The sequence below is a fragment of the Sus scrofa genome, chromosome X (genome assembly GCF_000003025.6).
Source record: "Sus scrofa isolate TJ Tabasco breed Duroc chromosome X, Sscrofa11.1, whole genome shotgun sequence".
NCBI lineage: Eukaryota > Metazoa > Chordata > Mammalia > Artiodactyla > Suidae > Sus > Sus scrofa.
Window position 1 is genome coordinate 98,368,675 of NC_010461.5, and position 141,320 is coordinate 98,509,994.

The 141,320-nt window shown below is 44.6% G+C and overlaps 2 protein-coding genes and 1 long non-coding RNA gene across 7 annotated transcripts; 1 reads left to right on the forward strand and 2 right to left on the reverse strand.

Moving 5' to 3' along the window:
- On the forward strand, positions 1,463-45,012 carry ZBTB33 (zinc finger and BTB domain containing 33). 3 transcript variants are annotated; one of them, XR_002340705.1, is made up of 7 exons: positions 1,463-1,617; positions 1,728-1,830; positions 14,147-14,573; positions 16,707-16,752; positions 28,106-28,750; positions 36,403-36,768; positions 40,087-45,011. XR_002340705.1 is itself a non-coding variant. In XM_021080215.1 (2 exons), the coding sequence occupies exons 1-2, from the start codon at positions 16,672-16,674 to the stop codon at positions 28,622-28,624; spliced, it is 600 nt and encodes a 199-aa protein (XP_020935874.1). In that variant the 5' UTR covers positions 16,411-16,671; the 3' UTR covers positions 28,625-29,407. The 3 variants fall into 3 exon arrangements, 2 of the variants coding, with proteins under 2 accessions (XP_020935874.1, XP_003135382.2); XM_021080215.1 differs by lacking the exons at positions 1,463-1,617; positions 1,728-1,830; positions 14,147-14,573; positions 36,403-36,768; positions 40,087-45,011 and having other exon boundaries at positions 16,411-16,752; positions 28,106-29,407; XM_003135334.5 differs by lacking the exons at positions 1,463-1,617; positions 1,728-1,830; positions 14,147-14,573; positions 16,707-16,752; positions 28,106-28,750 and having other exon boundaries at positions 36,582-36,768; positions 40,087-45,012.
- Positions 21,457-28,112, reverse strand: LOC106507023. Its single transcript, XR_002340706.1, has 2 exons — positions 25,148-28,112; positions 21,457-22,110 (listed from the first exon to the last, which is right to left on the reverse strand). It is a non-coding gene; the product is annotated as an uncharacterized LOC106507023 (long non-coding RNA).
- Positions 43,612-96,009, reverse strand: TMEM255A (transmembrane protein 255A). 3 transcript variants are annotated; one of them, XM_003360426.4, is made up of 10 exons: positions 95,749-96,009; positions 88,958-89,100; positions 79,815-79,877; positions 77,355-77,444; positions 72,443-72,511; positions 70,671-70,742; positions 70,160-70,248; positions 61,399-61,561; positions 55,460-55,603; positions 43,612-47,624 (listed from the first exon to the last, which is right to left on the reverse strand). In XM_003360426.4, the coding sequence occupies exons 1-10, from the start codon at positions 95,804-95,806 to the stop codon at positions 47,466-47,468; spliced, it is 1,050 nt and encodes a 349-aa protein (XP_003360474.1). In that variant the 5' UTR covers positions 95,807-96,009; the 3' UTR covers positions 43,612-47,465. The 3 variants fall into 3 exon arrangements, with proteins under 3 accessions (XP_003360474.1, XP_001925293.3, XP_020935875.1); XM_021080216.1 differs by lacking the exon at positions 43,612-47,624 and adding an exon at positions 54,105-54,871 and having other exon boundaries at positions 95,749-95,964; XM_001925258.6 differs by lacking the exon at positions 70,671-70,742 and having other exon boundaries at positions 95,749-95,954.

Below are 141,320 nucleotides of genomic sequence, written 5' to 3' on the forward strand. Positions count from 1 at the left end.
TATTGAGAAAGGAAATCAAATGATGAGAAGGGAGAGGAATTTTTAAAAGTAAGTATAGTAGCTGTTTGATTTCAGTAAAGACTTGTCCATGTTCTGGCTGTGATAATGTCACTGCAGTTTTGTGTACAAAAGTGTCTATCTTTTAAACACACACACTGAAATACTTAGTGATGAAATTATGTGAGGTCTAGATTTGCTTCAAAATAATCACAGGTTGAGGGCAAGGGTGTTGGAGAATTGGTAAGGCTGCTGATGAAACAAGATTGAATGTAATTGTTGAAACTGGGTGATGGCTATATGAGGGTTCATTTCATGATTTTTCTCTGCTTTGTATATGTTGGATGTTTTCCATAATAATTATTTTTCAAAACCATCATGGGTTGAAAACCTAAATTCTAACATAAATGAGGAAAACAAGTGAAGTGGAGACTGACAAACTGGGAGAGGCTCTGTCTCCAAGTCCTTAACCACTAGGCCATCAGGGAACTCCCAAACATGTTTTATTCAAAAGTATGCTGGTCAGGAGTTCGCTAACGGGATGGAAAAGGGGAGTAGGGGGAGGAGTGGGGGTGTGGAACAAGGCAGTTGAGAAGATTCCACACTCTCAGGGAAAGGGTCCCAGGGGGAGGTGAAGGGAGAAGCTGCAATATATATTTAGTATTTTGCAATTGTGGAAAAATATCTTTTGTTTTCATAATGCAGACTGCCCAAAGACTGCCCTGGCTGAGAAGGATAATAGGAAAGACAGCAGTTTTCCTCTAAGGGCAATTCCCTGGTTTATGGGAAGGAGAAGGTTTAAAAAGTAACAGAGGAAACCGCCCTCGGCTTTCTACCATTTCCCTAAGCAGAGCACAGGGCTGCGGTCGCGGGAGACGTCGGGGCACGGCGGTGCCAAGACCATCTCGCACTGGGGAAAGTAGGTCTCGGTTGAAAAGACATCCCGCAGGCTGCACATCCCTCCCTGTCCCACAGACTCCCCTCGACACATCCACCCCTCTGCACTTTACGCATCAGACTCCACACGCCTCCCGCAAGCTCCACTTCATCCCACGTCACCTCGCAGTCTCACATCACCCCAGGTTGTAGAGAAGCTTGCAGGGAAGGCGCAGGTTAGTCGAATTTGCGTGCAGCCTCAGGACCCGCGGTAGAGGGGGCGTGGAGCCAACTTCCCAACAGAGGGCGCTGGAGAGCCTGGTCTCCCGCCCCCGCCCCCGCCCCCAACCCTCGTGCGCAAGAGCGCGCTGGGGACGCCTACGCGCAGGAGTAGCTCGTTGGAGCTAGTAAGGCGCTGCCTCCCACGCCACAGCCTTTCTAAAAATAGACTTTCTTCCCTCCTACTTCGTCTTTTTTTTTTTTTTTTTTTTTTGGGCCGCACCCCCAGCAAGTGGAGGTTCCCAGGCTAGGGGTCCAATCGGAGCTGCAGCTGCTGGCCTACGCCACAGCCACGTGAGATCCAAGCCGTGTCTGCGACCTACCCCACAGCTCACCGCAAGGCCGGATCCTTAACCCACTGATCAAGGCCAGGGATGGAGCCCGCAACCTCATGGTTCCTAGTCGGATTCGTTAACCCCTGAGCCATGACAACAACTCCCTCTTCCCGCCTATCTATGCTCCGGAGTGAGTTCACTAGTTTGTTTTGTTTTTTGGGGTTTTTTGGGGGGTGGGGGCTTGTTTTTTCTGTTTCCACTCGAATGAACTTTATTTCTGAGACCATTTCGTCCCTGCAGGCTGAATGTTCTCACTACATAATTACCTAGAACAGCCAGCACTTCAGCAGACTGGGGGGAATTTGCCAGTTTAAATGGCCCTATGGATGGCTACAAAATAAAGGTTAGTTATTATTATCAGTTGATCAGATGTATAGGTAACAGGTGGTCTTGAAAAAGAAGCCAAGCGGCTACGGAATAAGAATGCAAGTGGGGATTGTGTTCGGATAGTTTTTTTTTTTTTTTGGCTTGGTTTGGGGGTGTGCTGTTTCGATATGTAATGTTTTTGTGTGTGTTTGTTATGTATAAAAACTGTCTTTCTGGGGAAAAGACTCTTATTTTTCTAGAGTGATCTGACACATTTCTGGTGAAATGCGTTAACATTCCCTTTGCAAAAGATGGGAAGGGAATAATGGGAAGAACTTCTCTTGTGAGGCAAATAAGCTGTGAGGAGACTGTTTATCAACAAATCCCACACACTCTTTTTGCGTTGTTGGTTTTTTTTTTCATAAAGAACTTTGCTAGGAATGAAATTGACTAAGTCAAAGAATGTTAGAGCTGGAAGGAATTTTCTAAATTAAACCACCTTCTCATTATTATGTATGTGCAACAGGTGGTCCCGAGGTCGTGATGTTCAAGTCACGAAGCACCTGAGTGAAGTCAGGGCTGGTTTCCAGTCTGGAGCTCAAGAGGGAAGCAGTATCTCTCAGGGAAAGGGCCGTAGTGATGTTTGAAGATTTTATTTATTTATTTTTAAACCTTTTTGGCTGCTCCGTGGCATATAGAATTAATGGGCCAAGGATCAGATCCATGTCGACGCCAGACCCTTAACCCACTGTGCCCCACCTGGGATCAAACCTGCATCAGGGTGCTCCAGAGACGCCTCAGATCCCATTGCACCACAGCAGAAACGCCTGTTCTTTATTACATGATTATTGTGGGAAAAGTTGGGAGAAGTTAATATTTTAATTTACCTACAGACCTACCACTTCAAAATGATCATTATTAGTATTTTCACTGTGTAATTATCCAGATTTTTTCATATATATGCATACTGGCAAAGATGCTATCTATATATACAGGGTTTTTTTGGCTACACCCCTGGCATATGAAAGTTCCCAGGCCAGGGATCAAACCCCAGCCACAGCTGAAGCAATGCAGGATCCTTAACTCCCTTTGCCACAGCGGGAACTCCAAACATGCTATATTTACTAAAATTGGATCATAGTATACATACTTCTTTGCAACATAATCTCTAACAGATACGTAACTGTTCTGTTGAATGGAGGTGACTTCATTAATTTAAGCAGTCCCTTATGATAAACGTATAAGCTTTTTCAAATGCTAAACCCTTGTAGAAGATGCACTAAACTTTCCTGTTTATACGTCTTTTGCTGAAGTAATGTCTAAATATGGATCAGTGTAAATATTTGTGGGAATGTAGTGCAGTGGTGTAGGCTGGGTTCAGACTCTGGCTCTGGAACTTACACAAATCACAACCCTTCTAGGCTCCAATTTCCTTATCTTTAAGTGGAAGCAATTATACTACTGATTGCCTAGAGGTACTGGGAGGATAATAAATGGATAATACATGTCAAATAATTGGTTAATGCCTAGCACATAGCGAGTGCTCAATCAATATTAGATATTGTTGGAGTTCCCGTTGTGGCGCAGTGGAAACAAATCCGACTAGGAACCATGAGGTTGAGGGTTCAATCACTGGCCTCACTTAGTGGGTTAAGGATCCGACGTTGCCATGAGCTGTGGTGTAGGTTGCAGACTCGGCTTGGATCCCGCGTTGCTGTGGCTGTGGTGTAGGCCGGCAGCTACAGCTCCGATTCGACCTCTAGCCTGGGAACCTTCATATGCTGCAAGTGCGGCCCTAAAAAACAAAAACCAACAAAAAAATTAGATATTATTATTACCAAACCTATAAAGAAGACTGGTTCTTCAAAATAACTCCCATAATTTCTATTACTTTTAAAAAAATTTTTAACTGAGGTGTAGTTGATTTACAGTGTTGTGTTAGGCTCAGGCGTACAGCAGTGTGACTCAGTTATACATGTATATTCTTTTTGATATTCTTATCCATTGTGTGTTATTACAAGATATTGAAGTATAGTTCTATTACTTTTTAAAAGAGTAATCAGGAGTTCCTGTCGTGGCTCAGTAGAAACGAACCTGACTAGCATCCGTGAGGACCCAGGTTTGATCCCTAGCCTCACTCATTGCCCTGAGCTGTGGTGTAGGTTGCAGACATGGCTGGGATCCTGAGTTGCTGTGGTATAGGCCAGCAGCTACAGCTCCGATTCGACCCCTAGCCTGGGAACCTCCATATGCATGGTGCGGCCGTAAAATAAAATTAAAAAAAAAAAAAGACAAGAGAGTAATCAGAGTTTCATGATGACATTTTATAATGTAAAACTTTAGTAGATAAATTAATATTTCTTATTCCTAACTTAAGTTATCCAGAGGATAAGTAATTTAAATGGAGTGTGAGCTGTAGATCTATTTAACATGTTCTGGTTATATAGCTTAATACTATTCAAAACAGAAAAGCATAGTGTTTATTTATTTATTTATTTGTTTAGGCCGTACCCACAGCACGCAGAAGTTCCCGGGCCAGGGATCGAACCTGCGCCACTGCAGTGACAACACTGGATCCTTAACCCACTGAGCCACAGGGGAACTCCCAGAAAGGCATAATGTTTTACTGAATTTTTTTTTGAAGTACAGTTTGGCTTAAAGTATTGTATTAGTTTTAGGTGTACAGCATAGTCAGTATTTTTGCAGATTGTATTCCATTGTACATTATTATAGTAAAAATCAATTGTCTTGTGATAAATAAAGCCACCTCTGATTCTTTCTCCTTTGGAAAGTGCTCAAAGCACAGCTTTTATCCCATAAAACCACCAAAATATCTGCACTTTCACCTATGCACATCCCAGTGCCTTCAGGCTCTTCTTTGATTTTCTCTTATATTCATGTCCCCCTCACTATTTCTTCTTCCTAATAGGTGTGGGAAAGCACACAGACGCAGATGTTGCCTCTAAAACCTTGCTTTTAATCTGGGAAGATATCCACCAGTCACACTGGGACAGATTTCAGGTTCATATTCCCATCTGAAGCTTTGGAAAGTAATTACTACTCCTACCAAAGCCTGTGCAGTTAATCCAACCTATATGTTACCCCTGTTTCTCCAAGTGTTGTCAAAAAATAAGGAAACACTCGGTTTTATTTATTTATTTTTATATGTTTTTAATTGAAGTATACTTGATGTACAATATTAGATAAGTTTCAGGTGTACAGAATAGTGATTCACAATTTTTAAAGGTTATACTTCATTTATAGTGATTATAAAATATTGGCTATGTTCTCTGTGCTGTATGGTATATCCTTGCAGCTTATTTATTTTATGCATAGTCATTTGTACCTCTTAATCCCCTATCCCTATCTTGTCCCTCCTCACTTCATCTCCCCACTGTCCTTTATATCTTTTTGTTATATTTACTAGTTTGTTTTATTTTTTATTTTTTTAATTTTATTTTTATTTTTATTTTTTTGGTCTTTTTGCTATTTCTTGGGCCGCTCCCGCGGCAAATGGAGGTTCCCAGGCTAGGGGTCTAATCGGAGCTGTAGCTACTGACCTACGCCAGAGCCACAGCAACGTGGGATCCGAGCCGCGTCTGCAACCTACACCACAGCTCATGGCAACGCCGGATCATTAACCCACTGAGCAAGGGCAGGGACCGAACCCACAACCTCATGGTTCCTAGTCGGATTCGTTAACCACTGCGCCATGACGGGAACTCCTGTTTTATTTTTTAGATTCCACATATAAGGGATATCATACAGTATTTGTCTTTCTCTGATTTAGTTCACTGAGCATAATACCCTCCAAGTCCCTGCGTATTGTTGCTAATGGCGATTTTTCGTTCTTTTTTATGGCTGAGTAGTATTCCACAGTATAGATACACCTCATCTTTTTTATCCATTCATCTGCCCATGGATGTATAGGTTATTTTCATGTCTTGGCTCTTTTGAATAGTGCTGCTATGAACATTGGGGTGCATATATCTTTTCAAATTAGTGTTTTTGTGATTTTTCTGGGTTATACACCCAGGAACACTCACCCTCTTTGAGAAGCGGAGTGGAATGTTAAAGGTTTGATGGCCTATCTCAGAAGTTGGGGGTCAGTTGCCAGAAATCATGGTGACCAGATTTCCAAAAGGCTCCATGTTTACTTACTCTCCCTTCCTCTTCTGTTCCACTGAACTTTGTGGACAGAAACACTCAGCAGGATTGGTGGGGTGAATGTGGTGCTTAAATGAGTCCTTCCTAGACATAGCTTTTGTTAAGCCTGAGCACCAGATGCTGAGAAGTCTTTGTCTGTGACTGTGGCCCAGATGACCTTCAGGTGTCGCTGGCCCTGGTGTGCCATCCTCCTTTCCAGTAGTGACCAGTTACATTCTACTATAATGTCTCATGCTTATTGCAGTGGCCTTGCGAGTTTAGCTAGGCTAGAGCTATGTTTCCTGGGATTGCCTTCCCTGCTATGAGTTAAGATTGGCCAGAAGCAAAATTGGGCAGGATTTGGGAGGTGGAAGTGAAGCAACAGCCGTTAGGTTCTGAAGTTTGGTCTAAAACCAGGTGCTGTTGCCACTGGTGCACGTGGACACTGTCCCTCTGGCACACCTTGTTGGTGTGGGACAGCAGTGGGATGCACAGCAACTCCAACCCATAGGATCTCCCCGTCTAATGGCTCCAGATCTGGGCCGAATGCACATGCAGCTCTGTGACAAAGGACGCCAGTTCCTTCTCTAGATTGGAGACGGTAAGAGGCAGATGTAGGGGGCCACGAGCTTTTGTGTCTTCATTGGTTTTAATTTGTCCTCCTGCATTCAAGGGAATCCTTGCAGATTCCGGTTTGTCCTTGCTCTCCCCCACTTCATATGCACCTGTCTGCCCAGCTGTTGGCCCTGAATATCTGCACCGACATCAGGCTGCCGTCAAATGCAGAGGCAGAAGCCGTTCATAGACATCTTCCTAGGCTTCCACAGCTGCGCAGGTCTAATCCTTATAATAAAGCCCTTACTGCTTCTCACTCTGCTTCTCTGATCAAACCCTGCAACTCTGTTTAGGTGAGTCTTATTTTACATCCAAATTTGAAACCCAGATGCAGGATTACAGATGTGACAAAAGAATTTTTTTAACTCAAGTATTGTCGATTTACAGTATTGCATTAATTTCAAGTGTATAGCATGGTGAATCGGGGCTTTTTTTCTCAGATTATATTCTATTGTAGGTTATTACAAGATATTGGATATAATTTCCTGTGCTATACAGTAAATCCTTGTTGCTCATCTATTTTATATATAGTAGTTTATATCTGTTAATCCCACACTCCTAATTTCTCCCTCTCCCTCTCCCCTTTGGTAACCCTAAATTTTTTTCTATGTCTGTGAAGCTGTTTCTGTTTTGTATGTAGATTCATTTGTATTATTTTTTAGATTCCACATGTAAGTGATATTATACAGTATTTGTCTTTGACTTCACTAAGTGTAATATTCTCTAGGTCCATCCATGTTGCTGCTGCAAATGGCAATGTTTCATTCATTTTTACTGCTGAGTGATATTACGTGTGTGTGTGTGTGTGTGTGTGCGTGTGTGTATAAAACATCTTCTTAAACCAACCATCTGTTAATGGGCTTTTGGATTGTTGCATGTTTTGGCTTTTGAAAATAGTTCTGCTACGAACATTGAAGAGCATGTATCTTTTTTAATTATAGTTTTTATTTTATTTTTCCAGATCCAGAAATGGAATTGCTAGATCATATGGTAGCTCTATTTTTAGGGGATTTTTTGGTTTTTTTTTTTTTTTTTTTTTTTTTTTTTTGGCTTTTCAGGACTGTACTCATGGCATATGGAGGTTCCCAGGCTAGGGGTCCATTTGGAGCCATAGCCACGCCAGATCGGAGCCAAGTCTGTGACCTACACCACAGCTCACGGCAATGCCAGATCCTTAACCCACTGAGCAAGGCCAGGGATCGAACCCACAACCTCATGGTTCCTAGTCGGATTCGTTTCCACTGCAGCACGAGGGGAACTCCTGTTTTTAGTTTTTAAGGGAACCTCCATACTATTTTTCATAGTGGCTCTACCAATTTACATTCCCGCCAAGCATGTAGGAGGGTTCCGTTTTCTTGACACCCTTTCCACATTTATTTGTAGATTTTTTGATGATGGCCATTCTCACCAGTGTGAGGTGTTATCTCATTGTGGTTTTGATATGTATTTCTCTGATGATTAGTGATATTGATCATCTTTTCATGTTCCTATTGGCCAACTGTACATCTTTTTTGTTGTTGTTGTTTTTGTCTTTTTGCCTTTTCTAGGGCCACTCCCGTGGCATATGGAGGTTCCCAGGCTAGGGGTCTAATCCGAGCTGTAGCTGATGGCCTACACCAGAGCCACAGCAACTCGAGATCCGAGCTGGTCTGCAACCTACACCACAGCTCATGGCAACGCCAGATCCTTAACCCACTGAGCAAGGCCAGGGATTGAACCCGCAACCTCATGGTTCCTAGTCGGATTCGTTAACCACTGTGCCACGATGAGAACTCGTGTACATCTTCTTTAGAGAAGTGTCTACTTAGGTCCTCTGGCCATTTTTTTTTTGATTGGGTTGTTTGTTTTTTCAATATTCAATTGTATGAACTGTGTGTATATTTTGGATATTAACCCCTTGTCAGTCACATCATTTGCAAATATTTTCTCCCATTCTGTAGGTTGTTTTTTTCATTTTGTTGATGGTTTCCTTTGTTGTGCATAAGCTTGTGAGTTTAAGTCACATTTGCTTATTTTTGCTTTTATTAGTTTTGCCTTCGGAGACTGACCTAAGAAAGTTTTGCTCGGATTTATGTCAGAGAATGTTTCGCCTGTGTACTCTCCTAGGAGTTTTCTGGTGTCAGGTCTTACATTTAGGTCTTTAATCCATTTTGAGTTTATTTTTGTGTATGGTGTTAGAGAATGTTCTAATTTTGTTCTTTTACATGTATCTGTCCAGTTTTCTCAGCACCATTTATTGAAGATTCTGTCTTTTCTCCATTGTATGTTCTTGCCCCCTTTGTTGTTGTTGACCGTAGGCGCAGGGGTTTATTTCTGGGTGCTCTATTCTGTTCCGTTCCCCTATGTGTCTGTTTTTATGCCATTACCACAGTCTTTTGGTTACTATATCCGACAAAAGAATTTTTGAACTTAAAAAAAATATTTGTAGGAGTTCCTGTCATGGCTCAGCGGAAGCAAATCCAACTAGGAACCATGAGGTTGTGGGTTCAATCCCTGGCCTCGCTCAGTGGGTTAAGGATCCGGCGTTGTCGTGAGCTGTGGTGTGGGTCAGAGATGCGGCTGGGATCCCCTGTTGCTGTGGCTGTGGTGTAGGCTGGTGGCTACAGCTCGGATTAGACCCCTAGCCTGGGAACCTCCATATGTCGCGGGTACGGCCCTAAAAAGCAAAAAAAAAAAAAAAAAAATTGTACATGACAATTAAATATTACCCTTGTTTTCTTTTTAATGTCAAACTCCTGTAAATTGTACTGTACACTTATTGACAACTTATTTTTCTTCCTCCCATTTTCTCTTCAATCCCATGAATATGACTCCTGTCTTACAGAACACTTTTTTTGGCTGTGCCCGAGGCATATGGAAGTTCCCAGCCTAGGGATTGAATCTGTGCTGCAGCAGCTACCCAAGCCACAGCAGTGACAACACCGGATCCTTAGCCCACTGCACCACAAGGGAACTCCACAAGACACTTTTCAGATTCATTGGGGGCCTTAGCAAACACCACATCCACCTCTCAGACTTCTGTTTCTGTGTTTCTTCATGCTTTTCAGCACAGTTGGCTGCTTTCTGTTTTTCTTTCTTTCTTTCTTTCTTTCTTTTTTTTTTTTTTTTGGTCTTTTTGTGTTTTTAGGGCCACGTCCACAGCATATGGAGGTTCCCAGGCTAGGGGTCGAATCAGAGCTACAGCTGCGGGCCTACACCACAGCCACAGCAGCGCGGGATCCGAGCTGCGTCTACAACCTACACCACAGCTCACGGTAATGCCGGATCCTTAACCCACTGAGTGAGGCCAGGGATGAAACCCACAACCTCATGGTTCCTAGTCGGATTCGTTTCCGCTGCGCCATGACGGGAACTCCTTTCTGTTTCTTGAATTTCTCTCCTCTCTTGGTTTCCATGACCTGCACTCTTTGGAATGTTCTCCTATGTCTCCAGCTGCTCCTTTTCTGTCTTGTTTGCTGACTTTTCTGCTACCCACTGCTCAAGGTGTAGGTGTTGCCCAGAGCCCAGTTCTTAGTGCGAAAATGAGTGAATTCTCACTTTGCCCTTTATCTCTTTACACTCTCCTCTGCTCTCATGGATTCAGCCAGCAGGCCTGCACACCCATGATTTACACATCTATGCCTTTATCTCTGCTCTCTCCTGAATGTCAGGATCATGTCTCTAACAGTTCACTGAATCACGCATGAGTCTCAGATGCAACGCATGTACCCCTCACTGTTTGTTTACCACCACAAGTCTGTGTTCCCTAAAGTGGATAATGGCATTCACCTTTCCGTCATCCTGCTCAAAACTTCAGAGCCGTTCAGCACTTCCCTCTGATCACCTCCAAGCCCATGAATTCTCTGATCCCCGCTTTTGTCCATTTCCCACTGCCAGGCCCCCATTTGGACCTACTTTGACAACTTACTATTACAGCAAACTGCTACCTGAGTCCTAACTTTAGTTTCTACCTCTTTCCTTTCCTGCTCCCTGCAGCCTGTGTTACTTTCCCAAAACAGGAATGGGCTTATGTAACTTCTTTGCTTGGAATATCTCCCAGTTCCCTCTTACACATAGAATAAATACCTGCCGGTTTTGCACGGCACGGCTGCATCTTGATTTCTTTCCTTTCAACCTTATGTCCTAGGGTACGCCATTCTTGCACCCAGTGTGCCAGTCTGTGGATCCCTGGACAGTCCTCCGTCTCTTGGACATAGCTGCCTACCCAACCGAGGGCCTTAATACAGTACAGAGCTCAAGCAGAAAAGACGTGAGCTCTGTACTGTATTAAGTTCCTAATCATCATCTCTATTCAGGCTCAGTTCTCAGTTGTAGCTAGTGACTTGGGTGAGAGTCTGTGAATTCGGGGTAGTTTCCATCAGTAACCCGAAGGTAACAACAAATATAAGCGCAGTAGCTCATGTGGATCAGGTACTTACCTACTGTGCCAGGCACTGTTCTGTGTGTTTTATGTGGATATGTTCTTGCGTGCTTTGCAATAACTCCTCACCTGACATCCTTGATGTTGGTGTGGTCGTGGAGAGACTGGCCATTTTCTTCATCCCTTCATCTCAGCACCAGCTGGTGTTGACTGCGTGATCACCGTGGGCCTTTATTACTTTAACTTCACACCCCTAGGGCAGGTACCACGATGACATCCCTTCTGTAGAGGCAGCAGCTGGGGCACAGAGAGAGGTCAGCCAGCTTGCCCAGGGTCACAGAGTGAGTAAATGGTGGGGCTGTACAATCTGCCTCCATAATTTGTGGCTTCTTTCTCTGGTGTGGGCCAGACTCGAGAGCCCACAGCACAGTGGCCGGGTCAGGCATCGTGACATCCCCGACCCTGCCGGGCGCAGGACCCTGTAGACCAGCAGCCAATAGAGGCCTACTGACCGAAGCTCACAGGTACAGAAAAGTGCAGGAGGGATGTTATTTTCACAAGGAAACATCCTGTCCTCGTTGAGGATAATCCCCTCCCTTCTGACAGACCCTCGAGAATAAATAAATAAAAAGAGAGTGACTGCAGTGGTGAATGTAAAGCAGTTTGGTATAGTCATCTGTAAAGTTTTCTTGGAAATATTCAGTCCCAAAGTATGACTGCCCGTGATGCAAGCAACTGCTACTCCCAAAGACAAGCTTCCTCAAAGCACATTAAGGATGGCATGCACAGATCTCACGCCACCTCCTCTCCTCCACACCTGCGTTAAACTCTCATTAAGAATGAGAAATTTAGTGGTTCTCCTTGTGGCTCAGCGTGTTAAGACTCCGACTATTGGAGTTCCCATTGTGGTGCAGTGGAAATAAATCAGATTAGGAACCATGAGGTTGTAGGTTCAATCCCTGGCCTCGCTCAGTGGGTTAAGGATCCGGCGTTGTCGTGAGCTGTGGTGTAGGTCACAGATGTGGCTTGGATCTGGCATTGCTGTGCTTGTGGCATAGGCCGGAGGCTACAGCTTGGATTTGACCCCTAGTCTAGGAACCTCCATATGCCGCGAGTGCGGCCTTAAAAAGACAGAATGACCAAAAAAAGAATCCGACTATTATCCATGAGGATTTGGGTTTTATCCCTGGCCTTGTTCAGTGGGTTAAGGATCCAGTGTTGCTACAAGGTGCGGCATAGGTCACAGATGGGGCTCGGATCTGGTGTTGCTGTGGCTGTGGTGTAAGCTGGCAGCCACAGGTCCAATTTGACCCCTAGCCTGGGAATTTCCATAAGCTGCAGGTGCAGCCCTAAAAAGAAAAGAAAAAAGAAAAAAAAATAAGGCATTCCTGTCATGGCGTGGCAGAAATGAATCCAACTAGGAACCATGAGGTTTTGGGTTCGATCCCTGGACTCACTCAGTGGGTTAAGGATCTGGTGTTGCTGTGAGCTGTGGTGTAGGTCGCAGATGCAGCTTGAATCCCACGTTGCTATGGCTGTGGTGTGGGCCAGCAGCTGCAGCTTGGATTCAACCCCTAGCCTGGGAACCTCCATATGCTGCACATGTGGCCCTAAAAAAAAAAAAAAAAAAAAGAAATTTAAAGGATTTATAAACGGAATTAATTAAGGACAAAGTGATTAATGTCCTTCAGAATAAAGGTATCAAAGAGGCTGTTTAATCAAATCCCATGTCCCCTCAAAGGCACGTTTGCTGGCACATCAGGCTGCACTCTGTCTACCTGTCCCCACTTCTCTATTCCAACTCACTGGTGAAGGAGGGGCCACGTCTATAAGTACCACTTCATCATCAGGGCAGGGTGTGGCGTGTCTATGAGTGAGGCTGAGCCATTCCATCCTGGTTTAATTTCTTTTTAAAAGGGGATGGTGATGATGATGTTTGTGCGGGTAAAAATGGTACATCGGGTACATGATGTACAATGTCAAGCACAGGACCCATGTTTAGAAGCTATTCTGAATATTTAGCATAGTAACACATCCCAGGGCACCTGTAAACACCCCCTAAAAAACCGTAAAACCCTCAATCTGGCCTGGCACTTGTTTGGCACTTCTCAGTGGGGAACCAGAATTCAGGAAGTTAAGAGGGGAGACAGAGGGAGAGGGGGTAGGGTGGGGAGGAGAGGGGAGGGAGATGGGTGTAAGGGAAGAGGGCAGCAGTGGGGAAGATGGAAACTCTCCCTGGTCTACAGCAAGGGCCCAAATAAAGGTAAACAAACACCTCTGTAGGACGCCTGCAGCCAGACGTGCTGCGGGGAGTCAGGCAGACATGTGGACATGCTCCTCAGTTATGTCTAAAGTCGAAGGAAGGGCCCCTTGCACTGTACGCGTTCTTGGGGGCACTTGGCACTGGCAGAGTTGCACACTTGCACTCGGAAGCGGGTTAGTAACAAATCTAGAGTACTTGTTGCATTTGCAAGGGACAGGCTGGGTTTCCTGCAGCGGGCTGAGCACAGTGAGTGCTCTGCAGATACAGCCCTAGCTCCCACTACAGTGAGCCCCAGGGGGCCCAGAGGACTCCGCATGAAAAACCCAGAGCAGGCAGCCCCCTAGCTAATCACTTCGTCTGAATCCCTAGCCCAACTCGAGGACTTTGGGGGCAAATAGAACAGAACCAGAGTCTCAACCATTAGTTACTGATTTTCTGGAGGGGAGAGTCATGCTCAGAGCCCCCACCCCAAGTTGGCACCCCTCTACTTTAGGGCCACAACCTGGCCATGTGCACTGAGCAGGTCTCAACCCCCAAGCCCCCACCCCCACCTGGGGGTGGGGCAGGAATACCAGTAGCGGGCACCTAACCTCAAATGAGTATGCCTTGTACCTGCCACAGACACACTATAACCAGCGCCAGGCTCCTGGAAGGGGACCCGACCTGGCCACTGGCCCCAGCTCTATACCAGACAAGGGCAGCCCCTCTGATCCCAGCGCAGAGTTTGCTTCATCCACAGCGCTCAAGACATAGAGCCTCCCCTGAGGGGCAGGGGCAGCCTCCGTGATACCGGCTGTACTCCCTGGAATGGACGGGACCGGGAAGAACTGCATGGTCAGTGTCCAGACCAGAACAGGTGCTTTGGCAAAGCCCAGGCACACCCTCGGAGAGGTGAGTGGATGGGACTGCTCACAGTCACGGCCCTTTACCTCCCTATAGCCTCTCTCTCTCTTCCTTTCCCCCTTTTAGATATAAAGCCTCCTGTGATCCTGGTGACAGTAGCGGGAGGAGGAAATAGGGTCCAGACTGGCAGCGGAGGATGAGGAGGCTGCGGCCAGGAGTCCAGGAAGCAGCAGCAACTGGAGCTGAAGGAGGGGCCGAAGCCTGGGGACAGGCAGTGCACCTCTGCCGCATCACATTCACCGCTTTGCGGCTGTGGGTGGAGAGCCTTTTACACTGCACTGGATACTCCCATGTGTTCCCCTGGTACACGGCTTGCCCTATATATATATGTAGGTGCCTAGTTCTCCAGGGGGCTAGCTTGTCTCCGCCTTTGACTCTCTTCTGGAGCCCCTTCTCCCCTTTTCAGAGCCAAAAGCCACCTAGAGGGCCCAAGGCCACCAGGGGCTCCTCCCCCAGGACTCTGGGATGTGGGCACCACCTACTGGGCGTCAAGGTAAATATTTTCATGCGGTATTTAAATGCATCAAGTATGGAAACTCTGACCAGAGACCTGTTTTGTAAATAACGATTTGGGGGGAAATGTGCGTGAGGCATGGTGGAGCAGGTGCAGCGGCAGATTCTACCTGTGTTTAAATTTTGGTAATATTTTCATCATGAGTTATTTTTGCACTAATTTTGATATTTGTTAAATACTGCATTGACATTATTTAATCAGAGTTCCCTGGTGGAGCATTGGGTTGGGGATCTGGTGTTGTCACTGCTGTAGCTTAGGTTACTGTTGTGGCATGGATTCAAAGGTCCCTGGACTGGGAACTTGTGCATGCCAAGGGTGCAGCCAAAAAAAGAAGAAAAAAAAAAAAAACCCAAAACTTTATCTTTTTTTTCATGATTGTACATATGCCTTTATTTTAAAAATGTTTGAATTAAAGTATAGTAGATTTACAATGTTGTGCCAATTTCTACTGTACAGCAAAGCGATCCAATCATACATACACATTCCCTTTCTTTTTTAAAATGATTTTTATTTTTTCCATTATAGTTGGTTTACAGTGTTCTGTCAGTTTCCTACTGTACAGCAAAGTGACCCAGTCACGCATACATACATACATTCTTTTTCTCACATTATCCTTCATCATGCTCCATCATAAGTGACTAGATGCAGTGCCTAGTGTTGTACAGCAGGATCTCATTGCTTATCCATTCCAGAGGCAACAGTTTGCATCTACTAACCTCAGATTCCCAGTCCACCCCACTCCCTCCTCCTCTGCCTTGCTTATATGATCTTCCATCATGGTCTCCCCCAAGATATTGGATATAGTTCCCTGTGCTGTACAGTAGGACCTCATTGCTTATCCATTCTAAATGGAATAGTTTGCATCTACTAACCCCAAACTCCCCGTCCATCCCACTTCCTTCCCCTTGGCAACCACAAGTCTACTCTCTGTGTCCATGAATTTATTTCTGTTCTGTAGATAGGTTCATTTGTGCCATATTTGAGATTCTAGGGGTTCCTGTTGGGGCCCAGCAAAAACAAATCCAACTAGGAACCATGAGGTTGCAGGTTCAGTCCCTAGACTTGCTCAATGGTTAAGGATCCAGCGGTGCCCTGAGCTGTGGTGAAGGTCGCAGACGTGGCTTGGATCTGGTGTTGCTGTGGCTGTGGTGCAGGCTAGCAGCTGCAGCTCCAATTTGATCCTTAGCCTGGGAATCTCTATATGTGGCAGGTGTGACCCTAAAAGCCAAAAAAAAAAAAAAAAGATTCTACATATAAGTGATATCATATGGTTTGTCTTTCTGACTTAACTTCACTTAGTCTGAGACTCTCCCGTTGCATCCATGTTGCTGCAAATGGCATTATTTGATTCTTTTTTATGGCTGATTAGTAATTCCATTGCATATATGTACCACATCCATTCATCTGTCATGGACATTTAGGTTGTTGCCATGTCTTGGCTGTTGTGAATAGTGCTGCAGTGAACATAGGGGTGCGTGTATGTTTTTCATTGAAAATTTTGTCCTGATACATGCCCAGGAGTGGGACTGCTGGATCATATATACGACAGTTCTTTTTTTTTTTTTTTTGCTTTTTTGGGGCTGCACCCATGGCATATGGAGGTTCCCAGGCTAGGGGTCTAATTGAAGCTACAGCTGCCAGCCTACACCACAGCTCACAGCAATGCCGGATCGTTAACCCCCGAGCGAGGCCAGGGATCAAACCCTCAACCTCATGGTTCCTAGTCGGATTCATTTCCACTGCGCCACGACGGGAACTCCTGATAGTTCTATATTTAGTTTTCTGAGGAACCTCCATATTGTTTTCATAGTGGTTGTACCAACTGACATTCCCACCAACAGTGTAGGAGGGTTCCCTTTTCTCCACACCCTTACCAGCATTTGTTATTTGTAGCCTCACAAAACACTATTTTGATTACAGATTTTTTTTTTGTGGCACATTAAATTTTGTGCAGGAGGGAAAACCTCTGTAAGCTGAGTATTACAGAAAAGTGTACTGGGGTGGGGGGCATGCAGGGGATAAACATTTTAAAACAAGCATGAAATAACAGCCACGTGTTTTAACTTCATCCACATCTATGATTACTGAACGTTTGTCATTTTTTTCTTTCAGAAAGGAGTTTGCAAGATGCATGGGAGTGACTGAAGCCAGAGTGCAGGTCAGTAAACCTGAAAAACAAAAACAAAAACAAAAACAAAAAAAACTTGGCAGGGCAGCCACTCTAAACCCTTCAGGACTTGGAAACTTTGTCCTGGACATTCTCATATTGGTTGGTTTTTTATTGTCTTTTCCATGACTGGAAAATACATTTTGATCTTTGGGGGCTTTAAGGGGTAGTAAATGGGATCATTAAATTCCAAGTTATGGAAATAGCCCATTACCGGTGGGAACTATGAGTTCCCAAAGGGGAGAAATAGAACAGAACCACTTTTCCTACACCCATCATCCAACCTACATACCATCCAAGTATCCTCATTTATCTTCTATCCATCCTCTAGCTATCTTATATGTAAGATATATTTTCTTCCAATAAAGTTCAAGTCCTCCTAACAGAAGTATCCTTGGGATGTTAGTCCTCCTTAAAGCAATCCTTCTGTCTTTGGTGTAGTCAAGCTGGGACTCAGTCTGACCTGGAAGTATTCAAGTTAATGCATTGAGAAGCTGGGTTATAAGAGGGTTCAATTGTACTAAATTATTTAAAATATTCAAAACCAAGCATAATCTCTGAGATAAAATGAGTGATTCTGTAAAATATTTTGGCCCTGGTACAAGGGAGTAATTGGTCCAGAGAACACACTATAGGAGGAACTGGCATAAGTTTCGCTGTACTCAGATGGGGTTGAGAGCTTAAAGTCCAGGTCCTCTGCTGTTGTTTTTTAGCACTTGGTAAAGCAAGGTAGGGAGTGGCAGCCCTAAATTTGTCTTAAAAAACAAAACAAAAACCAATTATGGATAAAATTCCACTGACCCAAAAAGGGTGAAAAGGAGAATTCTAATATATAGTCAAAATATGCCTTGCAGATGTCATACAAATTCAGTGTTATAAAACTACCAAATGCATAAGTGAATATTCTCTTGAGGAATTTCTAAGACCTTAAGTATTTTTTCCCCTTTTGGTGATACAATTAGGAACAAATGGGTTTCTGGAATTTGTTTGGTGCCAGTCGGGTGACTTCTCAATTCAGGGTTGACTTGGACCTCGGTTAATCTGAAGGACTTTTCCATTTCCTCAAACAGTGGTTGACTTATTTGTAGGTCATAGGATCAAAAGGTGACTGACTACTTGAGACCACAGAAAACCTTAAGTTGCATCTAAGAAGTATTGGTGGGGGGAAAATCAGGATGAGCTTATTACTAGCTCTGCTGCAGAGAGCCTGTGTGCAGGCAGCGATGCAGACGGGCCGCAGGGCTGGGGGGTACGGGGCGTGGGGAAAGCAGCACTGGCCTCCTGAGGCCCCGGGCTGGGCTCACAGTCAGGTCTGGCCAGGGCTTGGGAGGCCAGGCCTCTGCTTTCTCAAGCAGGCACAGCTGGGTCAGAGGAAAAGAAAAACTGGACTTTTGGTGAATTGCTTTTCCTAGGCTTACGTAGTGGTCTCTTAGTGGAGTTCAGAAAGGAACCACAAGGGACAAATAAGGGAAAAGAGAATGTTTTTGTCTGTTTCCAAACTACAGCTCGAACCTCCCTTTCTCTTTCTTTTGTTAGAAATTGAGGTATAATTGACATACATTGTATTAGTTTCAGGTGTACAACATAATGACTTTATACACATTATAAAATGATCACCACAATAAGTCTAGCTAACATCCATGACCACACAGTTACAGATTCTTATTTTCTTTCTTTTTTGCTTTTTAGGGCTGCACTTGCAGCATATGGAGGTTCCTAGGCTAGGGATCCAATTGGAGCTATAGCCACTGGCCTACACCACAGCCACAGCAATTCGGAATCCGAGCTCCATCTGTGGCCTACACCACAGCTCACGGCAGCACTGGATCCGAGACCCATTGGGCGAGGCCAGGGATCAAACCTGCGTCCTCATGGATACTAGTCAGATTCATTTCCCCTGAGCCACAGGACAGGAACTCCTGCACTGGCCTTCTTTAGACTATATACTCATGTAGAGGAAGGATCCTAAATCTTAAAATCAGAGAGCAAAAGTGAGGAGTCAGGCAAGGAGAGGAGGCCCACAGTGTCACAATTTGTAGTCTGGGAACTTCCAAAAGGATTAAATACAATGTAAATCCCATTAACTAGGATGTGGAGTGGACAGTGAGGTTTAATTGATGTGGTTTTGTTTGTTATTTTTTTTTTTGATAGTTGCTAGGCATTCCAGGAAAAGCCTTTTGTATGACCCCACCTCCACACTGTTTTAAAAAATGTATTGACGTATAATTAACATACAACATTATATTAGTTTGAAGTATAAAACATGATTTGATAATTGTATAAATTGGGAAATGATCACAATAAGTTTAGTTAACATCTGTCATCACAGAGCTAAAAAACTTTTCTTCTTAGGAGAACTTTAAGATCTACTCTCTTAGCAACTTTCAAATAGGCAAACGGTATTAACTATAGTCACCATGCTGTATATTAGATCCCCCATGACTTAAGTTTGTACCTTTGACTCCCACCCATTTCTCCCACTGATTAATCTGTTCTATGAGCTTGTTTTTAATTAGCGGGGAGAGGGTTTGTTGTTTGTTTTTAGATTCCTCCACGTAAAGTGAGATCACACAGTATCTTTCTAATTTGACTTAGCATAATGTCCCCAAGGTCCACCCATGTTTTAGCAAATGCAAGGTTTCCCTCTTTTTTGTGGCTGAATATTCCATGTATACACAGACATAGCTCATTTTACTGTACTTCATAGATACTGCATTTTTTTTTTTACAAATTGAATATTTGTGGCCATCTTTCATCCAGCAAGTCTATCAGCACCATTTTTCCAACAGTGTTTGCTCACTTCATATCTCTGTGTCACATTTTGGCAATTCCAGCAATATTTCAAACTTTTCCGTTATTATTATATTTGTTATGGTGATCTGTGGTCCGTGATCTTTGTTACTACTGTAAAAACATTACAACTTGCTGAAGGCTCAGATAATGGTTAGCATTTTTTAGCAGTAAAGTGTCTTTATTTGTAAAAAATTCTATTAAGTATAATTGATTTACAATGTTAATTTCTTCTGTACAGCAAAGTGATTCAGTTATACATATTCATACATCCATTCCCATATAGGTTATCACAGAATATTGAGTAGACTTCCCTGTGCTATAAGCAATAAAGTATTTTTATTTATTTTTTTCTTTTTAGGGCCACACCCAGAACATATGAAGTTTCCAGGCTAGGGGTTGAATCAGAGCTGCAGCTGCCAGCCTATGACACAGCCACAGCACAGCAGATCCTTAACCCATGGAGCAAGGCCAGGGATCCAACCTGTGTCCTCATGGATATTAGTTGGGTTCGTTACCACTGAGCCACGATGGGAGCTCCCAGACCACTTTTTTAACTCTCAAGAGGTTTCAGAGGATGAATGACCCCTTAGTCATACTTGAAGGAAACCTTCTTTCTAAAAATCCATCATGTTCCTTCCTGTTATTACTTCAGACTGAAGATGGGCTTTTTAAACAGCAGGCTGTTTCTCTCGATATGACTTTGAAAGGGGTTGAATTTTTACCCTGCTCAGTTTCCCCCATCACCAGGGTGACACTGGCTCTAGTGAGGAGGGCAGAGCAGCTAGAGTGCTGTCAGGACACTAACATTTCTTTATCCTGTTACCAGTCAAAGCATTAACAGCAAGGACACTGTGCAGTTCACTAGCTAGCCTGCATCTAGGACATGGAAAATGATTAAAGAATACTAAAAGGGGGAAGATAGGAGCCAAGCAATAAGCCTAGGCCAGAGTTTGGCACGTACAGTCCACGCTCACTAGGGTGGGCCAAAGGGGGGGGTGCAGTAGTAAGTTTCCTAAGATATTTAGACAATAATGAAATAGTTTCTTCCATTTCATCAGTAGCATATAGATTCACATGTTGTATTTTTCTATTAAGACATGACTTACTCAGTATACTAAACCAATCACTTCTTCCCCTCTGACGGTTTGGTTTAAGAATTCGAAGGCCAACTGTTGGAGGTTTCAGAGGGCTTTCACTCTCAGAAGGATGTCCCCCGTTCCCATGGGTCATCCTGTGTCATACTCTTGAATGGACCCATTATAGCTGTATTTTCTTTTGGAGTCCAACTGGAGTTGGGTTCCTTTGTTGCCACTGCAGCCCCAAACACTCAGGCAGCCCATGCCATCCTCGCATTGTCTGCCCTTGCCTCCTCCACCTGTGCCTTCCTTTGGCTTGGCTTTGTTTGGACTGGCATGGGCCCCTGTCATCAGCATTTTGTAGTCCCTATCTTGTAAGACATGTTTCCTATGATAGGTTTTCCAAAGTGTTTTTCTGCCAGATTCAAATTTTTCATAGCACATCAACAAGAGCAGTTCACCAAATGTGCCGTGAAGGAATCAGGTAAATGAAAACAGTGCATTGTGTTTTTATAGGGCACATTTTTGTGTTTTCAGTAAAGCTGTGAATTCTCTGTATACTTGTTTTTGTGCAACAAATGGGGTTAGTACTGTATGGATTAAGAACTGCTAAGGAGGGAGTTACTGTTGTGATTCAGTGGTTATGAACCCAGCTAATACCCATGAACACACAGGTTCGATCTCTGGCCCCGCTCAGGGTGTTAAGGGGTTGGTGTTGCTGTGAGCTGTGGTCTAGGTCTAAGATGAGGCTCAGCTCTGGCGTTGCTATGGCCATGGCTCCGATTCAACCCCTACTCTGGGAACTTCCATATGCTGTGGGCGTGGCCCTAAAAAGAAAAGAAAGAAAGAAAGAACTGCTAAGGAATGTCAAGGAGATCTCTTTTCATGAGGTGACATCCCTGAGTCACTATTACTAGGCTCTGCATTTCTCAGATATATACACATGCAAGATGGGGTCGGGAGGGTCTCTAGTGAGAGAACAGTGTGTTGCAAGATGGGGCGGTGCTCCATTCATGATGAGGAGCTCAGACACAATCCTAGACACTAAAGGAATCTTCCTAAGAATCTACTCTTCATTGGACTTTATAGGAACATGGCATCCAAACATTCACCTAGTTTTATTCTAGATGCTGTAAATTCTGTTCACTGCTCTCCCTTTTCTTTCTTTCTTTCTTTTTTTTTTTTTTTTTTTTGGTCTAAAATTTTTAGGGCTGCACCTGTGGCACATGAAGGTTCCCAGGCTAGGGGTTGAATCGGAGCTGTGGCTGCCGGCCACAGCCACAGCCACAGCCACAGCCACGCCAGATCCGAGCCGTGTCTGTGACCTATGCCACAGCTCACAGTAACGCCAGATTCTTAACCCACTGAGCAAGGCCAGGGATCGAACCTGCAACCTCATGGTTCAGATTAATGGATCATTGAAAAGACACAGTCAGACGTTGACTTTCTTCATGCTGTCTTCCTCATGTGAAACTTCAGGCTAGAAAACCCAAAACAAAAATGAAATGTGATAAGAAATAAGGAATAACTGTTAACTTTTTAGGCATTGTGATGGTAGTGCGGTTATGTTTAACAAAGAAAGAAATCTCCCTTTTAGAGAAACATGCTAAATTATTTACAAATAAAATGGTATCTGGGATTTGCTTCAAATAGTTGGGGTGGTAGCAACAACGTCACACAAGTTAATTGTTCAAGATGGGTGATGTATACATTATTCTCTATACTTGTATACATATTTGACCTTTTCCATAATAAAAATTAAAAAAACCTGGTCATCTCTTATTTTGCTTTTGCTGGGCTTTTTTTTTTTTTTTTTTTTTTTTTTTTTTTTTTTTGTCTTTTTGCTATTTCTTTGGGCCGCTCCCGCGGCATATGGAGGTTCCCAGGCTAGGGGTCGAATCAGAGCTGTAGCCACTGGCCTACGCCAGAGCCACAGCAACGCTGGATCCGAGCCGTGTCTGCAACCTACACCACAGCTCACGGCAACGCCGGATCGTTAACCCACTGAGCAAGGGCAGGGACCGAACCCGCAACCTCATGGTTCCTAGTCGGATTCGTTAACCACTGCGCCACGACGGGAACTCCCTGCTGGGCTTTTTTAAATACATTCATCTGAAAATTAAAATGCATTAAAATTGAAAAAAAGTTTACCTCTAAAACCTTAATGCCTTTGAGCAGATAAGTATGCTTTTGATGTTCTATTTGTTGTGACAAAGAAATTCATTCATTCAAACGTTTATGCCACAGACTGCTAGTAGCAGCTGAAGTGGTGCTTTTCTTTGGCTCTTCATCCTCTATGGTATATGTTCATCAGACTGAATATTAAGAAAACAGTAGTAAGAGTCTGAAAAGTGTTAAAATATGGACTACAGGAGTTTCCATCGTGGCTCAGGGGAAACAAATCTGACTAGTATCCATAAAGACTCAGGTTTGATCCCTGGCCTTGCTCAGTGGGTTAAGAATCTGGTGTTGCCGTGAGCTGTGGTGTAGGTCGAAGTTTCGGCTCAGATCTGGTGTGGCTGTGGTGTAGGCTGGTGGCTATAGCTCCCATTAGACCCCTAGCCTGGGAACCCCCATGTGCCAGGGGTGAGGCCCTAAAAAGACAAAGGAAAAAATATATGGACTACAGAGTATATTATAGACCTAAATTTTTTTTTGGCTTTTTGGTTTTTTTAATTAGACCTAAATTTTTTCAGTAACAAATTGATTTGCTCAAGAACTATTAAAAGCCAGCACTGAACTGCTTTTGTAACAGTACAGTTTAAGGGTCAACCAATTTCAAAATAATATAAAAGTCATTTGCATAATGTTTTCAAGTTTTTTGGTTTTTTTGTCTTTTTGCCTTTTCTAGGGCCGCTCCCGCGGCATATGGAGGTTCCCAGGCTAGGGGTCTAATTGGAGCTGTAGCCACCGGCCTAGGCCAGAGCCACAGCAACGTGGGATCTGAGCCGCATCTGCGACCTACACCACAGCTCATGGCAATGCCGGATCCTCAACCCACTCAGCAAGGCCAGGGATTGAACCCGCAACCTCATGGTTCCCAGTCAGATTCGTTAACCACTGAGCCACAAAGGGAACTCCTGTTTTCAAGTTTATAAAGTGCTATTCACACTTCAGCCAGCATGGAGGATTTGTATTTTCAGAAGAAACCACAGGGCAAAAGTAAGAAAACAGGAACCATAAGGAAAGATGAAAGAAACTGGAGCTAAGAAGGCTGAGGGAGGAAAGTTCCTGTTGTGGCTCAGTGATAAGGAACCCAACTAGTATCCATGAGGATGCAGGTTCGATCCCTGGCCTCACTCAGTGGGTTAAGGATCTGGCGTTGCTGTGAGCTGCAGTGTAGGTCACAGACTCGGCTCAGATCCTGTGATGCTGTGGTGTAGGCTGGCACCTGCAGCTTGGATTCAACCCGTAGCCTGGGAACTTCCATATGCTGCAGGTACAGCCCTAAAAAGCAAAAAAAAAAAAAAAAAAAAAAAAAAAAAAAAAAAAAGGAAGAAGGCTGAGGGAACACTTCGTAATTCTATTCTATGTGAGTTAAGTTTTATTTGGGGCAAAACTAGGACTATAGCCCAGGAAGCAGCATTTCAGAGAGCTCTGAGAAACCGCTCCCAGAGGCAGGGGGAAGGTCAGTATATATGTGACTTTGGTGAAGGGGGGGCACGTGCAATCAAGCACACATTTTACAGAAGATTGCTGCTAGTGTCACGAAGGCTAATGCTGGTCATGAGGAGCAGATGTTACCATGAAGGGTTTTAGTGCTTTTCTAGATATGAGGAGATGCAAGAATTGGGCTCATAAAATCTCCTAAAAATATCTATCTGTAGACCTGTTCTGCCAGTTTTCTCAGAGCACAGAGTGTCTCACTCCTAATTTCCACCCTGAGCTCTTTCAGGGGTGTTGAGGGTCAGCAGCTGCAGCGGCTTATGGTTTAATCCTTACAGAGGTAAATGGCAAGTGCCAGTCTCCAGCAGGCAAAAAAAAAAAAAAAAATTCAAAACAATATAAATGCAGTATTTGTTTTAATAGTCAACCCTTCTATGAATAGGAAACTGACCACTCCCCATAATTATAATTTAAAGAGAACAGTTAGCATGCTAAAATCCACTAGCAACATGTTTTCTTAGGGATGTTCCACGGTTGTTTCTTTTTTGGGCGGGGGCATGATTGAAGCATTAGGAAGTTCCCAGGCCAGGGGTTGAACCCATGCCACAGCAGTGATAACACCTAATCCTTAACTACTAGGCCACCAGGGAACATCTATCTATATTCCATATTTTTAAAACTTAAGGGATATAAAAGGGAAAATCACAAGAAAGAAGAAATACTTGAGATGTACTTAAAGTTCCTCACTTAGTAAGGAAAAAATTAAATAGATGCTGGATTTAACAAATGTTATATTTTTAAGTGCATTTTTTTTAAAAGACTGTGATTCAGGATTATATTAGCTAGGGCTGCCATAAAAAAAAAAATGCCAGAGACTGGATGGCTTAAACAACAGAAATGTATTTTCTCACCATTCTGGAGGTTTGAAATCCAAGATCAGGGTGCCATCAGGGTTGGTTTCTGGTGAGATCTCTCTTCCTGGCTTGTAGACTGCCTCATGGGGCCTCTCCTATGTCCTCAGGGGAGGGGGGCAAAGAGGGAGAACTGAATTAGGGCCTCATCCTTAAGAATTTATTTAACCATAATTACCTCCTTAAAGGTCCTGTTGCCTAATACAGTAACTCTGAGGGTTAGGGCTTCAACATAGGAAATCTGGGGGCACACAGTTCAGCCTATAACAAGATTCTTTGGAGAAAGTTCTCATACTTTAAGGAGCTCCCAATTTTCTAATCCCCTCTCACTCAATTTTCCAGAAGATACGGGCATGTAAATTATAACTCAGTAGCTGAATTTTGTTTACATATATATACACACACACACATTCTGGACTTAAACATATTCAAATTTATACATATTCAAATTCAACAAGTCCAGTTATCTATTCTCCCTTTATGTTTTAAACTTTAATAAAATGGTGTAAATGTAAACTCAACACTTAGGATCTGATGTTCTGATAGAACTATCAAATGGTGCAGACTACAGACAGCCTGGGTAGGCTGTCAAGTGCATCCCTTCTGCCACATGCATGACATAGCCCCTAACTGCTCATTTCATCTTCTGCAATATGTCCCAGAAACAGTCTCACATTTGGGAGTTACTTCATTTGTTTATGCATATTTATGAAAGGAAAAAGAAGTCTGTTCCAACTTGGTTAAAATTTTAGTTTTCAGAAACCCAGGAATTAGTAAAGACACTTCTAAAATATGAAGCACCAGAAGAAGTAGAAAATAAGGGGAGCTCTGCAAAGTTCTATGTGACAAAAGCTGTATTCAATGAGATAAAGGGTTTTCTGTTTTCCCTTTACTTCCTTTTTGGAAAAGGAGTACACTGTATATCTGCTCTTTGGAGAACATTTTAAAAATTTCTGTTTTATTATGTTTGTCATTTCTTCTGTTTAATATTTGCTATTACCCATAAACTGGAAAAAAAAAAAACCAGAAGCTAAAGTCCCCACAGTTTAGCTGCTTATGTCTCTGTTTTGTTTTGGCTGCTGTCTAAGGTATATGGAAGTTTCCAGGCTTGGGATCAACATGAGCCATAACAGCAAGAATGCCAAATTCTTAACTACTAGGCTACCAGGGAACTCCTCTATTTTGTTTTTTGTTTTTAAATCCTTACAAAATAAATGTATTTGGTTTCATGGGTAAGTTATTTTTTACTTCTTTATTCAGGGGGAAACATTTCCTAAAAATGTGATCACTATTTTTATCCCCCTTTTTACAGGTGAAGAAACGATGCGGCTCGGATCTGGTGTGGCTGTGGTGTAGCCAGCAGTTGCAGATCCAATTTGATCCCTAGCCTGGGAACTTCCATATGCCTAGGGTGCAGCCCTAAAAAGTGAAAGAAAAGAAAAGAAAAAGAAATGCAGCTTGGAGAGGTTAAGTAATTTGCCCAATGTCTTGACTTTCTTAAATTAACATCTGCTAAGCGGAGGATAGCATGCCAGATGGTGAGCCAATGTTCAACAACAGTCCATAAGAGAAATTGAAATAGAGTAGTTTATTACTCACAGGTCCTGGAGAAAGTACCCAGGACACCTTAAGGGACCACAGGGGGAAGGCAAGGTAGGGTGCAGGCAGAGAGTGTCAGGACTTGGGACATGCCTTTATTAGGGTCTCTGAATGGAGTACTTTGGGGTTCCCAGGCTAGGGTCAGACTGGTCAATTTAAACCAAAAGAGTAGGGATTTGGATAAGCCCCACTGGGTCTTCTCTAAGGGGGCAATATTGCACACAGGCACTGGAAGCCAGGGAGACTGTAGATCAAAGGGCTGCTGGGGAAGTCATATCAGGAACTTAGATTTGCTTGTGACTCTATCTGGGGCATGTGCTTACATCAGTTTAGGGTCCCCGAAAGTCCTGCAAATAAAATGGACGCTGAGGCAGCAATACCGTGAGTAGCTCAGGTAAATTCTTGACACCCAAGGTCATATAGGTATTAAGTGGCAAAGCAGGGCTTCAAACTCAGGCTGTCTGAATCCAGCCACTATTCTCCTTCTCACTGTGCTTTATGTCCCACTGCTGGAAGAAAAACAATCATCAAGACATCTCCCAAAAGTTGTAATTTCAACCTGCCCCTAGATGCCTGTAATGTTTGTAAATTTCTCATTTTTTTTAACAGTCAAAGCACCTAGGAGGTATGAATACTTATACAGCAGTAATTAAAACCTTTCCTTAAACTATTTTTCCATCCCAGTTCTCACTTTCATTAGAGCACAACTGATCTCACTCTCCCTCATTCTTCAATGTCAAGATTGAAACCACTTCACAAGACCTTTCTCAAAGCAGCCTCATGGGCAGTTGCAGGTGCCCACATCACTGTTCCTACATTCATCCCATCAGGTCTTGGGGGAAGGTTTTCTCCTCCCCAGTCTAAAACCCTTAATCTCAATGGTTCCCAACTCTCTACAAAGAATTTCCATTTACACATCCTGTTATCTCAAACCGATCTCTTCATCCATTCACACAATGATCGAACGCTTACTAAGTGCTAAGCACTGCGATTTCTGTAATGAATAAAATCAGGCTCCTCCTTTCCACAACCCAGTCTAGTGGAGAATAAAAACTTGCTCACAAATAACCCTGAGTAAATAAATGCCATACATAGGTTTGGTTCCCTGAGCAATGTCCGCTGCCAGATCAGAGGTGGAAGGGGCCCAAGGATGAGTGAAATTAAGGGAGAGAAACGGCGAATAAGGAGCTGTCGTGGATAGGCAGAAGCAAAAGATAGAATGGGCACAAGGAAGGTAGAAAGGAGTGAAATGCGAACAGGAAAAAGCGGGTTGAGAGATGAGGCGGACTCGGAAGGCATGTGAACTCCTTTGAGCGAAGGTGCGGCCGCATCACTCACCTCCTCCTGGTCCTCATTCAGGAGGCTGAGTCCCGGCTTGTTGCTCCCGCAGCAGCAGCAGCGGCGAGAGCAACAGACGCGCTTGGCAGACGAGGAGGCAGAAGTGGAGAGGGTGCCCTCGCGAACCGCAGGAGCCGCAGGACTGGTTTCGGGAGCCTCGGCTCAGGCCACCCCAGTCCCCGGGCCGAGAGCAAGAATGAGAGCGAGAACGGCGGCCCCGCGGGCTCGGGGCTCTTGGACCAACTGCGATGCTTCCCACTGTGGGCTGCGCGAGCCAGACACCTGAGTCATTGCTGCGGGAAGAGAGGGAACAGTATCACTAGCCCAGGAAGATCTCGGACCTTTCGTTCCCAGAACCCGCCACTGCGCAAAACTGCGAAAACTGTGGAAATCGTTCCTGGTACGTCGTTAAAATCCTTCCCCAGTCCTACGTGGCCTCCAGCCGGCGTGAAAAGCCGTGCGTGCATCCAAGTAAATAAGCCGCCGCTGCAATCGGTTCCGCGCATCCTTCCGGTTCCGCGGGAGGCTCGCCCGGTCTAAATTGGATCAGAGACCATGTCTTTCTCAACCTCGTACTTGAAATGACTGAAAGGAAGGATGACAGACTACAGGATACATTTCAGAGTGGCCGTTTCACCAACACAGTCAATTCTGCTTGTGTTTCAGGTGCTTTCTGTGCGTGTGTCTGTTACATATTCAATACTATTGGATGCTTACTGTGCCTCATCCGTGTGTGTGTTTGTGTATGTATGTACATATACATAATATATGCACAGATGTGCGTATATATGTACATATAGAATATATAAGAATGGCTCAAATAGAATTACATTTTTTCCTGAATCTATCCTGATTTAAGATAAAAATCTAAATGGCATGAGAAAATCAAATTATTCAAAATGTTTCCTATGCAGCTGACAGTGTGTTTATTTTAGTGTTATCAGATTCAGCAAAACGAAAAAAAATACATGGACTCGCTTACATTTGAATTTCAGATAAACAATAATGTTTTAGTATAAATGTGTCCCATACAATAAAAACGCACTATTAAATAAGTATTTTCTATTAAAGATGAGGAGATAGCCACTATTATACCTCCTCCTGTCTCTCCCACCACCTCTAAAATGTATACCTTATATCCTAAGGCTTTTCACTTGCTGTTTGAAAAGATGGATTGGGAAGCAGCCCCAGATATCTGGAAGCCAGCCAGCACTCAGGCTGTGTACTTCTGTTGGACATAAGCTCACTAGGTGACTGACCAAGTGAGACAAAACAGGATCACTTCATAATTTTGTGTAAGCACAGACCAAAAAAAAAAAAAAATCACTATGCCATCCAGAAAACACCAAATACCCTCTCTCTTGGCCAAAATGGGTGACTGCTACTTTACCAATTACAGCTTTATTCTGTTCTAGTCTGGCCTTCGTATAGATAAGATTATTGAGATGCCCAAGTATATAATTGCCTCTGCTTTCTGACCGACCACGTATGAATTGGAGCAGATTCCCACTTCCTTAGACACTCCCCCAAATCGTCCAAATACTGTAGTAGGTTCTTTCTAACATTCTCTTACTGAAGCACCCCCACAGTTCCCAATGGTGTTCGTTCTCCCTCCCTGTAAAGAATAATAAACCCAACTTCTCAACCATGAGTATATTTCTGGTAGCCTTTGGTCGAGGCTACCAGACCTTTGACATGTTCCAATGCCTAGAATGCCCTTCCCTAGATATTTGCATGGCTCTTTCCCTTAGTTCATTCCCCTCTTTGCTCATATATCATCTTTTCAGAGAGATTTTTCCTGGCTACACTGTTTACAATAGCACCCTCATCATTCTCTATCCCTTTAGACTGTTTATTTTTCCTCATAGCATTCATTACTATCTGATATTATATTATATATTTAGATAATATGTTTATTGTATGGGTTTCCTATTAGAATCTAAGTTTCATGAAGGATAGGACTTCATCTTGATGATTGGATCCACAGTGTGTAGAGCATTGCCTGGCACAAAATAAATACTAACTGATATTTAATGAACAAATGAATGGATGGATTTTTATTGTATCAGAGTTTATATTAGTTTCATGCTGTTACATAACCAACCTTATTTTTGGTCTTAGTCCTCCATTTAAATAGATTGGCTCACTGCAAAATGTCCACTCTTAAGTTTTTGTTTTAACTCATTTCCTATTTGATTCCACAAAGGACTCATGGCTAGTATGTTCTCTCACTTGTTTTATATTTGAAATAAGCTACCTGTTGCTCTGGGGGGGGGGTAGATTATATTTTACTGTTAGCAATATACACTCCCTCTTTCCCAGTAGGAGCATTGTATATCCCTATCCCATTGACTTTGGAAGGTTTCAAGAAGAAAAGGAGAGAATCAGGAGTATCAAACAAGTTACTTAGAGATTCTTGTTGAAATAAAGCAAAAAAAAGGGATAATGATGAAAAAGTAGATATATAGTTAGTACTGGGTTCCAGACACTCATTCACTCAACATTGAGTAAGCATATCTGTCTACCATCCATTGGATCAAGGCAGGCTTCACAAATAAGTTAAATGTTTGAATCATGTCTTTCTGGAAGACCAAGCACTGCCAAACAACAGGAGAGGCACAGTGGATACAAAAGGAATGGTTACTCCAGGCTCAGAGTTCCAGGCACAGACGTGGAAGCAGTAAACAGCATGTCATATTTTGGAAACTCTAAGCAGTTTGATACTACATGTAGTTAACTCATTTAATCCCCAGAACAACTCTATGGAAAGGTATCATTATCTCTGTTTCACAGATGAAGAATCAGGCTCAAGGTCACACAGCTAAGTGAGAGTACCAGAATCCCAAGCCATTCGCATTTGCCCAAGTCTTTGTTTTCTCCACTATGTCTTACTGTGGCTTCTTCTTAGATAGTGACCTTACTAAATCTGTATAGCTAAGCATAACACAGAGGAAGGGCTCTAGGACTGAATGAATGTCATTTTTATCTTTTATTGTCATCAATTAGTATACATCAAGCACTCTGAAATTCTTGGAATTTTATTTATTTATTTGTTTGTTTTCTTTTTTGGCCACACCCATAGCACATGGAAGTTCCTGGACCAAGCGGACGCTGCAGCAACACTGGCTCTAATCCACTTCGCCAGGCCGGAGAATCAAAACCTCCTCAGAGACAACTCGGGATCCTTAACCCACTGAGCCACAGTGGGAACTCCTATCCTTGGCTTTTTAATACAGGAGAGGACAGTTGCTGCCCTCATGGAATTCATAATCGAGTTCAAACAAGGCAAGCAGACACCGATATGTAGTTATGAAACTTGATTCCATTATCAGCCAATCAAAAACTTTTCTAGAATGTGAAACAATTGATATCTCTAAATCCATTTGATAAAATTTTCTTGTATTTAAAATCTACTAGTCTGTCTGAAGTAGTGTTAAGCCTGCAGATAAAAAGAAATTAAAAGGTGAAATAATTTGTTGAGAAACAGAAAATTAATGAAACTTTCTGATGGCTATTTATCCCAAAGGTACCTATTAAGGCCACTCGGATTTCTTGGTCTGCTCTGCTTTTCCTACCAAAAAATTCCTTTCCTGATCATTGGGTCGTCTTTAATTATAGGTAGCTATTTGTTTGCTTGTTTGTTTGTTTGTTTATTGACTGTGCCTGCAGCATGTGGAAGTCCCAGGCCAGGGATCAAACCCGGGCCAGAGCAGTGTCCCAAGCTGCAGGAATGACAAGGCTGGATATTTAACCTGCTGAGCCATCAGGGAACTCCCTATAGGTAGCTTTTTAAAATTGAAGTATAGTTGATTTACAATGTTGCATTAGTTTCAGATGTACAGCATAGTGGTTCAGGGTTTTTTTTTTTTTTGGAGATTGTATTCTTTTATAGGTTATTACAAGATATTGGATATAATTCCCCATGCTATACAGTAAGTCCTTGTTGCTTATCTACTTTATGTATAGTAGTTTATATCTATTAATCTCATACTCCTAGTTTTCCATCCCCTTCTTCCTCTCCCCTTTGGTAACCATAGGTTTATTTTCTGTGTCTTTGAGTCTGTTTCTGTTTTGTATATAGATTTTTTTTTTTTTTTTTTTGCTATTTCTTCGGCCGCTCCCGCGGCATATGGAGATTCCCAGGCTAGGGGTCCAATCGGAGCTGTAGCCACCGGCCTACACCAGAGCCACAGCAACGCGGGATCTGAGCCGCGTCTGCAACCTACACCACAGCTCACGGCAACGCCGGATCGTTAACCCACTGAGCAAGGGCAGGGACCGAACCCGCAACCTCATGGTTCCTAGTCGGATTCGTTAACCACTGCGCCACGTCGGGAACTCCTGTATATAGATTTATTTGTATTATTTTTTAGGTTCCACATATAAGTGATATCATACAGTATTTGTCTTTGAGTTATTTCACAAAGCATAATATTCTCTAATATCCATGTTGCTGCTAGTAGCAATATTTCATTATTTTTATGGCTAATATTCTTATATATGTAGAGGAGGGGAAGATCCTCTTAAGCGAATCATCTGTTGATGGACATTTGGGTTTTTTCCATGTCTTGGCTGTTGTGAATGGTGCTGCTATGAACATTGGGATACATGTATCTGTTCAAATTAGAGTTTTGTTTTTTCCAGATATATACCTAGGAGTGGGATTGCTGGATCATATGGCAGTTTTATTTTTAGTGTTCTTTTTCAATGAGAGTTGCAACATTTATTTTAGGTTCTCTCTTGGGGGTTTTTTTGTATTTTTTTTTTTCTTTTTTGCCACACAGGCACTATGTGGGAATTCCTGGGCCAGGGATTGAACCTACACCACACAGCAGTAACCAGAGCCACAGTGGTGAGAACGTAGGAGCCTCAACCTGCTAGGCCATCAGAGAACTCCCTTTTTAGGTTTTTTTAATTGAAGTATAATTGATTTACAATACTGTGTTAGTTTCAGGTTTATAGCAAAATGATCCAGTTATATTTTTTTCAGATTTTTTCCATTATAGGTTCTTACAAGATATTGAATATTGTTCCCTGTGATATACGGTAAATCCTTGTTGCCCATCTGTTTTATTTTTTTAATTTTTTTTCCTTTTTTAGGGCCATACCTGAGGCATATGGAGGTTCCCAGGCTAGGAGTCAAATCGGAGCTGCAGCTGCTGGCCTACACCACAGCCACAGCAACTCGGGATCCAACCCACATCTGCGACCTACACCACAGCTCATGGCAACGCCGGATCCTTAACCCACTGAGCAAGGCTAGGGATTGAACCCGCATCCTCATGGATACTAGTCGGAGTCGTTTCCCCTGCACTGCAACGGGAACTCCCCATCTATTTTATACATAGTAATCTGTATCTATTAATCCCATACTCCTAATTTATCCCTGCCCCCCTCCCTCTTCTCTTTGGTAACCATAAGTTTGTTTTCTATATCTGTGAGTCTATTTCTGTATATAGATTCATTTGTATTGTTTTTTAGATTCTACATATAAGCGATATCACATACTATTTGTCTTTCTCTGTCTGACTTACTTAGTATGATATTCTCTATGTCGATCCATGTTGGTGTAAATGACATATGGCTGAGTAATTTGGGTTGTTTCCATGTTTAGGCTTTTATAAATAGTGGTGCTATGAACATTGGGGTGCATGTATATTTTCAAATTAGAGTTATTGTCTTTTCCAGATATATACTTAAGAGTAGGATTGCCAGATCATATGGTAGCTCTATTTTTAGTTTTTTGAGGAACCTCCATACTGTTTTCCATAGTGGCTCCACAATTTACATTCCCACCAACAGCGGACAAAGGTTCCCTCTCCAGCATTTATTATTTGTAGGCTTTTTTTTTTTTGATGATAGCCATTCTGACAGGTGTGACGTGATACTTCATTGTAGTTTTGATTTGTATTTCTCTAATAATTAGCAATGTTGTACATCTTTTCATGTACCTGTGGCCATCTGTATGTCTTCTTTGAAAAAAAAAGCCTATTTAGGTCTTCTGTCCATTTTTTGATTGGGTTGTTTGCTTTTTCACTATTGAGTTGTATGAATTGTTTGTATACTTTGGATATTAACCCCTTGTCGGTCGCATTGTTTGCAAATATTTTATCCCATTCTGTAGGTTGTCTTTTCCTTTTATTGATGGTTTCCTTTGCTGTGCAAAGGCTTTAAGTGTGATTAGGTCCCATTTGTTTATTTTCGGTTTTATTTGTTTTGCCTTGGGAGACTGATCTAAGAAAATATTGTTATGATTTATGTCAAAGAATGTTTCATCTATGTTCTCTTCTAGGAATTTTCTGGTGTCATATCCTACATTTTGGTCTTTAAACCGTTTTGAGTTTATTTTTGTGCATGGTGTGAGGGAATGCTGTAATCTTATTTGTTTTGCATGTGGCTGTCCAGCTTTCCCAGCACAACTTATTGAAGAGACTGTCTTTTCTCCACTGTACATTCTTGCCTCCTCCTTTGTTGTAGATTGATTGACTGTAGGTGCTTTTAGGTGACTTTTTAATTTTAGATTAGTTTTTCCTGGGTTAGGGAGTGAGCAACATGGACAGAATGGAAGAGAAGGTTTCCTGCCCTGTGAATTAACAGGCTTCCATAATACATCAGTTTGGGGCTCCACACTTTTAAAGCCCTTTCAGGAAAGAGACAAAGGCAAGGCAATTCTGTTGGTGGCCTTGGCGCTGTTAATGATGGTACAAAAGAAATTGTATTTTGTCTTACAATTTACTGAAAGTTAACCAACAAATATTTGATATCAAGAGTGGCAGCTACTGTCACTGTCATTTTATTTCAAAGATATGTCAACTAAGCAACTGAATTATAAATAGATCATAAAATTTCAAGATGTACATTGTCTTTTTTCCTAATTTTTTTTTGCTGCTAAATTTTAGGGGGGGCTGACTCAAAAAAAGAGTCATTAATCTGCTAACTAGTTTTGCTAAGTGCTCAGTTGTCAGGAAAATACTACCATCTGTCTTCGTTTCTTTCACGACAGCGCTCTCCTATTTCCCATGAAATATCTTTATATTAAACAATGAAACTTTCATAATTTTAAGTCATAATGAAAAACCAATGATGCAGTAATTCCCACAGACTGTTTTCCCACAATCCAAATCCTTGGATAAATGCCTAAGGAATTCCATATCTCCATGTGAAAATACAGCTGTATCACACTACTTTGATGTTTTACTATGTGGCTCTACTTTTTTGGAGGAGAATGTAGAATAGAGACAGATAGGTGATAATATCCTTGTCTAATTTCATGTTGAAGAAGATTAGATATAGTTAGATCTCTTTATTCTGGAATAAAATGTCCTGATGGACATTTTCAGCTAGATTTTTGTAGGAAGGAAGTGCAGGGATTCCAGCTGAATGTTAAATAAGTGCCAATTCAAGTTTTTGGAAACTTGAAGCCATATTATCCTATACAGATTTTTTGAAAAGAAAATGAAGGTTGTGAATGGCTCTGTTGAGGGAAAATGCTGCTATTTCGGTTCTTCCATCGAATATGATCAATAACCAGCCTAAAGGAAAATATTTCACTCTCCAAATACCCATCTTGTTGCTTCAATCATCGTGTTAGACGTGTATTACCAGAGGAGTTAAAATTACAACTCATTCATTAAAAAATTATTGAACACCTACTATGTGTCAGACAGTAAAGCTCTCTAAGGAGGAAATGCTATGTAAATAAAAATAATAAATTAACAATGCCAGTATTAATATTAATCTTTCAAAATGCAGCTCAAATTTAGTTTGCTATTCCCTTCTCTGTTCTGTACCTTATTTTTGTCGTACCTATCTACTGAGCTGTTTGAAAAGGTTGACCTTGGCTTATTCATATTTTTTTGTATTTCACAGAACCTAACATAAGATTTGGTACAGCTCAAACAGGTGGTCGGAAAATAGCTGAAATGAAGGCATTAACGTAGGGTTGCACCATTTAGTATTCAATTAAGAAGACGGTACTTGTCCAAAACCGAATCTATTTCTTCAAAGTAGTTATTATTATGTAGTTGTTATCGAGAGCTCGAATTATCATAAATCATAATGAGTTGGCGCATTTTATTTTATTCGATTATATTTATTCCGATATTTCAAGGTGCTTTATCATCTAACAAGCAGGCTATTAAATAGAGCAGTTTCACACTTGCAGAAGAAATGAAACATGTCTCGTCTCTCCAAGTTTTTACGCCCTGGAGGTTTACACGGAACGCAGATAAGACCGGCTTCCTTAGCATCCTAACCGTTTGTGACCACAACACCCCATCTTTCCCTTTCCTTTTTCCCACCCTTTCGCCCTCCGGAAGGGGCCGAGCGCTCCCAGAGCTTCCCAGTCTTCCTCCGCCCCCCGCGGAAGGAGCCGAAGGCGGAGCGAGGCGCCGAAGCGGGGCCGCCTAGCCCTCGGGCCCCTCCGGAAAGAGCCGAACTGCGCTCGGAAGAGGAGGGCGCCTTTCGCTTCGGCGCCTCGCCCCCGCGCGGTGCCCTCTGTCGGCAGCGTGGGGCAGCTGTGGCAGCGGTGGCGGCGGGAGGCGGCAGCCGCGTCGACGTCGACCAAGACTGGAGCGACGTTTAAAGAAGGAGCCGAATCGCCGCGGAGTCCGGCGTCTGGTTGTTGGAGGACTCCCACCCTTCCGCGCGGCCCGACGACAAGAAGCGGCGGCGCAGGGAAGCAGGTGAGGAGCCGGCCGCGGTCCGGGAGGGGGCGAGGGAGCGCGCGTGCCTCCTCCGTCCCTGGGCCGCGCCTGCCTTCGCTTTCTCCTCACTTGAACCAGGAAGCGGCGGAGTCGGACGCTCGGCTCCTCTGGCCGTTTCTTTGTGTGGGCCCGGGAGCGAAGGAGGGGACGAGCTGGGAGGGCCGCGGCGCGGTCCCCTCCGCCGTCAGGGGTCGGGGGGGGCGGCGGGCGCCCCGGGTAGGCCCAGAGCGTGGGGAGCCCACCGCTGAGAACCGCTCGGCGTTTTCCTCGCCCCTGTGCCTGCGTTTTTGCGCGTCTTTCTCTCTCCTCGCCCCTACTTTGATTTAGAGCTTTTCGGCCGGGCCCATCCTCCCCCTTCCGCCCCCTTCCCAGGGCATAACAATGCCGCCTGCCTGGTCTCATCCCCTCCCGACACCCCACCCTCCCGTTCGCCACCTTCTACTTTCCCCGGCTCGCCTTCTGCCCCCGCCCTGACTGTGCTGGCCGGACCTCCATCTGTATTTGCAAGAAGCTGCCTTTCCGCGTGAATTGCGGTCAAAAACCTCGGTAGCCGCCGGCCGGGTGCAAGCGGGGAAGAGAGGGTGGAGGGAGGAAGATGGGGTTCAGCTGCCGCAAGGAGCCGCGTGTCGGTTGTTTCACTCTCGCCGGGGGCGGTTCTCTCTCTTTTCCACCTTCACCTGCCCTCAGTCGAGGATTTGGCTCACAGGGATGCGGAATGGCTTTCCCACAGTCAGGTCGCTAATCTGGGGGTGGGTTCAGATCGCTTTGGGCTATTCCTGGGCCCACCTTAACGAGGAAGAGAAGGAAACCTAAACAACAAAATGAAACCAAGTCCCGGTGTCACCTGGACCGGTTCATTTAAAGCATTTTCCCATTGGGAAAACCCATTTGCAAACGGCAAAAAATGTGGAACCGTATTCAGAAAATGTATCCACTGAAAAGTGACTTGTGTCGAAATCCCCATATTTCGGAAGCCCTGGTTGCTGGCTCGCTGTCCAAAGGTCACCCTTTCTGATGAATGCCTTTATGGTAACCTGGAATTCCTGGGGACTGCTAACGGTCAGTGCCCTATAACATGATGTTTTAAATCTTTGATGTCCAGAGTTCGCTCCTACTTTTTGTTTTCAAGCTGTAATTTTGAAAAATTTAGAAGACATTTGTGACGCCCTGCCTTCCACGTGTGTATAACTTAATAAGCACTGTGACAGTGGTACCATTTTGGCAACCCTAAAGGGGCAGAATATTAAAAATTAAAGTGTTTCTTTACCAAAAGTACTTGTCAACTAGTTTTGTTATATATACATATATACTCTTAAAATTAATTTTTTTTTTTTTTTTTTTGCAATTCAGTGTCATTGTTACTGGGCATAGCTTCTGCGAAGTGCCAAAAATTGTTTTGGGGGTGGTACGCAGCAATGCTTTTTATTGACATTTCCCCTCGCCTTTTTCTAGAGTAATGGGCTTCCCTGTTCCAGTAAGTTTACAGCTTCATTTTCGCTAATTCATTTGGTGTGGAGAAAGTTCTCATATCTGTGCACATAATTCTTTACCAACAAAATGAAATGTTTTGTGTTTTCATGCAAATGAGCTTTAAGAAATGGTAAACTTGCCTTTTCCTTTGTTTTATTTTTTCACAACAGCATCTGTTGACTTTTTTTGGCCCTCTGTTTAACTTTCCTCCTTTGGAGATAGTAAGGGTACGGAGGTGAGGGGAAGGGGCAAAGGGATGAAGAAAGAGGAGAGGGTAAGAAAGGTGTTTCCTAGTTTATCCAGATGAGGCATCCCAATTAAAATAAGAACAGAAAAATAATGGGAAGTTTAGAGGTAATAATTGTCAGTTTTTATAAATGTTCATTTAGTCATTGGCTGCAGGGAGTATCTGTTGAATATGTTGGGTTTTTTTGGGGGGGTTAGGGGTTTGGATTTTATCATTTTTTGTGAATCTTTTTTAAAGATTTTTATTTTTTCTATTATAGTTGATTTACAATGTTCTGTCAGTTTCTGCTGTACAGCAAAGTGACCCAGTCATTCATATATATATATATATATACACACATATATATACACACACACACCCACACACATTCTTTTTCTCACATATATATATGTATATACACACACACACACATTCTTTTTCTCACATTATCTTCCATCATGCTCCATCACAAGTGATTGGATATAGTTCCCTGTGCTAAACAGCAGGATCTCATTGCTTATCCACTCCAAATGCAATAGTTTGCATCTGCTAACCCCAAACTCCCAGTCCATCCCACTCCCTCCCCCTTGGGAACCACAAGTCTGTTCTCCAAGTCCATGAATTTATTTCTGTCCTGTAGATAGGTTCATTTGTGCTATAGATTAGATTCCAGATATAAGTGATATCATGTGGTATTTGTCTTTCTCTTTCTGACTTACTTCACTAAGTATGAGAGTCTCTAGTTGTATCCATGTTGCTATAAATGGCATTATTTGAACTTTATTCTTTTTTTTGAATATGCTCTTAAAGATAAGCTAAAATCTAGGAAGACTATATATATATATATATATATATATATATTTTTTTTTTTTTTTTTGTCTTTTTCTAGGGCTGCACTTGTGGCATATGGAGGTTCCCAGGCTAGGGGTCTAATCAGAGCTATAGCTGCCGGCCTATGCCACAGCCACAGCAGCTCTGGATCCGAGCCACGTCTGCGACCTACACCACAGCTCACAGCAACGCCGGATCCTTAACCCACTGAGCAAGGCCAGGGATCGAACCTGCGACCTCATGGATCCTAGTCGGATTCGTTAACCCTGAGCCACAACGGGAACTCCAAGACCATATGTTTCAGACCCAGTATTGCACACACCAAGCCTCTCTGACATTCAAATCATTCATTTATAGGTGAAATAGCTTTTAAGTGTTCCTAATGAAGATTCTTAAAGTTTTAAGACAGTTAAAAATTAACTCTTAGTTTTCTTGAGGAGAAAATTCAAAATTGGAACTAAGAAAATTAATGTGTTTAAAAATTGCTTAGTGGTGATGCATGTGTCAGATACAAAGAAAGAGATTAGTGTTCAGATCTGCAGATCAGTTTAAAACTTGCTTGTTTCTTCTCAGGCAGGAGTCGTGAGCTTGACGTGTGGTCCAAAAACCAGCTGGTATAAAGAATTTATATAAAAACCAAAAAGTTTTGCCAAACTTTGGTTAAAACGAACAAACTATTTAATGATGCTGTAGCTCAAATTCTGAATGATGAAGTACTTTTGTTTTTCTTTCCTAATCTCCCATCCCCTCCTCTTCCCTTTCTCTTACAGGCATGGAGAGTAGAAAACTGATTTCTGCTACAGACATTCAATACTCTGGCAGTCTGCTGAACTCCCTGAATGAGCAGCGTGGCCATGGACTTTTCTGTGATGTCACCGTTATTGTGGAAGACCGAAAATTCCGAGCCCACAGGAACATTCTTTCAGCTTCTAGTACTTATTTCCATCAGCTCTTCTCAGTTGCCGGGCAAGTTGTTGAACTGAGCTTTATAAGAGCAGAGATCTTTGCAGAAATTCTCAATTATATCTATAGTTCTAAAATTGTTCGTGTTAGATCAGATTTACTTGATGAGTTAATTAAATCAGGGCAGTTGTTAGGAGTGAAGTTTATAGCAGAGCTTGGTGTCCCATTGTCACAGGTTAAAAGCATCTCAGGTACCCCTCAAGATGGTAATGCAGAAACCTTACCTCCTGGTTCTAGTGACAAGAACCTTGAAATACAGAAATCAAAAGATGAAGCCCAAGATAATGGGGCCACTATAATGCCTATTATAACAGAGTCTTTTTCCTTATCTGCTGAAGATTATGAGACAAAAAAGATCATTGTTACTGATTCAGATGATGATGACGATGACGTCATTTTCTGCTCTGAGATTTTGCCTGCAAAGGAGACTTTGCCGAGTAACAATGCGGTGGCACAGGCCCAGCCTAACCCAGGCTCTGTTGCTATTTCAGATGTTGCACCTTGTGCGAGCAGTAGCTCTCCCCCTTTAACAAGTATCACGCCTCCTCAGAAACTTCCTACTTCTGTGAATCAGGCAACTCTGAGCCAAACACAGGGAAGTGAAAAATTGCTGGTATCTTCGGCCCCAACACATCTGACTCCCAACATTATTCTGTTAAATCAGACACCACTTACCAACCCACCAAATGTCAGTTCTTCACTTCCAAATCATATGTCTCCTTCAATCAATTTACTTGTGCCGAATCAGCAGCCACCAAACAATGCTGTTTTAACAGGAAACAAGGCCAATGAAGAGGAGGAGGAAGAAATTATAGATGATGATGATGACACTATTAGCTCCAGTCCAGATTCGGCGGTCAGTAATACATCTTTGGTCCCACAGGCTGAGATCCCCCAAAATACCACTTTTGATGGATCATTGATACAGAAGATGCAGGTTCCTACACTTCTGCAAGAGCCACTTTCCAATTCTTTAAAAATTTCAGATATAATTACTAGAAACACTAATGATCCAGGTTTAGGATCAAAACATCTCACGGAGGGTCAGAAGATTATTACTTTAGATACAGCTACTGAAATTGAAGGCTTGTCGACGGGTTGCAAGGTTTATGCGAATATTGGTGAAGATACTTATGATATAGTGATCCCTGTCAAAGATGACCCTGACGAAGGGGAGGCCAGGCTTGAGAATGAGATACCAAAAACATCTAGCAGTGAGACGGCAAATAAACGTATGAAAGTAAAACATGATGATCACTATGAGTTAATAGTAGATGGAAGGGTCTATTATATCTGTATTGTATGCAAAAGGTCGTATGTCTGTCTGACAAGCTTGCGGAGACATTTTAACATTCATTCTTGGGAGAAGAAGTATCCTTGCCGTTACTGTGAGAAGGTATTTCCTCTTGCAGAATATCGTACAAAGCATGAAATTCATCACACGGGGGAGCGAAGGTATCAGTGTTTGGCCTGTGGCAAATCTTTCATCAACTATCAGTTTATGTCTTCACACATAAAGTCAGTTCATAGTCAAGATCCTTCTGGAGACTCGAAGCTTTATCGTTTACATCCATGCAGGTCTTTACAGATCAGACAATATGCATACCTTTCTGATAGGTCAGGCACTATGCCTGTAATGAAGGATGATGGTATTGGGTATAAGGTTGATGCTGGGAAAGAACCTCCAGTAGGGACCACATCTGCTCCTCAGAACAAGCCAATGACCTGGGAAGATATTTTTATTCAGCAGGAAAATGATTCAATTTTTAAACAGAATGTAACAGATGGCAGTACTGAGTTTGAATTTATAATACCAGAATCTTATTGAACTCCTTTGAAATTTCAGAAAGTTTTGGTTTTGATTAGGGGGCAGGGCTTTCAGAAGACCTGTAAAACAAAGGTTCTCAAGTTAATAGGATCTGCCACGTCACCTGAAGGTAGTCTAGCTGGATTATTTGTTGATAATTTTTAGAAGCAAGTTATTCTGAAAGTTTGAATAGAGATGGAGCAGTTTTTCCCCCAAGTATCTGTTTATATAGTTAGCTTTCAGCACATTCAAAAGAGGCAAAAAAAAAAAAAGCTTGGAGAGATAGTTTCCTGAATAGAATTTGAAGCAGTCTGAATGTTTGAAAATAACTGGAGTTATTAGCATACATACCCTAGTTTATCTTGCAACTTACCCCTTCTGTGTTAGCACTTTACTGCTGAATTCTCAATTTTCTTAATATTGAGACTATAAATGTGTGTTGTGTCTTGTATATGGCATAAAAAGTAAACAAGAACTTTTAAAGTTGTCCTGGAAATTTTCAAAATAAGTCTCTGCTTGGTTGTCTTGGCTGTGTATTCTGCTGGTCCAAATGGCCTCCTGCCCCTCATGAAAATGGCCATGCAGACAGGTCTCTCATTTGAAAAATGAATTAGTTTTAGCTAATCAGAATTAAATCTTGCTTGTATTGCCATAGTCTGGAAAAGACTTTGGTAGCTGGACTGTTGTATATATACCTTTGCAATGTGGTTTCCTTGGGCAAAAATACTAAAGGAAATCTGTAATGCAGACAGGAGGAGATGAAAAGTTCTCTTGCGTGTGTTTTGAATTCTGTGAATGGAGATTTCCTTTTTGCTCATTATGGTTATAAATATTCCCATGAAATTTTTCAAATTTCGAATCTGAAAACCAAATTAATCTTTATGTATAAATCTTTATAAATGACAAATTTCATAAATGAGGTGCCTACATATTTTGGGCAGGAGGCCACTGGCATATATTTTTAAATGTTCATAGTACTTAGAATCTCTTAATAGGAAGTTTTTATTTGAAATAGTTGAATCCGTGTTCTAGTATTTTCCTTTCAGTAAGACCTTTTAGGTTTTTACTCCTTCTAAAATGTTCCATTCCATGTGCAAATTGCTGCAATATCATAGCAGTCAGAAGCTATATGTGGAAGTTAAATAGGCTTGTTGATTCCCATTTATCTTGCAAACAATACCACCTTCTTTTTAAAATGACACATATTTAAACACTTAGAAAATAAAGTAAAAACTTACTGAAGTGCTAGTACTAAAAGGGAAGCAGGTTGGAACAAATATATAGCCTAGCATTTATAACAGGATTGACTTTTTGAACTTCTGTAAATGACGTTTTGCAAAGGAAAAAAATTAATAGATACTGAGAAAGATTGTTGTGCCTAGTTATTAGTCATTTGTAACCTTGCTTAAGTATTTCTTAATTCAACATAGATATTTTCTTTCTCCTTAACCATGTGTTTTTGAAAATAGTCTATTTCTTGACTTTGAACTTAAAGCTTTAATCATAATTTCTCATGTATACATCATTCTTTTAACAGTAAGCTAGTTTTGAAGTTAATGGTTTCAGTGTTTCTTACGATGGTAGCTGAGGGTATCAGGCATCAGTATTTGCAGTAATATAAGGAGGAAGAAAAACAATACAATCCTCTGCTTACCAAGGATTAGAATGATGTGCATCTGTTTTCTGTTCTGTGAGTTGAGACCTTTAGACCAGTCTAAACTAATCCTTGGAAAATTTTAAATTACTTTATAACTTAAGACTCTGATCTCTGGAATTGCAGTATCTGTTTCCTTTCTGTGCAGGCATTGATAACATTACTCTTTAACTATAGGGTATATACTGAAATATTGTCAGTGGCAATTTGTTTCATTAATGCTGTTTCACCAGTTAGACATAATTCTCCTAAAGGGTGAATGATGCTGATGCCAGCAGAGCTTCCAGTCCTTTCAGACTTAACTGCAAGGTAAATTAGTTTGTCATAACTTGCTATTATGACAAACCAGGAATTAATTCTACAATGGAAAACTATCCATTCTGAATTATCTGGATATAATTATTTGCTTCTGCTGTGCTCTGTGTAAATTCTGAGTATCAAATTTCTACTTGGCCTACTGAAGGTATCTTGTAGAGTTTTTTTGGGGAGGAGGAAAACTGGAAAATTCACTTTAAATTGTATTTTTGCCAGAAGACTCTTACTTGCACGTATGTCAGGATCTTCAGTTTCTCTAGAAGTCTCTATATCCAAAGTTCAGAATTCATGCGGAATACTCCTATGGGGTTAAACCCCTTCACTACCAGCATTTATGGGGTTGGAAATCAATAGCAAGATGCTGTTCAAAACTTATGATGGGGTTTTTCTATTTTATACTTAGTTTTCTGGCAGTTGAAATTCCTATTTTTTTCTCTCAAGTTGGCCTCAAATTTGCTCTTAAGCCAAATTACCTATAAATATTTTGGATAGGTTCTGTTTGAAATAACAGTTTGTTAAAAGAGATGACAGAAAATGAAAATGCTCAAACTAAGCCAAGATTTTTAAGTGCCATAGCAGTCTTGCAAGATTCACTTTATATTTTAAATGATCGTTATTATCCTTTTGGTGGTAACGATCCACCACATACAACCATTATGAGGAATTGGATGTTCCATTTTTCTCGTACCAAAAAGATAAAACGAATGGTAAACATGATTGCGGTATTTTGCATTGCCAAGGCAGGCATATTCTAAAGAATTCACTGCTAATTCAACAGCACTGGCTTTCTCACTTCTGTCAATCATATGAAACCTTGTTCATTTCTACCCAATACTGTAATGTTGATACTTGTACAATCTCCCCTGTCATGACTTTAAGTTCTACTTTTCATTAACCGTTACCTGATATTAGTTCGTAGAGCTTCTTATGGCAAAAATAAAATGTTTTTAATTCTGATTTTTGAGTGTATTTTTTACAAGATGACCTTTCAGAAATTTTATAGACTTTTATATTCTGTTTTTCAATTTTTGTAGCAGGCGACTGGAACTGTATTTCTGATGAGAGCATGACAAGATTTCCCGTTAGGCTTTTTATGTTGGTTAATTGCATGCCCATTGTGCCTTGAACCATAATAGTCAAAAGTGAGTCAGCTGCTGTCAGTTGCTTTAGAGCATTTGTGATACTTTTTTTGTTGATTCTCTGAAGACACACGTGATAAGGAGGAGGATGGTTTTTATTAATTTGAAACATCACAAAAGCAGTTTGGGTTTCCAACATGGCAGTGATACAGATTTTAAGCAACATCCAGTTTATATGGGTTCTGGATTAATATTTTAATATTTCATGCCCAGTTCAATACTTTGAAGCAGGATTTGGAATAAAGCAGTAAATATTACAAAATGCAATCAAGGTACATTTTGGAAATACAAATTCTTTCATTACAGCAAATGTTTTTGCAAAAGAGTAAAGCAGCAAATATTAATTTTTCTAAGGTAACATGCACTTTATAATTCAATATAATAAAAAAAGAAGCTGCTCAAATTAAGTGTTACAAAATCTATAGTTTCAAGTTATTTTGTAAAGTAAGAAAAATACATAGAAATGAGTCATAGAATCTTAACACTTTTAAGAAATGTGATAAATGTAGGATATACTGTGTAATGGTGCCTTTTCAAAATAAATACTCGTATGTTCACTAAAGCAAAATGTAAAGTGTAAACAGCAAAAAAAAATTCATTGAGTATTACAAGTTGACATTTGTATAGTCAATTGGTTATTAGACCCTTTTTGAAATCCAATAGAATTTTAATATGCTAGAACTGTAGAAAATAATAGTAATTTCATATAACGCAAAAGGATTAGAGTTGTTCAAATTTGAAATCTGGATGAGACATCATTCATGATGCTAAAAGTTAAACTGGATGTTTTGCAAACATTTACTGTGAGCAATGTGGGCACTTGTGCCTTGATAATTCTTGATGGCTGGGTGTCTGTAAGGTAGATGGGAGCACCAGCGTTTGCCTGCTACCTCTAATCCATCAAGTTGGGAGGTAGCAAAATTGGCTGGAAATTTTTCCTGTATGTGTTCTGTGTCTGCGAAACTGTCTTAATTAGGTACCCTCCTATAGCCCTATATTTTAATGTTGTGCAAGTGTAGAATCATCAGTCTTCCTTTAAAATCAGTCAATTCTTAGGTTGATGAGATTGCAATGAAAGTGTTCATTCTGAAGTGAAGGTGTGGGTGCCAAAGTGTTAAATTCATCAGATTGAGGTTTAAAGCTTTGTGTAAGTAAAAGAACTATAAAAATACCTACCACGGTGGGCCAGATGGATTTTAAATATACGATAACACTTAAGAATTTGTCAAGTTGGCTACATTTGAGGTTTTGCAGGCTTGAAGCGGCATTGTAACACTCATAATCTTGAACGCTGTCATGATTGGTCTCAACAGAAAAAAGGACCAATAAGAGCAGTGGCATTAAAATACTGATGATTCTTTTGGGGTGGGGTGCAGGATACGTGCGGTTTGCTGGGGTTGAAGCACAATATTTGAAGATTAAATAGTCACAAAGATTAGTTAACAGTTCATAACACGACCCAAGAACCTAATCTAGCATTTTTAAACTCTGAATTTTAACCGTAAGATTTCTATCTCCTGCAGCATCTGCAATATGTAGTCGAGCCAACATCTCTCAAGTTATCTGACGTATAACTGAGATCTACATAAAACGCTTCACGTGTTGCTCTGTTATTTCAGTGCTTCTTGAACAATCAGTCCTGTTCCCCATAAACCCGAAGGAATATTGCACTTTTCCCTTTGGGAGGTACCAATCACAAAAGCTGAGCTGAATGATCACAACAGCCATTTTTTTACAATACAGAGAAGAAAGGAGTAAGAGATTCGGGCAGCTCTTTTTCAACATCCAGACACGGGCAAACAAAATCTTAGCCAGAACTCTCTGCACTGGAACTACCATGTAGCCCCATCACCTGGGAAATTTTCCTTAGGGATTGACTTAAGTGGTAGGAAAAGATAGGGCCTTACAAGCCAGGTGTTTCAACCAAGGTGCTGGGCGGCAATCTGCCAAGGGCCCGAGGACAACACTCCGTTTGCACAAAGTGAAGCAGGTGGCAGGCACGCTTCTGCTGCATACAGAGGTGGAGCCATAGGGTAATGCAGGTCCATATATGACAAATTTCTTGCTGGGATGGCTCTCGGGCCTTGCTGAGAGTGCGCTGCCCTGGGAGCTCTGCACTGATAACAAATAAGCTTCTCTATCTTTCCCTAGCCTGCAGGCCATCGGAAAACTTTAGGCGCAAGAATCAGACTTTAACTTTTGTACCCTACACACTTCCACTAAAGCAGAAATACAAAAGCCACAACAATCTCAACAGCCAGCAGGCATTCTTTAGGGGCTGTAAGGGGGTGGCTTTTCAAAAGGCGGATAGTAGGGTGGAGAGTATCGGGGTGGAGCACTCGAGGACCACATGTAGCTGGGCGAAGGAGAGGCAGACTGGGGCTCGTCAGAAAGTCCAGAGGGAGGGGAGGATGGAAAGATGCTGGAATGCTGTGTAATCAAAATAAAACAACATCATTTTATGCAGTGAGGTTGCAATTCCCCAATGTCAGTCATTATTTCAAAGTGGACCCAGTGTATTTGTTTGGAACAACCAAGATCTCCTAAACCTCAAAGTTAATGAGAGGCATGAAATTGAGCTGGTCCCACTTTCTCTCAGTTACTCAGGCTGTAAAATCTCAGGCAGATGCCTTGAAGTGCTCCTCCCCCTCTTTGGCCCCCACATTCAGCCAGTTACCAAGTCCTATTGCTCCTATTCCTGTGTCCTCTCTGGAATCCATCACTCCCTTGACCACGTTTATAACTCAAGCCTCCAATACCTCCCTCCCGAGCTATGGCAACAGCATCCCAACTAGTCTTCAAGAAGGTAGTCTGGGGTCTTAAGAACATCTGAAGTCAAGCCATTAATATGTGAGAAAGTCTTTGCCACAAAGATGTATTACAGAGCCCATCTCACAGACCAAGACAAAAGAAACCAAAAAACCCCCCTCAAGTCAGTTTAAATGGCTCTCTTGGATCTGGGGTCTTCTAAGTCCAACAATTCCTATTTCATCTTAACTTCGGCCCACCACCCCCAAGTACAGGCTACCAAGTTGCAGAGCAAAGAGGAACAAACAAACGCACGTAGGTGAGAACGCCAAAGAATGAGAAGCCATGTGTCGGGTTGCAGGGACACTGAGGATTTTGACTTTGCATTGTCTAACTTCCGAAGTCTTTGGGAAGGGAGCGGATATGGATTACAAAAACACCCAGGCACGTTAGGAGTCATGTGCCACTTCTCTTTCCCTGGCCCATGTATACCATTTTGACTCCAGTGATTTTCCTGCTTGAGAATTGCCCTGTTTTTGTTCACTGCCCTCTCCCCCAGAGCTCAGAACAGTGTTGGCAAGTAGAAAGGGCAATCAAGGTTGGATGAGTGACTATAACTTCCCGAGTACCGAAGATGAACCTGGCATGTTTTTAAAAAATAAAATCTGGGGTTCGATCCCTGGCCTCGCTCAGTGGGTTAAGGATCCGGCGTTGCCATGAGCTGTGGTGTGGGTTGCAGATGCAGCTCGGATCCCGCATTGCTGTGGCTCTGGCGTAGGCCGATTCGACCCCTAGCCTGGGAACCTCCATGTGCCGCAGGAGCAGCCCAAGAAATGGCAAAGAAAAAAGAAAAATCTGGAGTTCCCATTGTGGCACAGCATAAATGAAACCAACTAGTATCCATGAGGATGCAGGTTCAATCCCTGGCCTTGCTCAGTGGGTTAAGGATCCGGTGTTGCTGTGAGCTGTGGTGCAGGTCTCAGACATGGCTTGGATCTGGCATTGCTATGGCTGTGGTATAGGCTGGCAGCTGTAGCTCCGATTTGACCCCCAGTCTGGGAACTTTCATTTGCCACTGGTGTGGCAAAAAAAGCAATAAATAAAATAAAATCTATTTTCCAAGACTACAGTCACGCCTTGTGGGTGCCGCTGCCTTGCTCCAGTGGTGGAGCATGGCTGAGGCCTGAAGGCTGGATGGGTGTATAGGGCTGGCAAGAGGCAAGGGGCCAGTTTTAGGCTCTCAGGAAGAGCAAACTTAAGAGCAATGCACAGGGGCTGCAGAACTGCAATCTTCTGTTGTGCCTCAGCTCTAGGAGGAACTGCTATATCAAAAAAAAAAAAAAAAAAAAGACCCATTTACGCCAAAATTTCTTAAGAGTTCCACTGTTTGGGGAGGTCAGTGCCTTTACTTTGTTCTGCTGGCCAGAGTCTAAGTAGATCATGTCATCTCCAGGCCTGGAACAATGCAGTCAGACTTGCCATGAGGTGTCTGGAGCCCGAGACCCGTTGGTTGGTTCTTCTTCTTCCCGGGCATTTTTTTTTTTTTTGTCTTTTTAGGGCCACACCCTCAGCATATGGAAGTTCCCAGGCTAGGGGGTCAAATCAGAGCTGTAGCTGCCAGCCTACACCTCAGCCACAGCAACGTGGGATCCAAGCTGCGTCTGCGACCTATACCACTGCTCACGGCAACACCGGATCCTTAACCCACTGATGGAGGCCAGGGATCGAACCTGTGTCCTCATGGATCTAGTCAGGTTTGTTACCACTGAGCCACAACAGGAACTCCATTTCTTTTTTCTTTCCTTTTTTTTTTTTTTTTTTTTTCTTCTTATTCCCAGTCTTGACCTTGGCACTCCTTAGAAAGGGGTGTCCAGGTTTCTAGGTCTTGCTGGAGATACCCAAATCTCTGTGTCTTATCACAAGTCAGGACCAAGAAGGCTGCTGCTGCCACCGTCCCCTCCTCCCCTGCCCCACCCATTCTTTCCATCTGAGTGAAGGAATGACAGGATCACAGAAAGCCTTTAAAGGCAAAACAACTTGAGCCAGTGGACTCCAGATGAGCCAGATTCCTTCCCAAAATCTCACATTGGCTCCTCCCTCCAGGCAGAGATATGCTTTCCAAGACACCGTATCAGGATTTCCTAATTTTCCACTCGGCACTGAACAACCCTCTTTCTCCTTCTCTCTCTCTCCCTCCTCCCGTTACCTTCTTCAACCAAGAATGCTGGCCTCTCTAACCCGAGAGGAGAGCAAAACCCCACCAGGCACAAGATGACTGTGCCGGGGCTGTGGCACTCTGCCCTTCTAAGCCCCGCTCCCGGATGGTGAGAGTTGGGAGGCCAATTTTCTGTGCCTCTGCCACACAAGGGAGCGGCAGGTTTCTGACAGTGGAGCCAAAGGCTGTTCTGTCCTGAGCGGCAGTAAAAGGCTGCTGTGGGTGGCAGTTGTACACTTTGATAATAAACGAAGGTGGTACAACGGCCTTGGGTTTTCACTTCTCAGTTTCATGTTCGGGGAGGTATTAAGGGCAAAGGGGGTGGCTGCTTCTCACTTCCTATAGAGGATGCTGGGGGTCTTAGGGATAAACCCCAAGGGCTCCTGGCAGGGCTGGGGAGCTGACTGGCCACCCTTGGGATTTAGGTGCAGGGGGACCAGGGGTGGGGGGCGCCCCCACAGTACCAGTGCGTAGTCTCCTAGCAACGTGCGGGCACCTTGGGAAAGATTTGGCTTCACTGCAGCTGGGGAGCTGGCCTGGTGCATCTTGGTTCCTGCCTAAGAGTCGACCTGACCAACGGGACAGGCAGCTCAGAAGAACAGAGCTTTGAATCCTTTCACCCCACAAAGCATGAAAAGCATCTAAATAGCCTGCTGCTGGGCCTCGTCAGCTTGAGCTGCTACTGCTTCTTTTTTTGTGTCTTTCTAAGGGCCACATCCGCGGCATATGGAAGTTCCCAGGCTAGGGGCTAAATCAGAGCTGTAGCTGCCGGCCTGGCCTACGTCACAGCCACACCAATCTGTGAGCCACTGAGTGAGGCCAGAGATTGAACCCACATCCTTGTGGATCCCAGTTGGGTTCAATGTGGCTGAGCCACAACGGGAACTCCCTCGAGCTGCTTTGTAGAGGCTGGGGTGGCTCCAGGCAGTGTACACCCCTCTCCCACCTTAGCCTGCCCAGCACTCTGCAAGACCAATGTGCACTTCAGTCACCCATGCGTCTCTCTTCAGAAGCACTGGGAGGCAGTGACTCCAAAAAGAGCCCTGGAACTGGCTGGGTGATGATGGTTACCAGCAAGAAAGCATGCTGTGTCCTCAGGGTAAAATCCAGGGTCTCTTAATTCTTCGTACCCTGCCCCCCGCCCCTGTTTCTGGCCCAGAAGGCAAAGCCAGGGAAGAGAGAGAGAATAGTGGAGAAAAGGAAGGGGAAGAAAAAAGAGGGATCCAAGACAAGAGAAAGGAGAAGAAAGGAGAAACTTGGCAGGAGAAGGAAATAAACAGAAAAGGTGGGTGGTAGCAGCAGCAACCTGCGGCCCACACCACCTCCCTGGGGATCACCGCCATCCTTTCATTAAACAGGCCCAACTAATAATGGGTCCTTTTCAGTGGCTGTGACAAAACCTAGTGTAGCTTGTGTGATTTAATAAAGAGCATAAACAGAGGTGCTTGCATTTTGCACAGGCTGAGACTTGTTTCTTCTTTTTAGGGATGTCCCTGTGGCATATGGAGGTTCCCAGGCTAGGGGTCTAATCTGAGCCGTAGCCACCGCCCTACACCATAGCCACAGCAATGCGGGATCCGAGCCGTGTCTGTGGCCTACACCACAGCGCTGGATCCTTAACCCACTGAGCAAGGCCAGGATTGAACTGGCGTCCTCAAGGATACTAGTCAGATTCATTTCCACTGTGCCACAATGGAACTCCCTGAGACTTTTGTTTGAAGCTCAATTTGGCTATTCACCATGGACAGGAAAGGGACCGGCCCATGGCTAGAGGAGCCCTGTCTGGAAGTATGGCTTAAGGGGTTTACCCAAAAGCTACCCTGGGTTGAATTTCCCAGCAGAGGTTGAAACTGGTGCTGTGTACCCTAGAGAATGCAGGCTACTCGGCTATGGGGAAAGGCGTGCGAGGGGCGGGAGGAGTGAGTGCTGGGACGGTGAGCAAGGAGGCACCGGCAGTCTTGGCTTCGAGTCTTCCTGCCTTGAGGGACAGGACACTGCAGGGCCAAAGTTTACAAGAGTCCTTCTCCAAGCTCAGCGCTCAAACATCCTTGGGGCCGGCTCCCCAGACCCAAGTCCTCGCTCCCACCTGACGCAAGAAATATTTCCCAAGCTTCTTCCCTGGACAGCTACCCAAGAAGGGCATGACTTTGAGCGGTTAAAAACAAAACCCTATAAATCTCTTTCCTCTTCCTTCTATCAGCCTCGGGCTAAAATGGAAACAGACGTCTTCAAAGGCAAAGTCATAAACAGTCCAGTGTGGCAATGACCTTGAATGGGGAAGTCATTCAGAAGAAAGTCTGGAAAGGTCAGTTCCCCCGCTCTGATTTGGGCCCTTTCACAATTTGTGAAAAGAATAAGGGAGCTCTGGCTTTTGGGGGGCGGGCGGCAGGCCTGTGCTTCTGGCGGCTTTATTGTCAGAGTTGGTGTACATTTTGCTAACTGCTTTCTATTTATTTGGGGACTCAGCAGATGTCCCCTCGTCCTCGGGGCCTTCTTAGGTAAAAACTGGTACTTCCTCCTATGAAACGGTAAGGGACTGGCACTTAGGGAACACAAGAAAGCGCAACTCAAATACTAAAACAAAATACCACCTAAGTTCTAGAGGGGAACAAATCACGTAAAAATATACCCTTTAAAACCCACAACTTAAAAAAATAATAAAACCCACGACTTTATAACGTGTCTGCAAAAGGAAATACAAAGGATAGCCTGAGCCTACAGAGAACCAGGGAGGTATAAGGAGAGTCCCAGCAGCCTGTTTAATAAGGTGACGAGAGAGTAGAGAGACCCCTTCTGAGTCATGATGAGGAAGCCCACGATTTGAAGCGGTAGAACATGTAAATATCCTAAAATTCACTAGGGATAAAGATCAGTGAGTGCTGCGCCCAGATTTACAGCTTCTCCAAAGAATCCCCCAAGTCAGTCTCTGGCGTCAGACAGTCCTGGATACAGATCCATGTCCTCCACTTACCACCTCTGTGACTTTGGGGAAGTTCCCTACTTTCTCCATGACTCATCTCAAAAATGGCCATGACAAGAGTATTTCCCTCAAAGGGCAAAGGTTTGAGATTTGTAAAGCACTTAGCACAGCGCTGGGGACACAGGAAGTGCGCACTGAATAGGCGCCATCATTGAGAAGCAGAGGCTTCTGGCAACCCCTGAAGTGCCTGCCACAAGCCCACAGAGTAGCCTTGGGGTAGGTGGCTGGATTTGGATCCCTTCTCTGGGTTAGATACCCTTTTTCTGGGTTTCCATAGCACTCTGCTAAGCGTGGATTTACTTTTTGGTCCCTACAGCTGTCCCCTGACCATCCCCCCTCACGTCCCTAGATGGAGCTTGAAATGCTCCTAGCACAGTGCCTGGCACATGGGGGGAACATACAGTCAACACTGGCTGAACTGAACCCAACAGCCTGGGTCACCACGGGCATTGGCCGTCTTGGTTTCATGCCTGGGGTTGTGCTGGGATGATGGACAGAGAGATGGCTCCGTCCCCTAACAGGGGCTTCCTATCTTCCAGTTAGCAGCAACCACCTTAGGGGTTTGTTAGAAACTGAAAATTTCTAAAATCAATATAGTCAATATAACTTACTTTGATATTTAAAAAATGGAGGCAGCCTCTTGGGCTGAACCCATGTGCGGCCCCCTCTATCCCAGGGTGATTTTTTACTACAGGCGCCTCAAAGAATGGTGACCCTCCTGAGCTAGGTTTGACACCCCTGAATTCCCTTAAAGGATTCCTTTTTGTTTTTTGGATTTTTTTCTTTTTCTTTTTAGTCTTTTTAGGGCCACGCCCTCGGCATATGGAGGTTCCCAGGCTAGGGGTCAAACCGGAGCTACAGTTGCCGGCCTACACCACAGCCACAACAACTTGGGATCCAACCCACATCTGTGACCTACACCACAACTCACGGCAACGCCGGATCCTTAACCCACTGAGCAAGGCCAGGGATCGAACCCACATCCTCATCGACACTAGTCAGGTTCTTTACCCCTGAGCCACGACAGGAACTGCAAGGATTCCATTTTGCCCCTGGCGCAGCTGCAATTGCCCATGCCCTCTTGGAACATACTCATGTTTTCCAGTCTACATTCCCTATTTGGGGAACAAGTTCCCGAAGTTGTCTACCCATGAATCCAGAAGGCTTTTAAAACAAGTTCTACCATTTTCCTCCAAGCTTTCGAGGATGCCCTCTTGTGCCGGATTTGATGACAGTGAACAAGTCCATGTTCACACTATAGACACGTATTCCTATTGCAATATAGAGTCTTGGACCTCCCCAAACAGTATCTAAACCAAACCAAAGTAAACTTCAGGCAACTAAACGGAGGTTTTTCAGTTTCAATTATTGTGTTAATCTGAAGCGGAAATTAGGTTGCCCAAGGGCTCTGTTTTTCTGAAACTGGCTGGTTAATTGGAAGCGCCCCCAAACAGTCATGCTTTTATGTCCCTCGGTAGCATTCACGGGCTTTTTGTCAACAGAAGTTCATTATGAGCTCCCTCCTTGCAATGGCATTTGCTTGGTCCCCAAATTTTGAATTAACGGATTCGAGTGTAATCCCCCTCTTCTGTGGTCCAGGGTTTATGATCGCTGTAAATGCCCAAGAGACCATTTCGTCTGTTTTCCTGACGTGCCTAATTCAGTGCTCTGCATACGATGAATTCCTTTTAATGACGGGCCTTTGGGGTTCTGTTTTTCTCTGCTTACTCTTAGCTTAAAAGGAAAATGGGAACGTGCAAATTTGGTAACGCTGTTTCTGACCCACGTGAGAGCAAGGTCAAAAAGGGGAGGGGGGTGTTATAAAAAATATTTGCTCTGTCGAGTTCCTCTTAGAAGTTTGGAGAAAAAGAAGAGCCTTTCCCCTCATGACAGATTTGATTCAAACCCCTGCGTGGCTCAGAAGGCCCTTGTGCTAAGGAGCAAGGGTTAGGCAGGTCGCAGCCCCTGTGGCAGACAAACGGAAAGGGCCATTGTTGGCAGGGTCCGTGGTGACATGAGTATCGCCTTCTCCTTGCTGTTGGTCAAGGCCATTTGGCACAGCTGGGTCCTCTCTCCTTCTCTCCGCTTTCCTTCCATCATCCCGCTTCTTTTCCTCTCCTGTCTCTCCCGCCCTCCCCATCTCTCCCATCACCACCTGCCCACACCATCCTTAGGCTAGTCCCTGAGACCCACAGGCTGCTACGGGCCACCAGGGATAGGCAGCCTGGCTACCTGAGACATATTAGGAAGCTTCCATAATTAGAGAGAGAACCAGAGAGCAAGAGGCAGGGTATCGCGGAATTCTCTTCTCTCGAAACATACCTGAAAGTCATAAGCAGAGTAAGGCGGCAAGTGCGGAGGGCTATGGTAATAGGTATTGTAGGAGGCCACTTGAGGACGAGCATAGTAGGCAACAGTTGGATGGGCATTTTCAACAGAACAGTTCAGTGCCGGGAGGGTTGGGTTCTGTAGGAAAAACACACATTAGAAACAACATAAATATTCATCACTTGGAGACGCGTTAACTAAACTACGGTACATCCATACCACAGAATCCCGTGCAGCTCTTGAGAAAGAATGGTGTGCATCTATATTTAGTGATGGAGAAGTTGTCCAGGATTTACTGTTAAGTTTAGAAAACAAAAACAGGCCACTAGCAAAACTATGGAGACAATAAAATGATCAGTGGTTGCCAGGGGTTGGGGTTGGGGAGAGGGATGAGTAGATGGAACAGAGGACTTTTATGGATGTGAAATTACTCCGCATGGTACCATAATGATGAATACAGGTCATCACTCATTTGTCCAAACCCATGGAAAATACAACATGAGGCGGAATCCTAAGGTCAACTACAGACTTTGGGTGATTATGATGAGTCAACGGAGGCTCATCGGTTGTAACCAATGCGCCACTCTGGTGGGGGATGCTGATAATGGGGGAGACTCTGCATGTGTGGGGCAGGGGGTAGGTGGGAAGTCTCTGTACCTTCCTCTCAATCTTGCTATGAACCTGAAACTTCTCTAAAAAAAAATAGTCTTTACAAAAGGCACCATGTTATATTAACGTAGTATAATGACAGTTTACGTAAAAATAGACTCAAAACAATTATATATGTATGTACATGTGTAAATGAGAAGAAACCAATCTGGAAAGATTCACAACGAACTGATAACCGTGGTTGTCTCTGGGGAAGGCACCAGTGTTAGGAAGTGAGTGGGGACTCTTTACTATTATAGAGCCAAAGTTTTTACAACCGATACGTGTTACTTATGTCATCCCCCCCACCCACCCCACCACAACTTCTCATTTTGAAAAAGTTAAACCTATAGAGAAGTTGAAATCATTTATTTAGGTGACTTTCTAAAACAAAAAAGAAAAAGCAAAAATTAAGACCCCAAATACAGAACGGCAAACAGACAAGGCTACTGCGCTGGCTGTGAGAAGTGTGATCAGTCACCAAGGGTCTGTAAAAATTGGAAGGATTCTTGCAGGTTCCAGCCTTGCCAAGGGCTCTCATGCAGACATGAAAGGCATTCATTCCACATCAGCCCTGCAGGCTGGAGGCTAAACCCAAGCACAGGGGCCATGAAAGACCAAGCGGAGTGTATATATCGACACCCCCTTTTGGGGAAAACAAAACAATCCATTTTTATGACATGGTGGTGTGTGTAGCCCTTCAAGGGTTAAAGCTAATGCTGTCTAGACAGTAGCTGTGACTTCTGCAAGGCCAAGACATGGCTAAAGGAAATGACCATTGCTCATCAGTTCCCAAGCGGGATTGCTTTGTGCCATGAGTGCCACATGGGTCAAGGTGTGGGGTCAGGTTTTTCTCCCATTGTCCATGCCATTCGTGTGGACAATCGAGAGCTGTCTGAAAAATCAACGAGTCCTGTTTCTGGTACATTATCTCCTCTGCATTAACGGAGAGCAGAAGCTTCCCCTCAAGTGATGAAAATGTGTGGGCAAGCTTTGGCAATGGCACAAACAACCATGCTGGGGTGTTGGCAGAGGAAACTCCCTTACAGCAAGTTTCAACACAGTCTGCTGCTCTCTTCCTTGGAGTGGGTTACTGTTTACATCTCTAGGAGGTTTGAAGAGCTACAAACCTCAGTCATTATGATGCTGCTCACAGACACCTACTAGAGAAATGTTCCTCAGCTTCCCTCACGTCGGGGAGACAGCCGAGATCTTGACCAGTCCGAGGGCTGGCTCGCTTTACAGAGGAAGAGTGCTCAGAAAGGCCCTTCCCTCTGCACCAGGATGCCAAGAAGAAAGGTCATCCCCGAGGAAGTCCCAAAAAGCATGTTCCCTTGACCTTGTGTCAATTCGAAACACACCCTCCAGCTCTTGCGAAACAAAACCAGTTCTTTGATGCAAATAAACTAAGCCTAACAATCATGCAGTGTAGACTCTATAAAAAGTTTTATGTGTGCCCAGAGGCCAGGGGTCCAGGATAATCTTTGAAGATTATTATTATAGAGAAAGGAAGATGGAGGAAGATTGAATAAGCCCAGGAAAGCCACAGAAGAGAAACGTGGAGGAAATGGATGGGGCACCAAGAGAGGTCAAGGGAGTGAAGGGGGTGAAGTAAGGAGCTGGGCAAGGAAGGAGCAAAAGGGATGGCCCCAAACAATGGTCAGGCTGTTTTAAATCTGATTTTACAATACATTTGGGCTCTGTCTAAATTTGTATGTGCATATAGGAACGTGTATGTCTGTACAAATAATTCTGGGGTTCATGGCATGAGGCCATTTTTTTGTCATTTTAGGGCTACGCCTGTGGCTTATGGAAGTTCCCAGGCTAGGGGTCGAATCAGAGCTGCAGCTGCTGGCCTACGCCACAGCCACAGCAATGCCAGATGCAAGCTGCGTCTTCAACCTACACCACAGCTCACGGCAACGCCAGATCCTTAACCCACTGAGCGAGGCCAGGGATCGAACCCGCATCCTCATGGATACACGTCAGATTCGTTATTCCCCCATTTTTGATCAGTGGCATGCTGAGCTCCAGTGAAGTGAAAGGTTACTAGCAGCACAGGAAATGATAAAAGCAATCTGCCTGGACAAAGACCAAGTCTCTTGAGACAATGATTTTGGACTTCGGAAAGAAGGCTGCTTTCATCTCCCCTCTGCTTCACTCTAAACTGGAAATACCAAGTAGGAGAAAATGGCAAGATACTGTCCCTTTTTAAAGATTGACCTCCAATTCTTACATCTTTGGGCAGAAAACACTTTTGGTCATCAAACATTAAAGATCCTTTCACCAAGCCCCTGTAGTCAGGGAACGATGTCCTTTTTCCTTTCAGGTTCCCACAACTCTGGAAATGGTGGCTCCTAGTTGATGGTGGTGAAGGCTGCTGGCTCGCAGCCCTCGGGTCCTGTCCTCTCGCCTCAGGAGGGCCTTTCACCAGCCTGGGCCTTCTACTCAGGGAGAAGGACCCCACGAGTCGCCAAGCACATCTGGACCTCAGCCGAGGATTTTATGTAGGCCGACCTTGTTGATGTTCCAGAATTTTCTACACCATGTCTCTGTCTTTTAAAAAAATTTTTTTGGGGCCATGGCGTGTAGTAGATTGACGTGAGACCTCAGTTTCCAGACCAGGGACTGAATCCAGGCCACAGAAAACACCACGTTTCATTTTAATAACATGATATCAGCCATGATTCCTTCTTGGTGCCCCATCTGATAACTCCTGCTTGTTCTTTCACCTCATGAATCCAGTCTCTGGTCCTCTGCTCCTGGCTTCCGTCTTTTGTTGTCCCCACTGACCCTTGACTGCGCTCCCAGGCTTGGCGTTTGATGACACTCATTTCTTCCCTTGCCTCCTCATCTGCTCTCCAAGAAGCTCCCAAGAGTTGGAAACAACTCACTTCTAATTTTTTCAATTAAAGCCACTAAATGAAGGAGGTCAGAAAAGGCCCGTTAGGGGCAGCTGGGATGGAGCAGAGGTGCCAAGTCTCTGGCATCTGACACAGCTGGACTCGGCTCCCAGCTCTGCTATTTAGCCCTGGGCAGGTCACCTGGCCTCTGTTGGCCTGTTTCGTCATCTGTGAAATGGGACAGTAATACTTACTTCACAAGGTAGGAGCACTGGTGGGGAGTGAGGAAAGTAACTGGGCAAAAGCCCTTTAGAGAAAGTAAGGGGACTGTTAGTGCCACCTCTCAGGAGGGACCATCAACACAAGATCAAAGGTCACAGTGACATGAACAGTCCATATTGTACACTTGAAACATAATAATACTGTACATATTTTAACAGCTAAAAATAAGAGTCCAGAAATAAGCCTATACATCAATGGTCAACTGAGTTTTGGCAAAGGTTCCTGCAGGAGCCCCACAGGGCCTACCAAGTGGCCACCAGCCATCCCGTCTGTGCTTCAAGGCGCTCAGCTGCCCACGTCTGAAAGCTCTCGGGACGATTCAGAGAACCCTGATGCCTCCATTTGCCAACCCCAACAGGAAGCATCTCCTCCAGCCGGAGCGGCTCAGATTCCACACAAAGCCTCCGCTTTCCCCTGCTCCCTGGGGGACGTTTCCCAGGACAAAGGGCATTCTTTTCTCCCAAGAAGCTTCAATCCAGAAAAAGCTTCTCCAAAACGTTCTCACCCTAAAGCTCCCTCGGGCCCCAACTTACAGGGCATCCTTCTCCCTCCAAGGGGCCCACCTACCTTGCCGCTTCTCCCACTGCTCAGCGCTAGGGCCTTCCCCAGGGGGAGGAGGCGAGTGGAGGTGAGAAAGGCTTGTGTGAGACAGGGAGAGAGAAAAAAGAGCTAAGACAGGCCTGGCAGGCGCGGGGAAGGCTCTTCTCCTGACTCAGGGTCACCAGCAGGCACCCTCAGTACCTGCGGTCAGCCCGGGTCTGCTGGGGACTTGCTCCCCAAGCCGCAGCCTTTCTCTTCCTTTCTCCTACTACGGGCCTTTGCTTTCCATCATTCGTCCTCTTGACAGTCCAGGGCCAAACTATAAGGGGCCTTTCAGGTTTCTGTTCCTCAGTGACCCCAAAATGCAACAGAAACAGCCAAGGGCCTAGGGCTTATCTGCCTCATTTCTGGGGTCAAAGGAAAACCCTTGGGGGGCACTAAAGAATTCCCTAGGCACACATGGGACAGTTCTTTAAAGCAGTCACACTCAACCAGGGCCGCACCCACACTATGGAATCACCTGGGGGCCTTTTAAAACATTTTGCGGCCTGGGCTTCAATTTAGACCAATTAAGTCAGCATCTCCAGGGGAGGGGCCCAGGCAGCTGGGCTTTTTAAAGCACCTCGGGTGATTCTGTTCTAATCTGAAACCAGGTTGATAGCCATAGCTGTAAAGCCATTATCTCCTTAATTAGAGATCAAGGTTTATTCAATAAGCAAATAAATGCTTTGAAATGCTTTAAAAGCAAAAGAAGGACCCCACTATTATGGGGGGCCTGCTGGGTGCTGAGTCCTGGGGTGCCTTTGCAGACACACCTGCAAATATGGAAAAGAGCTGAAAGGGAGCACAGGGCAGGCGGGGGAGCTGAGGTTGAGGTTAAGGTTGAGGGTAAGACCCGACAAGCAGCTTAGCCTTGGGCTGGCCCTTCATGAGCACAGAGTCCCCAGGCTCTTTCCAGGGAAACTCCTGGCAGAAATTCCTGGGGAGGGGGAGACCAGCAATACTCGTACCTGTAGCTCAAAACAGCTTTCCCTCCAGCTCTCCCGAAGTCTGTTAGGGAAGAAACTATCCAAAAAGTTTCTACTAAAAGTGCGTGTCAGGATCGGGGTGAGGGTGGGGGGTAATGAAAGCCTAGGTTGACATAACCAGCCTGAAGCCCACCTGCCCCCTGAATGTGCCTCAGGAACACAGGCAACTCATGTCAATAAGAATCTCTGCAGACAGATGACGTTACCTGACTCCTTCAAATGGAGATGCTGAGGGCAACTATGGTTTTGTTTTTTGTTTTTTTCTTTTGGGGCCGCCCCTTGGCGCATGGAGTTCCCGGGCCAGGGATCAGATCCAAGCTGCAGTTGCCACCTAAGCCGCAGATGCAGCAATGCCAGATCCTTAACCCACTGTGCCAGGGCCGGGGCTCACATCTGCGTCCAGCGCTCCAGAGATGCCACTGGCCCGTTGCATAAGAGCAGGAACTGCAGAGGGCAGCTACGTTCTTGAAGCCATGGCTTCTGTCCCTCCTTTCAAAACATGGGTCCCCACTGCCCCCAACCGCCTAGCCTCACCCCGGCCCTGACAGGAGGAGGGGGCCTCTGCAGAGTGGGAGTTCCCTTCCTTCCTTACCATGTCCTTAAAGCCCCCCAGGACAGCGGCAGTGATGATGCCCAGGAACAGGCCAACGATGTTGAGGATGGTGGCGGACCAGAGCAGGTGGTAGAGGTGGATGATGTCCTGGCAGCTGCTGACGTCGATGTACTCGTAGTAGCCACCGGTGATCTCCACCCGGCTGGATGGGGAGAGGCACACGCCAGTCAGTTCCCAGGGAGCAGGCTGCTTGCTCGCTCGCTCGCTCGCTCTCGCTCTCACTCTGCTCTCTCCCAACACCCCCACCCCGCCTGGGCTTTGGCTATCAGGTAGCTCAGCGAGAAAAGACAGGTGGGCAGGTGGGCAGCTGTCGTAAGGGGACATCTAGCCCAGAAGGCACTCAGGGAGCAAGACACTGATCAAGCCACGCTGGGTTGCTATTTACCCAAAAAAACCCTCCCACTTGTTAGCACTGCTAACACTACTCCTAGATGACAATTATTGACACCTGCTGTGTGCCGGCAGGAGGCTAAGCATTTTACGTGTGTGAATTCATTTCATCTGTGCTAATATGGCAGCTACTTGTCAACAGGTGGCTAAGAAAATAAAGCAAAAGTGAAAATTTTAGTTCTTCAGTCCCACCAGCCACCTGGGAAGTCCTGGGCAGCTACATTTTTAAGGGGCTCACTAGTGACTGGTTACTGTACTGGACAGAGCAGATTATAGAATATGTCCAGCATCGCAGAAAGTTCTATTGCGCGGTGCTACTAGTCCTTACAATATTCGATGAGGTAGATACCCCCACGTGCCCATTTGACAGATGAAGAAACTGAAGCACACAGAGGTTAGGAGCTTCCTCAAGTCCTAAGTGGTAGAGCTGGGATCCGAATTCAGGCTTCAAGATTTCAGTGTTTTCTCTCTCAAAACAAAACAAAACACAGGCGTTCCCATCGAGGCTCAGCAGAAATGAATCTGACTAGGAACCACGAGGTTGCGGGTTCGATCCCTGGCCTCGCTCAGTGGGTTAAGGATCTGGCGTTACTGTGAGCTGTGGTGTAGGTCGCAGATGCGGCTCAGATCTGGCATTTCTGTGGCTGTGGCGTAGGCCAGCAGCTGTAGCTCTGATTCGACCCCTAGCCTGGGAACCTCCATAAGCAGCCCTAAAAACCAAACAACAACAACAACAACAACAACAAAAAACCCAAAAAACCTCCAAGAAACAAAAAAACAATGTCCCAATAAAGAACTAAAGCTGAGCGGTTCCCTTGTGGCACAGAAGGTTAAGGATAGGTCATTGTCACTGCAGCGGCTTGGCTCGCTGCTATGGTGCAGGTTTGATGCCTGGCCCGGGAACTTCCGCATGCCATAGGCATGGCCAAAAACTAAACTAAGCTAAAGCTGAGATCCTGCACAAAACCAGAATATCACCTTCTCAGAGAGGTCTTCCCTGACCACTCTGTCCAAATATAGCCCTATCACTCTATCCCATTCCTTGCTATGAACATGAATTATCTTAGAATTCTTTCAAAACAGCGTTTCTCTAAGGAATTGAAATCAGTGTGGTTACAGGGCAGCCTGCATCAGAATCATCTGTGTTTGTGTGTCTGTGTACCTGCCTGTGTGCGTTATTTGTATGTGCTTTTGGGTGTCTCTGCATGTGTGCATGTACCCAGGAATGCAGATTCCTAGGCCCAGCCACAGTCCTACTAAATCTGGCAGAATCTCTTGGGGTGAGACTCTAGAACCTGTGTTCACAAGCTCACTAATATTTGAGACCCACTTTTTTTGTTTCTTGGCAGCACCAGAGGCATGTGGAAGTTCCTGGGCCAGGAACCTGCGCCACAGCAGCGACCAGAATAGCTGCAGTGACAATGCCAGATCCTTAATCTGATGCACCACCAGGGAACTCGTGAGACCCACTGTTTCATTTATTTGTTTTTTTGGGGGGGCCATACCCACAGCACATGGAATTCCCAGGGTAGGGGTTGAATTGGAGCTGCAGCTGCCAGCCTACACCACAGCCACAGCAATGCCAGATCTGAGCCATGTCTGCAATCTACACGGCAGGTCACGGCAATGCCAGATCCTTAACCCACTGAGGAGGGGCCGGGAATCGAACCTGCATCCTCAAGGATACTCGTCAGGCTTGTAACCTGCTGAGCCACAATGGGAACTCCAAGACCCACTGTTTTAAAGAGTAAGCTTCCATAGCGGGATTTTAGTGGATTTCAGGGTTTTTAGGACACAGCTGGAGACCACTGGGATCGTACACTGAGTGTCTCCTATTAGCTGGCACTGTACTTGGGCTTGGGGATGGGGCAGGGAGGATCCACAGATTACCTATAGCTCAAAAAGACACCGCTGTACAAGGAGTAGCCCCTGAAAAGGGCAGGCCTGTGTGTGAGGGAGCGTGTGAGGTTGTGGGGTTGCAGGGAAGGTCTGAGAATCAGCTTCTGACTTCTCCCCAATTATCTCTGCCCACCTCTTCATACACCGAGGGCGGGCTGGTAGGACATATAGACAGCAGTAAAATATGCAGCCAGACTGCATTTGAACCCTGGCTCTGTCACTCATTTGCTGTCTGACCCCAAGTGACTTTCTCGCTTCCTTTTTTTTTTTCCCCCTTTTAGGGCCGCACCCATAGCATATGAAGTTCCCAGGCTACGGGTTGAATGGGTTGAATCGTAGCTGCAGCTGCTGGCCTATGCCACAGCCACAGCAACACGGTATCCTTAACCCACTGAGTGAGGCTAGGGCTCAAACTAGTATCCTCATGGATATTAGTCGGGTTCATTACTGCTGAGCCACAACGGGAACTCCCCTGAGCGACTTTCTTAACCTGTCTGAGCCTGAGGGATTTCATGAGCAAATGCACGAAAGCGCTACTCTAGCACATTAGAAGAGCCCCCACCAAACATATATCGATATTTTTTCCCTTCTAAAAGCCAGCCTCTGGCAACACCATTCAAACGTTTGAATCTTGCTCTTCAAGGCAGTGAAGCTTTAAAGGCACAGACACAACTTGGGGATAGATTTGTAGTTCGTTTAAAAAGATCCAGTAATTGTAGAGAATATATGTTTGGTTTTCGTTTGAGTGGGTTCAGCAGCTACTAAAATGTTTTTTTACTCAGCCATGAAGCAAAAAGACTGTTAATACTTATATCTGGTTCAGGGTTTAGCAAATTAATGTGGTTTGCTTCTATTTGAGATTCATAATTCCATCTGGTTCAGTCTCTGGGCAGAGGTTCCTCTGAAATTCTATCTTTTGTGTTCTCACTGCTCCCACCCTCAAGCCTCCATGACTGCAGGGCCCTCCCGCCAGACTCTACCACAGCCTGATTAAGCTTCCTTAAACATTTTATTTTATTTTATTTTATTTTATTTTATTTGTCTTTTAGGACCGCACCTGCAGCATATGGAGGTTACCAGACTTGGGGTCAAATTGGAGCTACAGCTGCCGGTCTACACCACAGCCACACCAACGCAGGATCCGAGCCACGTCTGCGACCTATACCACTGCTCACGGCAACGCCGGATCCTTAACCCACTGAGAGAAGCCAGGGATTGAACCTGCGTCCTCATGAATACTAGTCAGATTCGCCTCCACTGAGCCACGATGGGAACCCCCCAAAAAAACATTCTAAATTTAAGCCACTCATTACATCAAAAACCCTTCATGGCTCCCCATTACCTTCGGTAAGAAGTGTCCCAATTCCTCAGTGCTCCATAATCTGACTCCAAAATGGAATCGACCCTCCAGGTGGAGTGCTCAAAAGCCCCAAACTGGCCATGCTGGGTACTTATTCCAGACCTTCGTTCCGATTTCTCCCTCTGCACGGAAGGCCCTGCCTTCCGCTCTCTGCCTGTCCTGACCTCCCCACTGTGCAAAGCTTCCACACACACGTCCCTGCTGCCTCTTTCAAGGACTGAGTGCCCATTCATTAGCATTTTCTCTGGACTCCCACAGCCTTGGTCTGCTCGTCTTGGTTTGGCCCTTCACGTATGTCAGTAATTCAGTTACGTATTTAATCCGACGTTTACTGAGAACCTACTCAGTGTTTAGCCCTGTGCAGGGTGCCGAAGCTACAACCAAGGCCAAGGCGGACATGATGGCTCTGTCTTAATCGTAACCTCCCGCGTGCAAGGTCCTCTCTTACACTTCTTTGTGTGCCCCTCACTGCCTCCTGGCTCACTGGTAGGAACGTTACGGGTCCTCAATAGATACGTGGTGAATGAGTAACTGAGTTCAAAGACTGATCACTGCATTGATCATAAGATGGGTCACCCAATGCGGGCCTTCACCCCCTTGCTCCCAACTGGCTGGCTGTGCCTGGAGAAACAGATAACCTCTCTGTGTTTCAGTCCACATTCAGCAAAGTAGGAGGCAACAGATCTTGGATAAGGCTGAAGGGTATCCTTCTGCTCTTAGATAAGGGCCTGGAATCATTCACCAACTCGTGATGGACAGGCAGCAGCAACGGGGAGCCTCTGTGAATCCTTCTCTCGCTGCATGTATTCTGTGTATTGGTCTAAACCCCCTCCCCCACCTCCCCTGATAAACTGAGTTCCTTAAAAGGGAAATTATATTTTAAGGATACCTATTCTTTTTCTCTTTTTCTTTGGCCATGCCCATGGCATGTGAAAGTTCCTGGCCAGGGATCGAACCCGTGCCACAGCAGTGACCATACCAGATCCTTAACTGCTAGGCCACCAGGGAACTCCAAGGATACTTTTAGAACAATCCCTGGCACACAGGAGGAGCTCCATAAAAGTTTGGCAAAGGGAGGAACGAATGAAAATGAGCTTTCATCTTTCATTTTATTTATTACCAGCTGCAGCCGTTCACAAACCACTCCCATTTCCTTTAGGTTACACACTGAAAACCAGTGATATTGACTTGACCTCACCAAAGCTCAGCAAAGGACTGAAAGGCAGCTGCTAAGGAGCCATGTCCTAGAGGAAGCCACCTTCCTGCACAAGGCGAAATGGAATCATCTATGTTTGGTATTAAAACCTCACTGCCCCTGACGTCAAAAAAGGTCTGTGGCTATGAGGGGACAGTAGAAATTCTGTTTCCGTAGTGCTGTTCAAATGACTGCCTGATGTTTTTGTTCCCACTTTTTTTCTCTTGGCCTCCTTTCCAGGAAATGGACTAGAGGAGCTGGCAATTGATTAAAAATAGGCTTCGCATGAGGAAAACAAATACACACTCGGTAAATTAAAGTCTCCGAGCCTCAGCATGCTCTAGCTAGCTCTATTTAGGCCCAGAGTTTGGGTCTCCTCTGAGATGGCTGGAAAAAGCCTGGGGTCAAGGAAAATCTTTTCCCTCTATTGTAGGATCATCACCTCCTAAGTCTCGTGGCCTTGGTTTCTGACCCAGTAGGACTGTTTCCTGATGAAAAGCTCACAAAGGGCTTTTCTAGTGGCTTTACCCTAAGAATCAGCGCTACAGACAAGGCTGAGATCGCTGCCTGAGGCTGGTCTCCAGGCATCAGGTGGGTGAACCCATTTCTAGCTCGAAGGTCTTTAGGGGGAGAGTTCCCGTGAGCCTTCTTAGTCACCTGCCCAATAGTTTATTTTCCCGGGGGGAAAAGGGTGTCCCTCCCTTGTCAGCAGCTCTTCATTCAAACCCCATCCTGTGCCGGGGCCTGAGGGTACAGATAAGATTAAGCCATGCTCGCTGCCTTTAGGGAGCCGAGAGTTTAGCAGAGCTCCTCATAAAATTCCTTTACAGCCTTGAAGACAATCCTGGCATAACCTGCTTTAAGTAAGTCAGTTACTATGAAGTTCAGATTGACAGGAAGATAAATTGGGCTTGAGCCTCCGCTTAAAAAAAAAAAAAATTCACCTAAGGGCTCACTTAAATGAAATTTAAAGTAGGATTTAGTTGATTCAGACCTTTTTCCGAAACACACCTAATTGCAGAGAGAAGGGTGTGCCTGCTAGGAATCCCTCCCTTCTCAGCCCTCTCTCCTCCTGGGGTCTCAGGATCTCAGCAACAGGAAAGGAGAAGGGAGAGGGGAGCCAGCTGATGGGGGGTGGGGGGGACTAAGCAGGAGGAAGGGGATGGAAAAGGGGAGGCAAGAGGACCTATTTTACATTCTGTCCATCAGTTTTGGAAGGATGGGCTCAGGAAGTACAATTATAGCTGGCTCTCCATCACCGCTAAGGAGGGAAGTCCTTTACAAGTGTTAGTTATTATTACAACATGAATAATTGAACCTCCCAGATAATCCCCAAACCTCATTTGAGTCTTGAAGTTTCTCTCCCTCCGCTGCCAAACCTTTTAAAGAAATGAGACCGGTGCTAGCGAGGAAAGTAAAAGGGCTCGTGTGAGTCCCCCTTCTCCTCCGCCTCCAATCTGTCAAGTCGCCATCCTCAAACCAGAGAAACTGGCCCCCCAACACTGACGCTGGGGAGCGGGAGTGAGGAGGGGTGCATCCAGCTGACCCTTCTGGATCTAGCTCCATCTAGGCCCCTTCTGCCAACCCCTCCCTTCCCCCCACCATCCTGGCCCTCGCCCCCCCAACACACACACCTCCTGCACTGAGGGCTGGAAGGAACTATGTGCGTGGCAGGCATGGGCTGACACACCCCACCTACAGGACTGTTTACTCACGCTCTGCATCACTTGCCCACGCATTCCTGTCTATTCCACCTTCCAAACTGCTCTTAAAAGTAGCCCTTGCAGAAAAAGGAACCCTGCTACATTATTGATGGGAATGTACATTGGTGTCGCCACTATGGAGAACAATATGGAAGTGTCTTAGAAAACTTAATATAGAACTACCATTTGATCCCACTCCTAGGCATCACTCTGGAGAAAACCCATAATTTGAAGATACACGCACCCCTATGTTCACTGTAGCACCATTTACAATAGCTAAGATGTGGAAGCAACCTAAATGGCCATTTGCAGCTGAATGGATTAAGAAGATGTGGAAGATAGATGCCATGGAATACTATGCAGCCACAAAAAAGAATGAAATAATACCATCTGCAGCAACATGAATGCAACTAGAGATTCTCATACTAAGTGAAGTAAGTCAGAAAGAGAAAGATCAACACCATATGATATCACTTATATTTGGAATCTAAAATGTGGCACAAATGAGCCTATCTATAGAACAGAAACAGACTCACGGACATAGAAAACAAACTTATGGTTACCAAAGGGGAAAGGGGGGGGGGGGGGTGAATTAGAAATTTGAGATTAGGGAGTTCCCGTCGTGGCGCAGTGGTTAAGGAATCCGACTAGGAACCATGAGGTTGCGGGTTCAGTCCCTGCCCTTGCTCAGTGGGTTAACGATCCGGCATTGCCCTGAGCTGTGGTGTAGGTTGCAGACGCGGCTTGGATCCCGCACTGCTGTGGCTCTGGCGTAGGCTGGTGGCTACAGCTCTGATTCGACCCCTAGCCTGGGAACCTCCATATGCCGGGGGAGCGGCCCAAGAAATGGCAAAAAGACAAAAAAAAAAAAAAAAGTACTCCTTGATTTTAGTTGCCTCCAAACCAACTTAATCTTGGCTCTGTCCCCTTTGGCCTGGACTCTTGCACCGGCCCCCTAGCTGCCTCCAGTCTCTAACCACTCAAATCCACCTTACATGCTATATCCTTCAATGGCTCCCAGTTGCTTACAGGGTCAAATCCAAAGGCACACCTATGAGCCCTCCAAGATCTGATCTGTGACTAGAGCTCTGCCCTCACCTCGTATCACCTTGTATAACCACCCCCACGACTGCTGAGGACACCCTCCGGTCCTCCACCCCATTTGGGTTTATTTCCTAATTCCCTACTTACCCTTTAAGCCTCAGCTCCCACATCCCCTCCTCCTTGACACTGCCCCACCCTCACCCTGGCAACTTTGACTTTCAGTCATTTGCCCATCAAGAAGGTCCCCAGGACGTCCACAAATCCTCACACTTCTCACACTAGACTGCAATCAATGGCTCACATGACTGTCCGCCCTACTAGTCTATGAGCTCCTCAGCAGGAGTCTCTGTATTCCTGGCACCTAAATATGCTTTGAAAGAGAATAAAGGAGGGTTTCAAAATTGAAAGGCAGAGGGCCAGCACAGTTGTGGCAGAACCAGTACCAAGCCTGCTCCTGCCTCAGGGCCTTTGCACTTGCTGTTCCCTTTGCTTGACACAGTCTTTTCCCAAGTATCCACTAGATCCTTGGGTCACCCTCTCACATCATTCCAGTCTCTTCACAAATCGCACCTCCTCAAAGAGGTCTTCCTCCTCTTATCCGATGCAGCACGTCCCCTGCCCACTTTGTCACTATCTACCTACCTCTCCTGTTTATTTTTCACAGCTTTGATCAACACTTGACATGTTGGTGTGTTTATTGACTGTCTTCCCTAAAAAAAAAAATCTAAGTTCTGTGAGGGCAAAGAATTTTGTCTTGCTTGCTGCTGAATCTCCAGTTTCTGGAACAGCGTCAGGCACTGAGAAAGTGCTCAATGACAATTTGCTGAATGTTGTTGAACTTGGACTTAGAACTGGGTGTGACCTTGACCTCTACCATTTTCAAATTCTGTGTGACCTTGGACTAGCTGTCTGTTTCCTCCGAGCCTCACTCTTATCATCTGTAAAATGGGGATACTAAAGCTCCATATCTCACAGGTAAGGATTAAATGAGATCAGATATTTGCAAGCCCTGAGCATGATGCCCGGCACAGAGAAGGCAGGTAATACGTGTCAGCTGAAACACACGGACAGACCACCGTCTTCTACGTCTCTGACCCCTACCACAAGCCCTTCCCCCACCCCAGCCCCCCTTGGGGGCTCGGCACTCACTTGCCACAGTTGTAGAGGTCACAGCAGAAGCAGGTGTTGCCCCGGATGCGAGGTGTGCAGAATCCACGGCTGAGGTGAGGGCAGTTCACCTGAGGACACACAAGAGTGAGGAGATGAGCTGGCGCTGGATGGGAGGCAGGAGCCTCCGGGATTGGAACTGCGCGTTCGTGACTGATGGACACCGTAAGGATGGCTGTGAAATGAACACGCCAATGTGGGGGAGGCGTGGGGCCAGGAAGGGGGCTGGATGAACTTGTGCGGGAGGCAAGTGGCTGTGCGGCTGGGCTCGGGGCCAGCCTTAGCCACAGCCCTCAGTGCCCCATCCCTGAAAGGGTGGAGATGGACAGGAGGAAGGACAGATGGAAGGACAGGCGGAAGAACAAATGGACGGCAGGAAAGAAGGATACAGGGGTGGGGGGAGGGAAATCCAGGTACAGGAGGAAAGGGGAGGAATCCAGAATGGGAAGGAAGGGAGATGGGCCATCACATGCACTCTGAAGTACAAGAGTACCTCTCGAGCTGCCTGGGTAAGGTTCCTCATAACCCTCGCGGAAGGAGAATTTTTGGTTGAGGAACTTATGACCTTACATAGGAAAAACAGGGTTAGGGGGACCAGGGTGACAAGTGAACCTGCGGAAGTCATTATTAATATGTTTACAGTCACCAAGTTAACCCAAGAAAGCGATCATGACAAAATCAAGAGAACAGCGATGACGTTTTACACATCTTGAATGTACAAAACAATTTTTTAATTAATTTTCATTTACCATCTCTTTGTGAGCAATTTTCCAGGTTCTCTCCCCGCCCCCACATGGATGCAGTGAAGTGCTTGTAAGTTTGTTTCACTGTGTCATGGAGAATATGGATGATAGACGGGCACTTTTTTCTTTTTTGTCTTTTTTTAGAATCACACCTTTGGCCTAAGGAAGTTCCCAGGCTAGGGGTGGAATCGGAGCTCCAGCTGCCGGCCTGCACCAGAGCCACAGCAACGTGGGACCCGAGCCACGTCTGCGACCTACCCCACAGCTCACAGCAATGCCGGATCCTTAACCCACGGAGCGAGGCCAGGGACGGAACCCGCATCCTCATGGATACTAGTCGGATTCGTTTCTGCTGCGCCACGACGGGAATGCGCACTTTTTTCTATATTGGGTCCTTCATCCCAAAGCGCATGCCTTTCTGATAAAGTGTTGGCAGACACATTTTTTTACTCCTCCCTTCTAACCCAAGAATAGTTTGAAAAATAGCAAATTGGTGTTTGAGGAAGGAAAAGGGGGCAAATGGACGGCAGAGCCCAAGGAAACCCTTGCCCCGATGCCTTTGGAGCAGGGCCATGGCTTGGCCTGACTCTGCGGGCACCGCTCACACTGTCTTTTAGGAAGGGTGGCTTCCCCTGAGGGTGCGAAAGGCAGTCACCATTTGACATCCACTCGCTTCCTTTTTCTAACAGTCACAAGTTCACCATGCTTCTAGCTCCTCTGGTGGGGCCGTGGGTTTGCTGACTTTCAGTTTGAGGTCAATAGAGAACCAAGTGGTTGAGGTTCCTAGAAGCACAGGGTAGAGTTCGATGGTAAAGTGCTCTCTGGGTTGGGGAGGTGAGCGCAAATGAAAGCTCTCCAAAAGGGGCCTGGAGCTGAGCATCACCTCACCACCCACTGCCCCGAGTTCTGTGTGAGGCGACAAGGGACCCAAGGAGCACTGTGCAGGGCAGGAGGGACACACCCTCATGTGTCCTCTCCAGCATTAGCCAACTGGCCTCCTAGGGGTGTCATGAGAGGGGCCAGGCTGACAGTTGAGACCTCCCCAGAACCTGAAAGGAGACCAGGCTTTTCAGTGACCCTCATTTGGCTTCCTGACCCGTCCTGCGTGTGGGACTCGGGCTCTGCCTCCCCACTCCAGGCCTGCTGCTTGGTGGGGCTCTTGGTTTTCTTCCAGCTGGACATGGAGTCCAGGCAGCTGAACCATCACCCACAGAGCTGGGGGAGGGGCCTTCCCTGTGGCCTCTGCACTCTCATCTGTCCCTCTTGGGATCAAGCCACACACGGAGAGGCCGCCTGCCGGGGTCAGAGGGGCAGCCTGTGGCCACATAACAAAGTAAATCTGATTAGCACTCACGAGGCTCTAACCTATGACCAGGGCCCCATTAACACTGTTCTCTGTCCCACTGAACAAGTAAAGATACCTCGGCCTCTGCCTGGGAGAAGGAGTAAAAGAAAAGGGGTTCTAAGCAGAGCAGGTGACTTTCCCCAAAGGTAAGATGTGCAGCTTCATTCTGGCTCTTACCTCCTCAGCTTCCTTCTGGGATGTCTTGGGGACATAGTGGCACCGGTTAGCATAGAGTGGTTTCAGGTCCTGGATAGGGAAATACCAAACCAGAGAGGTTTTGGCTTTGGTGATAAAGCAACAAGTGCTCTGATTGGTAATAAAAGATTTAAACACACACACACAGACACACAGACACACACACACAGCAGGCAGTGGGTTGGGTTAAATTTCTGAAAGCTGCCCATCTAGGGAGCCTGAGAATGTGAGGATCAGATAAAAATGTTCTAATAACTGTTTTCTATTGGGCCATTTTGTTAATGAGAAATTAGGAAATTGATTGAGAAATGGGTTTCTTGAAATTTCCGCTCTGGTTTTTATTTCTGGTCTTTGTCTCTTTGCAAAGAGTCCCCAGAGAACAAGAGTCAAAACTCCCCGTTATGCAACATCACACCCCCAAATGGAGGGAGGCCAGCTCCAACAATGAGGTCTCATTATCACCTGGGGACAGGACCAGGGCTGGCTGACGTGTACTCCCTACTGTCCCTGCCACAGCTTTTCCAGAAGGAAGAGCTCAGGAAGCAGGCTCCAGGGGGGATGGGCCTCTGAGCCTGCTGTATATTTTAACTCAACTGAACGATGAGCCATTTGCACTCAACTACACAGATTACCTGAGTTCCCAAAATACTGCTAAAGCCCAGAAAACTAACAGTAGGTAGGGGGCTTTGGCCCAAAGCAGGTTAGCACAGGACAAGCGCTTTATGCAAACTGATCTTTGGGGTTTGGCCACCTGTTGCCCCCCTTCTCCCCGCCCCACTTCTCCCCCCCGTTGCCAATAATCCTTGGTGGCTCTTTTTTCGCACACGTGTGGTTGAGAATCTCCCGTACCTAACACCCAGGTGTCTCCTGCCTCCCAGCCTGTGGCCCCATCAAGGACCTAGGACCTTCCATCAGCTGCTCCTACATGACCACTCCATGCTCTGAAAGCACATCACCCTGAGGGCTTAGCCCAGAGTCAGGCTGGAAAGGAACGAGGGTTCTCCTATTCACACCTGGCAGGATGTATTCTCTGTGCTTGGGCAATGGCAGAGGTCATCATTATCCCGCAGAAGGGGAGGCATGATGTGCTGGTGGTTGCCTTCTTGACCGCTTGGTCCTGCAGAGAGCACTCAGCCGCCACCTGCCTTAAATGAAGACAGCTGCACTGTGCTGCCTCGGGCAACTCTTCTGCACTTTGACCATGAGGGAGGAACAAGCCCATGCGATGGGGAGCTAAGAAAAGGCCATTCCGCTGGGGCGCAGCAGCCTTGTACATCTGGAGGCCTATCATCTCCGGAGCAAGGGGAGGGCCATGAGACTGCTTTCTGCCGCGTGTGGGTGTGTCTGTGCCAGGGCCTCTCGGGGCACATTCACACCCATTATTTCACACTGTCCTCATGCTAAGCCTGAGAGGCAACCAGGTTGCTAGCACATCCCTGCGGAAGAGGAAAAACCGTAGCACAAGAAGGTAAAGTGACTTTCCCAGCTAGCTAATGGGTATAGTAGGGGACAGGAGAGGAAGGAAATAGGAGATACGAGAGAAAAGGAAAAAGAGACATTTAGAGGGGTATGTCACAAGGTAGGTCCTGAGGGAGTTCCCTGGTTTCACCACTGTGGCTAGGATTATTCAATCACTGGTCTGAAACTGAGAGCCCACATCAAGACCGTGCATGCCACAGCCAAAGACGGAGGGGGAGGGGGAAGGTTTTGAGGGGAAGCTCCTATGCCCCCAAACCAAAGGACAGGGCACCATGATGTTACAGGTTGTTCCTCAAAAACAGGCAAGGTTGCCTCTATCCCACCAAGCGGTGCCAGTCCCCAAATGTGCCTTTCATTTAAACTGGCCAACAGATATCAGCATGGATTAATAGAACCTCCTTCCTCGAGACTGCCTGGTGTCAGTGAGAACTAGGAGATGGCTTAGGATAGGTACAGTGTAGGCAGAAAGGTCTTCTCAAAGACTCCCCCAGACTTCCCCCCAACCCCTGAATCACACGCTCTACTGCAGGTCACTAATAGCAGGAAGTACAGAGGGCTTGGGGTCTGAAGCTAGAAGAAACTTCCAGGAAATATAATTTGGATTTTTTTTTCTCCCATTGCTTTTGACTGAGCACAGTGATCACAGAGTTTCACAGTCAGGGAAATGCAAATCAAAACCACAATGAGAAACCACTTCGTACCTACTAGGATGGCTAGAATTAAAAAGGCAGATAATAACGGGAGTTGGCAAGGATGTAGAGAGGTTGGCACACTCACACACTTCCAGTGCAAATGTAAAATGATGCAGCCACTTTGGAAAATTGGCAGTTCATCCAAAGGTTAAATATAGCTACCATATGACCAGTACTTCCAATCATAGGTATATGCACAAAGAAAATGTAAACATATGTCCACATAGAAAGTGGTACACGAATGTCAATAGCATTATTCATAAAAGCCAAAAGGTGGAAACAACCCAAATGTCCATCAACTGGTGGGCAGATAACCAAAATGTGGCATATCCATGTAATGGAATATTATTAGGCCATAAAAAGAAAGGAAGCACTGATACCATGCTACAGTATGGATGAATGTGGAAAACATTACACTAAGTGAAAGAAGTTAAACTGTAAAATGGGGAATAGGGAGGTGATAGCTAAAGCACTGGGTTGTTTGGGGGATGAAGAAAATCTTCTAAAATGATGTGGGGATAGTTTGCATATAACTATGAATGTACTAAAACACACTGAACTGTATACTTCAGATGGGTAAATTGTATGGGATTATATCTCAATAAACCTGTTTTTTTAATTAAAGTATAGTTGATTTCCAGTATTGTGCCAATTTCTGCCATACGGCATAATGAATAAAGCTGTTTTTGTTTTGTTTTGTTTTTTTTAAGAAAAAGAATCAGAGGTGGGAGGAGGCGGGGAAAACAGGAAGCCATTTTAGGCTCAGGATGCCATCAAAATCTACTGCAGGCTTCTTTGACCACTAGGCCTCTGTTGCCATGGAGACTGCCTCAGAGTGACGTGTGCTTGTCAAATGGGAATAATAATGCCTGCCCTACATATCTCACAGGATTGCTGTGGGTCTCAAATGAGATAATAGATGTCAAGGCACACTGAAACCCTAGATTCACTGCACAAAACAAGCAATTATTGTTATTAAGATGGCTCCTGTTGAAACAAAATAGCCTACCTACTATGACTGACTGCAAGCATCCTACAAAATAGGTATATACTCAGAAGGTAATATGTAAAAATGGTAAGAATTGCTATGTTACGGTGGTAAGCTCGTGGCTGTTACAAGTTCCTGTTGTGTCATTTGCCTTTTTAAGAAGAAAAAGATGGCCTCTCTCAGCTAAAATCAATAGGGAGGGGTCTCATACAGGGGCCGACACATTCCTGGCCCCCAAAGAAAACTGGTCCAGAGGCCTCTCTCTCCTACCCCATACTTCCCCCCCTGGCCAGAAATTCTCTCTCAAGATGCCAGCACTGACCATACAAATTCCACTAATCTTAACAAATGAGGGACTGACTCTTATGTCTGGGAGGAGGGGCCACAAACAGGTTGGAATTGAAATAATAATGTTGCGAGTTATCCTTCCCCAGATCCACCGCAGGACACTCCCTCAGGATGACCCACACTGTTAGCCAGCAACTGAAAGGGAATCAAATATCATTGATCCACAGAATATGCCAATAATACAAGTTTGCTCTGATTCAACTGCTTTGAAAACACAGAATTCCAACTAGTTCATTAGACATTTTGATGTTCGTTGTTGGTGCAGTGGGGGTGGGGGTGAGTATTTGAGTTTGTCGCGGGCTCGAGAAGTTGATTGGGCTGCCCTGGATTTGGGTCTGTGGGTCAGATCAGGGCTCTGTTATGACTTCCTTGGGACTTCTGCCTTTTGTAAACCCCCGCCTCTATTTAAAAATATTGAAAATGATATTTTATTTTAAGGATAGCTTATGACGGCAGTGGCATAAACACAAATTCCTATTGTGTGTGAAAACTTTTTTTTCCAGCCTAAAAAGTTCACCTTCTGATTTGAGAAGAAATTCTCATATTTTTCTGGGACCCTTGAAAGTCCATGGGTCCTAGGCCCGGTGTCTCTTGAGCCCAATGGAGAAGGCAGCTCTGGGTCACATGTCTGGAATGGTACAAGACAGACAGCACTGACAGAGGGGCGAGTCCCCCTGGGAAGGACAGGGATCCCAGGCCTCGCCAGAGAAGGAGCACAGGTTTGGGTTTCAGGAGTGAAACCACCTTCCCCAAGGCACAGCTTCTCCAGGGTAGGAAGCATCTGGTACCTTAACTCTACGGCCGGGCTCTGATTGGAGGCCTCTAGCTCTGAGGACCCCAATCACATCACCCCACTCCAACCACTGTTGTAGAGACAGTGAAGTTCAGGTGTCCTAGAAAAGGTGTCTGTCCTCATGGCCTGCTCTTGCCGCTGTGGAAGGGGAGAAAGGTCAGCTACTGCCACCTTGGAGGCTCTTGGGAAGTCACGTGGCTTCCTGCTCTTTCCCGACCTCCTCCCTCTCAGCATCACTTCCAGGCCAGTCCCCTGGCCCCGATGCACTTGTCTTTGACTTTTCCACATCTCGCCCACATGTCAAAGGCTTAGCTCCAGCCCGCCTACTACCAGGAAGCCTGCCCTGATCTCAATTCTAAGATGAAACACTGTGGCAGGTAGAGTTTATACCTGCAGCTTAGAGCCAGCGGTCTAGTGCCCATGTGTGTCCAGGGATGTCCTCATCTCGATGTCATCTCCTGGAGGCAGGGGAGTCCGGTCTTCTCCCTCTTCTGTGACCCTCAGAGCCCTCAGCACACACCCAGTGCACACACACTGTGGACAAAGCCTCTTGGTACTGCACATGCACTTTAACTCTGGGCTAAAAATACTCACAATGTGTCTGGCAGCAAAGACCCCATCGACTATCGCACAACAGAAGGCTGCAATCACACCAAAGCTGATAAAGACGATGGAAGCCACCAGCTGTGGGGAGGACAAAACAGAAGTGTCTGTTAGCCTTCCACTCTCGCTGCTTCTGGAGGCGAGGCAGTCTCCAAGAGACCCCGCAGGGACACCCTTTTCAGTCACCGGGGGATGAGTGGGAGCAGGGGGAGGAGGATGCGGACAAAGGGCCCCTGAAGCACTTGTGACATTTTCAGGGCAAACTAAGAGATTCACTCCATGAGTCTGTGGGCACCACATGAAAAGGATGCTGAGGAATTACGACTGCGTGGCTCCTCCATTCTCAGACTCAGAAAAAAGTTGGCCCTTTTGACATCATGTAGTCCAACCCCCTATTTGATTTATTATGGAACTGGAGAGGGGAAGTGATGTGCCCAGCATCACCAGCCAGTATATGGAAGAGCCTGTGTCTGCCGGCTCCGCATACAGTGTTCCTCTCCCCACTCCCTGACCCCATGATAGGCGTTGAAGAAGATGGGGCTGATGCTGAGGCCTCACACAACCCCACCTGCCCTGCTTCACTGCTCAACTCATTATGGCTTAGATGTCAAAGGCATTTTACAAGGGTTGACATCTCTGAAACTAATCGACTCTGTGCGGTATACATAAAAATTTTGGAGTTCCCATCATGACTCAGTGGAAACGAATCTGACGAGCATCCATGAGGATGCAGGTTCGATCCCTGGCCCTGCTCAGTGGGTTAAGGATCCAGCGTTGCCGTGAGCTGTGGTGTAGGTTGCAGACATGGCTCGGATCCCATGATGCTGTGGCTGTGGCGTAGGGCAGAGCTGCAGCTCCGATTATACCCCTAGCCTGGGAACCTCCATATGCATGGCCCTTAAAAGACCAAAAAGGAAAAGAAAGAAAGTACAAAAAGAAAAGAAAAGCAAAACTTCAAGTACGGAAAATGTTTGCTGGAACCAGACTGTTCTATTCTCTGATCATGTTAGATAACAGAAATTTTCCTAGTAATGTCTTTCATCACAATCCAGTGTGGGGATAGGTGTTTCAAGGTGTTTCCAGGGACAGGGGGCAGTCCTGCTGGAGCCCACCATCTGCCCTTACTGACCCTCAAAACAGCCTCCTTGGGGTATTGGGGGAAAGGGGAGGGAACAGCATGGCATTAATACCATGTTCTCCAGGGAGAAGGAGGAAATCAAAGTCAAGGCCACCCTAAGGTTCTCCTGTCTCAACAGGCTAGGAGCAAACACTGATCTCCTTTGGGAGTTGTTCAGAAACTTCGCCCCATAAATCTCACTTCACAGCACTGCAGAGAATTGGTAAATAATGGATGAACAATGTCATGAAATTGGCATTATTAGCTATGCTATGATCGGCTCTACAATTAGAACTCCCCTGTTAATCTGAATAATTTAAACCCAAAGTGCAAACACCACTGGCAGCAGGAGAGCCCAGGTGAAATGGAAGAAGGGAACTATCAGAACCCCCCTGAGGGCAATTCCCCACATGGCTGGGGGAGAACATATGGTTAGAGTTCTCTGTCCCTGGAGCTATTACAATATCTGATTAAACTTGCTGTTAAATAGACCCCATTATCAGAGTCTAGATGCCATAGAGACTTGTACAGGGGGAGCCTAATCAGTCCACCATCTGACCACTCACCAGGCATCATGATTTACAAGCCTATAAAACTGCAATACGCTGCCATACGCTTGCAATTCGGTCTGTACTTCCGTCTCTTGCCCTCTAGGAAGTCTTCTCAGGCTGAAGCAGGAAAATACAACAGCTTGCCCTTGTGGGCCCCCATTAGGGCACAGAACTTGTAAGTCTGACCTCCTGTTATATGCTTCCCCTCACCCTGGACCTTACCACATACTTAGCTTTGAACTATGGGTGATGGAAATACTTAAGGTTGGCTTCGTAATTTTATTTTGGCTTCCTCTGCCCCCAATATATTCTGTTTATTAAAGGCCCCCAGATTGGAATCTCCTAAAAGGCAGGAACCCTCTGCAAAAACTTCCCCAAAGATTATGCATCAGAGAGGAACATGTGAGAGTTGTCAGGAAGCCAGGGCTGTGGCAGTGGAAACTGGAGAAGCAAAGGGGGTGTAGGAAGGGACAATGACCTGACCAGATAGGCTGGCACACTCCTTTGGGGATGAGGAGCAAAGTGAAGGGCAAGATGCAGATTTGCCTATCCCTGTGGCTTAAGGAGGCGAGCTGGGCCACTGAGGCAGCATCAGGCAAGGTGAGATCAAGCCGCACATGACAGGGTCACTTTAAACAAGTTCCCTGGAGGCTTAGAAGAAAAGTCAAAGTAACTTTTTTTTAGAGGCCCCATTTGGGCCACCATAAGGAATGTGTTACTTATCTATAGAAATATTGAACTTTTTCGGATGATGAATTTGACTCCGTAGTGATGAAAACTTACCATCTGCCGTTTGTTCTCTACGAGGTTTGATCCGATGATTCCGAGGAATGATCCAAAGCCGAGCTGCAAAGCAACAAGGCATACATAGCATGTGGGAAGACAGCCAGCCTGAGTGTGTGATTAGTCCTGCTCCGGGACCCCATTCCGGATAACAGAAAATACCTGGGGTATAGCTGCTGAACCTTTGCAGCTGCTACTCACACAAATACAAAGTATGAACAAGGAAAGTATTTCTCCCACAATTTGCCAATTTTTCCCTGGAGATATGAATCACACCTAAAAAGAAAGGCATGTGCCCAAAAGCTAAAATTAAAAGTCAACCATAGCTTTTCAGAGACTGCTTACTTCAATTTCAATATCTATCACGTAGCATGTGACTAGTGAGTCAGTATGAGACAGATAATGGTGAAAAGCACGCATTATATTCTGATCTTTATCTTTCATTTGCAAAGAGACCTTCTACCCTGATGCACGAATTACAAAATAAAGGTTTGAAATAGCAATTTTTGATGCACCTGGCACACTAATCAAACCCAGGAAGTATTTTAGAAATCAGCAAGTAAGTACCTTAACTTAGACTTACCGCCCCCGCCCCCGCCCCCGCCCGCAAAAGAACTATTTTTTGGAAAGCCTGTATTTGTGGTTGACCCACTGCAATTTACATTAGCACTTATTCACCTCTTCTTCTATCTCTGCTTCATTTATGGACAGAAAGCATTCATTAAAGGGTGAACAGAAATGGCAGTGTAAAACCCTTAAAAACAATTTCCCTGTCTAAGTGGCTGGGATGCTGGCTCCGCGCAGCAGATCCCACTTTCCTCTCAGTTCTGCCATTAGTGGATTGAGTCTGACGCTCGCAGCTGAAAACGACCACTAACCGAGGGCTGTTGACAGGGATGAAAGTGGAACAAGTAAAAAGTGGTGGGAAGGGACCAATCAATCTTAACACAAGTCCAATGATGTAGTTCCACTTCTCTTGAGCCTCCCTAATGATCTGGCTTTCCATCTGCAGCCTTGCCTCGGCTCACAGGGGCATCTATTTCAGTCTGAGCCCCGCCACCAAGCCTTACACTTAGGATTGGAAATCTAATGGACCCAAGGTTGGGTAGGAGCTTAGTGGGGTAAGTGTAGGGGGACTGGATGGTTGTCTCAGAAACCCAAGAATGGAAAAGAATGAAGGGAAGGAATGAAAACAAATTTCCAAGGACTTATCTTGCAGGGCCACTCAGCCAGCAAGCCCTCTTGGGAAATAGGAGCTGGAGAGCGTAAGGGTGTCTCCCCGGCCATGCAAGACTCTACCGAGGGCATTCTCACTCGGCAAACTATGCCTGTCTCCCACCTGGTCTTATTTGAAATGTAATTAAGGAGCTCCCTGGTGGTGTAGCGGTTAAGGATCCGGCATTGTCACTGCTGTGGCGCAGATTCAATGCCTGGCCTAGGAATTTCCGCATGCCCCAGGTGCAGAAAAAAAATGCAATTAAAATATCTTATGATAAAGTATAGTGATTAAAACCTGGTCATCAGGCGTTCCCATCATGGCTCAGCAGTAACGAACCGGACCTAGTATCCATGAGGATACAGGTTCGATTCCTGGCCTTGCTCAGTGGGTTAAAGAGATAGTGTTGCCGTGAGCTGTGGTGCAGGTCGCAGACCTGGAGTGGATCTGGCGTTGCTGTGGCTGTGGTGTACGCAGGCAACTACAGCTCTGATTAGACCCCTAGCCTGGGAACTTCCATATGCCGCAGGTGCGGTTCTTAGAAGACAACAAACAAAAACCTGGTCATCAGACTAACCTGGCTTCTAGCCCCAGTTCTTCCACTTGTGTCTGTGAGACCTTGAACAAACTGATATCGCTAAACCTCATTTTCCTTAGCTGGAAAATGGGGACTACAGTAGTGGCTGTCTTACAGGGTTTTGTCAGGGTTAGCCAGGATGGTACAGTCCAAGAACTTTGCACAGGCCCTGGCACAGTGAGTACTCGGTAAATATGAGTTATTATTCTAGTGCTTATTATTACTATTTTTAAAGACATTCTACTTTTGAGCAGCTCTAACCTGATTTGAGCTGGAAAATCCTATCATTATTTGCTCTATTTCATAAGAGTTTCATATTCTATCCTATCTCCCCTTTCAAATATGTTCCACAGCTTTTATTTTTCAAGAATAATTCCATGAATAGCCTGTGCTTCTGACACTCTGGGCCATTGGTGGAGATTGAAAGTCAGAGGCAGCTTCTTACATGGAAAATAAGTCATTTTAGTGAGTGGTTCATCTGTTTCCACAGATATTCACTGAATGTCTTCTGAGCCCCGACAGCAGTCTTTGCCTTAAGACAGGAAGCAACACACTCGCTATTCCTGACACTCTCAAATAACACTCTGATGCCGGTGACCGGAAGAGGTGGGGTGAAGCCTCATGAAACCGGCTGGAAAGACAAGGTGCTCTGGGGCTGGAAATCCCAGGTCAGCCAGTTCCTTCACCCAGTTCCCTCCCCTTGCCTTCCATTCCATTTCTGTTCCACTCCAAGTCCATTTTCTAACACTCACTGAGTACTTTTGCCAGATAAATAAGAAGACATGGCCTCTGCCCTCAAGGAGTTGATAGTCTAGTGCGCGACGCACAGACTGTGGGTCAAGGACCACAGGCGAGGCACAAAGAAATACAGGAGCAAAGAATAATCCATTTTGTATTACATTCTTGGCTCTGCTACTTACAAACGATGTGATCTTGGGCTAAGTCCTCCATCACTCTGCACTTCAGTTTCCTCATCCCTAAGATGGGATCATAATGGTAGCTACCATACAGGACTGCTATGAGGATTACCTGAGATAAGGTATGTACACAGCATGACCTGCATAAGGTAGGCTGCTAAATAGATGGTGGTTCTAAGATTTCACAGAGTAGGAGACATTTTTTTCTTGTCTTTTTTTTGCTATTTCTTGGGCCGCTCCTGCGGCGTGTGGAGGTTCCCAGGCTAGGGGTCAAATCGGAGCTGTAGCCACTGGCCTACACCAGAGACACAGCAATGCCAGATCTGAGCCGCGTCTGCAACCTACACCACAGCTCATGGCAACGCTGGATGATCGTTAACCCACTGAGCAAGGGCAGGGACCGAACCTGCAACCTCATGGTTCCTAGTCGGATTCGTTAACCACTGCACCACAACGGGAACTCCGGAGGAGACATTTTTAAATGAGGTCAAAGACAGGCAGAGTTCACCAGATGGGGAACTTATACTAATTGAGTTCTGGCTGGAAGAGTTCACTCATCTGGGTGACAGCTTGAAGAACTCCCCCGTGTCATTAAAACTACCTGCCATTTGAAAGAATTTGAATTTAAAGAAGCACCTGCCCTCCACGTTATGTTACGGAGTTTGGGGGAGCCTGTAGCACTCCCATTTGATAGACAGCAAAGTGGAGGCCTAGAGAATTATATGGACACGTCCCCTCTTACCACAAGTTCATAGCAGGGCCAGGACTAGTTAGCTCCCTTGACTAACAGCTCCCCTGACTAACTCCCCTGACTGAAGTTCCCCTAACAGCTGGTGTTCTTCCAGCCACATTGTGCTGAGTGTGTGGCCAGGGTTAGCAGAATAGTGACCTTTACCACTGCCCCCCAGGGAAGAAGGTTTCTGCAGGAATGGAGCAAGAAGTCCTATTTGAGGAAGAGCTGAGGGGGTGAAAGTAAAGAAGGAAAAATCAACAGAACTTCCTGAAAATGGGCAGCGGCTTCTAGCCCACTGTTTGCTCTCCTGAGGCATCAGAAAGGTAAGCTGTGTGGTCCTCCCTTGAGAACAGCATGGAATCATGGTATGTTCAGACCTTTGGACCTCCACCCTAATTCCCCATTACCTGAACAAATAACCAGTTTGCTTTGTTTTGGCTGCCCTCCACTTGTAGAAGAAAAAAAAAAAAAAAAAGACAAATCATTAGAAATCAGTCAGATTCAAGGGCTCTTTTTAGGCTGTGCCCTATAACCCATGCCTATTCCCCATCCACTGGGGCAGAGGCTCAAAAGGACTAATCATTCAATAAGTATTAATTGGACATATACTCTGGCAGGCACTGTGCTAGACCTGCGATTCAGAGACCAGGAAGTAGGGCCAAGACCAAAGAGACTCAGCCTCGAGGACCTGTATTAGGTAAAGGGGTCCACAATCCCCTTCTGTAATCCTGAAATCCACAAAGCTCTTAAAAGCAAAAGGGTTTTTTTGTAACCAACTTGGTGGCAAAACCTGATCTTGAACTGATGTGAGGTGATTTTATGTTTATCTACTTAGTGTAAAAATCAATTTACTGAAAAAAGATGAAGGTGCTTGATTATGGGGTGCATCTCAAGACTCCCCTGGGTTGTCAGATAATATGTTATCCTTCTGAAATTTAAAAAAAAGTCTAAATTTGCAAACACATTTGGCCCAAGGGTTCAGATAAGGAATTGGAGACCTGTATAAACACAGCTAAATGAGAATATAGCCCAACATCCCACAAAGCAGAGTGTTAAGTCTTTTCCAAGAACCATGAGTATAGGGGACCTGTGGTAGGGAGTTCAAAGATGGCAGACACCACTGTGGACCCTAGCAGTGGGGAGATGCCCAGCTGTGTCCTTAGGGTGGGGGAGGACAGAGCATTTAGATAAACAGAGAGAGCCCAGGAAGGATGTTCCAGCCAAGCCATGTTCAGGGGACTGTGAATTAACAATTTTGGCAAGAGAGGTACAGAGACCAGGCCGAGGGCGCCTTTAGAGAGCTGTGAATCACAATGCTAAGGGGGCACAGGAGGTCAATGAAGGGTAATCTTATCTAGCAAATCAAGACTCAGGTCTCATCTTTGAAATGTGCTTACTAAGCTAGGAACTTTACTTTAGAATGATCTCATAGAAACATTTCCAACACGAGGTAGAAAAAAATTCTGCCTAATTCACGATAAACCACAAAATCCCACTATCCAGACCTCCTTGTATTTCCTGGGCATTCCCGTTAGTCAAAACTTTGTTGGAATTATCAAGAGTCTTCACGTGTGAAGCTGAAGCCACACTGGCCTAGAGAAGCTTTCTGAGCTGCTGATTGTTTTGAACCATCCCTAGTGTCTCTGCCTCCTACTACCCCATGGTGACGATGCTGATGTAATTTCAACTAACCTAGCCCACCTCCCCTGCCTGGGAAGCAGGGCAAAAACTTCTGGTTTCTTTCCTGAAAGAAAACCCAGGCTGATGTGGTCCCTAGCAGTACAACAGCTGGGGGACAGGGTGCCATGGAAAAGGCTTTCAGCACTGATCAGGTGGCCAACTCCATCTTGTGGGTTGCATGGGAAACACATTTAGAGGCCTCACCGTCCTGGACCTAAGGTTCGAGTTAAAGAGAAGGAGCGGGCTCTCTCCCCTGCCTTTTCCAGCTTCATACAACCAAGGCGCTTGCTTTTTAAGGCCTCCAGAGTAGAAAGCTCACTGGAGCTCTTCTGGAACATGATATGTCAATATCTGAGGACTGTAAGGACAATCCTAAGCCAGTCTGTCTGTGTTGGTTTTAATTATTTTAAAATTGTACAGTTCAGCCTGGACAGATTAGCACATTTTTAAAATAACTCTAAGTAGAGTATAACCTTTATTTATTTATTTATTTATTTTTTTAGGGCCTCACTTACAGCATATGGAGGTTCACCAGGCTAGGGATCTAATCAGAGCTACAGCTGCCGGCCCACACCACAGCCACAGCCACGCTAGATCTGAGCCGCGTCTGTGACCTACACCACAGCTCACAGCAATACCAGATCCTTAACCCACTGAGCGAGGCCACAGATTGAACCCACAACCTCATGGTTCCTAGTCGGATTTGTTTCCACTGCGCCACGACGGGAACTCCTAGCACATCTTTAAAGATGCCTGTTGTACACGTGTTTTAGGATGATGATGTCACATTCTAGCTCAAGTAGAGTAGCTAACATCCTATCATAATACACCTCATTGCACAGGGCATCTCATCTGGCAAAATAAAGATGTCTCAGAAAATTTCACGTGACTCAGAGTTGTGCAGATACAATCATAGTTTTCAATGCTTGAGATCTCAGTATTTAAGTGAAATGTATGGTAAGTCTTCTTTTAATCTAACAACTGCTCCCTAATTTGTCCATCTTAAAATTTTGAATTCTCATGTACACATTTAACCAGAGTCCCCAAACAGCAGCGTTCCAAATAATCTGACATTTTTTCACAAATCTCTACCATGGTCATTTATATTCAAGCCGACCAATCCGAAGTATAGAATGTGAAAACGCCACGTGATGCTACTCTGGCTTTACTAATCGTACTTATTGTGTTTTAATTCTTCAGGTGGTCTCTGACCCGCCTGCATTAGACTCCCCTGGGGTGTTTATTAAAATACACACCACGGTGGGGAAACCACTGGCTTAGAATTTACACAGTACCTCTCTAATAACCCAGCTATTCACTGAGCGAAAGCAGCCCAATCCCAGATAACTCTGGATCTGCAGGCTTTTATTGTTTCAGAGGCGAGTCGTCATTGTATTTGTTACAACAGGATCTGACCTATAAACTCGAATGGATTTTTCTGCCTCTCAACCTGCAGTCTTTCCCCTCTGCACTTTCTATAATTAAAACTCATTTTGAAGAAACAAGCTACAGGAACTCTAAAAGCACATTTTTTAAGGTTAAACCATAGGGCACACTGCTAGGGCTGGCTCTCAGCTCTCTGGGTAACATTTCCACATTAGGTCTTACGAGACACACGCACAGACACACGCCCCCACTGCTTTAACTTCCAGTGCTAGCTGAACATCAGGTACTCGAATAACAACAATCACGCGCCCTCCTTCCTTTGTTAATGTATTCCAACCCAGCCACCCACTGGCAGATATTCTACAGAGAAGGTTCAGAGGCACTGTGCATGAATAGCAGTTGCTACTCTTAAATGACATGGAAAATACCTTCCCCTCACCCAGAGAGAGTCTGAATCTTGGCTTGAGTATTTGCGCATCAGCCAGAAATCTTTTACTAAATGCAGCTACCTGAGGCCCACAAAGTCACGCAGACCCTATAAATTGCTCTCCCAAGCCATCAAAATGCCATCTTACCCCCCCTTCCTCCGTCCCTCCCCCCTTGTGTTTAAAAATAAAACCCAATTCTGCTGACGACTGGTTTTCTTGCCTCACCACAGGAAGGGGACGGGGTGAGCTCTCACATCACATGCTTGACAGAGGGCACCAACCGGTGTCTGTGGGACACCTGCCCTCGGCTGGGGGGGAGCCCTGCTGGCCCAAGAGCGGGGAAGGAACTTCTCAGGCTGGCGGGGTGGGGCGGGGCGGGGAGCAGGGCCTTCAGCTGCTGGGAGCCCACGTCAGGCTGGCTCTCAGGCTATTGAAGAGGCCGACTGTGGAATCGGTGACCTAGGCAACAGGCGTCAGGCTTGGCCACTCACTGCACTGGCTTGTCAAAGGCATCCATCTTTAATCTCTTCCCTTTCCTCTGCTTCTCTCTTCAACCCCAACACTCCAAAAGAGAGAGAGCGCGCGCGCGCGAGAAAGAAAAGAAACAAAACACCAAATAATGTCTGACCTCTTCACTAACCTAAAATATTAAAATAATAATAATAATAATAATAATAATGCAATTTTAAAAAGAACCATCCGAAACGTCCTTCCTGCCCTCTAGCAGTTCCAACTGGGGAGTCATTTAATTGCTATTCAAAATTCAACATATGATCCAACCTCTAGAGTTAGGGTTTTGGGTGCAACAGCAGTGTGTGTAGATCTAAAGGAGGTTTTGGCTTGGTTTCCTTTTTCTTTCATTTTTCCCCAGCTTGACTGAGGTATAACTGACCAACGAAATGGTATGCATGTAAAGTATGCTGCATGAGGACTTGACAGAAAATGAGCTTTGGCGTGCAAAGTGTTCGGCAGTTTCCATAGCGGACTGCATGCAGCCTTGGGATGGGGAAAACAACCCACTGCAGTATGGAAGGAAACGATTCGAACTCTTGTTTCCTGATTTTTGTTTATCTAAAAGAATAAGAAACGACAAGTTACAAATATTCAATAAACAGACTGTCACTGGCGCCCTCCCTCGGTGTGAATGTCAGGTGACAAGGCCAGCTATCCTGGCAGAGAGGAGGACACATTCCGAGGAGCTAGGCAGGGAGGGAAGTTGAGGGCAGTTCTGGATAGCCTTCTCTGGTCTTAACTAAACTTGATCCAACAAAATGGATAAGTCATTTGGAAAGACTCCTGTTGAGAAACGACGAGTTAAAAAAAAAAAGAAACCACAAGTTGAAGATGACCCTAATATTGTAAGCCCAGCGAGCATGGAGAAAAAGAGAAAATGACAGGGCTGACACGTGGACCACTCCGGGTGAGCTCGTTGTCAACCACACTGTGAGATCCCATTAAAAAACAATGACACCAATGCCAACCGAAGCATATCTGATGAGAAAGCCCCCAGTATTCAAAATGATCCAGGAGGTTGTTGGAAACAAAAATTTGTAGCCACTCCCTTTAATGAGACTTCATGCCAAGTACATCTCATTCCTTGACATTTTAGGATTAGTACGAGGATATCAAAAATTAACAGGTATTTCGTTTTTACCTAATTTTTGAATTTCCATTTTTCTATGCTTGGCAAACGTGTATATACTTTGTAAATGAATAAAGACACAAATTGTAGGAGTAAATATTCCACATTTTTCCTGGTAGGAGGGCAGGATCACTTTGTGGTAGGAGGGCAGGTCAGTGCTGTGGGTCATAGACTGTCAGGCTGCAGGGGTCGGCAGATTTCAGGTAAGATCAGGTGACCTCTACTACATATAGGCAAGCAGATGCCCAGAGAGGACAGGATCTCAGCCTAAGGTTAACACTGCGAATTAGGAACACCTCCTCAACCAGAAAGCTGAGGGCCTAGTGGTGAGATGACTTGCTTGGGGTCACACTGTTTGTTAGGGGTAGAGCAGGGCTTCCTGATTCTTATTCCAGTGCTCTTCTAAATGGGCCCAGAGTTGCCTCTCTATAGAAACGTAGAGAACTATAAAGGCGGAAAACTGAGCAAACACAAAAACTCAAACAGAATTGAAAACTATCAGGGTAGAACCAAATGTCTGTAGCCAGCAAACTGCCGAGACCTACCTATGCCTTTTATACTTACAATAACTCCTGGGTAGTAACCTCCAACAGTCACATTCTGGGTCCTGGTGGTTGCAGCGAGGCCCACCGTGAGTATTAATACGGACACAATAAGCAAAGTCACGGTGACATAGATGGAGTTTCTTTTCCTCCGATTGAAGGCTCCTGAAAGCACACAGAGAAAGTGAAATTGCTCATTTCGGCCAGAGAAGGGATAGACTTGAAAAAAAATCACGTGGAAGGTTTTCCTTTCCTCCTCCACCTGGTAACTGGGGATATCTCTGGGGAGTGGGATTATGGGGAGCTTTAGTTTTCTGCAGTTGTCAGGTGCTATGTTTACAATCATATCTATTATATTTCCAGCTTAAAAACTTTTATATATATATATATATATATTTCCAGTTTGAAAATAAACAACAGAAGGAAATTGCACCAGTTACATAAAACCTAAACAAATTTTTGTGCTTTTGGCATTCAATAAAAGATGTGTCATACCCACTTAGTGTAATGGTTTTTTTAAGCCAAATTATAAGGCATATGATAAATGGAAAGTGTACTGTGGTGGTATTAAATAAAAATATTTTAAAGCCAATATGCAACTGAGAAGAATTCTTTCATAAGCCAGAGATACGAAATTTCATTTTCAGTGTAAATATCAGAACCAAGCCAGGTACTGGGATTTTTTTTTTTTCTCATTTATTTCTGACATTTGCCACCTCATGTGTAAACTTAAAAATGGTGTGTTGGCGAGATGTGCCACATAACAAATGTGTATAATAAAGTAAGTGTTTGGAGGCCATTAGTCCACAAAGATATGTATCCGGGGAAGCAGATGGAGAGGATTATAACTTACAGTGTTTAAGCTTATGTGAGGGTGACATAAATACAAATGATGAGAAACTCATTCTTCTACTCAATGCTTATCAGACATAATAACGCAAACCAATATTTTTTTTTTTCGAAAACAGGCTTATTAAGTCAGATAGAAAAACGGTATCTAGACACGCTTTTCACCTTTCTTTTTTTAAGGAATGGAGCCCTGCTCAACACACTACATGAGTTTCTCTGGTTGGGGAGGGGGTTCTCACCAGGAAATGCCAGGGATGAGCTACCACCTAGGAGTGCTCATAAAAATCAGCAACTGGGGGGACTTGGCCTGAGAGTCCAGTTCTCTAGGGGGGAAGATGAAGGGTGGGGAGCCTTGTTATGCTGGGGTTGCCCACCCAGCTGGCTTGGCTGTCATTTATGGGCCTCAAAGAGGCCACTGGGGACTGTTCCTAGGACCCCGTCCTTCTGGGAGGCCCCACTGCAGCCTCAGGAAGCAGCTGCCATTGAAGCTGCCCAGACTGCACCACTGGGAAGAGGGGAGAGGGGATGGAAGAAGGGGGAGGGAGGCGAGAAAATCAGCAAGCCGGGGAGGCCTGGTGGTGATGAGAGGAGGGGGCTGCGGGGCGGCCCTGCAGCCCCCAGCAGGTACCCCGTCCTCGAGGGAAGAAGAGCAGCAGGAGTGCCACCCTGGGCGAGCCCCACCGTCCTGCTCATCTCCCCCAGTGCGGTCCCTGGGTCCCTGGGTCCCTGCCGAAGGCTCCGAGGGAGGTGGGAGGGGCTGGCGGTCTCTCCCCTGACGTCAGCCTCGAAAGTGAGGGATGTGACTCATCAGGGTCATTTCTAATACGGCTCTATTCTAGGACCATTTTACATGGACACGTAGACGTGGCCTGGGCGTTTAGAGGCACCCACAGATGAAAGCGGCCACATTGCACCCTGGGAGGAGAGGTAAAGAGAGGTGGGAACCGAGGCTCCTCTCCAGGGGCCCCGAGTCCAGCCTCCAGGGGTGAAAACATCAGGAGGCGGGAGACACCTGTGACCTCAGGGCCCTCTGTGTGAGAGGGCTATTTGGGATGCAGACAGGGAGCTGACTGCTGGCCAGCACGCTGGAGACTCAGGCTGCGAAGGGGTGGGGGGGGGCGGGATTTATTTCTCCTGTTTATCTAAAGGTTAGTTATCCTTCCTTAAGATTTCCACGGACCCTCAATAGTCTCTACGCCAGGGTCCCTAAGTCCATTCCATGATAGCTCTTCTCAGTGAATTTGCCACTTGGCTCCAGAGGGGCTCTAACATAAGCTTACCAACATCACCTCCCTCCCCCTGCCTTTCTCCTGTGTCAACTCGCACCACCTAAGCCCTACCGGCCCCTAACTAGCAAAATGGAGTGAGGGAACGAACGTCTGGACACACCAAGGGTATCTTTGTGACACACGAAAGTGTCTCAACACCTCACACGGAAAACACGTCGCCTTAGAGACTAGATTTGGGGGAGCGTGTGTACACGGTCTTTCTAAATTTGGGAGTATTACTCGCCTTCTCTTTCCCTGCCAACTGGCTTTTGATCTTATTCACAGCTCCTGAGTCTCCTTTGCAAATATCACTCTAACTCTTAAAAGCACAGCAGCCGGGTCAGAAAAGTGACTCAGCAAACCACATGGTGTCATTTGAAAATCCCTTTTTTTTTTTCTCTTGCTTTTGAACCTGAATTGAAAATCCAGTCAGTTGAGAAACCCAGGCAGAGATCTTGCAGCTCCACAGGGGCCTTGCCTCCAGACGGGATGAGCTTTGGCTAAAATTCCTAAGAAAACTCCCCCTTCACCAGGTTGAATATTCTCTGTCCCCTCAGGCCCTCCTTCAAGTCACCCCTTATTTTACAGTCTAAGAACTAAAACTGGGTAAAATGAACTTATTTCTAGTTGCACTTGGAAAGCTGACCCTTTTAAGGAACCCCGGGATGAGTCCTTTTGAAAAGTGAAGAATCACCTGTCCACTCATGTTTAATGGCAATTTGACTTATGTCACATCTACTTAGAGCAAGACACACCTGTCCTCTGAAAGGGTGGCCCAGGCTCCCAAAAGGCAGCTCACTGTGTCTGCTGAGGGTAGTTTCCTGGTGGTTGTTCATTAAAAGGGAGAAGCAGAGCTCTGTTCACATTAGGGTTGAATTTGGGGCCTTAGATGTTCCCATCAACACAGGAACATCTCATCCGATTCTATTTAGTAAGTCAGCATATCAAAAAACCTCGGACACCATGAGATACTTAAATAAAGCAGCAGGTATTTGAAAACAGTGCCCACCACAGTGTCTGATACCTAGTGAGCTGTCAATACTTGTTGAATAAACAAGAGGCAACATCTCAGAATCGATTCCTTTCTAATCAAAAAGGCTGTGGGGGGAGGACTGTGTGAATTAATATCAGTTACATTCATAGAATTGATTTTTTAAAATAGGCTACACCTGAGGGCCCCCCGGAACTAAAAGCCTTCTGGCCAACTAGTGTCACAACCCCAATGTCTCTCACTAGCCTGCCTTCTTGGCACCCAGTATATTTCTGTTTGGACAACAACAACAACCACCCCTGCAACCAACAGCAGTGGGAGAGTCTGAATCCCGTCACTGGCATCACCTGCCCCCCTCCGCCCCCAGCAGCCTCCCTGCAGAACTACTGCAGCCCTCCCTCTCTGCAGTGCCCCACCTCCACCCCAGATTCCTGACGACCAGGAGGCTCTGCTCTAGAAGCACCCAATTATTTGCTGTCTCCACCCTTCCAAATATATAGCCAGCCTCTCCCTCCTCCCGGTTCCCCCCACCCCGTCAGAGCCCCCACCTGCACTGCGGTCTTGGAATCCCTTCCTTCCCCTGAAACCTGATCAAAATTCACCTCCTCCAAGAAGTTTTTCTTGATCGAGCTCACTCGACTCTAATCACTCATTATTTCATGTCACTGAGTTCCCAGATACCTCACTTAGTAAGTACACTAATTCTAACTGTTACAATAACAACGGGAATTGTGGGTCTGGTCCACAACCCATATGATGTCCACCACTTCCAGGATTATGAATCTGACAGGAACTGAGGTGTGGGTCGCCAGAAGGCAGGACGCCTCTCTCTGCTCACTTGTTTTTTCACCTTGTACATGTTCTTGATTCCCCCCCTTGATCATAGGGTGTGCAATCTGTCAGAGTGCAGCAAGAAAGAAGGCCCAGTATCCTCTCCTGTGCACACTGTGTTGTTGTTGATTGGCTAATCCTTTGGGCTGATCTTTGAACGCATAAGGATTTGCTTACCTGAGTCAGCTTTGCCACACAGAGAGGGTCCCAGGAAGTCCCAGCCTTGAGCATCCGTGGAAACAGGTGGTTGCCTACACAAGGGCCGCAAGGCTCTGCCAATCTCCCAAACATTTCCTCAAAGGTGCTGAAATCCCCCTCTTTGGGCAATTCTTGGACCGGAGACATCCAAGGCCACCGGTGATTTACAAATGTGTTATTTGCGAGGGAAGTGCCCTGCTGTAGTAGAGGTGCCTCAGCGCCTGGGGGCAGTGTTGCCAAAAGGGAGATGGGGGGGCTGCTGGGAGGGGGGGCGATGAGGGAGCGCCGGAGTCAAATGACCAGCCGAGCGCCCGCTCCGCTCCCGGCTTTGGGCTAATCACGCATCCCCAGCCAACCAGCAGGCTCAGAGTGCAGGCACCTTGGTGCAGTGTGTGTCTGTGTGCTTTATGTTTTACTGTTTTGGCTGCGGCGGTGTCCTGCCTGTAGAGGGACCCCCCCCCACCGAAACGCTGCCCTTGGAAGCTGAAACACTAACCCACCCAACCCCACTTCCCCTCCCCCCATGCAGGGAAAGGTGGCAGTTGCCAGGGCTGTGTTAAGTGGGAGTAGCTCCTAAGTAGCCTAGACGCTGATTCAGGCCTCGGCTGTGTGGGACTAGCGCCAGGGAACTCCGAAGAGACTCCCCTGACCAAACTCTGGAAACCCAGGGTTACCACTCGACTCGAAAATTTGCTAGTGCCCTGGGCCTGCAGACTTTACGAAGCGGCTGCGTGGAGCGGGCTCCCGCGTTCATATGGGCTCTGGGATTCTTTTCCCGCAGTGTCGAGTCTGGGCTGGGAGAAGCCCTCTCATCTTGTTGCGCAGATCTTTCGGGAAACGCACGATCGCCTAAGGGCCCCTGGGAGCCCAAGAAAGAACTCTCTTCATCTCACAGAGCAGGGTGCCCAGGAACAACGCTTTAAGCGCCAGGCCCCTAACCTGTCCACTCCCACAGGGGCAGACGGGCGGGCGCGGGCGGCCGGGTTTGCAGGTGGTTGTGGCCCGCTGCGGGGATGCGCGTGGCCGAAGCCTCGCACTCTTCCACCCAGCCCTTTCTCGCGCATCGCTCGGCGTCGGGTAGCCAGAGCTGCGTTGGCGCCACAGCTGGCCAAGGTGAGGAGTGCATTCTGTGTGCGTGCGTCTGTGTGTGTGTGTGTGTGTGTGTGTGCGCGCGTGTATGCGCGCGCGCGTGTTGGAGAGAGACAGAGAGAGAGAGCTGGGCTGGGGTGGGGGGAGTCTGGTACTGCTGGGTTCTGGATTCGGACCCGAGTCCTTGGCCTCAATTGTACCACGTTGCAAATAACTACGCCCTTAAAAATAAACAGCAAGTTCTTACACTGAATATGAAAAACCATTGAAAATACGGATCTTTCTACTCGCCAGGAGACAACACTTTCTGAGGTCCCTCCAGTGAACGAATTCTGTTGACGCTGGGTCTTTCGCAAGCAGTAGGGAGCTCGCGCAAGGGTTTCAGCCCTCTCCCCGCCCCCTCCCCTCGATGTTCCCGCAAATTCTTCAGAGGAGACCTGAGCAGATTGGATGACAAGAATTCGGGACGGAGGAATTTTGCCGAATGTAAAGTATGCTGGAGAGAATTCGATTTTGTTCAAGTGTATCCGAGGCGAATTTTAAGGTTAGGTGGGATCATGGTTCGACAATCCTCTCCCGCTCTCTTGGGCTCCCGATTAATTTCTCCACCCAGTGAAATCATAGGTCTTGGGAAGGTGTCTAACAGCTGAGGGGGACTGGGGTTTGTTTGTTTATAACTACCAAAAAGCAGCTTCGAGGGGCAGCCAAGTTGGTACCTGGAGGTAGTTGTCCCCGGTTTTCCTGGGGAAAGGTGTTGAACCAAATTAGGCTAGTGGGTTCCCCCCACCCCCTCCCTTCCACCCGGAGAGGAAAAGCGCGACTTCAGAAGATGCGCGGGCTCGCGCTCGCTCTTTCTTTCTCGCGCTCTCACTCGTCTCCTCCATCCCCCCACCTTTTTTTTTTTTTTTTTTCACACTCACGCACATTCCGTGCTTTTGGAGCAAAATTAGGAATCAAATTCAAGGAATGTTGATCCTGCCGCTGCAGACGGCGGGGCTGGGCTGTCTTGAGTGATTCCTCAGGAATTCCCCTCCTGCCAGCCCCCCTCCTCCCTCCTCCCCCCCGCCCATCCCCCAGGGTTGCGCAAACCCCCCATCAGCGAGGTGCAAGTCAGCCCCCCCCCCCGCCCCACTGCAGCTCTGAATTTCAGGGCAGCTTCAACAGAGTTGGGAGGGGGCGAGGACTGTTTCTTCTAATTGTCGTTAGTCGAGAGCGCTTAGAAGTGACGGGGACTTTGCAAAGAGGGAGCGTCGAACGGAAAGCGAAGGCGCAGGTTGCAGGGAAGTGTTTGGATCCCCAGATAGCTGGGATTTACCACCGGCTGCAAGTCTGTCGACACACGCACACAGACACGCACACACCCGCACTCCGGGGCACGGACACTCGGACGCAAGCTGGGCGCTCGCATCTCCGAGCGTCACCCCCACCCCCGCCGGGCCGCTCCCCTGGGGCTGGGGTGCGTGGACCCCCTCCCTCCCCCCTGCTTACCGCCCCCAGGCTCCCAAGGCGGCCGGGGCGCCCGCAGTCCCGGGGGCAGCGCATTTCCCCCTTGCCGCCGCCGCCCCTTGGAAGGGCGGCTAGACTTACCCATGGAATCCGGCAGGGACATGTCGCTGGACCGCTGCTGAGTCAGGGACTGATGCATGGTGAAAGCTGCCCTGTGGCCCCGGCCCCGGCCCCCAAAGCTGCTTCACGCGCCCCCGGCTCAGGGCGCCCCGCAGAGCATCCTACTCCGCGGCTGCTGCTCCCCGTCCCTCCCGAGAGCTGAGAGAGACTGCCTCTGGTTGCAAGCTGCAGCCCAAGTGCCGCCTCCCCCTCCCTTCCCCTCTACTCCCTCCCTCCTCTCCTGCCTCCCTCTGCTCCAGGAGGCAGCAGCATTGGCGGTCCGAGCAGCGACGTGCGCTTGCGCAAGACCCCCCTCCTCCCTCCCCTCGGCCCCCCCATCCTAGTTATCCACCTCCCAGCCTCCCAAGCCAGACAGGGAGCCGTTTTAGCCCCTTGGGGCCAAGACTGCGCAGAGAAAGAGGGGGAGGCTACAGCCTGGGGCCGACAGGCCTTCTCTGTAGTTTGGAGAGAGGGTCTCAGGCAAGATCCTGTTTTAGGATTTATAACTGGGGAGGGGGCAGAGTAAGAGATTCAGAGCTGAGAAAACACACACACACACAGAGACGCACACACATTTGTGCAGGTTTGGTCCTAGTGCTTCCAGAATGACATAATGGAGCTGGAGATGATCCAGAAAAGGGCCACTCTATAATCAAGGGGATGGGGGATGGTGGAAGGGGCTGCCATATGAAGATAGATTAAACAAATGCAGACTCTTTAGAAGGATGAAGGCTGGGAAGGGATGTGACTAGAGTGTATAAAATTATGCAGAGATGGAACGAGGAAACACAGCCTTATTCACCAGATCTGAGGATTCTAGAACCAACAACCCCCTAAGAGCTAGAAGGAGATTCAGCTAAAGCAAATAAGTCTCTGCACCAGGCCCTGAGTTTGGGCTTTTGTTCAAGGTGATTTTATGTCAAGGATCTCGTTTTCTCACCACAGCTGCCATGCAAGGCAGGGAGAGGAGGTATCAGTAACCCCACTTTACAAATAAAGAAACTGAGTCTCAGAGAAGGGATGAAAATTTCCTATACCCACTCAGCTATTAAGTGACAGAGGTGGGATTTGAACCTAGATCTCTTGGACTCCCAGGTCAGTACTCTTCCTGCTATGGAAGCTGCAAAGAAATGCTACTCTATATTGCATCTTGAAAACCTGAGGAGTTCATTAGCTCCAACAGGGGCAGCAGGATGAAAACACGAGTAGCATTGGAAAGAGTGAGAAAGTCATGGTCGACAGACCCACCGGGGCTTGCTAAGGGAGACTGGGGCTGTGGTGGGAACCACTAAGTTCTTCCCCAACCCATCCTTCCAGACCACGTTAGGATACTGGGCTGGAATCACTATGCTGTTAGCCCAGAGAGTGGTTCTGAGGTCCCCCAAATGGCAGAACAGGATGAGGCCTCCTTGGAGTGCCTCCTTGGAGATATCTGCCTGGTGACCAAGGGAGGTGGAAGGGGAGGAAGGGAAGAGCAGTGGGCTCCTTCTGGAAACTCAGCCCCATGGGCCTGGCATCCCAGGGAATTGACCCTTTTGGAGGCATCCATTCTGTCCAGTGAGAGCTCGCAGGTTCTGCTTTGCCAGATCTCCTTCCAGCCGCCTCCCCCAATGACTGCTGCAACCCTCTCTCCATGTGCACCCCCCAAACACCCCCAAGTCAAGTATAAAACTCTCCTGAGAGTGGATAGGATGAAGAAGGGCGCGTGAGTCTTTCTAGCTCTGGCTGGCTAACCTACTGCAAGGCTTTGTTTCCTTATCCAGGAAATGGAACCAAGTGGAACACTGCACTATCCCATCTTCCACAGGAAGAAAAGATGCTTCCTGAAGGTTGAAAAGCAAGCCCTTTTGTAAAGAACTTGGGCCCCCCAGGGACAAGACTGGAGGCCGTGTCAGGTATTATTAGCAGCCCTGCACTACAGATGCGGGTTAGAAATCTGTGATCTATGTCCTAGATAGAGACAAGAAGCCCACTTCTGTAGAGGTGTGTGTCGTAAGCATGTTTGGCTTATGTGTCATCGAGTCTCCATAGGCTCCACAGAGGCTGAAAGAAAGCCCATATTTACACCCTTGGCCTGTCTTCAGTTCTGTTTACTTGTCTCTTCCTTCCCCCACTCTAAATATTTCATATATTTAATGTGAAGAACTCCTGCAACCAGCACTGATTTCTCAGGAGTACTTCATAATTAGTTGATTTTGTTTCTGTGAAAGTAGCCTTGAAGAAAAGAGGTTTTTATACAGGCTGGAAAAGACAGCTTTCCACCTTCTTCGGGGATTTGGGCTCCCCAATAGCAACCATACGGCTAGAGATCCCTAACGAAACCAAACAGAAACTTGTTACTGCTCTGGCTTCAATGGACAGAAGGAGGACTTTTCCCTTTAGAGAGAAGCACATTACCTGTCAGTTGACACAGAAGGCGTATGTAATTTGACCTTGATGATCCAAGCCGTAAACCAGTGAGGTGCCCTTAATAGGGGTGAGCCTTGCTTTATGCAACATCTGGATTCCTGAATCCTGTGTGAAAAGGAAACATGATTTTCAAAAACACTAGAGGGGCTGGCTATTTCAAAGAACTGCGTACTGTATATTTCCTCCGTACTGTCTCAGGGTACCGCTATGGGACTTGGGACACAGCAGGCTCTCAGTCAAGTGAAAAATGACTTTGAAACCAGCAGCAGTGACAACAGCAGATCTCTCCAGAGATGGTGTGCTTGTCTGGACAGGGGGTCTGGGCTAAGAGGAGGGACTACAATGGGAACTCGGGGGGTGGGGTGGGGGGAACCCACACACATTTCAACCGAGCCTGGCACAAAGACCTCCTTTCCTCCAAAAGAAAGTTGATTTGAACTCAGAATAAGCTGGACAATTCACAAACAAGAGGTGATTTTTCATGGGCTCTATTCCGATTTTCTTCACGTCAAAACACTTGTGGGTTTTATGCCTAAATCAACTCATAGTAAAATTTACCAACAGGCGAGCCGCCTAGATGAAGGAACAGGTCTTTCATGCTAATGAAAGCTACTATAAAACTGCTTGGTTAGCTTCTGATAAAAAAGAAATTATTAAAATGGCTTAAAATAAATCCTTTTCATTGCAAGCTTAATCAAGCATACAGTGTTGCCCTAGGTTGCAAACTGTTTTATAGCACGAGGAAGCGTTTGCCAGTGGGGCTGCAGCCTGCTTCTCTCCGTCTTCTTCAAACCAATGACGAGTGCTCCCCAGAAGCCTTCAAACCACGAGAAAAATGCCAGATGGCCCCCTGCCTCTAACATGTTCACCCTGGGGACAGCCATAGCACTCCATCACCTCCTTATTTTGATGATCAGTTTGACTGGTGAAATTACCCTAGTACCTTCCTGATTCCAAATTGGGGAATGCAGACGGGAGGGATCATGTCCATATGTATACATGCACATGCTGCATTCACGCATATTGAAATAGTGGCCACACAAGTATTCACAAATGCGCGCACACACATTACATCCTAACCACTCCCTCTCTGCTGTGGTTACCACCACCCACCTCTCAGCTTCAGACTTGAATTGACCAAGGATACAAAGGAGCTTCAGAATAATGGAGAACCTGAAAGAGTCCAGACATCCCTAATTGAGACTGGAGTTGTGCCCATCAGACTACCTTAGGTCAATGCCTAGTACCCACTGCTTGCACCACTAACAGCTGAATCAGAGGAGAACCATGGTTGATGTTATTCCACCCAGGAAGCTTGACTAGTTCCCATCAGATTTTCTTTGGGTACCACTATAGCACCAGGGAACAAAGCTGGTACTGGTCTTTACTTTGTTATTTTTTTTCCTGTTCTGTGACCTGCTTTAGTTACCAAACACTGTGTTATAAATGTTTTCCAATACCAGTAAGAAATTTTTAATAACACGATTTTAAATGGATGGCTCATCATTTATTTATCCCTCCCTGTTGTGGGATATTTTAGAGGTTTCTAATTTTTCAACATTACAAATAACACAGTGAATTAAATATTTGCATCCTTATTACCATAGGATACAACCTTACAACATATGATATTCCATTACAGTGGAATTGTTGGTTCAAAAGTTTCAAATATATATTTCCCAGTTTTATCAATATGCAGTAAAGTGCACAGGTCTTAAGAGTACATATTAATGAATTTTTACAAAAATACTTTTTTTTTAGGCCACACCCGCGGCATATGGAAGTTCCCAGGCTAGGAGTCGAATCAGAGCTATAGCTGCCGACCTGCACCACAGCCACGGCAACGCAGGATCCGAGCTGCGTCTGCAGCCTATATATACCATAGCTCAACACCGGATCCTTAGGCTCCTTAACCCACTGAGCAAGGCAAGGGATAGAACCCACGTCCAATCATGGATCCTAGTCAGGTTCATTACTGCTGAGCCATGACGGGGAACTCCCATAAATACAACCTTGTAACTACCAGCAGATAAAGATGTTGAATCTTTCCCACATTCCAGATGGCTCCCTTGAGCCCCCTTCCCAGCCAACAGCCCTCCTAGAAGTAACCACTATTCTGATTTTTATCAAGTCCGAATATTTTAAATGTTTTTAATACATATTGTCAACTTTCTATAATGATCACTTGGTTATGCCTGGTACATAGCAGGGACGAATACTTGTTGAATATATGGCACTTTTGTCTATTGCTTTTTTTATGCTTTTGAAATAAAACATGACACTGTGACTATCCTCCAAACTGCACTGATGCACGATGCAGCAAACTGCCCTCTTCCCACAGTTCTGCTCCCCAGAGATAACAACGTACGGGCTGGAATGCATTTTTCCTGATTTTTTTCCTCCATGTATATATACCTTTACTTTTTAAAATTTGTCTTGAAAGTTAAATACTCCTTTTAAAAAGTAAACTTTTTCAATAGTGAAATAACGTCTTTTTTGTTAAGCATTGTAAGGGGCATTTAATAGCTTTCCAACACACCACATCAAAGTTCATCTTCAATCAGTCAAACCCATCAGTAGCTCATTCTTGCACAATAAAACCCCCCTTCAACTTCTATTACAACACCTCCTTAGCTCTTATGGGCAGGGAATGGAACTTCTGATCATTCATGTGTGATGGAGAGCATCAAGAGAATTATACGAAAATGACAATGAAGAAATGATTCTGATTTCAAAGTACAGTGTTTGGAAACATTAACAAAAGCATGAAAAAGACATAGATATACATACTTCTAGTAAATTTTTGATAGGAAAGTTCTGAAGAACCAACAACCTGTTCCTTCTAATAGAAGGAAGATTTTTAAAACTGCTTTTTTTCCCACAGAATTTCACAGTTTCCTGCTTTGAAGGCATAAGACAGCAACAGAGAACAATAAGGCATACAGCAATGAATACACCAGGGGAATCTTGATATTCAAAAAGGCTAGATAATGCTTTTTTGAATTTTAGAATAAATGTGACAGAGGTTAATAATCACAAATGTGAAGGTTAGAGCGAGATCAGTCAATGAGTAAACACAATTAACCCATTTTATACAGTAAATTACTTACTGAAGGAAAAAAATCCACGCAGAAAAATTCACCAGATGTATTGCTTTAGATTCAGGAAATAGGGATAATGTGAGAAAAAGAACATATATATATATAAAGAATATATGTATATATGAATATGACTGGGTCACTTTGCTGTATAGCAGAAATGGAGAGAACATTATAAATCAACCATAACAGGAAAAATTAAAATCTTACAAAAAAAGAATCAGGAAAAAGAAGCAGGAGATGAGGATGAGTGGCCTTAATCCCACAGGAAGTAGTTGGCGGATCATTTAGTGGATTTCACGGTTTGGATGCCCTGGTTTACCTGCCAGAGACGGCAGTTGGGGGAGACCGTCGAGCAGGATTCAGTGGAGCTGTAACTGCCTTATTTCCTTCCTCTAATTAATTACAGAGCTCAGTACATCCTTTTCCTTTATCTCCATGAAAAAACATTCATTCATTAAACACCTAATTAGATGTGGCATTGTCGCGGGTGGGGAGTGTATCCAACTGCTTTGTTCAGGTTTGGACTGGAGAGGATTTCTGTGTTCAGTAGTTTGTGGGAATCAATAGATTTGCTCCCAGTTCAAACTGCTCCACAGAGCCTTTAAAAATGTTTACACTCTGTGACCCTGTAATTCCACTTCTGGGAATCTGTACTAAGGAAAGAAAAATCGGGACTAAGATTTATGTGCAAGGATGTCCATGGCAATGTTATTTATAATAAGGAGAAAAACTGGGGGAGAAAAAATCCTGAAATGCCCACAATTAAGGGAGTGATTAACTAGATGATAATACCATAGCCACATGGAACACATATTATATAGCTACTAAAATTGTGTTTAATAGAAATATCCATAATAAAGAACAAATACATAGGTTAAGAACTGCTTGTATAGTTTGATCTCTATTTGGTTTAAAACTGCATATATATGCAGAAAAAAATGACTAGAAGGAAAGTCATAAACATTCACTGTAGTTATCTCTGGGAGGCGGACTACCTTCTTTATACTTTTCTGTATCTTTCAAATATATTCAGTGAGCATGTATTATTATTCAAATTAGCCCCCAAACCCTCCAAATTCTATCTTATAAACAAATTAAACAAACTGGTGAATGTTTCATAAATTGCACTCTGTCCTCTCTGGTGTGTGTGCTTGGGGCCACTCAGGACTCACTTTGATTCTTTCCTCTCTCTCTCTCTCTCTCTCTCTCTCTCTCACTAACACACCACACACACACACACACACACACACACACACACACACACACACACACGGTTCAGCTTTTGGTCTTCTTTGCCTGAGTGCAAGTTTCAGGCAATGTGTCACCTCTTTAAAGGGAATCTGTATTTCTCTTTCATTGTGTGATTAAAGCTTGTTGATGCTGGTAGGTGGCAAGCACTTTTTCTGGTCCAGCTCTTTCTATGCCCCTGAAATTACACCGGTAGGGGGCTGTCTACTCTGTGGATTGCCTGAAAGGAACAGCTTTCTGGGAACCTGACCTGTCTGGAAAGATAAAAGGAACTTTGCCTGGGGTGGAGTGAGGTGGAATTTGAGGGAAAGAGAATAGAGAGAGGGATAAAATGAGCAGCTTTGTTTATTAGAGAGGATACCATTAGTAAGGTGGTATTTTAGTGTCTTGCTGTTTAAGAGAAATACAGCACTGCAGTTCAGTTGGGCCTGTAAGAGGTTCTATTGAAGGTGAAATGCACCTAACTCCACGACTGCCTCTCGGCTCTACCATGAACCCAGATCCTGCTATAACGCAGAGGGGGTTGTTCAATAAGACTGCTTCCTTCTTTTTTTTTTTTTTTTTGTCTTTTTAGGGCCGCACCCGCCGCATATGGAGGTTCCCAGGCTAGGGGTCAAATTGAAGCTGTAGCCACTGCCCTCCGCCACAGCCACAGCAACGTGGGATCCTGTACCGCAGCTCACGGCAATGTCGGTTGGATCCATAACCCACTTAGCGAGGCCAGGGATCAAACCTGCATCCTCATGGATGCTAGTCAGATTTGTTTCCTCTGAGCCATGACGGGAACTCCTAAAGACTGCTTCCTTTAATAAGCAGCCAACAATTACAGAAGTAAAATACGCACCTAAATTGCGAACAATACAAATTCAAAAGTGAAATTCTTTCCCTCCCCCATCTCACTCTTCAGAGGTAAACTCTATTAAAAGTCAGGTGTATATTTTCCTAGATTTTCCCACTTTTCCCATGCTTATACAACAAGCATATGCACACACGCGTGCACGTGCGTGCACATGCTTATACAACAAGCATATGCACACACGCGTGCACGAGCGTGCACACACACACACACACGCACACATGTGCATGCGCACACATAGGCACATGGGTGGTGGACAAAAATGGAACCAAACTATAAATATTATTCTGCAACTCACTTTTTTAAAAACCCAGTATTATTTCATGGGCATGTTTCCATGTCAGTATATATAGGTTTCCCTCTTTTTTAAGCAAATGCCTAACATTCCATCGTGGGAATATTTCACTTATATAACCAGGTCCCCATGGTTAGACATTTAATTTGGTTCCAGTTTTTCATAGTTACAAGCAATAGTGCAATAAACATCCCTGTACATATACCACGGAATCGACTTAAGGGGAAATCTTCTTTCCATCAACTGTGCATTACCTAAGCGTTTGCAATTACTTTCCTGAGCTCAGGAGAACAGTTTTTAATGGCCATGCCAAATGTTCTGTAGCGTCCTGAATGGTCCAAGGCATCCTTTCCAATTAAGTTGCAGCCTACTACACACTGCATTTTAAACGACATTATGCTTTAAGGACAGGGCACTGTCTTACATTACTGATAACAGTGTCGTAATACTCTATCTTCATACTCACGCCCTGGACTTGAATGGGCACTGAGGTGAGTGGGGGCAGCCAGAGACTGGGCAGCCCAACCCAGGGCAGCCCAACCCAAGGGCAGCCCAACCCAGGGGGACACAAATACATGACCTTCCCTCCTCCACTCACATCCAGCATCTCTCCACCTTTTCTGGCAGGAACCCCCCCCCCCCCACTAGCCTAGCGATAAGGCACTTTATTTGCCACCTACTGGCTTAGGGGAAAGAAATAGGAGAGCAGGAATATTAACATCTGAATTGAAGGAGAGCAGGCTGAGGTCCACCGCTCTCACCTGCCCGTCTCCCTCCCCTCCGCCCAGGTGCTGGTCACTGTCTCCAGATAACCTTGTGGCTGTTCACAGGCCCTTCCTCTGGAGGTGACCTCGGCCATTGCCTGCACCCCCATCAAAGCACATCTCTCTTTGGAACTCTCAGTTGCTAGTATTCATTTGTGTTAGCCTGACAGAGAGCACTTAAGGCTGGGCATCAAGAGACTGTTTTTTAGCCTGAGGTCTTTGATCAAATCACTTAATCTCTTTGAGCCTCCGTTTTGACATCTGCGAGATGGGGATAATAATAATATCTTTTGCACAGGCTTGATGTGGAGATGAAGTGAGACAGCACATGGGCAAGTCCATTGAAGCAAGGAATAGTGTTCTGTGATTGTAAGGTGCTGTTGTTGTTTATGGCTTCTCTCTTCCACATAAACCAGTTTTATTTTATTTTGTCTGAACAGGGGGTTTCTGGGGACTACAACGTTTTAACTGGGAGGAGGGCTTATTACAGTGAAAATGGCAGGCAGTGGAGCAGGCCAGTGGGGAAGCTATTTTGAGATGGGGAAACCCTTCCAGACCTTCAAATCCACATATGTAGGGGGTTGCTGGCACCACCAAGATGGGGGAGGCTGACCAGAGTCCCTCAGGCAAAAATGTCAGGAAGGTCTCTGTTAGCCTTTTCTGTCTCCAGGGGAGGTGAAGATCAGTTAGAAGGGGGCAGGAACAGCATAGATTTCTGCAGGCTGGCCTGAGGACTTCGTCTCCCTGGAGAGATGTGTTCTAGCAACTGTTTGGTGTATTTTTAAAGGTCAGAGAGGCTTTGGCTCTATAGGATGGAGTGGCTGTGACACCTGATTAATGTCTGTGCAGTACTTTCCAGAATGAAATTTAATCAGCAGAATGATTGCAGCAAGCAGCTGCCTGGAGGAAAATGATCCTGTTCTAATGGTGGCTTGTTTGATGTGTTGGCATTGTAGTGGGGCACGTACATTATTAGCCCAGCCCGGGGGAGGGGGGGGCCCAACTAGGACACTGGATCAACTAGTAAGGAAATGCAGCGAACAGCAGCAGCCCTTCTATGGCTCTGTGTAGGAGCATCTCTGTCAGACTGTCAGCTCCTCCCCACTCCAAGGACCTTTAGTGACAGCCTCCCTTCTGCCCCCAGAGTCTTCCCTGCCAGCTCCTTTAACCCCCTCATACCATTATTACCCACTCCCTGAGTCCCCTCAGATCCATCATTCTTAGTGCTCCCCCCCAACAGCTTCAAGGCCTCCACTGACGGCTTCCTCCAATACACCCACACAGACAGACAAGCATACGACCCCCCACACCCGCCGCCAGATGTTCTCAAGGCTTAAGTGAAATGAAAAATGGTCTCTCCTCACAAAATGACTGGACTCCCTAGGTCTAATTAACCCTTTTTGGCCTATTTTTCCATCAGAAGTACAGAGGTTATGATACTTTCCAGCAGGTAGGAAATGCAGCAGATCCCTAGGTGACGGCTGTGTCCCACCACCCAAATGACACGGTGTGTCTGACACCCAAGCTGACTGTGCTGGCCCTTCCTCACCAGGATCTGTGCTTTCAGAGGTTTTCCCAGCAGGAGAGCTAGGCCAAATGAGCTAGTCTACTCTCTTGCTGCTCTGTGTTCCCCCAGTTTGAAGAACTTCCACTTTAGCCCTCTGGAGTGTACCCCAGAATCACCACAGGGACCTGACCTGGGATGAGGGAAGTGCTTGGAATTATTAAGGCCTCTGTTTACAGTGGAAAGGATAGCCCTTCAGGACTAAAAGGCTTAAAATGGATAGACCTGTAATAACCCCCTCAAAACTCAAAAAGCCAAGCAGTCTCTGCTGTGTGGGCAGCTGAGAGTACTTGAAGACTCCCAGGCTTTGCCTGAGGCACCACCCTGGGGTCCTATGTATGAAATGAATCTGGAATCCAGGGAAAACAAAAAAGTGACTTCTGTTCCTGGCCACACCAAGCTGTGCATGTGTGTGGGAGGTCTAGAGGCAGAATTGAACCAGAGAGGGTAGAGACTGTACTGAGCCAGGAGACACCTTGAATAGTATAGACCAAACCATGACAGCACTTGCTATGTACCAGATCCTAGAAATAAGATTCAATAAATAAATAAGGTCCCGCTCTCAAGGAGTTCACAGTTAAGTAGAGGGGATTTGTTTGTTTTTTTAAAAAAGGTAATTTCAGCACAGAAAACTACTGCAATGGAAGGTTTATGGATTCTGAGAGAAGACTAGGAAGGGACAGGAGACGTGGTGCCCAATTTAAGTATTAAAAGATTTACTCGTTCACTCATTCATTCTCTAGGATGTTAAGTTCCATGGGATCAGGGGCTTGTTTTGATCACTGTTGTAGGTCTGATGCCTAGAACAGTACATGGAATATGGCAAGAACACAATATTCATTGAATAAACGAAGACACACCTACTATGTGCTAAGCACTGTGCTAAGCACAAGGGATAGATGGGGGAAAGGGTGATAGAAAGAAAGAGTCAAGGAAGATTTCTAGGTTTTTGGTTTGAGCAGAAGGATTGGTGTTAATTCTTCCTTAAACTAAGTGCTTGGTAGAATTTGCCAGTGAAGCTATCTGGTCTGGGCTTGGTGTGTGTGGTGTGGGAGCGGGATTTTTTTGGATTGCTGATTCAATCACTTTACTTGTATTGGTCTATTCAGATTTTCTCCTTGAATCAGTTTTGATAACTTATGTCTTCCTAGAAATTTTGTCCATTTCATCTTGGTTATCTAACTTGTTGGCATACAATTATTCATAATATGCCTTTTAAAAAATTACTGTAAGGTCAGTAGTAATGTCCCCAACTATAATTGTTGAATTGTCTATTTCTCCCTGTAATTCTATCAGGTTTTGCTTCATGTATTTGGGGGGTAGGGTCTATTTTTTGATTTATATGTATTTACAATTGTTATATCTTCTTGAATTATTGACCCTATTATCATTATGAAATATTCTTCTGTCTCTAGTAACAATTTTTGTCTTAAAGTTCATTTTGTCTGATATTATTAGTATGTCAACTATCTCTTAGTTACTGTTTTCATGATATATCTTTTTTTTTTTTGGCTCTTTAGGGCTGCACTTGTGGCATATGGAGGTGCCTGGGCTAGGGGTTGAATCAGAGCTACAGCTGCTGGCCTACGCCACAGCCACAGCAACGCAGGATCCGAGTCTCATTTGTGACTTATACCACAGCTCACAGCAATGCCGAATCCTTAACCCACTGAGTGAGGCCTCATGGATACTAGTCGGGTTCATTACCGCTGAGCCACAAAGGGAACTCTATGATATATCTTTTTGCATCCTTTTAATTTCAACTTAATTGTGTCTCTGAATCCAAAGCATGTCTCTTGTAGACAGTATATAATTGGATCATGCTTTTTTATCCATTCTTCCAATCTCTGCCTTTTGATTGTAGTGTTTAGTATATTTGAATTCAACATAATTACCAAAAGGGTAGGATTTATGTCTGCTATTTCACTATTTGCTTTCTATATTTCACTTCTTTTTTTGGTCATCAATTCCTCTATTATTGCCTTCTTTTGGGTTAAATGGATTATTTTCTAGTCTACCATTTTGATTACCTTGTTGTTTCTTTTACTATATTTTCAGTTATTTTCTTAGTGGTTTCTTGGGGATTGTAATTAGTATATTGACTTATAAAAACCAATTGAAACTACTACCAAATTAATTTCAATATTATTTAAGAACTTTGTTCCAGGAATGGTCCATTCCCTCCCTGCTCCTTTGTGCTGCTATTGTCAAACAAATTACATCATTATATATTGTATGTCATCAACACAGATTTGTTGTGATTACAGTTGTCTTTTAGATTAAAAAGGGGGGAAATGTGATATACAGCCTAAAATTAATATTATGTGTTGCCTTGACATATGGTAAAGTTGAGAATGTCTTAAATGGCCTGACTGCAAATTCCGCTCCCCATTCTGCTTCCACAGATAAGGTCCTCTAGCCAAACAACCCTCTTTGTCATGGATACCAGACACAGAGCCTGCTTATCCCTGAGTAATGGGCTTCAATTCCCTGCCAGCCCACAGACATATTTAAACAAGCCAATCAGGAGTTCCATCATGGCGCAGTGGAACCCTGAGGTTGCAGGTTCAATCCCTGGCCTTGCTCAGTGGGTTAAGGATCTGGCCGTGAGCTGTGGTGTAGGTCACAGACCCGGCTCGGATCCCGAGTTGCTGTGGCTGTGGTGTAGGCCAGGAGCTGTAGCTCCGATTTTACCCCTAGCTTGGGAACCTCCATATGCCGTGGGTGCAGCCCTAAAAAGACACACATACACAAAAATAAAATAAATAAGCCAATCACATTCTCATACAGGAACCAGGGGTTAACTCCATCCTCTTGATACTACAAAGCTTGCCTCCCACACCCTTGGTTGTTCACCCTTTCCCTAGCACAAACCCCTTGTGGCTCTGTGTGACATGCAATGTCCTCCTCCTTCAGGCTGTAAGTATATGTGACAAATAAACTGCTGTCTATTTCATCTGTCCAGTGTTGGGTGTTGTGTGTTTGGTTATCCCCATAACTCCAGGGCAGGATCCCTCCTTCAACAATGGGTGAAGAGGTGGTCAATACAACTGGCATCATGAACAGGATGGGCCAACGATGACCAAGGACACCTGGTCAGCTTTAACTAACTGCTCATGGATAATTAACTGGTTCCATGACATGGAAAATGCTGTTTGGGACTGAACTGCCAATTGCAGGTGGACTTGTGCTTTGACTTGCAAGGCAATGAGTTGTCTTTGCTAGGTATTGTCATCTCTTCCCATGCTGAATGCTCTAATCCTCAAGATTAGAATGGTTGCTAATCGATTATGTCACATCAAGATATGCCGTTGGTTTTGGCCCATGTTTGACAGGTGGTCTCTGAGGCTCCTGCCTGTGAAGGCAACACACACAACATCCTAACCAGTTGGCACTTGAATCACAGCAGGACTATACCTCTCTGGTCACTGTGTCTAGCCTGGTTACTCATTGCTTAGGCACCCGTAACATATTTTGTTCATGACTATGCATTGCCAGGACAGGACCAGAAACACCTCTTTGTGAAGTTTGTGGAAAGGAAGGAGAGCATCACCCTTGTTATCATTGTTATTCAGACAAGGGTAGCATTTTTGCTTCTCTCTTCTAGTGCTGCCTCCCTTTGCTACTGTTGTGTATGGTCTCATGACATACAAAGGTATTGAGGTGCACATCCATGGTGGCCCATGGCCTAGGCACCAATGATTTAAAAGAATGGGAAGGAAAGATACATGCACCCCTATGTTCATTGCAGAACTATTCACAATAGCCAAGACATGGAAACAACCTAAATGTCCAAGGACAAATGAATGGATTATGAACATATGGTAAATATACACAATGGAATAATACTCAGCCATAAAAAAAGACAAAATAATGCCATCTACAGCAACATGGATAGAACTAGAGACTTTCATACTAAGTGAAGTAAGTCAAAAGGAAAAAGACAAATACCTATGATATCGTTTATATCTGGAATCTAATATGTGACACAAATGAACCTATCTACAGAAAAGACAAACTCATGGACATGGAGAACAGACTTGTGGTTGCCAAGAGGGAGGGGGAGGGGTGGGAGGGGTGGGAAGGACTGGGAGTTTGGGGTTAGTAGATGCAAACTATTGCATTTGGAGTGGGTAAACAATGAGATTCTGCTGTACAGCCCAGGGAACTACATCTGATCGCTTGTAATGGAACATGATGGAGGATAATGTGAAAAAAAGAATGCGTATATATGTATAACTGGGTCACTGTGCTGTACAGCAGAAATTGACGGAACATTGTAAATCAACTATAATAAAATTTTTTAGGAGTTCCCATTGTGGCTCAGTGGTTAACGAATCCGACTAGGTACCATGAGGTTGCGGGTTCGATCCCTGGCCTTGTTCAGTGGGTTGAGGATCCAGCGTTGCTGTGAGCCGTGGTGTGGGTCACAGACACAGCTCGGGTCTGGCATTGCTGTGGCTGTGGCTGTGGTGTAGGCCAGCAGCTCTGATTCGACCCCTAGCCCGAGAACCTCCATATGCCACGGGTTCGGCCCTAGAAAAGACAAAAAGACAAAAAAAATTTAAAAGTGTAAAAAAAAATAAAAAATAAAAAAATTTTAAATGAATAAATAAAAGAATGGGAAGGAGTATCTCACACTTAATTGCTCTTCCAATGCATAACCCCTAGCCAGTGTGCCTGGGCTTTGCCTAATACTGCTGCTTACTGGCATGCCAATAGTCCTAGTCTTGCCCATCCAGGCCATAGACAAAATGATCTTACTGGATAAGACCTCAACTCAGGGAAGACTGACTGGCAGAGGAGGCAGCTGCTTATGAAGTGGGCCCCAGGGGCTCTTAAACTTTCCCCATAACCACCAAGAAGGTCCATGTCACAGGTGATTGGGCAGAGATGGAAACTGAAAGCAGTGGCTTTACATCACTAGAAATCTAAATTGTTATGAGGGAACTCTTGGAGAAAGAAAATAGGAGGAAAAGGAAGGCCCTGTAGGGGAAAGAGTGGGACTGTAGCAGAATTGTAGACCCAGTACTCTTCTGCTACAGCCCTCTGCTACTAATGCCTCCATTGCAAAAAGGAGCTCAACTCTCAGGGTTGTAGGAAAAAATTAAACTGAAATAAAGGTCCATTATTTGACACAATTGGAAATACAGAATTTACTAAAATAAATCATACAGCAAAAAGACAAAAGGGCACTTTTACACCTCTACAACACAAGTTCTGAATTAACTTCAACATTTGCAGTCGAAATGCACCAACTGGCAAATGTTCATGGACTTAATCAATACCGCAACTCAAATTACAGTTATACCTGGGGACCCATTAAATTTAAATAAGGTACCCTCTATAATCTTAAGGGAGTTACTGACTATAAAATAGAGGACAAATAGGTATGCCTCACCTTAACCATCAGATTACTATTTTGCCCAAATTCCTCATGGTCATAACACCCATTATCCTACAACATCATGAGTGGGAATGGACGCTATGACCCAATGAGTAATAAATTAAAATTAAATAAAGTTTTTTGCACTTACAAATTGCTTGGATTAAATGAGGTGCCATGGATTCCCTGGTTAAAATTGTTAATATTACATAATGTAACTTAAAACAGGGCCTCCAGGCGATCCTGTCGTGGTTCAGCGGTAATGAACTCAACTAGTATCCATGAGGATGTGGGTTCGATCCTTGGCCTCACTCAGTGGGTTAAGGATCTGGCGTTGCTATGGTGTAGGTCGCAGATGCAGCTCAGATCCTGCATTGCTGTGGCTGTGGCACAGGCTGGCAGCTGTAGCTCTGATTCGACCCTAGCCTGGGAATTTCTATATACCATGGGTTTGGCCCTAAAAAGACAAAAACAAAAAACAGAGCCTTCGAAGATGAAAACTTTTTATATATAAGATCTAAATAGTGAAGGGGGGATTATCTCCATTGATCCTTCATTTGACATCCCAATTTAGTATGTTCTCAAACTTGGAAAGAATAAATGGTGCCTCGCAGTACATAACTGCAACCTCAACGCTGTGGTCCTATCCACTAAGGTCCCCATATCCAATACCCATATTATTGGAACTACTGACTCCATCCACTCAGCCACTGGTAAATACTTGGCCATTATAGATTTGGATAATATATTCTGTTCAGTGTCTTATTTCTTTTGGGGGGGGGCTGTCTTTTTGTCTTTTTAGGGCCGCACCTGCGGCATGTGGAGGTTCCCAGGCTAGGGGTCGAATCAGAGCTGTAGCCTCTGGCCTACACCACATCCACAGTCACAGCAATGCCAGATCCGAGCCACATCTGCAACCTACACCACAGCTCACGGCAACGCTGGATCCTTAACCCACTGAGTGAGGCCAGGGATCAAACCCACAACCTCATGGTGCCTAGTCGGATTCATTTCCGCTGCGCCACGACGGGAACTCCAAGTGGCTATTTCAATAGCTTCTCAACTGCTGTTTGGCTTCACCTCCAAAGGGACACAATACACCTTTATCAGACTAATCATGGGGTACCCCAGCAGCCTTGTCATCACACACAAGAGCCTAGCTGCATCCACCTTTCTCTAGGAACACAGATATTACCTTGATAACACCTTCCTTCAAAGATTCATCTGACATATGTATTAAGGACATACAATACTCACAGAGGAGCTCATGAAAAGGGGATAGACCAATGTTTCACACATAGTGCAAGGCCCCACCACCCCTGTTTCAATCCTGAAAATTCTTTGGTTAACTGAGAGCTGTTCCATCTCTGTCTGAAACAGCTGTTGACCCTTTCAGCATCCACAATGTTAATACAAGTCCAACATCTTTGAGCATTTCTCTTTTTTGTCTCTGGAGGCACTGTATGCTTCATTTACAGATTTTACTTTACCTTACTGATGCTTTTACTTCAAACTGGCCCATCCATCTTTTCTCTTTTTTTGCTGCACCCACAGCATGCAGAAATTGTGGAGCCAGGGATCGAACTCACGCCGCAGCAGCGACTCAAGTTGCTACAGAGACAACACTGGATCCTTAACCTGCTGAGCTACATGGGAACTCCCTAACTGACCCGTCTTGAATGGGGCCTTCTCTAGCAAAAACCTCTAGAATCTGTCAAATTGAAATCAACAAGCACTTGTTTGTGCCCTCAGAGACTACTTCTCTGTAGCTTTAGCAACCTCCTTTCATGCCCACTGGAATCTCTAAGTTACCTACAATGATTATTAAGTTGCCCATAGGCTTCTGATGTGAGGAACTGCCCTTTATAGCCCTGTACTATATACTGTCATGGAAGCAACTGATGGCCACATATTCAGATTCCCTGAAAACTGAGGTTCTCACAGTCTTTGAGCCTGTGACCTTCTACACCTAGCTGCCTGCTATGCCTTAGGTCTTGGAAGCAGTAACATGCAAATCACAGCTAATGAGGCCTCCTGCCACAGAAAAGAGCCAAACCTAAGCCCTGTAGTAGATCCCAGCTATAGGAAAGGCGACCTCCTCTATCCTCAGTCATTTGCCGGATGCCATGATGCTGAAGGAGGTCAACCCTCTCTCTCCCAGACCCTAGACTACCTGGGGACTCCCTTAGGATCAACTGAGTGACCAATAATGGGATTTCACACACCTTATGGATAGTATCGCATCATCATACTTGATGGAATTCAGTAGAATGTTGCTGTTTTTCATCCCTTAACCAGAATGTCTTTTAAAAGGATGGCACACAAGAGTCAGCACAATTGGCCATACTTCACCTAGTCATTTTAACACTGGATGCCCCAGCCAAAAAATAGTTTTATCTACATATTTTTATAACTCTTGGGCCAATGCCTAAGGGTTGCCCCCCTTGGGGTAAAGAACTCTGGGACTCTCTTGCCTCATAGATAGCCCAAATATAAATCAAGGTGACATATTCTCTCTATATATACTAAGACCACCAGGATACTTCTTTTTTCCTTTGGAGCTGTAGACATACTGATAATAACAAAGATACTCATTTCACTTTTCAGAGTACAAAATGCTGGCTCTTAAGGAAGGCATTCAGTGGAACTTCACCTCTCCTAAAGGCCCTAGGAAGTTGGTTTAATTGAAAGGCAAACTGAGCTCCTCAGAGGACTCTTATTTAAGTTACAGAGTGGCAAATGGACCCCCACTGGGTGTCACTATTGCCACAGGCATTGATTAGTCTAAATTCATGCCCCCTGGGGACATATACTCTCTGAACCAATACTACATAGGTCCTTCAAATGCCTTCGTTGGCTACGAAGAGGGATACCTCTAAAAATTTTTTTGATGATCATGTCATCATACGGCCCTCTTTTTCCTGGTCAAATTCCTACTTCATTTCCTAGGGAGTCACTTCTCCTACTCCCTAAAAGTCTCAGTCATGACCAAGATTTAAATTGATATCAAGACCTTTAAGAGGTCAGCTGTGATGTAAACCTTAAAATTAAGTGTTGCCTTAGCAGCTGGTAAAATCAGGAGGGCCTCAAATATCCTAACCCCAAGTTCCCCTCCACATTCTGCTTGTATGGATGATAAAGTCCACTAGTGAAAAAAGTCTCCATATCATGGGGATCAGGCACAGTTCTTCCTTAACCTGCATGCCTCAGTTTCCTGCTAGCCTATGGAATTATTCAAACTAGACAACCACATCCTTCTGTGGAAACTAAAGGTCACTTTATACTCTTGATACTACAAAGTCTGACTCCTTCAGACCCTATTTATTCATGCTGTTCCCAAGTGCAAACCCCTGTGGCCCTGCAGAGCATGTGGTATCCTCCATCTGTGGGCTGTGAGTATATACAACTAATAAACTGCTGTCCATCTCATCCGTCCTAGCCATCCCCATAACCCTAGATGAGGGAATCCATCTTTACCAATGGGGTGAAGAGGAGCTGATCAAAACAAGGAGTTATAAAGAAAAAAATATGCATTTATATTATCTCTTATATTTACCTATGTAATTAAATTTAGTAGTTTCTTTGTTTTTTCATATGAACTCAAGTTGCTATCTAGTGTTCTTTCATTTAAGCCTGAAAGTATCACTTTAGTACTTCTTGTAGGGCAGATTTGCCAGCAAGAAATCCTCTTAGCTTTTGTTTATCTGGGAATGTCTTAATTTCTCCTTCACTTCCTAAGAAAAGTTTTGCTATATATAGAATTCTTTGTTGACAGTCTTTTTCTTTCAGAACTTTTAATGTGTCATCTTACTGCCTTCTGGCCTCCATTGTTTCTATGAGAAATTAGCTGTTAAACTTGTTGAGTAACCCTTGTTTCTAATGAGTCATTTCTCTCTTGCTGCTTTCAAGATGATCTCTTTCTTTGTCTCTTGACAGTTTGATTATGATGTGTCTAGGTGTGGATCTTTTTACATTTATCTTACTTGGATTTGTTTCATTTCTCAGATGTGTAGATTCATTTTATTTTATTTTATTTTGGCTGCACTCGTGGCATATGAAAGTTCCCAGGCCAGGGACTGGATCTGAGTTTCAGGCAGCTGTGACACAGCTAGGGCACAGCTGCAGCAATGCTAGATCCTTAACACATTGAGCTGGGCTGGGGATTGAATCCATGCTTCAGCGGTGACTCCAGAGCTGCTACAGAGACAATGCTGGATCCTTAACCCATTGTACCACACTGGGAACTCCCCATGTTTTCTTTTTAGATGAAATTTGGGGAGTTTTCTGACATTATTTCTTCAAATATCCTTCCCCCCCCCCATTCTCTCTCTCCTTGCCTTCTGGGTCACCCATTGTGCCTATGCTCGATGTGTCCAACAGGTCTCTGAGACTATTCATTTTTCTTTTTTTCTTCTTTCTGCTTCTCAGGTTCAAAAATCTCAATTGACCTATCTTCAAGTTCCTTAATTCTTTCTTCTGCCTGATCAATTCTATTGTCAAGTACCTCCGGTAAATTTTTTCTTTGCGTTATTGTACTTTTTAGCTCCACACTTTCTATTCCATTTATTTTATAATTTTTATCTCTGTTGATAATTGCTACTTGGTGAGAATTTTCACATTTTACTTTAGTTCAACAGACTTGGGTTTTTTTCCCTTTTTCTTGCCTTACTACGTGACCTAGAATCTTTGGTACAATGCTGAATAAAAGTGGTGAGAGCAGAAATGCTTGCTTTGTTATCTTAGTAGGAAATAATTCATTCTTTCACCATTAATTATGATGTTAACTATAGGTACTCAATAGTTGGCCTCATTAGGTTAAGGGAGTTCTCTTCTCTTCTTAGTTTCCTGAGAGATTTTATCAGGAATGGGTGATGGATTTTTTCAAAGCTTTTTTTTCTGCATTTAATCTATTAATATGGCGAATTAAAGTGATTGATTTTCAAATGTTAAACCAACTTTGGTTCCTGGAAGAAGTAGTAATTTAGTGATGCTTTATTATCCTTTTTATATATTATTGGATCCTGTTTGCTAAAATTTTATTTGACGTTTTTGTGTCTGTTCCTAAAGGGTCTAGGGTCCTGAAGATTGTCTGCAATCTTTTCTTTTCATGTCTTTGTATGATATCAGGGTAATGCTGGAATAGAGTTATGATGTTACTCAGAATGCAGTATAGTGAGTTAAGGAGATTACAAATATGAAAGAAGTTAAAAGAGATAGAAGATAGTATGAATGTGCAATATACATCTTATTGGAATTTCAAAAAGAACAAACTGAAAAAATTGAGGAGAAACAATAGTTGAAGAGATAATGGCTATATATTTTCCAAATCTGGTGAAATATCTGAATCTACAGATTCAGTATACCAAGCAGAATAACTAAAAGAACCCAGACACAATGAAATGCAGACTACCAGTGATTAACAGATCTTAAAAGTAGTCAGAAGCACTTATCACAAAAAAAAAGAAAATTTATGTTCATACAAAAACCTGTTCCTGGATGTTCATAGTAGCTATTCTGCAAAGTATGTTATTAGCCAGATGTCTTTCGATGGGAGGATGATGAAAATGTTGTACATACATACCATGGAACACTACTCAGCAATAAAGAGGAACAAATTATTGCTACTCACAACAACTTGGAATTATGTTGAGTGACAAAAGCCAATCCCCCAAAGTTACATACTATATGATTACATTTATATAACATTCTTGAAATGACAGCATTATAGTAATAGATTGGTGGTTTCCAAAGAGTAGAGACAGGGGAAGTGGGTGGGCAAGATGAGGGATTCTTTTTTTTTTTTTTGTCTTTTTAGGGTCTCGCCCATGGCATATGGAGGTTCCCAGGCTAGGGATCAAATCGGAGCTACAGCTGCCAGCCTAAACCACAGCCACAGCAATGCCAGATCCGAGCCATATCTGTGACCTACACCACAGCTCACAGAAACACCGGATCCTTAACCCACTGAGCAAGGCCAGGAATCAAACCTAGGTCCTCATGGATATTAGTCGGGTTTGTTAACCACTAAGCCATGATTGGAACTCTTTTTTTTTTTTTTTGACTGTATTCACGGCATATGGAATTTCCATACTTCCCAGGCCAGGGATTGAATCTGAGCCACAGCTGCAACCTATACCACAGCTGCAGCAACACTGAATCCTCAACCCACTGCACCTACATCATAGCTGAGGCAATGCCAGATCCTTAACACACTGCACCTGGGTGGTGATCAAACCCAAGCTTCAGCAGCGACCCAAGCCACCACAGAGACAATGCTGGATCCTTAACTCACTGCACCACAGCAGGAACTCCAAGACGAGTGATTCCTGTGGTATTGGAACTGTTTATTGTCTTGACTGTGGTTGTGGATATGCAAACCTATACAGGTGTTAAAATTGCATAGAACTTAATATATACACACACAGACACAGACACAAAAATGAATGTGAGTAAAACTGGGGAAATCTGAAATAAGATCAATGGCTATCCACATCCTGGTTGGGATATACTATTGCTTTTGAAACTTGAAAAAGTATACAAGGTATGCCTTTGTATTATTTTTTACAACTGTACATAAATCTAAAATTATGTCAATACCATTTTTAATTAAAAAAAAGTAGCCAGGAGTTCCTGTCATGGCTCAGAGGAAACGAATCTGACTAGCATCCATGAGGATGCAGGTTCCATCCCTGGCCTCACTTAGTGGGTTGAGGATCCGGTGTTGCTGTGAGCTGTGGTGTAGGTTGCAGACACAGCTCGGATCTGGCATTGCTGTGGCTGTGGTTTATGCCAGTGGCTGCAGCTTCAATTCAACGCCTACCCTGGGAGCCTCCGTGTGCTACGAGTGTGGCCCTATTAAATTAAATAAATAAAAATAAGTAAAAATTAAAAAGTAGCCAGAAAGAAAATATAGATCCCCACAAAGGAAAGACACACTATCAGCAGATTTATCAATAGCAGCAATGAAAATCAGAAGATAGTGCATTGTTATCTTCAAAGAGCTGACAAATTCTGTCAATTCTGAATTAATATCTAGGAAAAATTATCTTTTGTGCATGATGATGAAATAAAGGCATTTTCACATAAACATTTAGAGAGCTTAATAAAGGATGTACTTCAAGAAAAAAAATGATATCTAAAAGAAGATCCAAATCACAAAAAGAAAAAGTGACAAAGAATTGGTGATCATGTGTGTAAATCTAAACAAGACAAAACAATAATGTATGAATAGTGTATTTTTAAAACAATACAATGAAAATATTAAGCAGTAATTACATGAATATAAGCAGAGGTTTAGCAAGGTTGCTGGATACAATATCAATACACAAAAGTCATTTGGTTTACTTTTGTTAAATAAATAAATTCTACAAGTATGGGGGTGGAACAGAAGCCCAAAATAGAATAAAAACAAAAACAAATTAACCTAATAGTATTTCAAATAAATAACACAACCACTTTAGTAGTTGGGAGTGGAGAACCAACCCAAGAAACTTTTTTTAAATTAAAAAAATTTTTTAAATTTATTTATATTTATTTATTCAGCTTCTTTTAGGGCCACACCCACAGCATATGGAGGTTCCCAGGCTAGGGGTCAAATCAGAGCTACAGCTGCCGACCTACACCATAGGCACAGCCAACTCAGGATCCGAGCCACATCCGCAACCTACACCACAGCTCACGGCAATGCCAGATCCTTAACCCACTGAGCGAGGCCAGGGATCGAACCCATAACCTCATGGTTCCTAGTAGGATTCGTTTCCACTGTGCCATGATGGGAACTCCTAACCCAAGAAACTTGAACACAATATTTTGACTATATACCCTAGACTTAAAAACAAAATAATTATAAACAAATAGTGTACTCAAGGTAGTGGGTGTGTTTTTTGCAGTGGTCTGCATTAAAAATTCCGAAGCTGCTTTATGTGTGGTGTCTCCCTCCTTCACTATCCATCCTAAATTCCTCTCACCCTCAGATATCACCTCTGCTAGTCCTAGTGGCTTACTTGGTGATGTCAATAAAATCCTCGTTACTGTGAAACCTGAGCTCCTGGCAACCATACACACCTCGGTTTGCGGTTGTTGCGCTTGTCCATTCACAATTAAAATGGAGTACCAAGAGTTATCCACGTGGATTACATAAGCTCCGTTCATATTTCACCTTGTCCCCATTTTGTAACAGCAGCCCACTGGGACCTGCATCAACTCTATAATGCAGATTTTCTCACTCCTTATTCTTCCCAATCCATAGTGTCTGCCAGATCATAAGGTTTAAGCAGCAGGGCTGCTTTTATTGCCGGGATCTGTTGCAAAGAGCCCTTTCCGTTCTGTGATTTACTCAAAGGTGATAGATTTCCTTGTCCCCAGGTATATGACTAGGTCAGTGTTTCCAGGTATGGAATGATTTGCTCTAAAATCCAAATAGAAAACTGGACAGCTACATGTAGAGGAATGAAATTAGAACATTCCCTAACACCATGCACAAACATGAATTAAAAATGGATTAAAGATCTAAACATAGGTCCAGATACTATAAACTCCTGGAGGAAAACATAGACCACTCTTTGACATAAATTGCAGCAGTATCTTGTTTGATCCACCTCTTAGAATAATGAAAATAAAAACAAAAATAAACCAATGGGACATGATTAAACTTGAAAGCTTTTGCACAGCAAAGAAGGCCATAAAAAAACGAAAAGACAACCCATGGAATGGGAGAAGATATTTGCAAATGAAGTAACCAACAAGGGATTAATCTCCAGAATATATAAGCATCTCATAGTACTTTATATCAACAGAACAAAAACACAATAAAAATTGGCAGAAGGTCTAAATGGGCATTTCTCCAAACAATACAGACAGATGGCCAGAGAGCACATGAAAAGATGCTCAACATCACTAATTATTGGAGAAATGCAAGTCAAAACTACAATGAGGTATCACCTCATACCAGTCAGAATGGCCATCATTAATAAGTCTAAAAATAGCAAATGCTGGAGAGGGTGTGAAGAAAAAAGAACCCTCCTACCCTGTAGGTGGGAATGTAAATTGGTACAACCACTATGGAAAACAGTATGGAGGTTCCTAAGAAAACTAAATACAGAACTACCATATGATCCAGCAATCCCATGCCTAGGCATCTATCTTGAGAAAACCATAATTCCAAGAGATACATGCACCCCAATGTTCACTGCAGCACCACATATAATAGCCAAGACATGGAAGCAACCTAAATGTCCATCTACAAAGGAATGGATAAAGAAGATGGGGTACTTATATACAATGGAATATTATTCAGCTATAAAAAAGAATGAAATAATACCATTTGCAGCATCATGGATGGACCTAAAGATTGTCATACTGAGGGAGGTAAGTCAAACAGAGAAAGACAAATATCATGTGGTATCACTTACATGTGGAATCTAATAAAAAATGATACAAAGGAACTTACTTACAGAGTAGAAACAAACTCACAAGTTTTGAAACCAATCTTAAGGTTACCGTAGGTGAAACCATTGTGGGGAGGGAAGAATTGGGAGGTTTGGAATAATTGCTGTATGGGATGGATGATTAACGATAACCTACTATGTATCACAGGAAAGTCTGCTCAATGGTTTGTGATAACCTGTATGGGAAAAAAATGGATATACTTATGTGTGTGACTGATTCACTCTGCTGTGCACCTGAAACTAATACAACATCATAACTCAACTATACTCCAATAAAATTAAATTTAAAAAACCCAAATAGTTCTTCCTGGTATTGCGCTTTTCTTCTTTGTGGTAAGGATTACAAGATGCCACAATTTGCCTTTTACTTTGGCAGGGATTTTCCAGCATGCTCCTAACCACTGGATCCTTAAAAAACTTCACTAAATCTTTATAGGTTTTATTTCCTACAATCCGGGGCACATGTGTCCTACCATGGCCTCCAGAGTACCAGCCATCTCTTGATCATCCTGCTCAATCAGCACTATGAGGTCACTGATGTAATGGATAAATGTGATTTCTTTGTGGATGTTCAGAGAGGCCAGATCTCTTTGAACTATATTATGACAGAAGGCAGAAGAAATAGCATATCCCTGGACAAACCTATAAATGAAGATTGTTATACATTGCATATAAATGTGAACTCCTCTGATCCTCTCTCGTTTGGAATAGCAAAGAACATATTTGCCAAATCAGTGGCCATATATCACGCATCTAAAATCAAAATAATCTGCTCTAGTAAAGATACCATGACCAGCACAGAAGTTATGACTGGCTACTACTTGCTTAGACTTGCAGTCATTCCCAGTCATCTTTCACATTCTATTCAATTTCTGCATGGTCCTATACTGATATATATATATATACATACAATGGGTAGAACCATCCCTTCTTTCTTGAAATCCTGAGGGTAGCACCAATCTCTGCCATACCCTGTCCTGGGCAGGGTGTGGAGTACTGATTTTTATTTACTATCTTGGCTATCAGCTGCAGATTTAGAACCTTTGACCTTGAGTTCCACTATTGTAGCTCTTATGCCACAGAACAAAGACAATGTGAAGGTTACCCCAGCTGCCAAGTATGCCAAGCCCAGTGGAGACTCAGTGACCAGGGAAACGACCACTTGGTAAGTCTAAACACTTACTGGACCTTTTGCAAGGACTCTTCACCCAACTAAATGGCCATAAGTCCCTCTGGGGAAGAACTAGGGCTAGTATTGTAGTCAATAATTGTCATGGTGATTTAGAGTCCTTCTTTTTGGGGACCTGGCCACCCGGGGTCTGAAAACTGAGTCAGATCCAGGAACTCGGCAAGGATCATGGTTTTCTCAGATTCCTGCTTATTCACTATATATATATATATATATAAAACGAGCATTCAACTTCCTATTAATGCTATGAATTTTGAGGTAGCACAAACATTCAAACTAGAGCATTCCACCCCATTCTTCCAAAATTAATGTCCTTCTCGCATGCAAATACCTTCATTCAATCCCAACAGCTCAAAGAGACAACTCATTTCCATATCAATTTGTCTAAAGTCCAAAGTCTCATTTTTTTCAAAAAAATTTTTACTGAAGTATAGTTGAATTACAATGTTGTGTTAATTTCTGCTCTACAGCAAAGTGATTCAATTACACATATATATTCTTTTTCATATTATTTTCCATTATGTTTTATCACAGGATATTGCATATAGTTCCCTGTGCTATACAGTAGGATCTTGTTGCTTATTCATCCTATATATAACTGTTTACCTCTGCTAATCCCCAAATCCCAAACCTTCCCTCTCCTCCCCCTTGGCAACCATAAGTCTGTTCTCCACATCTGTGAACCTGTTTTTGTTTTGTAGGTAGGTTCATTTGTGTCATATTTTAGAGTCCACATATAAGTGGCATCATATGGTATTTGTCTCTTTTTTCTGACTTACTTCACTTAGTATGATAATCTCTATGTCCACCCATGTTGATGCGAATGGCCTTATTTAATTCTTTTTGATGGCCAAGTTAATATTTCACTGCATATATCTTTCCAAATTATAGTTTTATCTGGGCATATGACCATATGTGGGACTGTTTGATCATATGAAAACTCTTATTTTTAGTTTTTGAGGAAGCTCCATACTGTTTTCCAAAGTGGCTGCACACACGAATTAATATTCCCATGAACAGCGTAAGAGCCCCCTTTTCTCCACACCCTCTCTGGTACTCATTATTTGTAGACTTTTTAGTGATGACCATTCTGACCAGTGTGAGGTGGCACCTCATTGTAGTTTTGATTTGCATTTCTCAAATAATTAGTGATGCTGAGCATCTTTTCATGTGCCTATTGGCCATCCATGTCTTCTTTAAAGTAATGTCTATTTGGGTCTTCTGCCCATTTTTCAATTGGGTCGTTTGTTTTTTTGTTATTGAATTGTATGAGCTGTTTGTGTATTTTGGAAATTAAGCCCTGGTCAGTTGTATCTTTTGCAAATATTTTCTCCCAGTCTGTAAGTTGTCTTTTTGTCTTGTTGATGATTCCTTTCACTCTGCAAAGGCTTGTAAGTTTGATTAGGTCCCATTTGTTTATTTTTGCTTTTATTTCTATTGTCTTGGGAGACTGATCTAAGAAAATATTGGTATGATTTATGTCAGAGAATGTTTTGCCAATGTTCTCTTCTAGCAGTTATATGGTGTCTTACATTTAAGTCTTTAAGCCGTTTTGGGTTTATTTTTGTGTAAGGTGTGAGGTTGTGTTCTAATTTCATTGATTTACATTCAGCTGTCCAACCCTGCCAACACCACTTGCTGAAGACTGTCTTTTCCCCATTTTATGTTCTTACTTCCTTTGTCAAAGATTAACTGTCCAGGAGTTCTGTTGTGGCTCAGTGGGTTAAGAACCCAACACAGTGTCCGTAAGGATGCTGGTTTGATCCCTGGCCTTGCTCAGCGGGTTAAGGATCTGGCATTGCCACAAGCTGCAGTGCAGGTCACAGATGCGGCACAGATCCACTGTTGCTGTGGCTGTGGCATAGGCCTGCAGGTGTAGCTCTAATTTGACTCCTAGCCTGGGAACTTCCACATGCCGCAGGTGCAGCCATAAAAAGAAAAGAAAAAGATTAATTGTACATAGGTATGTAGGTTTATTCCTGGACTCTCTATTCTGTTCAATTGATCCATTTATCTACATATCTGTTTTTGTGCCAGTACCATACTGTTTTGATTATTGTAGTCTTGTAGTCTGAAGTCTGGGTGGGTTATGCCTCTTGCTCCCACCCCCCCCGCCGCCGCCCCGCCTCAGGATTGCTTTGGTAATTCTGAGTCTTTTATGGTTCCATATACATTTTAGGATTATTTGTTCTAGTTCTGTGACCCAAAGTCTCATTTATATAGCATCTAAAATCAGATATGGATGGGACTCAAGGTATGATCATTCTGAGGCAATTTCTTTTCCAGCTATGAACCTGTGGAATCAAACAAGTTATGTGCTTCTAAAACAAACAAGTTATGTGCAGTGGTAGGACCAGAATGGGGCAGACATTGCCATTCCCAAAAGGGAGAAACAAGAGGAAAGGAAGGGGTGGCAGATCCCAAGTGAGTCAAAACTCCAAGGCAAACAATAATACATCTTAAGGCTTGAGCATAATCTTCCTTAACTTGATGCTTTGCCCTCTGGAACAGAGGTCCTGCCTTCCAGACACATTGGGGCAGGGATCCTGTTTTTAGGACATATTGGGGCACTCGGCCCCCATGGCTTTGCTGAACCAAGTGGCAGCTAGAATCACATACTGGTGGCTCTACCAATCTGGATCTTGGGGAGGGTGACCCTACCCCCCACAACCCCACTGAGCAGGGGTCCAACACCCATAGCTTTGAGTGGTAGTCATAATGGCTTATTGAAACCCAGGAGATGGTCCCCCTTTTGGAATCAAGAAGCCAGCTCTGATATCTCTGAATTGCCTTTGGGTCCTTCTTCCCTTGTCTTGAAAAATAGTGCACTTTTGCGGGTGACTAGCTCTCTGGTCCTGTCCTGTAAAACCTAAGAAGTCTAACAACTTTCCTTTCATTCCTTCTTGTCTCCTCCTTCAGTTCAAATTGGCTGTTCTCCTGCTGAGGTGGCTGATTAAGTCCATGGCTTACACCCCTACTAATCCCCTTATCAAAGCATCCCTTGGTCATGCTATTAGGGTTCTCATTCGAACATGCTTTCTTGGTTGTTGTTGTTTTGTTTGTTTTTGGGTTTTTTTTTTTTTTTTGCCATATGGATGAGCTGAGAATTTTCCAAATTTTTAATTTCTGTTTCCTTTTGAGTAACAATTTTAAGCCATTTTTCTTGTCTCTCATTTTGCTATGAGAATTAAAAAGAAGCCAAGTTACTCCTTCAACACTTTGCTTAGAAATAGCTTCAGCCAAATATCCAATGTTACCATTCACAAATTCTGTCTTCCACAAAATTCTAGGATGGATGTGAACACAATTCAGCCAAGCTCTTTGCCACTTTATAACAAACAAGGATGACCTTTCCCCCAGTTTCCAATACATTCCTCATTTCCACTGAGACTTCACCAAAATGATCTTTAGTGTGTTCATACTGTGACATATCGTGACCATTCTGTTTATCAGCACTTAGGTATTCTCTAAGAAGACCGAGGCTCTCTCTACAGCTCTTACCTTCTACGGAGCCCTAACCCAAATCACCTTTAATGGTCTGTTCATGGCAATGTAGGTCTTTTCTAGCATACACCTCCAAACTCTTCCAGCCTCTATCTATCACCAAGTTCCAAAGCTGCTTTCACATTTTTAGGTATTTGTTACAGTAGCACCTCACCCCAAGTACCAAAATCTGTACTAATAAGGGCTCTCCAAAGAAATATAATCAATAGGAGATGTATAGATATTTATAAGAAGAAAGTTACAGAAATAGGCTTATGTGATTATGGGGACCAAGAAGTCCCATGATCTGCTATCTAGAAGTTGGAGTCCGGGAAAGTTGATGGTATAATTTCCTCTGTGTCCAAAGGCCCAAGAATCAGGAGCTCTGATGTCTGAGGACAAGAAAAAGGAACATTCTAGCCAAGAAGAAAGAAAGGAAACTCACCCTTCCTTTGCCTTTTTACATTCTGTTTGGGCACTCAACAGATTAGATGATGTTTGTCCACATTGGTGAGGGTGGATCTTTTTACCAGTCTACTGATTTAAGTTCTAATCTCTTCCAAAAACACTGACATGGACACACGCAGAAATAATGTTTAATCTGTTATCTGAGCATCCCTTAGCCTAGTCAAGTTGGCACATAAAACAAAACTATTTTGAGTATTAAATCTTGTATCTCAAGAGAATACCCCCAAATCAATAAACTCTCCCTTATCCAGTCTTATGACATGGGCTCTTGGATTGAGCACCCTCAAAATCAAGTCCCATGAATACTCTTGTGACTTCTGCTGACGCATTCTAGCTAATTTGTATAGATCCTTTAGGATAAGGGCCTGTCTTCCCCCATGAGGACCATGTTGTTCTTAGATGGGTTAAGCTGCTGCTATGTGTGCCCAACAGGAGAAGAGGTGTGGGCAGATCCTGAGGGGGGTCTCTTGCTGCCTTGAAGCAAAGAGGCCTCTGTGGTATCTTTCCACATGGGGGTTGGGCTGGAGTGCTATTTCTTTTTTTTTTTTCTTTTTTTTTTTTTTTGCCTTTTTTATAGGTTTGCACCCACGGCATATGAAGTTCCCGGGCTAGGGGTCGAATCAGAGCTATAGCTGCCAGCCTACGCCACAGCCACAGCTCAGGGGATCTGAGCCACATCTGCAACCTTCACCACAGCTCACAGCAACACTGGATCCTTAACCACTGAGCGAGGTCAGGGATCAAACCTGCGTCCTCTTGGATACTAGTCAGATCCGTTTCCGCTGTGCCACAAGGGGAACTCCTGGAGTGCTATTGCTTAATAAGAAGGAATGGGCCACCTATGCAGGTTCTGAGGGTGCAGAGGGGCCTGAGGTAGTGGTGTCAGATAACTGACAGGATGCCCAGTTAAGTTAGAATTTCAGATAAATAAAATTTTAGTATATGTACGTCCTATACAATATTTTAATTTTTGTTATATTTTTTATTTGCTAAATCTGGCAATGATAGCCTGAGGAGCTGTTATGATCTGAATGTTTGTGTCCCCCACCCCAAATTCATATGTTGAAATCCTAGTACCCAATGTAATAGTATTAGAAGGTGGGGCCTTTAGGGGTAACTAGGTCATGAGGGTGGAGTCCTCATGAATGAGATTAGTGCCCTTATAAAAGAGACCCCAGAAAGCTCCCTAGCCCATTCCATCACGTGAGGACACAGGAAGAAGTCTGTGACCCAGGAAAAAGGTCCTCACCCAACCATGCCAGCACCTAGATCTCAGACTTTCAGCCTCCAGAACTGTGAACAATAAATTTCTGTTTTTTATGTCACCCAATCTGTGGAATTTTGTTACAGTAGCCCAAATGCACTAAGACAGAGGTCAAGGAGTTCCCGTCATGGCGTAGTGGAAACAAATCCGACTAGGAACCATGAGGTTGCACGTTCGATCCATGGCCTTGCTCAGGGGGTTAAGGATCCAGCATTGCCATGAGCTGTGGTGTAGGTCACAGACGCGGCTCTGATCCCACATTGCTGTGGCTGTGGCTGTGGTGTAGGCCAACCCCTAGCCTGGGAACCTCCATATGCCACAAGTTCGGCCCTAAAAAGAAAAAAACAAAAAAAACAAAAAAAAACAAAAAACAGGTCAAAATGTTCAGGGTCATTCACCAAGATGCGTCCCAAGTTTTCGCAACTGAGGCTCTAACTTGAGCATAACAGACTTGCCTTCGTGGAACATTCAGTTATCTTCAAAGCTTCTCTATTTAAAATTCTGAGTCTGGCCTTCTTTTGTTCTATTCTTGCACTGAAGAAGATAAGAGCTTTGGTGTAAGCTACCAAAGAGACACGGATTTCACAGTATTTAATCATTAACAGCCCTCAGCTTTTCACTACCCCTCTGTAGGTATCAATGCAACTGACAGCGGCAAATTCCGTTGCTTTTTTTCTCTCTTCTCCCTCCTCCCAACCAACCCACTTCCCAAAAGCCTGAATCCTTGCACCAACAAGGAATTCTCTTCCATAGAACATTTCCCCAAGACACTACTTGTGAAAGTGTTAGCAAGCGGGCCAGCATCTGGTGCCTGGGACAATCCATACTCCCCATACCACTGGGGATAAGGTCTGCATTGACAGCCTGGTGGGGAGTAATCTCATCTCCCAAACTTCACTTTACTGCCTGATTTCTTGGATCACTCCTGGTAGCAGATATGTTAGTTTAGGTCCTCTGGTAAGGAGACATTGAATTGGAGTACAAAGTACAAAAGGCTTATTGGAGGGAAACACCTGAAAGGAAGGGAAAGCAGAATTGGGCATGGAGGACCTCAGATTGTGAAAGTTTTGGCATCCTGGATGAAGCGCTCATGAGAGAAATCCCTCATTAGGCGGAAAGGATCCGACCTGAGTATGCCTCCCAGGCTCAGTCATGGGCCAGGGGCTGTGTGGGAAGAGCTTGTCTGCTGCGTAAAGGCTTTAGCAACGTCAAAGGTGCTGTACCCTAAGGCTGACACCTAACCACACTCCTTGCAGCTGGATGGCAAATTCTTCTTGAAAGAAGAGGCCAAGAGACACAGATGATTCTTTTCAAAAAACAGTCCTGGGACAATTGGGTACCCACATGGAAAAAAGGAAAGAAACTGGACTCTTACTTCAATGAATATCCCCAAATCACTACAAGTAAATTCTATATCTAAATTTGAAGGGCAAAATTATCCTTTTAAAACATAAATGATTATGTTCACAGCATTGGGATAGTTAAGAACCTCTTAAACAGTACACAGAACTATTAACCATAAGGAAAAAAAATTGATACTCTGACTACATTACAATTAAACAGTTATTAAAAGATAGCGCTAAGAGAATTTAAAATGATCCATATATAGTTTTGTTTGTTTGCTTTTTAGAGCCACACCAGCAGCATATGGATGTTCCCAGGCTAGGGGTTGAATTGGAGCTACAGCTGCCAGCCTACACCACAGCCACAGGGGATTCCAGCCTCAACTGTGACCTACACCACAGCTCACAGCAACGCTCCATCACTGACCCACTGAGCCAGGCCAGGGATTGAACCCGCATCCTCATGGATACTAGTCGGATTTGTTTCCACTGCGCCTTGATGGGAACTCCCTATATAAAGTTCAAAGATCTGTGACACATACAGAATTGCTGGAAAATGATAAATTTTTTTAAATGGGAAAAAAGCCATAAACAGTTACTTCACAAAAGCTGAAGTCCAAATGGCCAGTAAACATATAAAAATGTCCTCAACTTTATCAGAGACATAGAAATGAAAACCATTATGACAGGAGTTCCCATGTGGCTCAGCGGATTAAGAACCCAACATAGTCTCCATGAGGATGCAGGTTCCATCCCTGGCCTCGATCAGTGGGTTAAGGATCCAGCATTGCTGCAAGCTGTGGCATAGGTGGCAGATGTGGCTCAGATCCTGCATTGCTGTTAGATGAAACAATTGCTAACATTTTGACATTTTGCTTTATATCTCTCCATGTATATTTTTAATAGCATTATTGAAATATAATTCATATCTCATACAATTTACCCATTTAAGTGTACAATTTCATGGTTTTTAGTATAACCACAGATATATGCAACCGTCAGCATATTCAATTTTAGAACATTTTCATCACCTCAGGTATAAACCATACTTTTAGCTATCAACTCCCTATTCCCCCATCCTCACAGCAAGCACTAATATATTTTCTTTTTCTTTTTTTTTTATAAGTTCTTTTATTTTATTTATTTATTTATTTATTTATTGTCTTTTTGTCGTTGTTGTTGTTGTTGCTATTTCTTGGGCCTCTCCCACGGCATATGGAGGTTCCCAGGCTAGGGGTCTAATCGGAGCTGTAGCCACCAGCCTACGCCAGAGCCACAGCAACGCGGGATCCGAGCCGCGTCTGCAACCTACACCACAGCTCATGGCAACGCCGGATCGTTAACCCACTGAGCAAGGGCAGGGACCGAACCCACAACCTCATGGTTCCTAGTCGGATTCGTTAACCACTGCGCCACGATGGGAACTCCCGCACTAATATATTTTCAACCTCTGTAGATTTGCCTATTATGGACATTTCATATAAATGGAATAATATGTGCTTTTTTGCAAAGGGCTTCTTTAATTTAGCATAGTGTCTTTAAAACCTTTAAAGTTCATCCATGTTGTAGCATGTGTCACTATTTGTATTATTCTGCTTGGTCTGCCATAAGAGAATACTACAAACTAGGAGGTTTAAATGACAAATTTATTTTCTCACAGTTCTGGAGACTGGAAATCCAAGGTCAAGGTGTCATCAGGGTTGGTTTCTGGTTAATACTGGCTCCTTGGGTTGCTATGTCCTCACATGGCTTTTCCTCCATGTGCCTGCAAAGAGACAGCTTTTTAGTATCACTTCCTCTTCTTATAAGGAAGCCAGGCCTATGGGATTAAGACCCCACCCTTAGCACCTAATTTAATCTTAATTATATCCTTAAATGCTCAACATCGAAATTCTGTCACATTGGGGGTTAGGGCCTCAACATATAAATTTGGGGGGCATAATTCAGTCTATAACAGCACTTCATTCCAAATAATATTCCACTGTAGAGCTATATCACTTTTTTGGCCACGCTCATGGCATGTAAAAGTTCCTGGGCCAGAGATTGAACCCCACAGTGGTGACCCAAGCCCTGCAGTGACAGTGCCAGATCCTTAACCCGCTGTGCCACAAGGGAACTCCAGATATATCACATTTTAACCATTCATAAGTTGATGGGCACTTGAGTTGCTTCTACATTTTACCTATTATAAGTAATTGTGTACAAGCTTTCGTGTGAACATCACGTGTTAATTTCTCTTGGAGTTGAGTTGATGGGTTATTCGGTAACTCTATGATTAACCATTAGAGGAACCGCCAGACTGTTTTTTGAAGCGTGTGCACTATTTTACATTCTCACCAGCAGTGTATTAGGGTTATAATTTTATTAAGTCTTTGATAACACTTGTTATTATCTGACCTTTTATTATAATCATCTTAGTGGGTGTGAATGGCATCTCATTGTGGTTTTGATTTTCATTTCTCTGATCAATCATGATGCTGAGCATCTTTTTTATGTTCTTGTTGGCTACTTGTATTTCTTTGCAGAAATGTTTATTTGAATCCTTTGCCCCATTTTAATTGGGTCATTTCTCTTTGTGTTATTGAGTTGTATGACTTTTCATAAATTCTTTATAAATAAGTTGTAAGTTCTTTATAAGTTCCTTGTTTTATATTTCTTTTTTGTTGTTGTTGTTTTGTTTTTGTCTTTTGTCTTTTTAGGGCCACACCTGTGGCATATGGAGGTTCCCAGGCTAGGGGTGGAATCAGAGCTACAGCTGCCGGCCTACACCAGAGCCACAGCAACGCCAGATCTGAGCTGTGTCTGCGACCTACACCACAGCTCACGGCAACACCGGATCCTTAACCCACCGAGCGAGGCCAGGGATCAAACCTGTGTCCTCATGGATGCTGGTCAGATTCGTTTCCTCTGGGCCATGATGGGAAGGCCCAAAAAAGTCTATTTTAAAATTGTACATATATTTCACTTTTAAGAGAAGGAACTATCTGGAGAGAAGTGATTACAGTTATATTGCTCTAAGTTTCTCACATCTTTTAGGAGGTACATCAATATTATTAACTTTAGACTTAAGTATAGTGGGCTATCCTCAAACTCAAAATTCTATGCTTTCCCCATTATAGCATCTTCCTCTCTAGAATCAAGTAGGAAGGTATTGACTTCCCAATGTCTCCTAGGTCCAGTTTTGTTAAGTGAACAGCCAGATTTAGTGCCTGGGTTAATTTTTGCAATTGTCATAGCTTCTTCTTCCCTACTTTTGAGAGTATCCTCACAAGCATTTGAAAGTCCCTTCCAATCTCATTCTCTGCAAAGAGTTGGTTTCTCCCCTTGACCTCCAAGTTACAATAACTGAGAGGTAACAACTTCCTCCCTCATGCCCTCCCCTTGCCCCCTGCCCTGGGGAGGAACAGTAACAGAAGTCTTGGCATACCTCTTGAAAAGGTCGCTGACTCAAGATCAAGGGGATTAGACTAAGAAAGAGGCCAAGCTAATGATTAAAGAGAGAGTTAGGGATAATGTTTCCTTGCTTCTATTCCTAGCAGTACTGTACTAGCATGGGATTGGTTCGAATTCACACCCGACTTTCTATCTGTGAAACTAGGGAGACCAATCTGTTTGGGCTAACAGAATACTTAGGAAAAAAATGTTTTTGTTATACCATAAGAGTGACTGACTGGAGAAGTCTGGGAATTTTTATAAATAAAATAACCATGAATATGCTTGTAAACACCATGCCATTCCAAAGCCTCATTCCTTTTTTTAGCTAGTTGGTTTTTTTTGTTTTGTTTTGTTTTGTTTTTTTTTTTTGGAGAAGAGATTGTGTCACTGAACAGATGCAGGCTTTGCTGGGAAGGAAAGGAGTGGAAGGTGGTTGCAAGAGAAGTGTAAGTACACTTACACTTGCCTTCAAGGTTCTTACAGTCCTACTGGAGAGAAAAAATATGCAGCTAGGAGAAGGAAGAGAAACTATCTCACTAGTTTGGAGGTATGATCATTTCTTTATATGACAGAGGAGAGGCTGACCTTTGAAGAAGGGGAGGAAGCTTTGTGTGGCTGATTAATTGTGAAAAATGAGGGCACTAACCCTAACCCTAACCCTAAGTTTAGGTTAGGTTCCTTAAGAGTGAAAGCCAACAACAGATTTGCTTTCAGGAACAGCTTGGGGGAGTTCCCGTTGTGGCTCAGTGGAAACAAATCTGACTAGAATCCATGAGGACATAGGTTCCATCCCTATGGAGCTGGCCTTGCTCGGTAGGTTAAGGATCCATCGTTGCCATGAGCTGTGGTGTAGGTCACAGATGAGGCTTGGATCCTGCATTGCTGTGGCTGTGGCGCAGGCCAGCGGTTACAGCTCTGATTCGACCCCTAGCCTGGGAACCTCCATATGCCATGGGTGAGGCCCTAAAAAGACAAAAAAAAAAAAAAAGAGAGAGAGAGAGAGAGAGAAACAAAAACACCTTGGGCAGCTGTATTTTCTCGTAAAGAATGTCCGTTAATATCAACTGGGATCTGTTCTTTCAAGTCCTCAGCAGATTCTAGAAGCCTTATTTCCTTGACCCTCCTTTCTATCACCAGTGTTACTGTCTGTCTTAGAAAGTAATAGGACTCCACTCCTTGGACAGTGTTCTACAGCCGAGCTAGTCCACGAGTTTAGATTGACCTTTCACCCAGTTAGGACCCAGGCGTGCAATCTGACTCCATCAAGGAAAAGTGGTAAGAGATGTGATCCTATGTGGACAGTGTCTCTCAATGAGGCAGTGCAGATCAAATGAGGGAAATGAAGATAATCCCCTCTTCCATACGTCCTACTTTCCTGGTGACCAATCATTTCCGATTTATTTGTTTAATGTCTATCTCCCCTCCTAAAGGGCATGCTCCATGAGGTTGCTGACCATGTCTTTTTCATTCTCTGCTCTATCACCCCCAGCACAGTTATCTGACATACAGTCAGTGTCTTATAAATATCTGTTAAATAAATAAGGAATTAATTAATTAATTAAGTGGGACTTAAATCCTCACAGGATGTAGATAGAAACTAGCAAATGAGGAAGAAGAAGGTGGTGAGAAATAAACTGAGGTCTTCGTTGGGAGCCTTGAAATAACTGCAGGAACAGAACAGGAAGTGTGGAATAATAAGGCCTTCTGGTAAGAGTAGTGAGAAAGTGAGAGGAATGAAACTAACATTGTTGAGCATCTTCTGGATGTCTGGTGCTTTAACATGTACGAACACATTTAATCTTCACAATTCCATGAGATAGACAATATTATAATACACATTTTACAGATGAAAAGAAAAGAGATTCAAAGAGATTCAATAACTTGCTAATGATCACTAGTGTGCAACAATTTCCCATGGATCCATCATGTTTCTGCACATCTTGTGAACAGACACACTGACTGATACTGTTCTGGATTATTTTTTCAAGGATATTTGAATAGTGGCCAGCTTTGGAAGATACAGCGTCTCCCTGTGGAGCAATGGAAAGACAAACTTACTGCCCATCCTAAAAGACTCAGGCTCATTAAGCTCAGTGTTGCTCTCCAGTAACACAACCCATAGCATGTACAGGTGTCACCTGGCCCTTTCTGAGTAGTTCCTATGAAACTTGGTAGCAAGGAGGACTAACATAAGAAAACGCTTAAAATCTGGCTACTACTATTGCTGTGAGAAATAAAGCCCCTTATCTCTGACCTGGGAGTCTCATGTCTTCTGCCAACATTCATGAAAAAAATGTAGCAGGCTGACTTTTACTTGGAGTAAGATCAAACCTCAGAACCTGTGATGGGTTACACAGGTGAAAAGTGTACACAGGGAATTGTACCCGTACCTGTTTGTCTCCAGAACACACACTCTTTTTCCAGGATGGTGCTGCCTCCTGAGCTATACACTAGCTCAGGGTAGTTGCTGCGTTGCATGATGGTGTTTCCCCCACCCTTCCCCCATACCTATCTGTCACTGGACCTGACTTGACTTTTCAAGTTGGATGATTTGGGTTTTCCAATAAGCAGAGAAGAAGAGTTTTAAAGTATCTAATTATAACTATCTTTCCTTTCGTCTCAGAGGTTAATGGAAGTCCTTAATCTATCATCCCACCTTCGTCATCATGCTATCTGCCCAGCGTTATGGTTCCTATAACCATCAGGTGTTTGTCAGGCATATTCACATTGATAAACAAAAAGTCCCAGAGGACACAGCAACTGGAGCCCCTTCGATTCTTCATAAATAACCAGCTAGTTGTAGCTCTTTGGGGGATACTTGCAAAACTCTACATCACAAGGCACCAGACCTCCTGTATTCTTGCAGGGCCAGTGGTAGTTCAGGGGGTATACAATAGTGGGATCCTAAGATAACAATTTCCATGTATTTCTAATCCCCAAATTAATTGTATAAAGTGTTTTCAGAAGAGATTTCTAAACTCAGGAGTCCCCAATTTCCCCTTTTTTTTATGGGCCACACCCACGGCACATGGAAGTTCCCAGGCTAGGGTCGAATCAGAACTGCAGCTGCTGGCCTACACCACAGCCCCAGCAATGCCAAATCTGAGCCACATCTGTGACCCACATCACAGCTCATGGCAACGCCGGATCCTTAACCCACTGAGCCTGGCCAGGGATCGAACCCACATCCTTGTGGATACTGGTGGGGTTCGTTACTGCTGAGCCACAACGGGAACTCTCCAAATTTCCCTTTAGTTCATATAGGTCTTTTGCTCTTATTATCTACAAACTCTTTATCTCTAACAATGTTCAGATGATAGGCAATCATTCTCTCTGTTCACTAAAGCTGGAGCAACAGCTGCTGCCATAGGGTTGGGGAGAGGAGAAATAGGAGGCTGTGGAGGAGTGAAGCCATTCCCACTTACCATGTCCCCAGAGGACTGCTCTACCAGAAGGCCCGATGATTTGTCTAGCACTTGCACCAGGGTGATTACATGCTATCATCACAACAGCTCTCTGAAGAAACAAGTCCAAAGAGTTTAAATGACTGACCAGCCTAACATTGTACTGTGCACTCACAGCAGATCTGAGGCTAGAATTCCTCTCTACACTTTGCATATTCCGTGAGTTCAGAGCATAGTGTCCTAGTTTCCAGGAGGTAGAGCAGGTAGGATGAGGACTAGGATGAGGATTCTCCCTTTTGACAGCTTTTGGTCATGCTGCCAGAAGTCGGAATCTCAGGAGACAAAGGGCAGGGCAAAGTCAATGCTTCCTTCCACAAAGGCAGGGTGGCAGCTATTCTACAGAGAGCTGGGAACTGGGAATCCCAAAGTCTGATTGGACCATGAATTTTTCTCTCACCTCCCTGCATTCAAAATCTACAATGTGTGAAGTTCCTGTTGTGGCACAGCAGAAACAAATCTGACTAGCATCCATGAGGACGTGGGTTCCATCCCTGGCCTCGTTCAGTGGGTTGGGGATCCGGCGTTGCCGTGAGCTGTGGTGTAAATCACAGACAGGGCTCAGATCCCCAGTTGATATGGCTGTGGCATGGGCTGGCAGCTGCAGCTCCAATTTGACCCCTAGGCTGGTAACTTCCATAAGCCGTGGGTGCGGCCCTAAAAAGCAAGAAAAAAAAATCTACAATGTCTAAGTGTCTTTGGGCCTGAGAGCCCAGCCAGATCATCGGTTCTCCTGGCCGAATGGCCCACTAGCAGAGTTTCGAGCAGTAGGATAACCTCCCCTCAGCCTTCAACTATCCCTCCTTGACCCCTTCTAGCAGCTGTTGCTCTTATGAGAACACCGGGTGATTGTTTCACTTGACTTCCAGACATGGATTTACCAAGCTGGGCTCTGCTTGGGTTGGAGCCAGAGTTGGGGGGAAACAAACAGTTGAGAAAAGGACTACACGTGTTGGGGTTTCTACCATCCTGAACCAAGAAAGGAAGACTGCGGACAGGAAAGGGAGGCATTTGTGACATAGACATCTGCAAGAAAAGGAAGATCTCGAGGAAGTGGGCTCAGAGTTTCTTCCCTTGAGTTGTATGTCTGTTTGAAGAGGCAAGAGACAAGGAGACAATTAGCTTATTTCTGTCCTGCCAGCTCCTCGGGTTGGCAGCGATATGCCCTAGAGACACCTTCTTTTTCAGCGTGGTCATTAGCAGTTCTCTAAGAACTGGGAGCCTCACAGAAGGCACATTAATTTAATCCCTTTCTCATAAATAAGAGGTCTGATTAGGATACCCCAAGGAAAGAAAGATTATGGTGAGCAGACACATGGCCTGGAAAACAACTAGATTCCCAAGCAGCTCTAGTCATCATGGTTTCGTTCCCTTCCTCTTGCATAAGGTCCCCGCTTTCCCTCCGTATGTCTGCGCTAGTCTCCTCTCGCCACTGACTGGAACACTTTCCCCACAGTCTTCAGGAAAAGCTCCACGGGTTGCTGGTCTGACTGCCTTAGCTTGTGACCATCAATCCTACTGGACAAAACTCTTCGTGCCTGGTTACCTTATCTGTCACCAAACTGCGGGGCCCATTCCTGGTACAGTCAAGGTCACCCCTATGCCACAACTAGCTGCATTTGCTTTCCTGACCAGGAGGCCAGCAAGGAGAGTACTGGACACGGCAGATACCACGGTTAATAGGTCCGGTTCAGAGGACTTCCCTCTGAAGGTTTCCATCAGCCCTGGTGACAATTCACCTGTGAGAGATTCAGCTGAACACAAGAGAGACAGGGCCAATTCTCTGTGTATGTGGAATAGGCAACTGCTCATGCCCGTGTTGCCCAAATCATGGGCCTCAAACCCCTGTGTCAGGTTCACCTTAGTGTTTTGTAAACCTGCAAACTTCTGGGCCCTACCTCAGACCTACAGATTCAGAATTTGGAGTTGGGATGAGAGAATCTGCATAGGTAACAAGCTCCTCGCATAACTTTGTGTTCACTGAAGTTGAGGATCTCTATTCTATATTCTTCAAGCTTAATTTGAGTTGCTGCCTCTTTCTGGAAAGTTCTTTTCCCACTATCTCTGATTAGCAAAATCCTGCCCCATCCCTGGAGACCAAGCTCAGATGTAGCTACTTTAATGAAGCTTTCCTTGATCTCATGTCTCCTTAACTCCAACTATCTCTTGTTGCCACGTGGTAGAGGATATTGGCCATATAAGATCTGGGGTGCAAGAGAGTGCTGGGAATATGAGAAGCACATCTGGGATGGAGCTGTAGGAAAGGATTTATGTTTTGTCCCCAACTTTTTTTTTTTTTTTTTTTGGCCACACCTACAGCATGTGGAAGTTCCTGGGCCAGGGATTGAACCCATGCCACAGCAGCGACCCAAGCCACTGCATGACAACATCAGATCTTTAACCCACTGAGCTACAAGAGAACTCTTTGCCCCTGACTTTTTATTTTATATATATATATTTTTTTTTTTCTATTTTGCAATTTCTCGGGCTGCTCCCGCAGCATATGGAGGTTCCCAGGCTAGGGGTCGAATCGGAGCTGTAGCCGCTGGCCTACGCCAGAGCCACAGCAACGCGGGACCTGAGCTGCGTCTGCAACCCACACCACAGCTCATGGCAACGCCGGATCCTTAACTCACTGAGCAAGGCCAGGGATCAAACCTGCAACCTCTTGGTTCCTAGTCGGATTCGTTAACCACTGAGCCACGACGGGAACTCCACCCCTGACTTTTTATTTGGAAAAAACTGAAAATCAACTATGATGAATACCAGCTTAGTCTTCACCTGGAAGTTAGCATTTTAGATTTGCACATATGCTCTCTCTCTCTCCCCATACACACATGCACACATGTAATACAAACACATATGTATCTGTATGTGTTTGGCTATAACATCTGAAGTTAAATTGCAGGTATCGTGCCACTTGACACCTAAATATTTTAGCATGTATCTCTTAAGAATAAGAGCATTCTCTCATTCTCTTGCATAATAATAATAATAATACCAATATCACATCCAAGAAATACAACAATGATAGAATATTATTCAATATTGAGTCCATATCAAACTTCCTCAAATTATCTCCAAAACACCCTAAGCTGTTTGGGTGATTCAGGATTCAATTAAGAATCATCTATTTCATTTCCTTGTCTTTTGTTTTTTGTTTTTGGCCACATCATGTGGAAGTTCCCAGGCCAGGGACCAAACCCGAGCCACAGCAGTAACCAGAGCCACAGAAGTGACAACGCCAGATCCTTAACCTGCTGAGCCACCAGGGAACTCCACAATTTTCTTTTTAGTCTCTTTCAGTCTAGATTCTAGAAGAGCATACCTTCGGCTTTTTTTCTTAACGATACTGATATTTTCGAAGAGCCCAGGTCAGTTGTCTGGTTCACAATCTGGATTTGCTTGATTGTTTCCTCACGATGAGATTCATATTAAACACCTTTGGCAAGACTACTACAGCGGTAATGGTGTTTACTTCCCATTGCATCACATCAGGAAGTTCACATGCCACTGCCCTGTTTTGGGTAATGCTAAATTTGATCGCTTAGTGAAGGTGGTATCTGCTAGAACTCTTCATTGCAAAGGTACATTTTTTCTTTGAAATTAGTAAGTAATCTGAGTAATCAGGAATGAGCCTATTTAACAAGCTCTTATGGTGATTCCTGAGTGCACTAAAGTCTGAAGCACTGTTTTATATGGTGTGATGTGAACGAGGGTCCTCAAAGGCCTTATCTGCTCCAAAATAACTACGGCTTAGCACGTCTGCCTTCACCTTTCACCTCTCACTCCACCTCCAGATACCCTCTCCTTCTTGCCTGCCCCCAAATCCCTAGCCTGAGAGTCATCAGTAGGCCAGATGGGGGCATTGCCTACAACTGAGGGAGCTTGCTCCCCTTACCACTCAGGTCATTGGCCTTGTGAGGAAGAACCCTTGAAAACAGACAAGGTATTTTTGTTTGGTTGGTTGGTTTGACTGTTATCAATAATAATAATAGAGTGAACCAAGCCAGGCATTTTGTATAAATTACCATCATTTGATCCTATGCCAATCTGATGATATTACAGATGGGAAAACTGAGACTCAGCAAAGTGAAGGAACTTCCCCAAGGCTACACAGCTATTAAGAGTGGGAACTGGATTCAAATTCAGTACCAATTATAAAGCCCCTGCTTTTATTTTTTTAATTTTTATTTATTTATTTTTTCTTTTTGCCACTTCTTGGGCCGCTCCTGCGGCATATGGAGGTTCCCAGGTTAGGGGGTCGAATCGGAGCCGCAGCCACCGGCCTACGACAGAGCCACAGCAACGCCGGATCCAAGCCGAGTCTGCAACCTACACCACAGCTCACGGCAACGCCAGAACCCCAACCCACTGGGCAAGGCCAGGGATCGAACCCGCAACCTCATGGTTCCTAGTCAGATTCGTTAACCACTGAGCCACAACGGGAACTCCAAAAGCCCCTGCTTTTAAACACTAAGCGATACTCCCTAATGAGCAATAATTCCACCCGACTTCAGAATTCTCTTACCATTTTCTTCTGAAGAATTCTGGGCCCGCAGCATTTCTGAAAGTGAGGAAGCAGGGACACCGGACTTAGTATCTTTCAAGGTGGAGAGATGGTTTAACAGTGAAATCAATTGGCATTCCTGTGGTCTTACAGCAAGTGAGTAACCGAGCAGGGATGTTGACGGAGAGACCTTAAGCTCTTGCTTATGAATTTGATTTTGATTTAAGAGGCAGCCGAGAGGCGCTGTGATTTCTGACTAGTGCTTGCTGAATCCAGAGTGGGTTCAGGATGGATTAATATCATTGTCCTTTGTGGGGGGAAAAGCTGCTGCTTGATCATAAACAGGCTTGCAGGCTTTGGTGGAAAAGACCAATGTGGCCTAACAGCCCCTTTCTGTGCTTTGCACACTTGATTGACTGTCTTTAGGTTTACAGCTCTCTGTCCAGCCTGTCACAGGGGAAAATGCTACCTCTTAGATTCTAGTTAGCTCAAGAAAACCTCTGGGCCCCACCCCACACCCTCCATTGCCAATAAACAGGGAAAAAAGGCCTCGGAAAGGTGCTCCAAATTCGCGTAGCCCACAGTTTTCTCCAGGCTACTGATGTTCCCATGAGGACGCCTAGTCAAGTGCCGCTGTGAAATGAGAAAAACAAAACAAACAAAACCACAAAAACCAAGACTCTCTCCTGCTAGCATGAGTCATTTGTAATTTGGGGGTTTCCTGCACGATTTAGCTTTGGTTTTAGGTTGCTCATTTCTGAGCGACAGAGGTGTCAGTAACACATCTCTGCACCTGTTGCAAGGTTTCATCTATGGCTGGAGATAGATGCAGACACACAGGGAGAGAGCGTCATCCCAACTTTAGCATATGTGCTGTTAAAGCAAGCACATGTGCTTATAAAGAATCATCCAAGTTTAGCATATGTCCTGATAAATTAAACAACATCACATATAGACACAGAAGTTGGAAGAGGCCTGAGAGGTCACCTAGGAAACCCTCCACCCTGCTCCTCACCCCCTGGCTGCGCATGCTTAGAACAGCTCTACACTGAGAGATCGAAGTTTGGGCAGCTCCAGTGACAAGTTACTTTAACATTCAGAGGCAGCTGGTCTCTGAAACCAGCTTTTTTTTTTTTAAAAGACTTTTATAAAATAAAGTGAAATCCATCCTCCTGATAACTTCTAGTTTGGGAGGCTGCTTCCTTCCTCTAGAGTCACTCAGAACGAGGGATCTCCTTCTGCCCAGGCCCTACCCCCTGATCCTAGAGAGATGGAGACTTCTAACAGCACAGTTCCCAGCCAGGACGTCTCTGCAGGGACTCTTCTCCCACC

Coding starts and splice junctions, on each gene's coding strand:
- ZBTB33 (XM_003135334.5), top strand. CDS start 40,089: ATGGAGAGTAGAAAACTGATTTCTGCTACAGACATTCAATACTCTGGC.
- TMEM255A (XM_003360426.4), bottom strand. CDS start 95,806: ATGCATCAGTCCCTGACTCAGCAGCGGTCCAGCGACATGTCCCTGCCG. Junction 70,743..72,442: donor CCCAGAAGGAAGCTGAGGAG/GTAAGAGCCAGA, acceptor TTCCTATGTAAG/GTCATAAGTTCCTCAACCAA. Junction 47,625..55,459: donor ACTCTGCTTATGACTTTCAG/GTATGTTTCGAG, acceptor TTGATTACACAG/CATTCCAGCATCTTTCCATC.